The 144179-nt window shown below is 36.9% G+C and overlaps 8 protein-coding genes and 5 non-coding genes across 15 annotated transcripts in view; 5 read left to right on the top strand and 8 right to left on the bottom strand.

Moving 5' to 3' along the window:
* The window catches only part of LOC129737757 (monocarboxylate transporter 12), a 45227-nt gene extending 10155 nt beyond the window's left edge, over positions 1–35072 (bottom strand). The window contains exons 1-2 of one of the 2 annotated variants that reach the window (XM_055728923.1): positions 34802–35072; positions 1577–2084 (exon numbers count right to left, since the gene is read on the bottom strand). In XM_055728923.1, the coding sequence (XP_055584898.1) occupies positions 1577–1742 (166 nt within the window). In that variant the 5' untranslated portion in view covers positions 1743–2084; positions 34802–35072. Of the gene's footprint in view, positions 1–1576; positions 2085–22717; positions 24173–34801 lie in introns of those variants that run through there. The other variant, XM_055728920.1, reaches the window with a different exon arrangement.
* Positions 31441–33177, bottom strand: LOC129737799 (putative CENPB DNA-binding domain-containing protein 1). The gene is made up of 2 exons (XM_055728963.1): positions 32805–33177; positions 31441–32736 (listed from the first exon to the last, which is right to left on the bottom strand). The coding sequence occupies exon 2, from the start codon at positions 32729–32731 to the stop codon at positions 31682–31684; it is 1050 nt and encodes a 349-aa protein (XP_055584938.1). The 5' UTR covers positions 32732–32736; positions 32805–33177; the 3' UTR covers positions 31441–31681.
* Positions 35073–52715: 17643 nt separating the features above from the next.
* On the top strand, positions 52716–86194 carry LOC129737810 (heart- and neural crest derivatives-expressed protein 1). The gene is made up of 5 exons (XM_055728974.1): positions 52716–53156; positions 58732–58992; positions 70554–70861; positions 70934–71086; positions 85911–86194. Exons 1-5 carry the CDS (start codon positions 53018–53020, stop codon positions 85998–86000), a joined length of 951 nt encoding a protein of 316 aa, XP_055584949.1. The 5' UTR covers positions 52716–53017; the 3' UTR covers positions 86001–86194.
* On the bottom strand, positions 57103–57173 carry Trnag-gcc (transfer RNA glycine (anticodon GCC)). Its single transcript has one exon. It is a non-coding gene; the product is annotated as a tRNA-Gly (tRNA).
* Positions 72134–72206, top strand: Trnam-cau (transfer RNA methionine (anticodon CAU)). Its single transcript has one exon. It is a non-coding gene; the product is annotated as a tRNA-Met (tRNA).
* On the bottom strand, positions 72330–72401 carry Trnaw-cca (transfer RNA tryptophan (anticodon CCA)). The gene has a single exon. It is a non-coding gene; the product is annotated as a tRNA-Trp (tRNA).
* A 6568-nt stretch (positions 86195–92762) lies between the features above and the next one.
* On the bottom strand, positions 92763–92835 carry Trnam-cau (transfer RNA methionine (anticodon CAU)). The gene has a single exon. It is a non-coding gene; the product is annotated as a tRNA-Met (tRNA).
* Positions 92836–95016: 2181 nt separating this feature from the next.
* Positions 95017–95088, bottom strand: Trnaw-cca (transfer RNA tryptophan (anticodon CCA)). The gene has a single exon. It is a non-coding gene; the product is annotated as a tRNA-Trp (tRNA).
* Positions 95089–95581: 493 nt separating this feature from the next.
* LOC129737783 (hydroxysteroid dehydrogenase-like protein 2) lies at positions 95582–98468 on the top strand. 2 transcript variants are annotated; one of them, XM_055728948.1, is made up of 4 exons: positions 95582–95787; positions 96160–96323; positions 97250–97463; positions 97526–98468. In XM_055728948.1, exons 1-4 carry the CDS (start codon positions 95774–95776, stop codon positions 98379–98381), a joined length of 1248 nt encoding a protein of 415 aa, XP_055584923.1. In that variant the 5' UTR covers positions 95582–95773; the 3' UTR covers positions 98382–98468. The 2 variants fall into 2 exon arrangements, with proteins under 2 accessions (XP_055584923.1, XP_055584927.1); XM_055728952.1 differs by lacking the exon at positions 95582–95787 and adding an exon at positions 95911–96064.
* Positions 98469–98858: 390 nt separating this feature from the next.
* LOC129737780 (uncharacterized) lies at positions 98859–100698 on the top strand. Its single transcript, XM_055728944.1, has 3 exons — positions 98859–98959; positions 99025–100176; positions 100236–100698. The coding sequence occupies exons 1-3, from the start codon at positions 98939–98941 to the stop codon at positions 100638–100640; spliced, it is 1578 nt and encodes a 525-aa protein (XP_055584919.1). The 5' UTR covers positions 98859–98938; the 3' UTR covers positions 100641–100698.
* A 424-nt stretch (positions 100699–101122) lies between these two features.
* Positions 101123–103326, bottom strand: LOC129737776 (oocyte zinc finger protein XlCOF7.1-like). The gene is made up of 3 exons (XM_055728941.1): positions 103067–103326; positions 102160–102994; positions 101123–102095 (listed from the first exon to the last, which is right to left on the bottom strand). The coding sequence occupies exons 1-3, from the start codon at positions 103105–103107 to the stop codon at positions 101217–101219; spliced, it is 1755 nt and encodes a 584-aa protein (XP_055584916.1). The 5' UTR covers positions 103108–103326; the 3' UTR covers positions 101123–101216.
* A 6671-nt stretch (positions 103327–109997) lies between these two features.
* LOC129737727 (DNA-directed RNA polymerase II subunit RPB2) lies at positions 109998–114150 on the bottom strand. The gene is made up of 5 exons (XM_055728887.1): positions 113978–114150; positions 113679–113815; positions 113515–113601; positions 110259–113453; positions 109998–110190 (listed from the first exon to the last, which is right to left on the bottom strand). The coding sequence occupies exons 1-5, from the start codon at positions 113994–113996 to the stop codon at positions 110101–110103; spliced, it is 3528 nt and encodes a 1175-aa protein (XP_055584862.1). The 5' UTR covers positions 113997–114150; the 3' UTR covers positions 109998–110100.
* Positions 114151–114581: 431 nt separating this feature from the next.
* On the top strand, positions 114582–118232 carry LOC129739169 (bifunctional 3'-5' exonuclease/ATP-dependent helicase WRN-like). Its single transcript, XM_055730582.1, has 3 exons — positions 114582–115455; positions 115515–116446; positions 116607–118232. Exons 1-3 carry the CDS (start codon positions 114750–114752, stop codon positions 118170–118172), a joined length of 3204 nt encoding a protein of 1067 aa, XP_055586557.1. The 5' UTR covers positions 114582–114749; the 3' UTR covers positions 118173–118232.
* The last annotated feature ends 25947 nt before the right edge of the window (positions 118233–144179 follow it).

Below are 144179 nucleotides of genomic sequence, written 5' to 3'. Positions count from 1 at the left end.
TCCAAATCGCGATGATAAACAAAATAAGACGGCCAAAGCGCAATTCCGGAGGCTGTACACGACGATGCTGACGAAGTTTGACTGCGTGATAATGGACGATGAAACCTACGTCAAAGCCGACTACAAGCAGCTTCCGGGACAGGAATTTTATACGGCAAAAGGAAGGCGAAAGGTAGCAGATATTTTCAAGCACATGAAACTGTCAAAGTTCGCGAAGAAATATCTGGTTTGGCAAGCCATCTGTACCTGTGGCTTGAAAAGCAGCATTTTCATAGCTTCCGGGACTGTCAACCAAGAAATTTACGTGAAAGAGTGTTTGAATAAACGACTGCTGCCTTTCCTAAAGAAACACGGTTGTTTCGTACTGTTTTGGCCGGATTTGGCATCTTGTCATTACGGTAAAAAGGCCATGGAGTGGTACGCAGCCAACAATGTGCAGGTGGTTCCCAAGGACAAGAACCCTCCCAACACGCCAGAGCTCCGCCCAATTGAGAAATACTGGGCTATTGTCAAGCGGAACCTAAAGAAGACCAAAAAAACTCCTAAGGACGAGCAGCAGTCCAAGGCAAATTGGCTTTCTGCGGCGAAGAAGGTGGACAAGGTGGCTGTACCAAATCTGATGGCAGGGGTTAAGCGTAAGGCCCGGCAATTCGGATTTGGAAAAGCGGAAGCCTAACTGAATATTTTTCCTGAATTTTATACTAATTAAACTCGAAAAAGAAATTTAATTTGATTTTTGAAATAAACGATTGAAACGATTTACACGCGTTTTTCCCTTGACCAAATTTTGACCGTATCATCCTTTGTGTGTGCTACTGGATACCCTTAGGGCCCGAGGTAGATTACCTGGTGTTCCAATTCGAGACATTTTGGCAAACTTAGATTTTGGATATTTGTTCCCAATTTACAAATATCTCAAGCTGTCTGACTCGGTCGTTTAGTCCGCTTACCCACGTAAACTCTCCCCTTGTGTGTTCTCCATTTAATGTCTGTTTTGTTTATTTATTAGTACCACCTCTCATCCAACGGGTTCGACACATTCATGAAGAAGGCTGGCCAGAAGATCGGAAACCGATACCAAACCGTAGCTACCGAAACCACAGCTACAGGAGGCCACCACCGGACCCTAATGGAACACTGATATCGAAGAATAAACCCTACAAACCCCTTCCTTTTCCCTTATTAAAATTTTGTTTTTTTTTTTTTTTAACTGTTGAGTCGCCGCGACTATTACGGCCCCCCTCCCTACTAACCAGTGATACAAAGACCCTCGGCACATTTAAACTTTGTAAAAGTAAAAGGCCTTTAATAAACTAGTTGTAAATAAAAAAAAAAAAATCATCCTTTGTATAGAAAGGAGCATTTTATTGAATGTCACAAATACTTTTGTCCATCGAAAAATGGAGGATATTGGGTCTTCTTCTTTCCTTTTTGTTATGGGAGCAAATATGAATATTGGAAATTTGATGTGCTTGCATTTTACACTAAGTAAAAAGCGTTTAATACATAAAAAAATCCTTTAAATAGGATGTTACAATCGTGTTCCATGACGGAAAAAAGGATCAATATAACTCACCCATCTTCCGCTGGCTATCGTTCCTGATCAGCTGCTGATCGGCCGTCATCCCACTGCTGCTGCTCTCTTCCTGCAGCGTCGAGGTCGAGGTCTGTTTGACCGGGCTGTACTCGCCGTTTTTGGCAATCAGCTTGCCCTCGTTACACTCGATGCTTTCTTCGCCCATGGTAGATTCGGAAGGTCAAGCCACTCGGATCAGGCAGAGGAATTGCGCCGTTTCACCGCAGGAGCTAACAGCTGCACAGGTGCAGCTTCCGAGGATGTTCCGCGAGTGCCGGTCTTGAATGCCTCACTCGGCAGTTCATATGTGTTTCACCGACTTCTGGGAGCTATTTAGCTTTGTTGAGTGTGCAAATCAAAACATGGCGCCAGACAAGGTTTTTTTTCGACGGTGCTGCCACCTACGTGGACAGCTTGTGATTTCGAAACACTAGTCAGCCGGATGGCTGATTATCATGACAAATCGTACAGGGATCCAACGCTTTGGTGTGGATGCTTTGTTCGAGCTCTGGAAATAAACAAAAAAAAAACGGCAATTAGTCAAGTGATTAATGATGTAAGTAGCTTAATGTGACGAATGGATGCTCAGCGTATGGCAGGGGGTCTGAAACCATAGAAGATGTTTAACAAACACCTTCTGATGATACCATTCATTGTGTGCATTCCGAAGACAACATGTAGCAGCTGATAAAGGATTTTAATCAGCGCGTTCACTGTTAAGTATTTGCAATTAAACTGATAAGATAAGTTTTGTTCTGAGTCGATTATTGATCTTTTTCTTTTATTATTCATAGCATGCAGTTCGAACTGAATTCATGGTCAATAACATTAAACCATATGAGAGCTTAAAATAGCTCTTTGAATAAGAATTCTAGAGGAATAAATTCTAAACAAATTGCCTCAACATAGTCTGGGCCTTTAATTGAACGCAAACGATCATCTATTTTCAAAGTTCTTATCCCGTTTGAGCACTAAGTATCACTGCTCGTATAGGTTTCCCAATTATCTACGGGCACTTCAATGTGAATTTACAAATAGTTCCATAAATGCTTCTTTACACCGGTCTGAATAACTGTGCAAATGGTAACAACCGTGTGTATGTATATCACAGTAGGCTGTATAGCGGAAACGTATTAAATTCCTCCAGGAAATACCCCGACTGAACCAGCCATATTGCATTGAAGGCGGCCATGTGTTCTACCTCTCGATAATTGCTGGTCGCGTCAATCAGCAAAACTTGTTTCCAATAAGCGATTTCCTCAATTGTGTCAACCAGTAGGTACAGAAATCAATTGTTTTTGTTGTATCATAAATGTAGGAAAGTATAAACACATCTGCGATGACTGATGATTGGTGGTGACGGTTTCCTTTTTCCATTTAGTCCCATTTGCAAGAGAACTTTAATTGAGTGATTTGCACTTGGTGCAGCATGTTCATCGGAAGGGTCGAATAACTTGAGGTCACAGTTGTGAGACAAAAAGGAAGTAGTTTGAGAACGATGACGCACCAGTTCCAAAGAACGTTAGTATTATGTCCTATGCATTCAAGCGTCAGCCAGAAACGTGGTGTTTTTTAAGGTCCAGTGATTCACTGGCAGTGAAAAACAGCTTTTCATATTGCTGTGGTCGAACAAATAAACATAAAGCGATCCTCAGTTTTAACTTTAGTCATTTGGAACTTTCATTTGGAGATTGCTATATAAATTTCTCAACGGAGTTTGATTTGTGGATGTAGAACTAAAGCGCTCCTAGTGGTCGGGTCAGAAAAGTTTTAACAGCACTTTTTTTTACACTCAGAATCAAAACAACCCAAACCCGACTTTGCCAGTACAGCAAAATAAAGTTCAGCTTGCGTTCTTGGTTGTGGGGTGTTTGTCAATTGAAGCTTGAACTGACCACCCCTAACAAACTTCCCTGCGTTTTCAGAGAGGTTGTTTTCGTTACGTCAGTCGTATCGAAAAGAAACAAAAATTGGTACCCAAAAATCTGACTCTACTCCTATAATGAACTTCCTTGGAAGTAGAATAATCACTGCTCTGCGAAGTAGTTCTACCTCCCTGTGGTGCAGAGTGGAAACGTGTCTGCAAGTCCGGCGTATTGCAGATGTACGGCCAAGAGAACTACACCAAATCCACTAGAGGCTGTCGACGGGTCTGCCAAACCCGCGCGGAAGAAGTGGTGCACCCGGGTACTTAGGTACCAGTACTTGGGTGTGTGCGTGATGGTCCAACACGCTTTCGGGGGGTCATGGCCCTGATATGCGGACGTGACCGGAGGGAGAGCGATCGCCAACTCGTTTTGCGCTTCGGTGGGTATAGACCCGATTCACAAAATGAGTAGATGCGCAAAGTGGTGGTCAATGGTGGGCCGATCACTTAGGGACGTGTTTACACGTCAGTGTCGGAGAGGCACATTCTGCCGGAGGTGTCAGGGTTCGACGCGCGTTTCGGGAATTGATGCGCCCGAACCGCGAGTGTGACCTGATGAGGGCGTTCTATAGCCCGATCTGCGCTTCGGGTGGTCATGCGCCCGACTTGAAGATCGGGTAGTTGCGCTGAGTGGTGACTTAAGTCAACACTACTTGTGAGTTCGGAGGAGTCTGAGTCCTACACGTGGCCTAGGGGGCTTACCCCCCCTACCCGCGTGTTTGAACAGAGAAAGTGTCGTCGACAACTCGCTTTGTGTTTCTGGATCTTGGACTGGATTCACAAAGTTAGTAGTTGCGCTGCGTGGGGACCTCATTCACACGATGAGATGTCGGGTCCTTACTCGTCAGAGGAGGGGTCGCGCATCGAGTTGTGTTAGAATGAGGTTATGCTGACAGAGGATTCGGAAACGAATATTGCCTTGGAGCGCACTAGCGCGAAATGACCTCCCACTATTGAAGCAAAGTGTGTCAAACAGTTCGAGGTGGGAACAAAGGTCAGTGGCCCCAGGTGGACTTTATGGCGTAGGGGGTACAGTGTTCCTTAGCATTGTATCATGAGTCGTCCAATTGCACCCATGGACTCAGAGTAGCAAACTGGGGGGCGCGGTGGCTCGCCGTGCCTTAGAATGCAATCCGTAAAAAGGATTTACCACCTGGGTTAACAACTAATAAAAAAAAATACTGCTCCCGGCGAAGAAAAAAGAAAGGAGAAGCGGATGGCGATCTGGGGCAAAACCCGGATTTGCCTTTTACAACTCACAGAAGACGGAAACTCCGGTTAACACTACGCTTAAAGGTCCCAATTTCCGGAAGATTCCGATAACAGAATTTTCAAGACATGAATTCAGCTGTTCCCCAGATCAATCATATCCACGGATAGTTAGGTAATTCCAGAGACGAATGTAGCTCGCTTTTCCATCCTGGTGCAGTTGGTGCATCGTAAAGGTCAGATCGTACCAATTGATTTTAAAAAAGGATATGTGTTTTTCAATTATCTATATAACTGATAATTGAAAAACACATATCCTGTTCCGATGATAATAAATACACTATAAAACAACTGTCATTTCAAAAATCGTGTCGTGTTCAACCAAATTTTGGCTGCGTACTGCTGTTTAAATCTAAGCGAAGTGAGCGTTGTCTTCTTTTTTGTGTTTTTTGCGAAGAAATCTGAAAATGCGTGGCCTTACTCCCGAGCAAAGAAAACGGATTGTGTACAAATGGGGCACTGTGAGTGGTCTTTCAATCAGCAAACTAGCTAAGGAAGAAGATGTGAGTGTCGGAGCAGTTCAAACCGCTTTGAGAGAGTATGGAGAACAGTGTACTTTCGTAGATTCCCTGAGACGCGGTAGGAAACCGGGCTCTGCTGACCCTACAATGGACAAGAAAATCAAAGATTCGGGATGTGGCTAAGAAACTATATACCTCATCGACTAACATTACGCGTGCCGAAGAGAGATTAGAACTTCAGACTCATCAGAAGCAGAAGCAGCCAAAAAGGGGTACCAAATAGGCTGAATCCGAGAAATTCTACGTCAAACTTCTGACCAAGAAATCGGGTTGTGTTATCATGGATGATGAGACCTCAGTACACTCGACTATAAAACTCTGCCTGGACCACAATGTTATAACTCACCGAAGGGAAAGGATTTTCCTATATCAGTGAAACCCATTTACACTGACCAATTTTGGAAAGAAGGTTATGGTGTGGCAAGCCATATGTGAATGCGGTAAAATGTGTCGTCCATTTATAACCACAGATACAATGAATGGCGAAATTTACGTGCGAGAATGTTTACAAAAAAGGTTGCTTTCCTCAATCAAACACCATAACAATCCTACAATCGTTTGGCCTGATTTCGCTTGATGCCACTGCTCTAAGGATGCATTTATTTAAGTGGTATGAAGTTAACAAAGTCACATGTTTACCGAAGACATGAACCCACCATACTGTCCTGAGATTCGTCCAATCGGAACTTTTTGAGCTTTAACGAAGAAAAATCGGAAGAAATAAATGAAACCAGCGGACAGTGTTAAATAATTCAAGAAAAATTGGCCTAAAGTGGTAAAAATTATCGGAGAAAGCAATGTGCAGAAGTTGATGAGAAAGATTGCCGAGCAAAGGAAGAGAACTCGCCTACCTTAAAAAAAACTAATGCTAAATGAATTCTTAATTGAAAGGAAACACTATTTTGCAGTATGTTCGAGAATAATTCTTTTTTTTAAATAATTGTTACTTTTATTTAAGAAAGAAATTGTATTTATAATTTTCGGAACAGTCTATATTGTCTACGATGGTAATAGCTTTTTGTTATTTCTGAACGTTAATAATATGCTCCGAGAACGAAACAGAATCGGGTTTCTTTAAGTTATTATATGATTTTTTAAATGAAGAATTCACCGTAAATTTATTTCATCGACTATAACTTTTATATCCTTTGAGAAAGAAAAATTAAGAATTGAAAGAATATAGACGGATAGAAGAGAATAAGATATTATCTATTTCTTTGAAAATTGGATTTCGTGCAATGTTTTGCAGTCGCAGTCGCAAGGGCTGACTGAAAAGAGGTTAGCGTAAAGAACTCCGACAGATTTTACACTGATTTGACAGATCGCACGAATGTAAAAGTTCACAGAAATGTCGCAGTCATGAGTGCGCAGTCAAATTTCGTGCGCTGCGATTAATAAAAGATGTTTAAAATGAGTGGAAGGGTAATTTTAATTTGAAAAACTTTTCATCCCATTTCCTTTTTTTTGTTCCTCACGGGCTTTCTACCTTGCAGTGGTAGATACAGATAGAATTGTAGCTACCACCACACAATAGTAGGCCATGCGTGGTTCGCCCCACAAGCGGTTGTATTTTGATCTTTTCAGAGCGATCACATGTCATCTTTTTGTTCGTTTGCACTGCAAGTTTCCGCCAAAGAATTTCAAAATTTTATGATTTTTATATTATTTTTTGCTAAAGGGTGATACGGTCAAAATTTGGTCAATATCAACTTGACGTATTTCTTTTAGTTTTGCATTTAAAAACCTAAACTCCTCTCATTTTGAAGGTGTGTGTGTAGAATGTTGCTCCTATTTTGATTTTGGAATTCACTCTTCAGCTGTCAAAATGACGTCCAAGGAAGAAGAACAGCGTATCAAAATTTTGCTCGCGCATCGCAAAATCCAAGCTACTCTCACGCAAAGCTGGCAAAATCGCTAAAAGTTGCCAAATCAACCGTTACAAATGTAATTAAAGTGTTTGGGGAACGTTTGTCTACAGCCAGGAAGTCTGGTTCGGGGGGAAATCGAAAACCGGAAGCCGCTGCGACGACTAAGAGAGTTGCCGGTAGTTTCAAGCGAAACCCTAACCTCTCTTCCCGAGATGCCGCAAATAAGCTGGGTGTATCGTCTACAATCGTGCATCGAGCTATTAAACGAGCCGGACTATCGACTTACAAGAAGGTAGTGACTCCAAATCGCGATGATAAACAAAATACGACGGCCAAAGCGCGATCCCGGAGGCTGTACACGACGATGCTGACGAAGTTTGACTGCGTGGTAATGGACAACGAAACTTACGTCAAAGCCGACTACAAGCAGCTTCCGGGACAGGAGTTTTATATGGCAAAAGGAAGGGGAAAGGTAGCAGATATTTCAAGCACATGAAACTGTCAAAGTTCGCGAAGAAATATCTGGTTTGGCAAGCCATCTGTACCTGTGACTTGAAAAGCAGCATTTTCATAGCTTCCAGGACTGTCAACCAAGAAATTTACGTGAAAGAGTGTTTGAATAAACGTCTGCTGCCTTTCCTGAAGAAACAAGCGTTGTTCCGTACTGTTTTGGCCGGATTTGGCATCTTGCCATTACGGTAAATAGGCCATGGAGTGGTACGCCGCCAACAACGTGCAGGTGGTTCAAAAGGTCAAGAACCCTCCCAACACGCCAGAGCAACTAAATGCATGAAACGTCGAGATCTAGTGTTATTGTTATTAAAAATTTTGCCGACAATCTGGGAGTGAATTTTTATGAGCCATCTATGACTATGAGTCGTAATAATGGTCCTAACATTAATTTTCAAATTCGCATTGTGCCGGTTGCAGAAACGCGAATTGACGGCAAAACAAAGATGAAGAATAGACAAACCCGATATGTCTCTCATTACCCCCACCTCAGTCCTGCTAAAATCCCACAAATAAGTAATTTTTGAATAAAAGTTCAAGATTTGATCACAATCGAATAGGAAGTTTTTCTAAACGTTTTCTTTCAATGGAAATCCAGCCGAAGAGTCTTTATCCAGAACAAACATCTTTAACTTGAAACGTCAAGTGGCTCCTCAATCACTTGAAAAATCAAAATCTTTGGATCAATAGGAAAATGAGTCAGAGTTCCCTTTTGTCAGGTCAGGGCTAAGATACTCGATCGGAAAAGTTGCTACCGAGTGAGTGAGAGTGGCTCCAGAGAGGGCACATGTCTTCTTTGACGGTACGGATTGTTGGACCAGTCAACTCAACACGGATACGTTGAAGATTGAACTACGAAAGAGTACGGCGAACAAGTGGAAGATTTTCCAAACCGTCTAATGGTTCAATGAAAGCGAAAAATTTCTCAAGCGAAATGTTGATTGAGTTGAAATTTGTTGATTTGTCAACAACTTCAAGTACCTAAACTTGTTCACGCGAGCACTTCATCGAGGCTCAAAGTTCAACGGTTGTGTGGTAAGTTAAGGAATGACGTTGGCCTTTCGACAATTCCATTATCTCTTGGAAACTATCAAGACTGAGAAGATAAGCGGTTTTCGATAGCTTTATTACTCAGTAATAAACCACACAATTTTTAAAAGCTTTGAAACGCGGGAAGCTATAAGTCCAATCCCGTATATTATCATTTGAATCTTAACACTAGTTATTTAGCATGAAGATCACTCCGGATATCTCTCCGGAAACTCACTTGAAAAGGTCTGTCGCTTACAAAAGAGGACCATTGATGACCGACTTCTTGTTTACACATTTTAGCTTATTTTTTAGTCTCGCCAAGTACTTGTTCTTACTCTGGTTTCAAAATTTCAGATTCAATGAAAACCTTTATCTTTAGAAACTTTTGTAAACCCTTTCCAGAAGCGTTAGCGTTATGGAGTTTGGTTCAATTTGGGACAAAATTTGGACAAAAACTAGAGCTAGTGATATTTTTCACCACATAGCAACCATCATAACAACTGCCCATATTCATCGCCACCCACGCAATTGATAATGGTATGACGAGGGCACAACGGACGAAATATGTAATCACATTTAAGTTGAGTAATAAAGTTACAGCACCGGCAAGCAAGTGAGTAGCAGTTATACCGTCGTTCGTCAACAAAATTGCCATATCAACTGATTTCGTTCGTATGAACCATGTTGTGGATGGCGGTTCGGAGTGATTAATTTTGTTTTGCATAATACACAGATAATGATTGCTTCGGAGAATGCAGTAATATCTTGCGCTGTGAAGGCTCGTGCTACTCTAATGATTACGCTGGAATGCAATATGGCCCTAGACTATAGAGAGTGGAAGTCGGTCGAAAGAATGTGTAATTGGAAAGGCTGATATCGATCAACAGATGAAGCCCAACAATCTGATAGTCTATCGGAGTAACAATGTTGCATTTTGATTCAATGGTTAATCTTCTATTTTGTGTTGTGGGCCTACTTGGTTGAATAATTCTACTGAATCAAAGCGATCGAAAGATTGCCTTTAATTCAACCACGGTGTTCTTGTAATTCTTGTTTTCCTGAGATAAGAAACTACAAGTTTTTTTCTTAAATATTTTTACTAACCCAGTGACGATACGGTAACACCTCAGGTAGGAGGATTGTACTCTCCAATGTGTGTATTATTTTTATTTGTAAAAAAAAATATAACGAAAGATTCTTTATAGAGTGCATAGAGTGATAACTTTTATACTACCAGCAGCCGAATTCCGGTACTTGAAGAAAATCTCCGAAAATCTCTTCTAGAAAAGAAATTCTAAAATTGTCGTTCTCTTCAAAAAAATGTCTTTTCTTCTTGGCTGATTCCGAAAAAGTAAAGAGAAAGAAAAAAAAACCAAATGTAAGAGAAGAAAAAAGTATAGTTCACCTATTCACCGCTAGACGTCTTTGACGTTTGTTTTCGGTGAGACTTTTCAAAACGACTTTTTGTTGGCACCGTGTTTCTCCCATGTTTCCCGATATTTAGCATGGTAATTAGAATAAAATTATATTTGTAATACTGAAAACTATTTATAACAGCAATATTCAATATTGTTAGATAAAATACTTCAAATCTTGCTCATCGTGCATGCAATTAAATATGAAAAAAACATATCGTTGAGTGTTGAAGGCATAATTGGAAGTTTTGAAAAATGAATCTAGAAAGTTACTTGTTTGTAAACAATCGGATGTGTTGATATGATTAAATATGTTATAGTTGTACATTCGAAAGTGTCATCAAACATCGTTGGCAATATAGCAAACAAAGCTGTGCCATAATACCCCGCTGACTGAGGAAAACAGTCAGCAAAAGAAAGAAGAAGAAGAAAGTGTCATCCTTTAATGGGATAGCGTTCAATTGTTGATCCAGTAAGTTAATAAACTTCTTAGCCAAACATTTTGGCATTCGAAAGAGTTTTTCGAAATTTCCATCCGAAATATCAAATGGATTACTAATATCTCTCAAATAACGACGATGCCGAAGTAGTTCGATTTTTTCTAGGCGTTTATACCACTTTTTTTTACATAGTAATATGATCCAATCATTTGCTCCATTATTTTAAAGTTTTAATAGGTATTAACGTATAATTTAACAAAAACCTCACTGAAAAGAAATGTCTTTTGAAATTTCCGAAGCAAAAATGCCGAAGAAATTAAAAATCTCGTTTTCTATTTCAAACGTCAAAAATTGTCTTCTTTGAATTGACCGGAATGTCAATCTAAGAAAATTTCGCAACGAAAAAAATCCGAAGAGATTGAAAATTATGTTTTCTTTTTTAAACGTCAAAAAATGTCTTCTTTAAATTCACCGGAATTCCAAGACAAGAAAATTTTGAAAATGTCTTCAATAATTTCTTTTCTTTCACGACATTTTTTGCCCGGAATTCGGCTGCAGATTTACTAATCACGAAAATTCTCTAATAAGACGGTAGTGACTACAAATCGCAACGATAAGCAAAACCTTACGGCAAAAACACGATCTCAGATACAGTATAGAACATTGTTGACAAAATTTGATTGCGTTGTAATGGACGACGAAACCTACGCCAAGGCAGACTTCAGACAGCTTCCTAGACAAGTGTATTATACAGCACCCGGAAGGGGACAGATAGCAGAATTATCAAGCACATTAAACTATCTGTACCTGTGGCTTGGAAAGCAACATTTTCGTTGCAACCAGAAAATTTACGTGAAAGAGTGTCTTCAAAAGTGTTTGCTACCTCTCCTGGAGAAACATGACTTGTCTGTGCTGTTTTGGCCGGATTTAGCATCCTGCCATTATGGGAAAAAAGGCCATGGACTGCTAACAACATTCGGGTTGTGCCCAAGAATAAGAACCCTCCCAAAACATCAGAACTTCGCCCAATCGAAAAATATTGAGCAACAGATAAGCAGAACTTTAAAATTACCCAAAAAACTGGCAGCAGCGAGAAGCAGTTCAAAGCAAACTGGCGTTCTGCGACGAAGAAAGTGGATAAGGAGACTGTACAAAATCCGATCGCAGGCGTCAAACGAAAGGCTCTCAAATTTGGACAAGGTCAACAGGAATTTCAACTGAGTATTTTTTCCGTCTTATATACATATCGAACTTAAAAAAAGTACTTTGATTTGTTTTTACTAAACGAATAATCGATTTACACGCAATTTAGTTTGACCACTTTTTGATCCGAACACCTTTACTCCAAGATACTTAAAACATATATACCTACTACCTTTTAAAAAAAAGTCAAAACAGGAGGAATCACGCTGCAATTTAATTATCAATCGAATGCCAAAACGTGATCTAGCTCTCGCGGGGCACCGTCAGCAGTTTCGAACTTGAGCAGACTACGAGTATTTACCAACAGCCACCAGTAGCAGTTGTAGAATGAAACGTCCCGTGAAACTTATCAGTCTACAAACTGTCTGATGTTTATAATTGCGCTGCCAGTTTTTTTTTTACCTTCACAAACTGGTAACATTGTCGCCCATCTCGCACCCATTACTCATCGTAGTAAATGTTCGCTTCAGTCGCGTTAGTACGATTTATTCCGTTCCATTGTGAGAAAAGGGGTTTAATTTAAAGCTTTTGCCTACACTCTAATTCTCCCTGACTCAAATTTGAAGGAAAACAATTCAAAATTCGCCAAAACTGGGGAAACTCAAATTTTGATTAGAACGGCACAACTCAGATATGAATAATAGGGGTTTTCGCGAATTTTGAGTTGTTTTCAATCAGGCATTTTTAAGCAGCATCTGAACGGTCTGAGCCAAAACAACTCAAAATCTTCAAAAATTTGACACGGTTTCGAAAGGGATTATATATTTTTTAAAGCAATTAATTGGAATTTCGGACCAAATTTAATTAAATCAAATGTGTGAAATGAGTTTATTTCCCATCACTTTTTTGTCCAAAATGGTGAGTGGCAGCCATCACTTTCTGATGTTCGAAAGTGACCGTTTGTTTTTCTCCTGTCAACCGACGAATTTTCCGATTGTCTTCTCGATCCTGGAGGGCGTCCTGACGGTCTGCTGATCAGCCGGTTCCATCGATCCCATAAGCGAAAACCTTTGCCGCATCCGGTGGAATTTCACCTAACAAACTGGAAGACGATCGGAGGAGTTTGCTACTCAGCTGGGACTTCCACCGATCTCAGTGATGAAATACTGCACCGCATCCAGTACAAACCAACCTAAAGGTGAACAAAATTTGTAAATACATAAAAACAGAACAAATTTTACAATCTCATACTCGTTGACGTCCCCTTAGCATATAGGAACTGCCACACCCGGCGGGAATAGACCTGGAGAAGAGTAACAAAATTATGAATCGCTGAAAATAAACAAAACTATTTAATTTATCAATCTTACCTGTCGCACTTTTCGCCGTAGTTGATGATCAGCAACCAGCACTAGATGCTATTCTATGAGCAGCCGATATTATTTCCCTGCGGCCAACAGATAAATTTTCCGATGAAAACATCAGACCGAGAGCGTCCGAAGCGATCTGATGTTCAGACGGACCTTTTACCGATTCCAGTGGCGAAAAGTTGCGCCGCAGCTGGAGAAAACCAATCTAAAAAGGAACTATGTAATTAGATAAATACAGACATACAACAAATTTTAAAATTTTACCAGTCGCAGTTCATCTAACTTTTGTTTTCAAAACGATCACTAACTTTTGTTTTCGAGATGCTCTGAGTTGTTTCCATTCATACCCAGTGAAATAGTGTGCGTCTTCGCTAAGTCAACGAATTTCGCTACCGCTGAAGAAAAACAACTCAAAATTTTGATGGATTTCAACTCAGTTGTTTTCATCTTCATACATGGTGCGACTCCTGAACCAAAACAAATCAGTCTCTGAATAATTTAAAATTACCGTGTACCGCTGAAGAAAACAACTCAAAATTTTGATGGATTTCAACTCAGTTGTTTTCATCTTCATACATGGTGCGACTCCTGAACCAAAACAAATCAGTCTCTGAATAATTTAAAATTACCGTGTACCACGTTTTGTCCCGACTGACAGCCAGATCAAAACAATGCCAACGCGATAAGTTTCAGTTACATGTGTATGCAGAAGAGGCGCTTTTTTGCCAATTTTCTGAAAAAATCCAAATGTGAATAATTTTGTTTTTAAACAAATCTAGATCAAAACAACGGCAAAGATTTTTTAACAGCTTTGGTAAAGGTTATAACCAATGCTTATAAGAGTCTTTTTTGGGTAACTTGATGAAGACAATCCCCTTTCCCCCTTCATCTTACACTATCTATCCATGGGTGTGATGTTGGGAAGACGCGCCGTTGTTGCGTGATTCGTGAAAATTGTGTCCATGGAAATACCACACGCGTGCTTTAATTTTACGCATGCCTTGATTTTGACAGTTCAAAGCTATATATTTGAATGTTCAAGGTTCTTCTAATTCTGCGAAGTGGGGCACACACGAGGCATCAATTAAAGTACCTCGATGGTGCCTCGCACGGTAATTTCAACAAAACAACGATAAACGATTATATAAAATTTCTGTCAAAGCTTTAATTCCAAAAGTTCAAACGTTGAAACATTTGAAAAACTCAAAAATCACCAAAGGAGGGAAGTTTTTCAATACACGGAGAATAAAGCCAACTGTTGTTACAATTATTTCAGCTAGTTATACCAATCATCGAAGTGTAGTTGATTTTTTCATTTTCAGCTATAAATATAATAGATTCAACTACAAACTGATGATTGATCATAAGCAATCAACTATTAATATGATAAATTCAACTGTAGTGATATCATTGATTCAACTGTAAATATGATAGATCCAACTACAATGGTATGATTGATTTTAAGCATTCAACTATAAATATAATAGATTGAACTATACATTTCTGATTGACCTTTCCCATTGAACTATAAATATGAAAGATTCAACTATAAATTTTTGATTGTTGCAACTAAAAAAATGATTCATTCAACTACAACTTTATTGATTCTAGGCATTGAACTATAAATATAGTAAATTGAACTATATTGCCATGAGCAAAAAAATTCGCGGCAATTTTCTAAAAAAGCAACCGTGATCGTAAATCGTGATACCAGCATGCGGGAATAAGTTATCCGAAGCCGTTTCAACCTGTGTCCATACGCAAAACCGACCAGGACGTTATTCCGGTGTGTGTTCCACTCTCCGGCTGCCCGCAAAACCATTTCGATAGGCGAAATCGAGATTTCCAAGGTACCCTAAATCTAGATGAAACCACCCATCCATCATCGAGAATTTTTTCTGTTGCCCGGAGGAAACGAAATGCGGCTCGTCGATCATTGGAAAGTGTAGATTGACTACTGATCAACGAAGGCGACGGGTTATCTTTTAAAATTTACAATTTTTGTTTGTTTTCAACGAAATTCTAACCTAGTTTTCCCCCTCTAGGTCTAGGCCATGAGTGGCAGCTTTCTGACCCTGCCACTGAGATCGGTGGACTTTCCGGCTGGGCAGTGTTCAGCAGCAGCAGGATAAGTGGATCGAAGTGTAATTGTATTCCTGTTCGGAGGCTGAACGAGCCAGAAATAAAATTAGAATTTTGTTTATTTTGTGTTGTTAATTCAATAACAAATAAACACAAAAACGAAAAATAATTGGAATAAAAGCTAGAACCGGCTAGAAAGCAACAAGTAACATGATGATTTCCAAAATAAACATTGGTTGAATCTACAATATCCATAGTTGATCTCATAAAATCAATCATAGAAATATAATTGAATCTATTATATCTACAGTTAAGTCAACTATACCAGTATAGTTGAATTTTCTATATTTATTGTTGAATGCACAGCAACAATCATACAATTATAGTTGAATCATATATGTTCAGAGTTGAGTGCATAAAATCAACCATAGGACTAAACTTGAATCTATTATATTTATGGTTGAGTGTGAATATAAATCATACACATATATGTAGTTGAATCTGTTGAATGCACAATATCATAAAATTGAATGTTTAATATTTAAAGTTGGTTGAGAATTAATAAGAAATATGATTAAAAGTAAGTTGAAAATTGTTGACAATATCATACTTTTTTCTCCGTATAATTGTCCGTCTACTAGATGAAATCGTGACTAATGGAAATTTGAAAAATCGAATTTTTAGTGTTGATGCCAAATTACTTGAAAATGCGTAAAACTTCGAAATCTGGTTTTATCTCTAATTGATTGTTGCAAATTTTTACTTTATGAAACGAAGGATTAAATGCTACCAATTTAGTATATCAAGTTACTTTAAGAGTCGTATTAATTTTGAACAAGATTATCCAATGGTTCATTTGATAAATTTTGAGATTATTTTAAAATGTAACAACAGGCGGAAAAGATAAATTTCGCGTATTTGGTCCGCAATATGTCAACAAATCTACAGTTATGAATTGCGCAACCCCATTCAGTGCGCTGCGACACAAAAGATTTTTGAGTACCAAAATGAGATAATGTTAATGGGGCTCTTTTGATTGCTGTGCTTAAAACAGTCAGTTTAGTATAAATTTTCCATCGTGTGAGAAAAATTGCAATATGTACATGAGTTTTCTCTGCTAACAGTGTCAACTGTGTTTTAGGGTGTTTTAGTTGCATTTCTGCCATCATATCTAATGGTGGCGCTAAATTTTTTTGTCTCCCGGTTTCCTTTAGAGTCGAGAATCTTTATATTAATTATTTTTGCCACAAGCTCTGCAAATAACATTTCCGATTTGTAGCTTTGAATTTAAAGGCTAAATTCTGTCTTTGATTCGGAAATCTGATTAAAAATTCGGGCTTATTACAGAACCGGAATCGAGAATTTTCTTAAGTGACCTTGTTGCAAATCCCTTCAAAAAGTTTGTTAAGCAGCGATATAAAACAGACTCTTACAACAAGGAATGTGAATTATATGACATGCAAACAGATGCAAATATTTGCTAAATAAATACACGTTTTGTGTTGTGTGTTTACCTTCTTCAGTTTGTACAGCTAAATACATTACAATAATCTGTATAAAATGACTTAACTTTAACATCAAGCATCAAAAGTTAACTAAAGTTGCAGTGAAAATGTTCACTCTGGTGCTGTTCTTTGGAATTTTCCCTATATTAGTATCGGCTGTTAACCAAGGTGCAAAGTGTACGGTACCTCCAAACATCCTGACGAAGCTGAAGGAGTATTCTGAAGAGCCAACCGATGAAAAATACAAAGTGTTATGGGCAGAAGTTGATAAAATATCCAACCAGACACACAATATGCCGATGAGAAGTCTGACGATGAACGTGAAATATATTGCTTCTATCAATCCGATAATACAGAACAGTGGAAACGAGCTTGTTGGGGATTTGAAGAAATTATATAAACAAAAATTCGCAGAGATTGCCAAAATTTTCACGAATCAATCCTCAATAGATTGCGAAGAACTAAGAGCTCAACTGAAGCCGTTGTACGGAGAGTTTTCTGAAAAGATAAACGAAGGATTCAAACGAATTTTCGAAAAATTGAGAAATCAAATAAGCGAGAACAAAACCAATTCCGATACTCCGAGCTTGGTACAGCTGCTTGGAAAGGGCTATCAATTGACACAATATCTCACAACGGTGATGTATGATGCAAAAACTTTTTTTCACAGTCTTGAACTTTTTTCGGATTCGATTGATTTTCAAACGTTGGATTCATTTGCGATTGATAAAGTAAGTTTCGTCAGCAATGATAGCTATAGTTCAAAAGACCAGGGAAGACGTACTCTCATCGGATATCTTTGCTGGCGAAAGTCCCAAAATGTTGGTTCACCCAATAATCAATTGATCCATGATGCAGTTAGAAGAGTTTTTCAATCTACATCAAAGGAGAGTAAAATCTCTTTCTGTGTTACACAACAGATTTGTAATGATGACAACAATAAATGTACAGTAGAAGATTTACTATAAGATGAGTCACAATAAAAAACAATCATAAATAATGTTCGAGAAAATATATAGTTTTGTAAACTGGAAAATCATGTGTGGGTCTTTATATCATGATTCAAATGCACATTGAGAATTTCGATCACATTTGAGGCCCTCAGAGCCAAAGGGTTATGAGTGCAAAAAAGAAGATACAGCTATTTCAAGCTGTATTTAGTTTTTTTCTTTAGATTTTTAAAATTTGTGTTACTTATGCACTTTCACGTTCGAAGTAAAAAATACAAAGTTCCGCATAAAGTGAATATAGACCCTTTGACTCTAAGGGTTGTTTTGGGACTTCTGTTTCGGTCGATACAATTGATGAAAATGCATCCAAATCACTAGCAGTAAAATGTTAGAGAAATTCTTCTGATCTATATTTGGGTTTTTTTTTGTGCTGGGTGGATCGAGCTAACTGAAATCATCCATTTGTGATAGAAAAATGTGTTAGATAGGTCAAATTATAAGATTTTTTTTATTTATGCGTCCAAAACGAAATGTTTTGAGCAAGTTGTATGGAAGTAATCATGAAAGGTTTTTTGGATTTCTTAAATACGATTCAAAATCAGCTGATGGGTTTGGAAAACATTTTTTACAAGTTTTTTTTCTTGATTTTTCTTGAGAAATTCTTGCGTTTTGACCAAGTTTGCCTGGGCGCAGTTTTTGGACGAAAATTTTGAAATCGATTGCCCGGATTTTAAGATTAAATAGTTCGGATTTGTCCGACCCGGATGCGTGCTGAAAAATTCTGGCAACCTTACTATAGGCCCTTCGACTCCAAGGACCTTATTGAAATTGTGAATAGCTGACGATATATGTATGTATCATGATTTTTTTTTCTTCTTCGATCGAATTTTATCATCAGAAATTTGAAAAAGACTCAATTGCAATTATCTGGACTTGACTTTCTAAGCAAGTAGTGATGGTATGATCGAATCACCAACTGCATACCTGACTTATTGTCGTTTAGGAGTTGGAATAGGTTCCATGAATATTCTGACCTCATTTCGATTGCTGGCGTACCAGCAGTCTCAACGATGTGATATAGCTCAGTTGGCAAGTTAGTTATCTCCTGAGCCGATGTCCGTGAGTTCGAGCTCAGGAGTAAACATCGCTCATAGTTGTTGTACCGGATAAGTTTTTTTCAATGACTGTCCGCCAACTGCATTATTGATGAAAGTCGCGAGACGAACTTGTTTTTCTTTTTTTTTTAGTTAAAGTTGGCGCAGATTCTTCTCGGCCTACTTGATCTGTTATTATTTCAAGTATAAGTAGGTACATGATAGTTTTGCCAAATTTCAACCAACGATTATGACCGCGCCGGCTTCTGAATCAGCAAAACAATATTTCTTTGTCTTCTTCTGTCATTTCGCACCTGTCCCCCTTCGGTAGTCCACGGGTATTTTGCTGTGTTGCGTTGAGCACCGGTTTGTTTGTTTGTTTGTGCTCCGGTTCCGGTATAATCTGCCTGCATCGCGGTTCAATGCCGTCCCCGGAGTTCGTTCAACATCATCAGCCAAGCTAGCAGTTTGTTTACCCGCGTTCGGCTTCATGCGTATTGCGTATTTACCATCAACCAGCCACACAGGTAACGCCAGCTGATAGCGTGCTACCAACCGGTGTCATAACAAGTGACTCAGTTAAATTTTGAGAATTTTGTTGATTGGCGCAAGGAACTGAACTGTGCAAACATTCATCTCAATCGGACTTGATTTCGATCGAAATCGCTCAAAGTTTCGATTTTTCGACCCTCAAAAACCACCAAGGGGGGACCAAAGGATATCGGAAAAATCGAAATTTAACTTTGATGCAAAATCACCTAAAAATGCGGGAAACGTCGAAATCTGGTGTTAGCTCGAAAAAAAAATCACCAAATCAAAATTTTAATTTTAGGTTTTTTTTTTAATTTATCATATATTTTTCAAGCATCACATGGCCAATAATGCAGTTACATCACTAGAACCGGTATGAAATTTCCTATCTTGCGCATATAGTTTTATTGCCCAAACCTTACGTTAACATACCCTAAATCCAGTGCAAAGCTGAATTCAGGTGTATGATTTGTCTCAGAAAATGCAGATTGATAAAAATTTCGAAAAACAGCTATACTACCTTTTTACATTTTTCGTGACGATGATCTTAAAAAAATTCCATATGTGCAACATCATAAAGCTAATAACAGCTTACTTAAATGATAAATAAAGCTAATAATCAGCTTACTTAAATGATTATAGCTGAAAATTGTCTGATAATCATTTTGGGGCCACATTATAAGATTTCCTATAAATTTTGTTGAAATCAGTTGAGAAGCAAGAGAGTTTTAGCGAAAAAAGTGTGCCGTCATTTTTTTTTCTGGGATTTTCCTCCTGTCGGCTGATTCATCCCTTTATGCCGTCATTTGACCGCACGCGGTATAAATAGGTATATCACATTAGACTGAGTCGATTGAGGGTCATTTTTGAATTTCTCAAACCCTGGGATCTAAAATGATTCATTTTGGTTTTTGCAGAATTTTTAAGTAACTTTTACATGAGTATAATTAAAGTTTTAGGTTTATATAAGAAAATTAAATTTTCCGTACTTAAAAATCAACATCATTCTTGTTTCTTCTGTGGAACCGAGCCTGCTTATGGGTTTTGTGCCAATTTATAAATTCTCTAAAGGATTTTTTTTCGATGAACAACTTCGTCCAAGACCGTAACTTCGTATCTTATTGGACAAAAAAGTTATCTGTTTTACAGGGTTATGTCTTTTGGCATTGAAAAACAATAATTTCAATTGATATCACTGCTGGGTGCCTAGCGAGAAATTGAATGACTACTTTTCATGCAATATGCGGAGCACTAGCAGTGATGTCAATTGAATTTATTATTTTTCAATGCCAAAAGACATATCAATGTTAAACATCTTATAACTTTTTTGACTAATAAGTTACTGTAGTATCGTAACTTATTGAAAAGGTTTTCTTGATTTCTATTTTTGAATATCAAAGCAACACTCGATATCATGAAAGACATCAATGAACATTCTTCTTCGAACTATCAACGGGAGTTAAGGTGATAGTACTTTGGAAGTTAGTTGCTCCTTTCCAGAATATTACAAGTTTCTGGATTCTACAGATACGAAGTTAAGGTCTTCGACAAAGTCGTTCAGCTGAAAATTTCCTTTATTTTTAAATTGGTACAAAACTCATTAGCAGGCTGGATTCCACAAAAGAAACAAAAATGATGATAATATTTCAGTACAAAATATTCAATTTTCCCATACAAAACTAAAAGTTCAAATTTACTCATGTAAATGTTACTTAAAATGTTAAAGAAAATTATAATAATGAAAAATACTTGCATTTTAAAAATAAAAATAGTCCTGTAGCTAAATTTGCGGAAAAAAATCTTGGGCGTAATCATAATTCAAAGTTTAAAAACCGTCATTTGGCCAACTCCGGTAAGTTAAGTGTAAAAAGATTATAGTTTTAACATTCATGTGCCTCATAGGGGAAAGTCGGGTAAGACAGGCTCAGCGGGTAAAACGAACATTTTCAATATTTCGATAATTACAATGTTTGGTACATATCTTACGATGGGAATATGTTCGCCTAAGTGCATCAACACTTTCGAGATCCTTTGTTTATTTACATCGAGCATGGTCTCATAACAGTAAACAAAACAGACAAAACCTATGAGGATCCATTTTTTGATGTAATTTTATCTCCCCAGAAAATCTTTCATAGCTCGCAACATTTTCGAATAATTCAACCGTTTTCAAAGTGGAGACTTTATTAGGCTCCTCCTTAGCCATCTGGATGAAAATAACCGAATTTCATTCAAAGGGCTTGACTTGAGCAACAAACGTTTTGAACAAAAAATTACTGAAGCGGGTAAGACGGACACCTTAAGGTCGGGTAAAACGGACACATTAATTTCTCCAGGTATATCAAATCGGTTTGTTCCTCCATATGTCTTCATAAGACCTTGGCAAGAGCAATTGTCGGTCGAAAAGCTCTCAGCATCTCAAAAAGACCAGTTGGTTCCATTTTGATTTAAACAAGTTTTCAAATATTTAACCGCACAATATTATGCACTTTTATAGCAGTTTTTCCGGCAAAATGTACCTTTTCCTCGTGGTGTCCGTGTTCCCGACCATTAATGAAAAGTGAAGTTTGCCATAAAACAGTCTTGATGAAGGAAACTTACTTATTCCAATGGTTAATGCGATAGCAAACAACCAAAACTGCCCATCTCCACGAAAACTGCAATGAAAAAGCAATATCTGATTGTCTATTGCGATTCTATCTCAGGGTGTTCGTCTTATCCGACTTTCCTCTAATTTTGAATGACTTTTGTTTTCTGTTTCTTAACTAACTTTTATGAAATCAATTGAAATTTTTGAAATTTCGTTTTCTTCCATTTGTATTTTAATAAAGAATTTTATTGAGGTTTCGTGCATACATAAAATTATTTGAACATTACAATTATTCAAAAATAAATCATGTAGGACAATAAATACGCTTCGACAAAAAAGTAACGAGGACGCTCCACTTCCCATTCGAACATCGATCGATCCGCACTTGGACGGAAATGTGCGTAGCAAAACAAAGGAGGAATCAAGAATGGTTAACAAAACAAGCGCACAAGAAAACAAAACAAAGCTAGCGCGTCGACCGCAAAAAGCGTCGTCAACAAAACATGCTCGAGCCAAACAAATCGATCGTAGCCAGCGCTGTTATCTTTAACATGAAGTTAAACCGTTTTTAAAATGTGAACGATTTCTGGAGGTTGCCAAACGGCGTCAAGTTTTATAAATACAAAGATGGTTGAAAGTCGTTTCATTTTTTGTTGTTGTTTTTTTCTGTGTTGGGTGGCTTTGTTGTTTGGTAACAGACGTTCACGCGTGGACGCGCGGGGAAGAAAATCAGTTGCACAAACGCGAACGAAATGCGCATGGCCTGGGTTCAAAGAATGTGATTGCCGATGATAACAACCCCCTGTTGATTCTAAGGCAACTAGATATGTACAGTTGGTTATTTGCTAGATAAATTTCCTACGGGAGACGATAATGAGGAAAGTGTGTACTTACAGACAGGCAAACGAGCGTCGTTGTTGCGGATAAGATGGATGGAGGAAACTGTCCCTCTAGTACTAAAGCAGCAGCATAGAAGCACCCTCGGAGACTATCGATTGATGATCGGCACTGATTGGAATTGACCGCTTCTGTTCGACTGGTTCGCAGGTGTGTACACTGTTTATGTTCTTTCTCACTGATGTTTAACTTTAACAGCCTATAATTATAGCCTTTGCGTCGTAGTCTCGTTCAATTATTGTCGTGCATCGACAATTGCGGACTTGGGCGAGGTCAATACACCCTACCAGTTTGCTCCGCTCAGCTGTTTTACGTGTATATTGATATTTGCGCTCCCGATACAGCGCTCCTTTTCAGAGCTAGGTGTAGCGATATGTTAAAAACCATTCATCTGACGTGTGCCCGCCCGCTGTTTCTTTCTTTATATTGGCAAAATTTTCTCGACTCGATTCCGTGTAGGGTTTTCTATTTTCATCCACGACCGGTTCACGGAAAAACACTGGGAACGATGATGAAGGTGATTCACCACGAGCCAAGATTTAATGTTGTCCTTGTCCGTGAGTGACACACACAAACAAACACACGCGCTCTTCGTACACTGGATGATGACGGTCGGAAGGATTCTTCTTCCGTGTTCAACCTCCACGACCAATGTATAGGACAGTTGCTGTGATCGATCGGTGACCTGCTTCCGCTAATTGTGGTGTCCCATTTCTACCATCACTGCGATTGACCGCTGCTGGCGTATACACTGGGTACCACCTAGTAGTTTCTTCTTTATGTAACCACATGCAGTCCGGTAGGCGGCTTTTCTTTGGCGAAATTTTCCGTTCACTGCTCGATAGGTTGTTGGGCTAATGATGCTAACTTTGCTGCACATACGCTACCCAGAAGTGATTATCTAGTTGCGTAAAACTGGTTAAAGGGGATTCTTATTCTAGGAATCACATTCAATTACACTTGAAGTAGCACCATTTTCTTAAGTTCGACGCTTGAGCTAAAGTAGGAAAAGGTGAACGTCGTCCGAGAGACGTTCACTCGACTGTGACCGACTTTCAAAGCAGACAATACGACTGCCGTCCTGGTTCAATCTTCATCTGACGCCTTACCCTGAACTTGACAATACTTTGCCACTCGGAAAATCTTTGTTCTGTCTTACAACGTCGAAACCCAATCCGTCTACGATGAGGTACGTAGATTACTTACAGACACTGTTACTAAAAAGTTCACCGATGGTTCCACAAACCCAAATCAATCACTCAAAAGAAATCGAAAATAAACCTAAAAGGAAACAAAACCTTGCATACTACTAAAGTAACAACTTAAAATCTTTCCACCATAACACAAAAGGTTTCCTTATAATCCTTCCCCCTACACGGGAAATTAAACCTGGCGCTGATTCAAACGATGCGAATCGGACGAGCTCTCGAGACTTATTGAAAAGTCATCATCATCAACATTTGTTGCGAGCAAGTAGCCCCAACGATTCGAGCGAGCAGAGTAGGAAAACCGCCACAGACGACGCGGAGAGTGAATGGATGGTTTGGATATTCTCCCCTATCTTTAAGTTGTTTTGTTGTTGTCGACTAGCACTCATACTTGTAGCGGACCGCACCAACACCAGCACAGCACAAATCAGCCGGAAGATTCTCAGAAATGGAAAACACAACAACAATCGCCCGCTACCCAAACCAAACCCAACCAAAACCACCCATCCAACAGAGATGGTTCCATGGATACAAAGTGAGCGAATGTATCTTTTCCCTTCTTCGATTGGTGTCGTCGTAATTACTGTGTAACACCAACCATATACAAATACAACCCAATTTTTATACTATCAACAAAACAGAGCTGACGTCCGCGTCCCCTCATACGAGGGCATGCGTCCTCACAAAACCGGAATTGACAGTCTGGCAAACCTAACGATCTAACGTTGGAACAGCTGATGGAACGAAATAAAATTTAAACCTTTATATTTTCTCGGTTTGCTTGTCAATATTGCAGCAGACGCATGTAAGGACTGTATCGAAAACTCTTTAGCAACATCTTTCTGTGAATAGAAATGAAATAAGTTTATTATTCTGATTTTTCCTATTTGGTTTATGGAAGATTAGTACGATTAGAAACAACATCATGGTTAAAAAAAAGTAATAAAAAATGATCGCACTTTTGATGAAATGCCTTCCAACAGGTTCTGCACAGTAGCTTTTGTGCATTTCTTGGATGCTGCCTTCCAATTTTTCTCGAATTCTTCCATGCTTTGTTGAGAAACTGTCTCCTTCTTCCTAAAGATCCTTTTCACAATCGCCCAGTATCGTTCAATCGGTCGGAGATCTGGACAAATTGGTGAAGTGATGTTTTTCTCGACGAATTGAATGTTATTGTCTGAAAGGGGGATACTGATGCTTTTTATATACATAGGGGCAGCAATTTTTTTCAAGAATTCATCTTTGAGCGTTTATTGTACCTTTTTTGAAGAAATTGCTTGACCGCAGATCATCGGTTTTCATCGCAATGGTGGAGTCGGCATCATCCACCGTTCGTCTATTTCGTGTAGAGTTGTAGCCCGGAAGCGTTCCTGAGTCCTGTTTTGACGTAGTTGTTTCGTCGTCCATTAAGATGCATCTGTTGCTGTTGTCCAGAATCCGTTCGTAAAGTTTGCGTGGCCTTATTTTTGCTCGATATTGTTGCTCTACTGATTTCTTAGGTACCTTTAGCTTCTTTTACGTCTTCAAGGAGTTCCTGGCCTTGATTCTCTGAATCATCCCAATGCTGGTTTTGAACTTTTTAACCAGTACGTTTGATATGAGTGCCTACTTTAACATCCAACTGGGGCTGACTGGAATCAGGTTTTCTTCCGGATCTAGGCAGATCCTCCAAGGACGATCCGTTGCCATATTTGTTGGTGATATTTTTCACGCTTGTGTTGTGTACTTTAAACCGTTTTGCGATTTTGTTGTAGGTGACACCCTTTTCAGTGTACCAAGTGTGCAGAATTTTCTTTCTAGTTTCAAGATCAATACGAACCATAGCGAAGATGAAACTAATCAGAACAAATTGGTTACACAGGACTTTTTATTTTTAAGCATGTAAACAAACTTTTGCTTGCATGCACACAGAAAAAGTTCAATCATTTTTTGAGTAAACTAGTTCTAAAAGTTGCAAATGACTTTTCGATACAGTTCTCTTTTCTGTTGTACGTGCATTTTTCAAACAACAGTGCAAGACTATCATGCTATCATACAGTGAAACAATAAAAAAGAAGAAGAACATATGGTTGTTTTTTCACAAAAAGTATCCCTCTACTAGGTATCTTTTTTTGAAAATTATTTTTAATAAAACTAAACACACATTTTCCGCGAAAAGCAAACAGGCTATCACATGAAATTGAAATTTTGTCAGAAAAATTAGTGTTAATAGCGTAAATCGGTGAAAAAATCCGCGTCCATTGCGGTAAAATTCGGACTCCGTCATCAATTTTTGGCACATTTTTGGAACATGTTGGAGAAAACTACCCACGGAAGGCCCCACAAAAGTTTGGAGAAGCATGGAAAAATAACCGACAGCAAGCCAACAATCACCCCAATAACCAAAAACGCAGCACCCTTAACTAGGGTTGCCATCCATCCCGCAAAAGCGGGACATGTCCCGCTTTTTTAGTAAATGTACCGCCGTCCCGCCTTTTTCTCAAAATGTCCCGCTTTTTCCTGAGAGACTTTTGTGGTAGACTCAACCTTCTCCGATTCTACCACTTCAAAATAGTTGGTCCTTGCTTGATGAAAATATAAATAATAAATATGAAATCTCTCCTCTCAACTCTTGCCTATTTTCTAATCTCCTTTCATCCATTTATGATTTTAAAAACTAGAAATGTTGTTTCTTAAAGAACATGATACCGATAAAGCTTTAAAAATCAAATTGGTAACAGTTTTCATAATTTTCACTTACTTACACTAGAAAAACCTAAATTCAGCGTCAATGGTTCAGTCTAAAATAATCATTCTAATATAAAGTTTTTTTTTTGGTTTTTTTTCCTCAAAACTAGCAGTTTTTTTAAGTTTATTTAAGACAAGATTGCAAAACTCATTCATTTTTTAGCATTTAAGGTTGCATGTGGACCGGGTGAATCAAGGCAATTTTATCAAAAACTTGGCATAATCCAAGCATCTTATTTCTAAACTTCCAACCCAAAATCCGAGTAATATCCGAGCGAATTCGGTCTAAACCACGTGATAATTGAATTTCAATAAACATAAAAAAGAATACACTTGAGAATATATTTTTAAACAAAACACATAAGAAGATTTTTAATCGTATTTTGAACTTCTGATAAACTGTTCATGATTATTTAGATTAAACTGGTTCAAAAAAAAATCTTTTTTGGAAGAAAAAATGAAAAATTAAGTTTTAATTTAAGTTTATTTGTTCAATTTTGGAAATCAATAAATCTGTGCAAACCCCAGGCTTATTTCTACGAAATCCGGGCAACCGGAGCCTATCCGAACTTTTCCAAAATGTTGTGTCAAATATTCGGGCAAGTCCGGATATAGCTGGGCAATTTGGCAAGCTTATCTTAACATCATCAAAACAATTTGGTTCAGTTAAGCGTTCTTTGAGTAAGTTTCAGCAATGTTAATATTTTTCGATTGAAGAAAATATTCTATAAGTTGCTTCCAAATGAAGCTGACTCAAGATTTATCTCCGGAATCCTAGCAGAACCTCTTGAATGTAAAGCTTAAGGAAAAAGTCAAATTTCGAATAAAATAGAATAAGACAACCGACCGAATGAAAAATCTCATCAAAATCAAATTTCAGATTTTTAATTACTCTGAGCTACAAAATGTTCACCTTAAGTGTTAGCAATTTTCTTGAGAATTCAATTTTTCAAACAAATTTCATTTATCCATGTTTCATTTCTTTCTATTTCACTATTTCAGCTGAAGGATCATATACATATGTATAGAAATGGTAAAAAAATTAGGATTTTCAGAGTTTCCAAAATGTCCTGTTTTTTTCTGCGATGTCCCGCTTTTTTCGTGAAATGTCCCGCTTTATTTCGTGAAAAGTCCCGCTTTCTTCTAAAAGTATCTGGTAAGCCTAGACCATAGCCCATAGACTACGATAAAGAGCTCTTAAAGCACGTGGGTGGTGGGGATTTTTTGGAAGATGAAGGGTTCATGGTTTATAGTTCTTTACCCAAGTGGGGTCATTTTGTTTTAACCCTCGTCCGTCCTTGAAATTTTTAACCCGTTACAGTCCCTGAAGTGTTAATTTGACATTCCTGACAAAAACTGCTATATCTCTCTTGTTTCTCAATCGATTTTTTCAAAATTTATAGTTTTGGAAACCTCAAATATGTTTCTCAGACATTATTCACATACAATATTCAGTTTTCCATTATTCAAAGTCTAAGAAAAAAAACGAAAAACATGCTTCGGTAAATAGATTGTAGATCAGCTATGGAATGCTCAAAAAAATATTTCACTTAGTATCCAAGAAAGCTGAAGTTAGAAGTTATACGTGGCACGTGGCTTTGGAAATTTGTCAAAAATCCTGTTTATCGTATTTTGACAATCTAAAATGCAAACATGTGCCAAATTACGTCAACTTTCCAATCCTCTTTCCAAAATTTATCTGGTATAACTAAAACAATTTTCTTTCCTTTGTTTATTTATTTCGTCAAACTTCGTAGACTACAATACTTAAAACTAGTTAAAACTAATGTTATCTATTATTTTGTAGCTGTATGTATTTGTTTTTAAATGCAATTTTTAATTGTGTTTTATTCATTGTTACGTCTATAATTTCACTTTCTGCATTGTATTGGTACATCATTTGATTAATGGGTTGATATTTTGCATAGTCCTTGTCATACAATTTAATGTAAAATAATTTTTTGTTTCTTAATGGACGGGAGGATGCATAAAAATGGAGTTTTGAGAGTAATTCAGGACTGTTTATTCTTTGTGTAACAATATCATTTAAAAACGAAATTTGAGAAAATTCTCTACGTTTACTGAGAGGTTCTATGTCAATTAGCTTACAACGTGATTCGTATGATGGAAGAGGAAATGTGATCCAGTTTATTTTACGGAGTGCATACAGTAAAAATTGTTTTTGAACAGATTCAAGACGTTGCTCGTGATTTTTTGAATGAGGATTCCATATGACACTACCATACTCTAACATCGATCGTACATAAGATATATGAAGTGACTTTATGGTGTATGGAACTTGAAAGTGGTTGCCGAAACGCTTAACAAATCCTAACATGCAATTAGCTTTATTAATAATAGTGTTCTGATGTTCTAAAAACGTAAGTTTCGAATCCAAGATGACACCAAGATCTCTTACAATTTGGCATTTTTGTACCGGTTCACTGCCTAATTTAGTTTCAATGAGTGGGTAAATTTGTTTTCTACTAAACGATATGGAGTTGCATTTTTTAACGTTCAATTGAAGTAGACTTTTGTTGCACCATTCATAGAACACATTGAGTTCGTTTTGAAACGCTTCAACATCCTCGGTTGTTTTGATTTTTAGAAAAAGTTTCATATCGTCAGCATATATAAGGAATTCAATCCGTTTTAGAATGAAGGAAATGTCATTTACGAATAGTATGAAAAGAAGAGGTCCTAGATGAGACCCCTGAGGCACACCGGAGGTTACAGTTACGGGTTTGGATAATTCGTTTTTGAAGCAAACAATTTGTGTTCGATCGGTTAAGTATGATTGAAGGCAAGAAAGAAGATTTGGATGAAAGCCAATTTTTTAAATTTTAGAATCAAAAGGGGTATATCGATGTAGTCAAAAGCTTTGCTGCAATCAGTTTAAAGAGCCTCAACGTGAAAGCCTTGGCACATGGAATTGATCACGTATGTAACGAATTCGAAAAGATTTGATGCATTAGAGCGCTCTTTGAAGAATCCATGTTGTCATTTATGATTGATTCGAAGAGTTTAGGAATGCAAGATAGAATGGCTATTCCTCGGTAATTTCGAACATCTGATTTTTTTCCGGACTTGAAAATTGGGATCAAAAATGATTTTTTCCAAAATTTGGGCACTTTTTTATTACTTAACGACATGTTAAAAAGAAGTAGAAGAGGGTCGGTTAACTCAACGGCTATGTTTTTAAGGAAACATGGGGGGAGTCCATCCGGCCCGGCTCCTTTAGAAGCATCAAGTTTTTTAAGTCCTTCGTAAACATTATTGTAATCAATTCCATTGACTTGAATGTCACACGCTAACTCTGGAATGTATGAAAAGTATTCTCTATCACGGTTATTCTCAGAGAAGGATGTGTAAACTTCTTGAAAAAAGGATGCAAATAAGTTACAAATTTCCAACGGAATTTTGACGGTTTATTGATTGAAAAGTACGGTTTTTTAACTACTTTTTTACTTTTTTTGTGGTCATGATCTTAAAAAATTTCGAAATTTTTTATTCTTATGTCCAACGTATAACTTCCAACTTCAGCTTTCATGGACACTAAGAGAATTTTTTTTTGAGCATTCCGTAGCTGATCTACAGTCTGTTAACCGAATCTTATTTTTTGTTTTTTTTTGTTCTAAGATTTTGAATAACGGAAAACTGAAGTGTGGAAACAAGAGAGATAAAGCGGTTTTAGTCAGGAGCGTCAAATTTATACTCCATCCAGGGACTGTAATGGGTAAAAATTTCAGGGACGGATGAGGGTAATGTGACTTTCTGCTGGTGCTCCGTGCTCTGAAATCTGGTGACCATGTAGGTTTTCAAATTAATTGTCATGAGAATACATGATTTATTAAAATCTAAAATTATGGTTTCAATACCTTATTTAGGTATTGATTTGGCATTATATTTCAGCTTATCGATGATTCAATGCAACCTAATTTTGCCATCAGGAAAATGCGATACCGTCATCATGCCAAACTTCTCAACTTCAAAGGCTTTTAAAAACTTGACATTAAGTTTCGGCATATCGATGCTTCAATGAAACCTAATTTTGCTATCAGGAAAATGCGATACACTCAACTGGGGCATCATGCAAAACTTCTCAACTTTACAGGCTTTTAAAAACTTAATGTCCACAGCTAATCATACCGCTTGTACATCGAAAGTTTTAAGGTTAATGGGACATCAAATTGACGTAGTAAGAAAAGTGATTGGTTTCACCAGTTATATGTATTTAAATTAACAAAAACCTGCGATTTTCACCCTACTCAGAAAAAGTGGTAAGTTGCAACAAACTTTGTTTGTAAATGAAAAATCAAATTAAAACGTTTGAATATTTTTATTTTTTGAAATATTTGTGATGTCATAACGCATAAAGCACCAATTGCAGTAATTTATGGTTTTGTTCGAATTAAATTTTACATTTTTCTAACTGAAATCATGAAAAATAATGTTTGGATGGATGAAATTTTGAAATTTATAAACGCGTGATGCAAAACAAACAAATCTCAGATTTTTTCTTTCTTTACGAGCAAAGATTTTCGAAAAAAATATGAGACACTGTAAAACTTAAACCACATTGACACGAATGCGAAAACGTTGGTAAAGTGTTACAAATAAGTAAATAGAAAAAAAGATCAATTCTCCTAAAACATAGTTTAAGTGAAAAAAGGATTCATGTACAATTCTCTTGCACAGTAATCTTTTTCTTTTCTTTTCAATAATAAAACGAGATTTCATAAATAACATTATTGTAATTTTATTGAAACATATTTTTTACACTGTTTCATGTTTATGGCTAAGAGCACCCCAAATGAGGGCTAAGGTAATCCTAGCTTTCAACTTTTTTGAAAGTTGAGATCCTGTCCTCATCTCGCGCAATCAATGGAAAAGGTATCTACAACAATGAGACCCAATTAAGCCTGACTTCAGTTAGTCAACTCGTTGACTTTGAAACTTAACTTTTCCACTGACTTGAAAATTAGTTGTCAACTCCTAACACGTGATTTTCTTACATAGATTCCTCTTAGGAGAAACGGTGATTCTGTTTTTTTGTCGACATGGATGGGACTGGTTTGAAAAAGCTGCTGAACCTAGTTTGAGTTGACTGTGTCCGAACTTTTTTGTTGTTCTTCAGTGATTTATAACACTTGATGGCTGAGTTAATGCTTAGAGCTACTTTGGCGCTACGTTCGTAGTCAGGATCGTTTTCGAGAAAGATGCGTATTCCTTGTTCGAAGCAGGAAAAAGCTTTTGAGATTTTTTCCGATGTTAGCTGTTTGGATACAACATGCTCTGTCTCTTCATCGGAGACTGGTTCCGATTTCACCTCAACGATGAGATCCTCATATGAAAGGGGGTCAGACTCACGGGTGTAAGCAGCTTTCTCAATAATTCGCTCTGAAATTCTGAGATTTTCCGTTGCTAGCTGCTCGGAAACATCATTTTCTATCTCTTCATCAGGGGTTTGTTCTAATTTTACCTGGATCAATTCCTCACACGAAAAGAGTTCTAAATCAGGTTCAGGTGTACAAGCACCCTGAGAAGTTGTGGTATTTTCCTCAGACGCGCCCTCAAAAGTTTTTGCTCCTTCACCACTTATTTTTAAATTATCTAACTTAAATCTTCTTTTAAAGCTGTCAAACCATCCTCGGCTAGCTTTGAACGAAATATGTTCAAAAGATTCGGTCCCGGTATCTCCATTCTTTAAACTATCGCAAATACTCAAAGCTTTTTCCATGATCATCTTCTGACCCATTGGTATATTTCGTTTGTTATTGCTCTCAATCCACGAAATCAATAGTGCTTCCATTGTTTCAACAATCCAATTTCTTTGGCGTGTGAATCTCGAGATATTTAAAGGTGCAGCAGATTCCAAATATGACTCAATGTGTTTCTTTTTCGCACGAATAGTTTGAATGGTAGATTTTGCCAGTCCCATAGCATCACGAATCTCAACAATTTTCTGTCCAGCTTCTAAACGACGTAAGACTTCTAGTTTAGTTCCCAACGTGATTGATTTACGGCATCTCTTTTTATCAGCCTTCGAAGTAGTTGGTAGTTGTTTTGGTGGCATTTTATCTAAAAAAAAGCAAATTGGTAGAAACAAATATTTCTATTTTCTTTAACATACAAAGAAATGTACTTACGAGCAAAAAATGTTCCTTATTATTTCCAATGTTTCCAGCAAATATTTAATATCAGTTATTTCTATAAAACACTCAGGGACAAACCAAAACCAGCAGCTTTTATGAGAAAACACTGAACTGTCGAGTATAACAACATCGAAAAAAAGGTTTTTTTTACCGATACAGCAGCGATACATTTTAAGCCGTAAATCGAGAGAAGAGGGCCGTTGAAGCAAAATGCCGTAAAATGAGCGGTGAACGTATCGCGTGATATGTATTGGTGTCAGAAAGTTGAACGTTAGACTACTCGGTCGAACGTAACGGAGAAATGCCTCAGAAAACAAACCCGAGACGAGACACAACAGGCAGTAATGGTTTTCTGCGGCAGAGCGACGCTGCTGCCATCTAGTCAGTGTTGTTTCTGTCGAAACGTAAACAAAGGTTCATGTTGTTTTCAGTTTTTAGTTACCTACTTGGTTAGTAAGGTAATTTTGTCTGACTAGAAACAATTTGAAAGAAACATGTGTCGTAATCGACGGTCTTATCCTTCCAAGACTGCATATTCGTTGCGACACTAACTCTTGCTACTTTTTTTTAATGCACGTACAAAGTTTGTAAAACTTCCGTTTTTCAGTACAGCTTTCATCAAACTCAATCAAAAAATTGCCATTCCAAAATTGATAAGGATAAGAAATGATCCAAAACATTTTACCGCTTTTGCCTCCCGAGAAAAAAAAATTAACTGGTATAACCTTCCAACACATGAAACAATTATGATAATGAAATCGTCCAAATATTTATTTTAAATAAGCAAAATTGAAAAAGGGTGAGATTTCTGGGAGCTGTAGTTTTTTTTAATATTTTTGAGTAAAGAAGCATAAATTGCATTCAAGACATATGAAAGTATCAGAATAACAACATACAAAAAGTAACAATGTAAAAAAAAAATCTTCACAAAAAAAAACGAAATTCCCAAGCCACAAGATCACAACAAGAAGGGATTAAAAAAAACTTTCTATAAAAAGACACGTTGCTGCGAATGATGATTCAACACATCATGCACATCAGACAAATTTTCTTTAGGGTTGTATGCCTTCACCATGTGTCGATGCTCTCATCCTTCCAAGACTCCATCTTTGTAGCGACACTAACTCTTGCTACTTTTTTTTAATGCACGTACAAAGTTAGTAAAACATCAGTTTTTCAGTAAAGCTTTCAAAAAACTCGATGTAGATTTTTTTTGCTCTTTCTTGTTACTCTTTTTTTTTTGGCTTTTTTTACACTGATAGAAATCATTGCATTTTTTTCAATTCATATCACATTTTGATTTCTACATTGTATATTATCTGTACTCACTACAACATGTTCAAAAGTTATTTAAAAAAAAATATTTTCAAACTGTGAATCTGGAAGTGATTCTACTGATGTTGTTGATGCATTTTTGCTTACATTGACCATCAGCAGCACGATAGTTCCCGAGTTTTTTCACTTTTGAGGTACAATTTCATATGTATTATTTATTATCAGTTTTCTTTAGATACTCTGTAGAAATTGTCTCAAATAAGGGCCCAACCAGACAATGAATAAACTTGAGTTTGAAGGCCGAAGCAACGTTAAAAATCAACATCAAACTGATTCAGCAAACCGCATTCAAAATGACGCTAATGTGCTCAGGTCCAATCAGTGGTTTTGAATTCAGTAGAAATCATAAACATTCAAGATCGTAAGGTAAAAAACAACAGTGGCTGTGAAAATTGAAACTACCAACGCCAATAGGGGTTTTCTCGCATGCTTTTCGTATTTAGTGTTGGTAAGTTTTTGTGCCATCATGTTAGGTAGGTACGATAGGGACCTACCTAACATACTTGCGCACTCGATGGGAGAACCAAACAAAATAATTCTCTCTTCCAACCCATTTCGATTTGGATGAGTTTGCTTGGTTTGGTTGATTGCTGATGACGATGAAAATCCTAAAACCATATGACTCTTGGTAACCGACTCCCATAGCAGGTACATACCTTTTTGTTTTGATTAATCCTTTCACCGTGATAGCGCAAGACAGCTGGACAACAATCAACTAGGCATTTAAAAAAATGGTCAGTATTTAGACTTTGATATCCGCTTCTCCGTTTCGGCAACAACCGGATTTTACGCCATTCGAAAGCGGTTGTTGTTTGTTCCTTCCCGGAATCGAGATTACACCGAAGAAATACTACACGGCTGAATACTGACTACGCACTTGTTTTGTTTTGCTCACGATTATTCACAATCTGATGACGAGAGTGGCGTTTTCGAAGGTTGTTTTTGTTTTGGGTTTCAATATGTTTTGGTCGCATTGTCCTGTCATGCGTATTTCACACCCTGATTGATAATGGATTTGTGTTTGTAGGAACATGTTTTTTTTTTAAATCCACAACGAACGTAACGCATCCAGTTTGAAAAAAAATAATCGAAAGAAAAAAAAAATGAATGCATCAGAATAAGATAAAACAAGGTTCCATTTCTTCGTTTAAATAATGATTCAAAACAAATGTATTCATAAACAAAATAAACTTTTCGTTGATTCAAACATATTTATTTTACTTTGATTCCCAAATCAAGTACATTTGGCTTCTTTTTCTCCCGATTTGAATCGCGTTTTTTGTCGATTGCCTCTGAATAAGAAACCGTTACATTTGAACCAAAGATGTGATAGGGGAAAGTCGGGTAAGACGAACACAGTTGGTTAAACACTATCACTTTTTTTTTAAACACTATCACTTTCACACATTCAATATTTCGATAATTATAATGTTTTGCACTAAGCTTTTGATAAGAATATGAATACAAGAGTGTATCAAAACTTTCGAAGCCCTTTGTTGATTTACATCAAGCTAGATATCTTAATAGCAAACAGAAAAAAACATTTGACTTTTTGTACTCTGAGAATATACCATTTTTTTCGGAACTGAATCCAAGCTATCCAAAGATGTCCTTTAATTCAACCACGATATATAAAAAGTTCAGATACCGGTATTTAGACTCTATACAATTAAAGTAATGATCAAAAATATTTTTAAATTTTTTATGCATATTTAATGGTATTAAACCAGATAATTATTTCAAGTGCTAAAAAATTAGTTTTACGACGAGTTGCATACAAAACTGCAAATAGCGTTGCAAAGTTAGATTATTCATCAGTCTGGAGTTCAATCGATGAACAGTAAAACAAACATCAAACACAAAAACGAACTATGAATTATGTAATTACAATATGACCCGTAAAAAAGGAAAAAATTCAAGTCTGTTTTGGGTTGTTTTTGACGATTGAGGGTATTTTTGTGGGAATTATATTTCTATTCTTTATCTGCCGATTGACATAAAGAATGCAGTAGTATAGTATACGCTATAACGGCAAGATGTACACGAAGACGATAGTGTCCAATTTGCTTCTCTGCCGTCTAGCGACTTTTTACCGCGTGAAACAGTCTCTCCTTGATAGACCATGTCCAAGGAAGCTGGGAAGTGGAATGCCGCGTAGGTACTGGACGTACTGTAAAAGTGATAATAAAGTCTGCTTCATTTAATATTGGAACAAATTCTTTTGCTCATTGTGGCGCTCCTAGTGGACGGATTTGGAAACTTTTTTTCACCCACGTGTCGGGAAATTCATTACCTTTCACCATGTATTTATGTCATAACACCAAACGATAGCATTTTGTAAACAACCGCCATGGAAGCCGAACGGAGAGATCAAATTGTGCACAGTTTTCTTACGAGTACGAGTACGAGAATTTCTTCGAAACAGCAATGAATAATTTTTTTAATTTTTTTTTATGAAAGAGTAAAGAAAATGCTACAGTGTGAAAAACAAATTATGAATTCGTTAATAAATGACTGAACTACACGCAATTGTTTATGTTCCAATATTAAATGAAGCAGACTTTACATCCGTCGAACTTGGTCAGCACTTGGTCGTACAGCTTTCGAGCACGGATTCTGGCCACATTGTTCTGCTTCAGCGTCCGATTTGGCTGTTTGCTGGCTCGGAATGACCTTATTCCTTCCCGGAGACGAATTCGTCGCACCGTACTGTGAGCGGCATGGAACTTATTGGCCAAATCGCGGTCTGAAAGATTGGGATTCCTCTTGACGGCCTTGATGACTTTCCCACGCAGTTTCCGGTCGACAGTTCCACTCCGACGCTTCGAATGCGGCTTCCGAGCCGTCGTCAATGTTTCCTTGTACTGCTTGATAACACACCATACGGTATTTCTGGGCATTTTAAGCTGTTTAGCTAGCTTCGATGCCGACAACAATGGATTTTCAAGAAAACTGTGCACAATTTGATCTCTCCGTTCGGCTTCCATGGCGGTTGTTTACAAAATGCTATCGTTTGGTGTTATGACATAAATACATGGTGAAAGGTAATGAATTTCCCGACACGTGGGCTAAAAAAGTTTCCAAATCCGTCCACTAGGAGCGCCACAATGAGCAAAAGAATTTGTTCCAATATTAAATGAAGCAGACTTTATTGGTCAAGACGAAAGTGAAGCGGAATTCGTAAGATCAATCCAGAAACTGGCTAAGGAAGCTAATATCTCGGATTCTTCCATGCAGGTATCAGGTATCAGAATAGGGGTAGGCTTAATAGCGGCACGTTATCCAAACATACGGGAAAATTGTGCCTAGCCTTTTTTTATCCAAGATTTCATCATTTACCTGAGAAACCTGAAAAACCTATAAAAGGAAGAAATAAATTCAATCTATTTAAGATGGCATAAAGCCTTTCCACTAGGGATTATTAGCATTAAAGCTCTTTTCTACATTCGGTAAGGAATGATAGAATGTTTTTTAAGTTTAATTTCTTAAACTCAGATTCGCTTAAAGCGTAAGATCCCAGAGTACGAAAACGTAGTCTGGCAAATGAGGGACAGTTACATATAAGATGGAAGGGATCTTCCACATCTGATTCACAACTACCACATACTGGAGATTCAGCACGCTGAATGTTGTGCATGTGATAGTTGAGTTTACAATGACCGGAGAGTGCTCTGATCAAGATGCTGCAATGAAATTTATTTAAAGTTAATAAGTAACTCGATATGATTGGAGATGGTTTTTCTAAAAATAATTTAGTTTGACGACAAGTGTCCAACTCTTCCCAGTATCGTTCATGCTGGTTAGAGGACCAAGTTTGAATTTGGTTTCTGAACCAACATGGTGATATTGGGACAGCCGGCTCTGGTCCGTAAAATTCCTTTTCCGACCCAGCTCTAGCGAGTTCGTCGGCGCATTCGTTTCCAAAAATTCCCTTATGTCCGGGTACCCATAGAAGGTTTAATCCATTGCCTTCAGCAAGTTCTTCGATTGCTTTCCGGCATGCGATTACCAGTTTTGATCTAGAACTGGAAGCACTGAGTGATTTGATAGCTGCTTGGCTATCTGAACAGAAATAAATTGTTCTGAACATAATCTTCTTTTGAAGTGCAATTTGCACTCCATACATAATAGCATATAGCTCAGCCTGAAAGACTGTACAATATTTTCCTAGAGGTTGAGCATATTCTATGTTCAACTCGTGACAGTAAATTCCTGCACCTGCACGGCCGTTTGATAATGAACCGTCAGTATAGAATACAATATGAGAGGACATTTGGTCCTCTACGAAACCTGATAACCATTCTTGAGGAGAAGGAAATTTGACTTTAAACCCCATGTAGGGAAAACTACTCGAGAGTGTTAAATCGTTTGGCGCTAGATTAAACTTGTTTAATCTAACTAATTCAGGCCACACATTTGTATGACTCGATGATCTTTCGATATTTCCTGACAGCCAGAGACCAACTGCCTGTAGACGAAAAGCACATGAGAAGGCTTCCTGTTTTAGGAACAAGTGTAGAGGTTTGATAGAAAACAGAGCCTCTAGTGCTGCAGTAGGAGTTGTAGTGAACGATCCGGACATCCCCAAAAGACACATTCTTTGAAGGTGATTTAGTTTAGTCCGAACTGTTGCAACTTCTCCTTTCTGCCACCACACTAGACACCCATAGGCCAGAATTGGTCTTACTATTGTGGAATAAATCCAGTGAATATGTTTAGGTTTGAGTCCCCAGTTTTTTCCGATTGCACGTCGGCATTGTCCGAAGGCCATGCATGCTTTTTTGATTCTGAATTCGATGTGATCAGACCAGTTTAATTTGGAGTCAAGAATGACACCCAAATATTTAACTTGATTAGACACGGTGATTTCGGAACCATAAAACAGCAGAGGGCGCACCCCGCGGGTGATACGTTTTTTAGTAAATAAAACAATGTTAGTTTTTAGAGGATTAACTGAATGTTCTACATGAGAACACCATCGTTCAACAGAGCGCAGAGCTTGTTGCATTATATCAAATAATGTGCTTATGCACAAACCTCTTACCAGCAGAAGATAATCATCTGCGAATCCATAGGTTGGTATTCCACGGTCATTGAGTTTTCTCAACAAACCGTCTGCAACTAGGTTCCACAAAAGAGGTGATAGTACACCTCCCTGTGGGCAACCACGTGTGCTAACTTTTGTTATTGAAGCCTGTCTTAAAGACGAATGAAGATTCCTGTTACTTAGCATTGCGCTAATCCAGTTAGTTATAACACTAGGCACTCCATGAAGTAGTGCCGCATCCATTATTGATGTAAACGAGACATTATCAAATGCTCCTTCTATGTCTAGAAATGCTCCTAGACATGATTCTTTCTGTGAAAAACTATTTTCAATATTATGTACTACGTTGTGCAGAAGAGTTAATGTTGATTTTCCTGTTTGGTATGCATGTTGTGTCGCATTAAGCGGATGTTGGACAAGGCATTCTTGCCTGATATGATGATCAATTAAACGTTCAAGTGCTTTTAATAGAAATGAACTTAGACTAATAGGACGAAAGCTTTTGGCTTCGTCGTATGATGATCGTCCCCCTTTAGGGATGAATTTCACGGCTATCTGCCGCCAAAGTTTAGGAATATATCCATGAGCAAAACTGCTTATCATTATTTTTCTTAATATGTGTTTGAAATGATCGAAACCTTTTTGAAGCAAAACTGGAAATAAACCGTCACTTCCAGGAGATTTGTATTGAGCAAAACCATCGATTGCCCATTTGATCGATTCTGTAGTAACTATTTTCCGAGCAAAATGCAAGGAATCTAGACTGCCAGAAAAGAACTCAGGCTCTATCGATGAATCTTGATCAACACATCCTGGAAAGTGAGTATTGAATAGACAACTTAATGTATCTTCGTCGTTTGATGTATAATCACCACTAGGGGTTTTAAGGTATGAAACCTGATAATCTTTTGATTTGGCTAAGACTTTATTTAACCTACTTGCTTCGTGCAAGCTTGAAATGTTTGTGCAGTAGCTCTGCCAACTTGAGCGTTCGGCAGCTCTTGTTGCTTTCCGGTAAGCTCTGCGAGCCAACTTGAAGGCATCAAAACCTTCCGTGCGCCTTCGGTTCCAAGAGCGTCTGCAGTTTTTTTCGTAATTTACTGAGATTTGAGTTCCACCATGGTGTACTGTTTTTGTTGAATTTCAACGTTCGTACGGGACACGCTTCTTCATAAGAATTTAAAATAATTTCGGTGGTTTTTGCAACCACTTCATCCAACTCAGAAGGAGTAGTAATTTCAGGTGTATATCCATGAAATTTAATAGCAATATGCTCCAAATAAAGGTCCCAATTAGTTGTTCTTGGATTTCTGAATGTAATTGTTTCTAAAAACTCACCTGAGTGTTCAAAATAGATAAACCTGTGGTCAGAAATCGATTCTTCGTTAGGCACATGCCAATTTGAAATTCCCTGAGAAATTGTTCTAGAACAAAGTGTGATGTCAATCACCTCTTCTCTGTCACACCTAACAAAAGTTGGTTTATTTCCTACATTTAGAATTTCTAAATCAGTGCTGCTTAAATATTCCATTAAATTTGAGCCTCTCAGATTGATATCTGAGCTACCCCATACAAAATGATGAGCATTGGCATCACAGCCTATTACAAGAGGTGTATTTTGTGATTCACAGAATGAAATGACATTTTTTAAATCATCCGTAGGGGATGATTGTTCATATGGTAAGTATGCTGAACAGTAGACGTATTTTCTATCAGGCAGCGAAACCTGAACGACGCAAATATCTCTTGTTGTTAGATTGGGTATAAGTGTTGCATTTAAAGAATTGTTTATCAATATACATGCACGAGGCATTATTCGGGCATTAGTCATTCCAATTACACTGAACACAGTAAAGTTTGGTTTGAGCAAATTCCCTAAGTAAAAACTTCCATTTCGGAAATAGGGTTCTTGGACCAAGGCGATTGATGCAGTTCCATTAAGGATTAAACGACATAAGTTAAGTGTAGCGGTTCTTTTGTGCTGCAGATTTATCTGTGCAACCTTAATAGAAAGCATTTCTATCAAAGAATTCCACACATATTTCCATCACACACAAGAACCACTGCACCTTCATATCAACGCATGAAGCGGGGTATCCCATACAGGATGAAAATTTAAAAATCGTGTGTATAATCTGAATCCCACGAGTTGCCAGGAAAAATACAGCCCTTTGCACCAGTGCCTGGCTATAGTGCAGACCTTAACAACGTTCTGCTTAAGGTAGGATTATTATACACCCTCCTACCCCCACTTTGGGGCCCACAGGCACAGAACCACCCTGAAGCGGGTGTTTACAAAATTTAGGAGAATTCAACTCGTGCATGCGCATTAATAGCAATAAGCACAATTGGTGAATCCTCCCTGAAGAAAACTTGGCTTAGAACTTCAAAATCCCAAGCCAAGTTTTCCCCCCTCCCAATGTGATAGTCGCATTTGAGAATGACTAACGCATATGGGAAGTACTGGATAAGTCGCCTTTTACGACGTGGACCAGTATCCCAGTGGTAGTATTCTATAAGCCGCCACCACACAGCAATGAATAATTTTTTTAATTTTTTTTTATGAAAGAGTAAAGAAAATGCTACATTTGTGTGAAAAACAAATTATGAATTCGTTAATAAATGACTGAACTACACGCAATTGTTTATGTTCCAATATTAAATGAAGCAGACTTTACATCCGTCGAACTTGGTCAGCACTTGGTCGTACAGCTTTCGAGCACGGATTCTGGCCACATTGTTCTGCTTCAGCGTCCGATTTGGCTGTTTGCTGGCTCGGAATGACCTTATTCCTTCCCGGAGACGAATTCGTCGCACCGTACTGTGAGCGGCATGGAACTTATTGGCCAAATCGCGGTCTGAAAGATTGGAATTCCTCTTGACGGCCTTGATGACTTTCCCACGCAGTTTCCGGTCGACAGTTCCACTCCGACGCTTCGAATGCGGCTTCCGAGCCGTCGTCAATGTTTCCTTGTACTGCTTGATAACACACCATACGGTATTTCTGGGCATTTTAAGCTGTTTAGCTAGCTTCGATGCCGACAACAATGGATTTTCAAGAAAACTGTGCACAATTTGATCTCTCCGTTCGGCTTCCATGGCGGTTGTTTACAAAATGCTATCGTTTGGTGTTATGACATAAATACATGGTGAAAAGTAATGAATTTCCCGACACGTGGGCTAAAAAAGTTTCCAAATCCGTCCACTAGGAGCGCCACAATGAGCAAAAGAATTTGTTCCAATATTAAATGAAGCAGACTTTATTGGTCAAGACGAAAGTGAAGCGGAATTCGTAAGATCAATCCAGAAACTGGCTAAGGAAGCTAATATCTCGGATTCTTCCATGCAACGAATGATCAAAAATGACTCATCAAATCAAAAGCAAAGAGCCATTTGATAACAGAAATAAATAAAGCACTGCGACTTGAGCGGTCGATGCAATTTCTGTAAAAGTTGAAGAAGAAGCAGCTAACCGTCGTGTTCTTAATGAGTTAAATTTTTATTAAAAAAAAACAAAAAAAAGTTGTGTTCTCAGACGAAAAACTTTTTTCCATTGATCTGGCGTCCAATTCACGTACGGATCGCTATATTTCACCCCTTTAGGCTAAAGATGTTCCAGAGAATGTGAAATTCAAGTTTATTAACCAGTATCCCACCGGAGTCATGGTATTTGAAGCGGTTGCTTCGCAAGGATTAAAGAAACCTCCTGTTTTCATGAAAGCTGGAGTAAAAGATAGTACTGAAGTCTACATGGACATCTTGAAGAATCCGGTGCTCCCGTGGATTTGGGCTAACTTCGGGGAAGCCGAGAATATTGTTTTCCAACCAGATGGAGCCCGTGCCATAAAGTCTGTTTCACATAGAATCTGATTGGATAGAATAGATCAGTGGTTTTCAAACTTTTTTCACTCACCGCCCCCTTTTGCAAAATTTTTGAACTCAACGCCCCCCTGAGCTAATTTTCAGAAAATTTATTGAAAAAATGAAAATTTAGATAGTTAAAAAGCCATTAGCTTTTGACTTAATGTTGTTGTAAGTCTTAACTCAAAATTCATTTAAATTTATATGAGGCCCTCAGAGCTAAAAGGGTATTATAAGTGTGAAAATGATCGATTTTGATTTAATAATGTTAATCGATTCTTATATTTCGAACTATATTTCTTGATTTTTCAGATTTTCAGAATATTATTTGAATTCTGCATTGAAAACAGCATTTTTTTTAATGTATGGAAAATTACCAAACATAACAAATTAAAAGCGTGTTTTCTAAAAATTTGCTTTTATTCGCTTTTAGCACGTACCCGAGCCAGATAAATCCGAGATATTTTATCTAAGAACCTGGCAAAATCCGGGCATTTGATTCCAAAATTGTAGACCAAAAATATCCAGGCAAATTTTCTCAAAACTTAGGAATTTCTTAACAAAAAATCAAGCAAAAAAAACTTGAAAAAAAAAATTTTCGTCATAATTAATCAGCAGTTTTTATTCAGGTATTCAAAAAACTTTTCATGATTATTTCCTTAAAATTTGCTCAAAAAAAATTCTTTTTGGAAGTAACAATAAAAATTTAAAAAACACAATTTGATTTTATTTAGTTTGTTTTGGCAAATCTGGCTACCTTAAAGTACATCCATTTGGTTCCAAGGGCCTTATATTGCTCCAAACCTCCAGTAAACACTTAATTCTATTTAAAGTTTCCTGAACACTTACTTTAACTGATTAATAAGTTTTATATAAAATCATATATCTTAAATTTTGGTAAACAAATTTTTTTATTTACCATTAATTCGCATAAGTGTTGAAAACTAAATTTTATTGTTGAATACAAATACTGTAAAGCCGGTAAAATAACGTGAGAATAGTATTACTTCTCGATATTTGAATTTGAGTTCTGTTCAATGTTATGCAGCATTCACGGGTCTTAAAGTTTAAATAAGATTTTAATAACTAAATCCAGGCAATGTTCGTGATAACCAAAAAGATTAAAAGTTTATCCATGCCAAATGGCATAATTGGTATTGTGCATCGATTGAAATCGAGATGAACGAAAAAGAACTTAAAATAAAAATTCTCTAACCTAAAATAGTTCTTACACAATTTTTTTAAAGAAAATCCATCACTAAATCACAGATAACGCCTCTGAATACAGATTTATTCAAAGGTATTTTCTGTTTATCAGATTTTTGAAGACAATACATTTCAATATCATGCATTGCCATCAAAAATTGTTCTTGTTTGAGTATAACCCAAAATATTCTTCCCAAACAAGAGCAACATTTAGAGCGTATACAAAATCAGGGACAATTAAAAAAAATCTTTTAGTTACATTAATAAATAATTATTGAGATACTAGAACAAAAAATTTGATTGCAGCTCTATGAAATCATAAATATTTTAGTCTTCAACCTGGTGTCTAGTTTTGTAACGTAATTTCATTTTTTGCATCGCACTTACTCGTTGTTATTCGAAATTTATGATGTTTCGTGATTTGTGTAAATGTGGATTACGACCTCACCGCCCCCTGAGCTTTTCCAACGCCCCCCAAATTTCAACATTGAGCTCACCGCCCCCCTGGAAGTTCTCATCGCCCCCAAGGGGGCGGTAGGGACCACTTTGAAAACCACTGGAATAGATCATTTCTCCGCAAAGAAATAACGTACAAAAAAAGTAAAAATGTCATTTTGTAGGGTTTTTTTGCACTTTAAGGAAAAAAAAATACATAAAAATTGTAACCAGCCTTCTGCTGTTTACAATTAAAACTCTGCTGCTTGGGTCAACTGGATTGATGTCAAAAAAAACTATTGTTAATTTTTTTTTTGTAAAATTGTCCTTAAATTCCTAAACCCAGATTACAACATTAAACTTCACTGTAAAGTGTTTGAGTTATGTCGTATTCTGCGTTTAGTAGCCTCGGGTTGGTGTCACCATTAGTTAGTTTGTTTTCCGTTATTTATTTATTTGTATATTTGTTAGTTTTGTTCATATTTAGATGTTTATTTATTTATAAAAATTAATTACTTAGGCTAAAAAAACAATTATTCAATTATTTGTCAAATAAAAATTAAAAAAAATATATATAATTACTATTGCAAGAAGGGAACATCGCCATTCAAAATTTCAAATTTGAATGTGCTATAAAAATTGAAAAATAAAAACATAGAATTGAAAATCATATTGACACCAACCATAAAACAAAAATTGTACTGCTCCTGTCACCGGGAAGGCGTGTCAACGATGGGGACAAGATTTGGGGCGGAAATGAAGGAGATGGAAGATGGGTCGAAGGATATATATAGGACCCCTGACGGTACATGAGGTCTCTTCTTGGAAAACGATCGTTCAGTTCGGGTGCGCGATTTAAGCGACGTCGAAAATTCCTATTTAGTCCGTAACACCAATTCAGTGACTAAAGAAACCGCCAAAAGTTTACCCAAGTTTGCCCGCGAGTGTGTGAATAGGTCGAGATATCCCCTATGCAATATATATCGGGAATATTGTGAAGGAAGGCCTTTACGAAGCGTCGGGTGCAAAGACCCGCAATTCCGACCGAAGAAGCTACCATCCATAAATCGGTTACAACACACGTGTGGTGAAAGTGCTCTGGGATATCGCTCCCGAACATTTCCGAGGATCATGGCCGTAGGAACGGGGGGGGTTTTGGGGGTTAAACCCCCCCCATGAGGGTCCAAAAAAGCAAGTGAGGTATTATACTCTACACTCAAAATTTTGAAATCATAATCAAATTATAATAATAGCGAGAAGTTTTTCAAGAGTAACAATCTAGACTAAAACCTAAAGCCAAAACCTCAAAAACCCATCCCAAGTTCAAAATTCAGCTACAGTTACTCAAAACTTTCTCACTTGTTCAAAGGTTGCCAGAATTTTTTCATCACGTATTAGGGCCAGATAAATCCGGGCTAATTTATATAAAAACCTTGCTAAATCCGGGTAATTGATTGAAAAAATTGTCGACCAAAATCCGAGCAATATCCGGGTAATTTTGGACAAAACCCAGGAATTACTTATCAAAAATCAAGAAAAAAAAAAGATGAAGAAACCAAAAATTTGGACGCATAAATGGAAAAAATTCAAACACAATTTGTTTTTTTTTTATTTGATTTGAGAATGAGATTTAAGCCGGGCAAAATCCGGACTTTTCTAATGAAATCCGGGCAACCGGGTCGAACCGGACTTTTCCCTAATTTTATATTAATCATCCAGGCCAACCCGATTAAAATCGGCCAATCTGGAAACCTTATCTTGGAATTCAGGTCTGAATACTAAATTCAAAATTAAACCCATTTCCATTTTTGAGGTTCTGGTTTCATATCCCCACAGCCAAAATTGTATTTCTACATATTTTCGTTTTTTGGATTCTGTATCAATTTTAGGATTCTTGATTTTCAGTTCGAATAATCACAAGAAATTGGGAATGAAAAGCTGTTTTTAAATCCTGGTCAAATTTGGTTTTGCATTTCATATCAAATTTGAATCATGTTTTCGAAAATCTTATGCATTTTCTATGTTTAGATAAAAGATTTCCGAATATGAAAAAAAATTGTTTTACATTCAAATTTGAAGTTTTTAAAGCTCTTAAGTGGAGATCCGAAATTGAAAACTTAGATTTAGATTCATCATTTGAAATTCACCTTCTAATTCAAATTCACAAAACAGATTAAAAACAAATAATTGAAATAATGAATGAAGATTAAATCAACTCAACAGAATTTAAATAAAAGATTCACGAATGAGTGCTCTTAAAACGGCTTACAAAATTCTGATCTGTAATTAAGATTCGTAAAACGTATGTTTTGTACATTTCAGAAATCGTATAGAAATTCGGAAAGAGATTCAAAGTTCAATTTTTGAAATCAGGTTCAGAATTCAGGTTCAAAATTTAGAAAAAGATTTAGCTTGTGAATGAGTTTTTCAATCATCTAAAAATCACAATTATAATGTTTATTTTTTTGTTTTGATCACCGCACTTCCTAATGATCCTTTTGCTTCCTTTTCTTTTTTTAGTAATGATCACCGAGAAACATCAATAAAAAAAATCGTAAATTTAAGGTAGAAATTGAGTTAATTTTCTAAGTTTTGTTTTATGCAATATATCCCAAATAATATTTAAAAAAACCATCCACACGATTTTCATAATGGAATTGATTCTTTATGAAAAATATTTGCTGTTAAAGAAATGTGTACCTGATCTTCACGTAAAATATTTGCACAAAATTTTATATTTTCCCGGTGTATTTTAATATTTTCACGGTGTATTTTTTAACATTATCAATATTGTAGTTTTTAAAAGCCAAGTTTCAAAATTAAAACATAATTTAAGTTAAAGTTTACACCAAGCAAATTTGATCCGATTTTTTTTATCTCTTACTGTCTGTTGGGAAAATTTGATTTATTTCATCAAAAGTTAGAAACTTGGAACTTGCAAAAGAGTTTGGAAGATTGGGCTTGTTTGAGTTGATCATAATTTTTTTTTTTTAATGGCAAGCTTCTTAAAAAAGAGCTTATTTTATGCTTAAATCAAATAACTTTGATCTACCAGACCCTTGAACAAATTCAAACATTTTACCCATCGTTGAAAGCAATTCCATATTTTGTTTCTAAGAGTCTTATTATAAAAATTTAGCTCACCTTTTAGGCTAAGGACCACTTTTTTAAATTTGATACGAAAACTATTAACGAGTACTTAAAAATAAATAATCATATAGATACAAACATAATTTCTTTGAATTTTTGTTTGTATTCGTTTATTGTGGGAAAAAAATTATAGGTAAAAGTCAGTCACTAAAACCCCCCCCATGAGTCGGTTCTTCCTACGGCCCTGCCGAGGATCATTGGTCTTCGCCAACACAGGCCTGATTCTTGGCACCAGAAAGAACGATCACAGGTCTCCGTCAACAAAGACCTCGTGCCTAGCATCCAAGAAAACCTCACGGATCTCCGTCAACATAGATCCGTTTAGCGAACAACAGAGGTCTCCGTAAACATAGACCTCGTGCTGTTCAGCCTACAAAAAGCATCCCAGGTCTCCGTCAACAAAGACCTGTCCTGTTCCCGAAGAATTGTTACGAGACACCTACCTACCGAAGAAACACCATCCTGGTCAACAACCGTCGTCGTAGCCTTACCTGACATCATCCGCCTACTGCTAGTCCCCCAACGAGTCGACCACCGAGCATCACGGCCGCATCGAGTGTACCACCAACCTGCAAATAAAATCAACAAAATGCGCAAGTACTTACCTTTTTTATAACAATTCGTTCTCCAATTCGAAACCTAAAAACAAAAACCGAAAGTGATGGGATAATTGCTTCCCGTGAAAAGCAAAATGAAAACGATTCAATAACACTTTTAAAAATGTATGGTCCATCATCAAAATCCAGTTGTTGTGTTCTATTTTCTAAATTGATGTTCCCCTAAAGTAAATTTCAGTTTTCAACTCAAGAATTAAATTTAAATCACACAGATCATAATTTTCTATCCACACATTTACTAGTCGCAATAGTTCCACTCGTGCAGCAGAGTTTGGGAAGAAAGTCCCGCCAGAATCGATAACTCCTGGAGACCATTAGTGAACACCCAGCCGGGCAATAAAAAACGTTATTAAAGTAGCTTTTCTAGCCCTAACTAATTGATACGTTTCAAAATGAATCGTCAGCTTTTCAGATGAGTTTTCAAATTTTTTTGTGTACCACCCATCATTTTCTGCACAGTACTGCTGGTATCCTCATTCGCCATCTTGTTCCACCACTTTTCCATTTGAGCGGGTTTTTTCATGGTTCTGCCACATTTCTTCAGTTTGCCTCTAACTATTGCCCAATATTTCTCGATGGGACGAAAATCCGGACAGTTTGGTGGATTGATACTTTTTTTCTACAAAATCGATCTTGTTCTCCTTATACAACATAACGACATCCCGGCTGTAGTGGCAGCTTGCCAGGTCCGGCCAGAACTTCACCGAACCTTTGTGGGACCGAATGAATGGCAAAACCCTCTTCTGGAGACATTCTTCTTTGTAAACAGTTCCATTCATTGTGTTCCAGTGATGAAAATCTTAGTCTTCTTCCCACAACTACAGATGCCTTGCCAAATCATCAACTTACGAGCAAATTTATCTGCGAAAACAAACTTGAATCTACCCGCAACATTCCCTCTACGCTTCGCAAGGTAAAATTTGTTACCGGGTATTTGTCCAAAATCCATTTTGACGTAAGTTTCGTCGTCCATCAAAATGCATCCGTTGTACTCGGTCAACACTTTCTCGTACAACTTCCTTGCCCTGGTTTTGGCAACCAGGTTTTGTTTCAGCGTCCTGTTGGGGTGTTTGCTTGCATTACTACCGCAAGCCATCTCGCAAACAAATTCGTCGAGCTGTACTGTGGTTTGTCTTGAACTTTTTCGCCAAATCACGCAAGGAGACTTCAGGATTATTGTGAACTGATCGAATTACCTTTGCTCGCAGCTTCCGGTCATATGTTTCACTTTTACGCCTGGTTTGTTTTGCTCGATCCACCGTAAGGATCTCCCGGTAACGTTGCAGCACCGAATTTACAGTCGATTTAGGATATTTCAAGAATTTCGCGATTTTTACCCCTGACCACGTCGGTTTCTCTACGTGAGTGTGCAGAATTTTCTCTCGCCTTTCGCGTTCCATCGTCGATAACTTTTGACTGAATGCTTCAATCTTAATGAAATTTTCACCACTAAGTAAACAAACCATCCGGATCAAAGAACTGTCAATAGATTCGCGATATGACAACTAAGGGCGCTGCAGTAAACGAAAAGATGCGACCAGATTCTATGAGAAACAAACTTTACCTCAAAATGGACCTAAACCTGGCTGGAGGAGAATATGAAGTTTTAATCGAAGGATCTTTGGCCTCTAAGTAATCTGGATTTGAACCTCCTCGACTAGTTGATATGGGCCTATGTTCAAGCGAAGGCCTGTGGATCCTCTCACTCAAGTCTCGATTATCTGAAGGTTTTCATCTCTGAGGCGTGGGCTTCAATGTCAGAAGAATTGAAGCAGAAGAAATACTTCTATTTCTACTGCTATTTCTACTGCTATTTCTAATAGAAATCTTCTATTTCTGCCATCTCAATGTCCCTCATGTTTTTAAGTCGATTATATCCAACCAGGTGTATCAGATCTTTTTTAAGTAGAGGTCATTTTCAAAATGTAACCATTAGCTGGAAAGACATCAGATGACTTGTAGGTTCTAGGACTTTAATCACTAAGAGATTGGATTCTAGTAAAATCTGGGACAAAACATGTCAAAACAGGTGCTAAGCTATTTAAAATAGCTTTTTTTATATTGAAATAGATGAATGTCTAATTTTTGCAAGACGTCATCAAAATAGTTGACAAAAAGAACGATGATCTCTGACCTCAAGCATACAATACTTTCTACGACACTTATCTACACTTCCGGGTCTGAACGATTTTATGAAAAACTTATTAAAAAATAGGGAAAATCTGAACAGAAACTAGGCATTATTTTCAAACATACAAGAGGAAAAAGAAATAAAATTACTTCAAATTAAAAGTTTTCATCGAATTACAACAGCAGTTTTACAATCGAATCTAACGAATAAATTTACTCTAAAAAATTGTTTTATAACAAAAAATTTAAAATTTTTCGAAGAGACATTTGATTTTTTTTTATTTGATTTAGCTAAAAAATCTTAATAAATTCCGAGTAAAATGCAGAAAGTTTAAAAAAATATGTGGCCATCCCGGTCAGATTTAACTTTTCTCGAATTCTTAATTTGGTTTATGAGCAAACCTGGATATATCAAGTAAATTTGGAATAAACGTTAATCAAAGTAAAAAGCTACCTACAGTGGAAAATAGACGGATACATCTAAAATGTTTTACTGAAACCATAAGTTTTTGATGATTTTGAAGGTTTTTCAACATAACTTTTGGATATTTTATAAATTATATGTTATCCAACATCCAATCAACATCCAATAAACATCCAATCATCTCAAAAATTTGAGAAGTCTGTTTTGTATAAATTTAAAAAAATAAATATTCGGCCTATTTGGCCGAATACCTAGCTCAACTATTCGATGAGCCGAATATTCGGCTTAACGGTTTTTTGGCGATATTCGGCGCCGAACATTCGGCCGACCGAGTATTCCGTACATCTCTAATGTAAATATAAAAAAAGTGTTTTTGAACGTTGGTGACTGATTTTCGCATTTTTTTTCTGGGTCATACTGTTTCTGATTATCCTTGATTATTGGTACATATTATTAATTCAAATTGGGATTCCGTTTTTATTTATAAGTAGATGTCGTATCAGAGATAGAAAATTTCAAAGAAATTCATTTCCACAGTTTAAGAAAAATTAACCGATGAATACGACATTATTTCTTGAAACACTGGGCGAATTGGGTAAGTTTTTGATATCGTTGATATTGATTTATTTAGAAACTTTGTTTAAAACCGCAATAAATTTAGCATAATGTTTTGAAAAATAATAGAGTTTCAGACTATAGTCTGTGCTTATAGCGTTTCTTAGACCACCAACGTAAACACTTTTTGAACCACACCACAAGTGGGTCGTAAATCTTACCAGTTTATGTAAGCCTTGCAGGATAAAACAAAGGGTAAACGAAAAATGGTCAAACCTCGCCACCAGTGAACTTGTAACGTGATAACTTCAACAAATGTAAACCACTTGAGAAAGTCATGTTTGCAAACGGTGGAGAATCCTTCAGGAAACATGGAACAAGGACATATGTACTGTATGTACCTACAACAAAGACCACAAATTTATGACAAATTCATTGTCGGCTTCTGAAAAGCGTCGTTGAAGGATCGGCGCTGACTGAGTCTGAAGGAAGATTTGAAAATATAGATTTTTAATTTTGATTTTGATTTCTAGCTGTGAATTCTGAATAAGGAATGGATTCCAAAAATATTTTCTCTATTTTCCAGTTGGAAAAGCGATCAAAAATAGAAATGAGCGGACGCAGCCAGTCGTCCTAAAAATAGATTTCTCTCGTTATCGACGGGAGAGCACGGGAGAAAGGGGCGTGGCTAATGCACTTTAACAGCGCATGCGCTCCGAGAGCACTTTTTCGAAGTTGCACATTGGTTGAGCTCTGACTCTTTATGTTTTTTCTAATCTCATGAAATTGCAGTGCAATTGCAATTTGCCAACCGTAAAATGGAAATTAACCTAAACACCCTTTCAACAATAATGGTCGTCGACCATCATTCTTACCGAAACCCCGGAATGTCATCCATAAGCTTAATGTTTTAATTGGTGGTAGCTAAGCCAGGAAGACGTTGGTGATCCGCAAAGTAAATAAACTGAGCATCGGAAAATTCCTGGGCAAGTGAGGCAGGGGAAACGAAACGACGGACGTCTAAGGGAAATTCCTGATCTTTTTGTAATCCGTTTCAATTCCTTCCTTCACAATTTCGAGTCGAGGAGTCAAGTGGAAATGAGGGAAAATCAGTTCGCTTTTGGCGATCGCGCGGTAGAGTCGTGTTCACTGTTCTAGGATAACGGTACGCGTAACCGTTTTTTCATTTCGGGTTTCCATTTCAAACCTCAAGTGGTTCAAGTGGGTGGATTTGCCTCCTAAAAATAGTGCAATTTTGTTAGTTTTTGACGTTTCACCGTACTTGAAAGCGTGTGATTAATCGACCTGTGTCAAAAAATGCATTCGTCGTTTCAAGTGATGATGGATCACCGTTATTGAGAGAGTTGGTTTACAATTTTGAGGTTAGCAAATTGGGAGGATTAAACTAAAACATAAACAAACAAATAAGAGTACAAGTTACACAAAAATGTACAATAAAATGGCCAACTTTGATGCCCCGACGGAGGGAGATTTGTGTCAGACAGTTTGTGAGTCGGATCCCTATTACGATTCACCGGGCCATCATTACTACACCCAGCTCTATCCGGCGGATTCACAAAATTCAGGTAAGAAATTCAACACAGTACCCGGGGAACTACGGGGTCGATAATTCACTTTGAACTACCGGTTGTCTGGTAAACATAACCGAACATTCGGAAAAAATAGCAAACAGTCAATAATGATATTACCAAATCTGATGTTTCTTGAATTTTTGAAATTACTATACAGCTCTTTTACGAAAATTTGATTTTTTGGACTTCTTGCATTTCAACTGTAATATCTCACATGTATGGCTAAATCTGCCTTAAGCTGAGATTTCATTGAGAAATTTTTGAAATGACGTATGTCAAGTTTAAAAAAAATCGGAGGTCATGATCGAGACTTCTGCAAAGTAAAATGGACTTATGTTTGAATACGAAATCAAACGAAAAATCAAACAATTGAGTACATAATGTATATCTACAGCGGTGTTCGAATAAATAGCAGAGCCACCAAAAGCCCGATGTAAAGTGCTATTAGGTTATGTGAATTTATTCCGTTTAAACAAAAAAAAAAAAATATCGGCGTATGGATTGAATTAAGCATTAACAAATTTGGAAATTAAAAAAGTACACAACGTATTTGAAAAAATGAACATCTCCCACTTTTATGACGAACTTTGTGCTGTGCAACTTCTGTTTTTCTATTTAAAGTTTCATTTCATTGCAAAAGAACTGAACTTCAAGTCAATGTTTATTTGAGATATCCTAAGCAAACCGAAACCAATTTTATGTTCTCAATCAATCAATACTTGATAATAGACATCTTTAAACTGGAATTAAAAAACGAGCACAATTCCATATTATTGATCTTTTTTGAATAGAAGCACCGATATTTTTTTGGGAATGCATAAAATTTACATAAATTAATGGCATTTTACGAAGATCTTGGCGCTGCTATTCATTCGAACGTGACTGTATTTCTTTTACAGCAATGTCAACAACACATTTATTCTGACATTATAACACCAATAAACCAAAAGGCTTGATTTTTTTTCGTTTTCCTTTTTACCAGAAATTTCAGACCAGATTTTTGGTTTACAAAACGCAAGTTTACCAGGTATCGTTCAAAAGTTTTAAGGAAATCCAAATTTTTCATTATTTTTTAAAATCTACACACTTGTTTTCATCATATAACTTAAACTTTTCAACTTTCCTTTCTGTTTAACAATTTGTCTTAGAATTTCATAATTCGCCGAAATGCCAAAAATTTAATAAGTAAACAAGAGAAACTTCACAGCAAAATTTCAGAAAAAAGCGTTGAGTCCTAGGGGAGATAAAAAACTATAAATGAAAAAAATTCAAAAAGTTATAAAATTTTCAGTGAAGCTACCTAGTAATGCAAACAAAATTTGGTGACAATCTTTCCAAGTGGTTTTTAAGATAGCGTCTTATACAGAAGCTCATTGTTACAATTTTTGAGCGGGTCGAGATAAATCCAGGAATGTTCCACTGGGAGACCCAAAAACTGCTGGAAATCAACTATGCGACCAAAGTTCATATGGTAAATTATTTAAGGAGTCTTAGAGGATCTAACAGTGAGCTAAAATTTAAATAAAAATGAAGATGATTAAATCCATGAAGTTAAGAATGTGAGAGATTTTATCAAACACAATTCAAAAATTTCAATAGGGGAAGTAATAAAAAAAGATCTTATTTTCTGACTGGTTCGTCTAGCTGACTAATAAACAGGCCTGACTCAACTTCTACACGGTAAAAAAGCTGCTTGCCGTTTAAAAAAAACAAAAAAATGGTGGTCGAATCGTGCGCCAAATATTTGTACCGGGGAGCGGAGAGAAATTTTGAAAAATTTCGTAATGGACAGCAAAACAAAACATCAGGCAGGTTTCCAGCCAAAAACATTTCGTCAGCAAGTCTCTCCTGGATGTTCTAGAGATAAACAATGAGAAAAAATTGGAAAATTTTATTTCTAGTACTTGAGGAAGCTGATGATCTGTTGAAGCTGCAATTCAGACGGTGTTTCATAAAGATTGACACGATTAATAGCTAAATATTCAAAGAAGTCTGCCTCCAAATGCGACCGTTTTCCCTGCATAGCACTTTAAATGGTCCCAAAAAGTTTATACTCTGTTTCGGCTGGATCTGGAATGGTTCCATTGCGCAAAAACTGTAGTGGAGTGATAAAAAGTAAAAAATGTTGTTTTTGTACCGAAGGAGGAAAAACGGCTAAATTTGTCTTAACTTCTACCAAATTCAAAATTTTGACTTATTTAGAAGGTCAAGCTTCAGGAAACAGAAAAAAACGTTATCAAAAATAGCCTTGTTTAAAAAAAAATGTGGTTCATAGTATACATTCAAGGTCACACGTAGTTCCCAAATTTTAGACTTTAATTTTCTAAATTTTCATCATTCGACGCCATTTCGAAAACCATTTGGCAGAATGTCACAAAAATTTGCAAAAGTAAACATAACATTACTAAGCAGCTTCGCTAAAAATTTTATCAATTTTCAGCCATACACACAAAAGTTGTTCATGAAAAAATATGTTGCATTTTTTTTTCGAATACACTCCTTAAGAGTGCTGCATCTCAAGTCCTTGAAATTAAAGGTACGTCAAATCTTCACAGATATTAGTGAAAGAATAGCACTAACTTGAATAAAATTGAATTGAATTGAATTGAATTGTAGAAAAAAATATCAATCCTGTAACAATTTATGGAAGTTCAAAGTTGAAGATTCTGTGTGCGTGCATATGGGTGTACGGTCAACTGAGACTAATACTAACGGGTTAAAATGGATAGTTTTATGAAAAAAAAAAATGAGAAAAGATTATTTTATTATTATAACATTGAAAAAGTTTGACAAAAAAAAAATCGCATATTTAAAATTATTTTTGAGACAATTTTGAAATTTGACAGAAAATTTACGAAACATGACAATTATTCCGATATTTATCTGAAATTCCAAAGGTTTTTCCTGTTTTGATAATCAACCTGTACATCTTTTGGGGCCGTTTAATACCACGTGGACAACTTGAGGGAGGGAGGGGGGTATGGAAATGTCCACGCTTGTCCACGCTTGGAGAGGGGGTAGGGGTTTGGGTCATGTCCACGTAAACATACTTACTTTAAAAATATTTTCTAAAGGTGAATAAATATTAAGAGGTTTAAATCAAAATCTTGAAATAGCAAAGCTTTCCAGTTTAAGTTTGAACAATTAGTAGCTACTTAAAAGCAAGTGATAAGTATAATAATTTACAAATTGAATATTTTTTAAAAATTCGTGATACCAGGAAATTTTAACTCGGTTTTTTTTTCAAAATCAGCCAATTCTATGAAAAAAAGGCAAAAAGTGGTGTTTTCTAACTGTTAAGTTATACACAGCAAAAATTATTTACTTTTGATGCGAATAGATCCTTGGTCAAGATTATTCTAAATTGTTAACATGGACCCTTGTGTGCTGAAATGTATTTTTCACATGTTCTTTGGGATTTAGGGCTTGTTATAAGTTCATGGGGAGACCTATGATTAAAATTGAGTTTCTCAACTCAATGATTTTCTCCCGTCTCATATCCAATCATTATTCTTTGAATGCGGTACTCTATCGTATAAATATTGCTGCCAGTATGCGGTTGCTACTTAGACATCAAGCACATTGTTTGGTCGTGTGAGGACCATCTTGTCGCCAGAGCGAACTTAATAGATTCCCTTCAGGCCCGAGGGAAACCACCCAACGTTCCAGTGAGGAATGTGTTAGCTGTGTTGGACTTGGACTACATGTTCGAAATCTACCTTTTCCTAAAAACTATCGATCTACAATAGTTTACACGTCATCTCATCGCTACACCTTGTCTATAATTCTTTTTATTTTTCATATTGCCCCAGAACTACATACAAGGACACAATTGTAATCAAACAAAATGAGTTGGGCTCCTTAAGCCTAAAGGTATGAAACGTCTCAAAAAAAATTTACAAAAAAAAGTACAAACTATAAGCATAGTAAAAAAATTCGATGCATCGGCCGGGAATCGAACCCGGGCCGCCCGCGTGGCAGGCGAGCATTCTACCACTGAACCACCGATGCTTTGATAAATAACCCAAACAATTGTTTCGACGAAAATCTTAAACATGAACATATGTACAGATTTCGGTATTTGTGATATTTTTATCATTCTTTGATTGTCGAATTTTATCACTATAAATTTCTCTATTTTGTACAACTTTTTCTATTTTGCATTTTTAGAGACTCCTCACCATTCCACTAAAATTCCTGCGTGATTAAAATATTTCCCTCATGATAAATGTTACAAATTTTGTACTCGTTTAGGTTTGCGTTTTAATGTTTTATTTTCTTTCAACTGTTACAAGTGTTAAAGAGCGAAAGCTTAGAGTTTAAATCAAACATGCTCGGAATGAATATGTTTTAAAATCAATGGTTTCCTTACCCAAACAATTGCATTCTAATCTTTCAACATGTTGTATTTCGCTGGCCTTTATTGACCAAATCGAGGTCGTTCTGTAAGGTGTTGTATACGTTTACCTACATCTTTTTCCCTGATACTTAAAACATTCTGATTCGTTGTGTTACCTATGGCTGTACGCGGGTATATCGAACGATTCAAGTCAGAGGTAGGTACAGAGTGCACCAACGATGTCAGTAACAATTATGTTTTCCCGAATTATTTTGTTGTTTTTTTTTCGTTCCAAACCAAACTCTAAAGGTGTGAACAGCGATAGCATTTCGGCATCTCTCTTGCTGCCTAAGTTTACATTATAATATCGTGTATACAAGACATTACGACGGCATGTTGGTCGACAGTTTAGATCTAATTTTGATATGATCTAGTAAAGTAATCAGGGAAGTTGAAACTAGATGAAGTTTACAAATTATGTTTTCAAGGGCTCACTTTGAAAAGAAACTTGAAAATTGCTCAAGAAGCATGCTTTTTACCACATAGAATTTTAAAAGTTTTATACCTAACATGTTGAAATTTTAATCTACAACGATGTATTCCATTAAGGAAGTAACCCATCATCACTTCGATCCACATTAAAAGTAAACAAACCTTTAAGGATATGTCAATTCCCTCGAGTGTCATCAAGAGAACTCGCTATTCGCTCCTAGGAACGTGTCTAGAAGTCTTGTACACTTGAGGCCATTTCTCGCTTCTTTTCCTATACCAATCCTAGATCTACCGATTCATCCGTGCGTAAAAGACTCTTTTTCCGTAACTCCGTAAAGTAAACTATATCGCGTTTCCCCCGGACCTGAACGGGGGTGCTATAGTCCGTAGTCAGTACATGATGTAAACAGACAAAAATTTATGTTCTTTTCTCCATCCGGCTGGCTACCGAATGGGCGGGAGAAGTTTCAGAAGGAAAAATCCGATTGAGTGTAGCGAACCAGTTCATAAACAAATCATTATGATACGATACATGGGCAGCACGCTTTTGTGGCAGAAAAAACACACGCGGAACGAGATTTTTTTCTCTACTCATACTGTACTCGATCGTTTATTTACCTTAGCACAGTATTCGTTCGTATTTCCGAAAAAAAGAAAACTAATCGCCCTAACTTTTTTTCCTATCTCTTTTACTTTTCCCTTCATCGATCTGTCACCAAAAACCGACAAAAAAAACAGGCTCACACGTGCTAGCCCTTCCGGAGGAGGAAGGATACTGGGGATCGCCGTGCAGTTCCAGCGGGGAGTCGCCGGAAAACCGAGGTGGTGAATATTCGCCGGTGCTGTCCTCGCACTCGGGTCAGGAGGAAGGATCACCATATGGACAGTACCATCATCATCCCCAACACCATCACCAGAACGGGAGCAATCATCTGCACAACAATGGCGATCATGGTCAACATCAGCAGGTGTACTGCCCGGTTGGATACGACAAAGCAAGTAAGTCCGGATTTTAATCGAACGGCAGTTAAGCCCGGAAACAGATACATACAGCGAGAGTTTTTCAGTTCTTTACCTAACGATCACGGCGGAACACGTCTTGAAATTCCTCAAAACACTACTGAGATCATTCCTCAAAACACTACTGAGATCATTGTATAAATAAAAATGCCCTACTCAACGAGGTGTACAATAGACTGAGTCGATTTAAGGTCATTTTTAAATTGCTCAAGCACTGTGGTCTAAAAAGCTTAGTTTTGGTTCAAAACTCATTTATGATTTTTTGCAGAATTTTTAAGTAACGTTTACATGAGTAAATTTGAACTTTTAGGTTGTATGGGAAAATTGAATATTTTGTATTGAATAATCAACATCCTTTTTGTTTCTTATGTGGAACCGAGCCTGCCAATGGTTTTTGTGCCAATTTATAAATTCGTTAAAAGAAATTTTCCGCTGAACAACTTTGTCGAAGACCGTAACTTCGTTTCTTATTAGACAACAAAGTTATTGGGTATTGAATAGGGACATGTCTTTTGGCATTGGAAAACAATAAATTCAATTGACATCACTGCTGGGTGCCTACACGGAAAAAAATTGCATGGCTACTTCAAAAACGTTGTCTTGATAATTTTAGCATTTCTGAGAGTTAGTATTTTCAACCACGGCATAGTATTACATAAATTTAGTAAAACTGAGTACGAAACATTATTGCAACTTCTATGAACTTGGTAGTTTTTGACAACTCGCAATTTTTGCTATCGGAGATACTATGGTCAAGATAATTTCATCATAATTTCTACTACAACTAGCGTCCGCATAGTTATTTGGACATTGTGGCACAAATTCATGTAAACAAAATATTACGTGCATTGTACTTTTGAGAACAAAACATATTTGACTCAAAATCATCAGTGCGTGTTCAAAATTTTACCGTCGGGTATGATAATCTCACTATGGTTTCGGAGAAGCTGATCGTGACTGAACTTGGTAAATATTGTTGTTGTTTATTCTTAATGATCATTAATTATCAAAATCATAAAAAAAAAAACAAACAAAATTTGGACTTATTTCGAATTTTGTAACATTGCAAAATTTTTCAGAGCGTCAACAGAACACAGCCAAATTGACCGGCGTGGTTCGGAAGTCTGAATTTTAATATATTACATAATGTCAAAATGCATAGTAATTTTACTATTTAAATCAAGCTCCCCATGCAGAATAATCTCTAACATAACACATAGTAGTTTTATCATGAAACATATTAATACTACTACGCCCGAAGCAAAAAACAACGCAAAAAAAAAACAAAAAACACTAGAAGTCAAATGGCGTGTCACATAATTGGTTTGTGGTTTGTTGACCAAATTTTTACTAGCATTTTTGCTTTAAAAATGCATACATAACAAATAGTAAAAAAAATTAAAGGCTCTAAACAATTATTCAGGTTTGAGTTATTTAACATTAATAGTAAGATATTTATTTTAATTTCTAACTTTCGAAAATAGTTATAGCAGTTGCCAATTTTTTTTTCAAGAATATTTGAAGGGATTTGGGAATTTGAAGATTTCATTTTAAGATTTTTTTTTATTTCCTTAGATTAGAAAGTTGTAAGCTCATTCTTTTTAACCACAAGCATGACCATTTGAAGCATTGGTAAGTTATCGGTAAATTATTATCAAATATTGAGAAAAGAAAGTAAAAGATTAAGTTAGCGGGTCAAATCAGTTTTTTTTTCGACGCGTGTTAAATCGAATAAAATTAAAGATTTTAGTTTGAAGCCTTTTGTTAAGAAGAATTTGAAATATAAATAATGTCTAACAAAAAACCAGTAAAAAATGTTCTCAGTTAACTTTTATCTTGAAAATAAAGTACAAGTTCTTTGGCCACAAAAAATAATTATTAATTACTAGCTGACCCAGTAAACCTCGTTTTACCTTCTAAAGTATAAATCATAATAAATGTTTAATTTTATCTACACGTCCTTAACTGCATCGTGCTCGCGAATAGATTTTTATGAAAATCGTAAAAAATAAAGTTGAATTTGTATGGGGACCACCTTCCATAAAAAGTGAGATCCTTGAAACTATAATAAAAACCATCTCTGATCCAAAAAACCCTCGGATATAAAATTTCACTTCATTCCGACCGACCATTCATACGTGATGTTGTTACAAAGAAAACGCCTCCATTTTTATATATAAGATGTGAAGAAGAGATAACTTTGTATGGGGACCCCCCTTTCATAAAAAGTGAGCTTCTTGAAACTATTATACAAACCATCTCTGACCCAAAAAACCCTCGGATACCAAATTTCACTTCATTCCGAATGACCATTCATACGTGATGTTGTTACAAAGAAAATGCCTCCATTTTTATATATAAGATTTATTTCATGATTTATTTTATACTAGCTGACCCGGTGTGCTTTGCTACACCCCCAAAAATTATTGAAATTTGTGTTAACTTGTTATTTAATTTTCTTTTATTTGCAAAAAAATTTTAATTCAATTTTAGAATCGTTCAAATGTTTTTCCAAAATAAAATTGCAACCTTTTTTTATTTTTAAATCTTAATTATTTTTTTTTTAATCCGTGTTCGAATCTTTTTTATGACTCTGGGTTTCTTTGCTTCAAAAGTTTATAACTTATGCCAACATATTTTTCATATATGGAATCTTCATTGTCCCGTCACGGGACACCTTTTTGATCTATTCGTTCTCGAATCAATATACAAATTGTGAGAGTGACCCCCTCCCCCATTCCTTTATCTTTAATGGGAGGAAAGGGGGGTCTTGTAACATCAGAACGTACTCTCTCATGACACTACCTTCATGAGTTGTTCATTTGCTTCATTAGTTGTCGAGTTATGCTATAAAATTTGTATCGGAGTTTCACTTCCTATCTATCTTTTACCTGGAAGGAGGGGATCAAGGTCAAACATTTCGTGTATATAAATACACTCCCATGCTTAATTCTGTTCCATTTGATCGATTGCATGATTGTTTCCATGTCATATTTGGTTTTATTTGTAAGATAAGTTCTTGGTTTGTGAAAAACAATCGAATGTGAGCTCCCGTCTTCCCTAACTGTATCTCCAATTGAAGGAAAAAGAAGTCTCAAATAAGCAAATAACCATTTTACGTATCCAAATGCTTTCCCATTCCAAAATTGTTTCCATTAGCTCTATTAGTTCTCGTATTAGGCTCCATCTCCTTCCTACCATCCCAATGGAAGAAGGCAGTAGTACCAAATATTCACAGAAATATACCTTGAGCCTAAATACTCTCCCAAGCCAAATTGCGTTCCATCTGCTGGGTAAGTTCCCAAGAAGAAAGAAGAAGAAATTGTATGGGAGCACTCTCCTCCCTTAAGATTTTCTGCTTAAAGAACGGAGGGTTCTCAAAATATCATAGAAACATTTTTCGTTATCAAATATTTGCCCACGCCAAATATGATTCCATTCGCTTGATTATTCGCCCAGTAATGCTGAAAATAGGAAAGAACCCTCCTCCCCACTTTTTATCTTCTCACTGGAAGGCGGGAGGGGTACCAAATATTCATAGAACTATTAATCGTACCCAAATACCCCATTTGCTCGAAAAGTTTTTAAGTTATGCAGTGACAAAGAGGTTAAACCCCCCCCCCCCTTTTCCTGTATCTCCACTGGATGGAAGAAGGGGTCTGAAACAATCGTAGAACCATTTCTTGTATTCCACTAACCTCCCATGCCAAATTTGGTTCCATTAGCTTGATTAGTTTTCCAGTTATGTTAAAACTTATAAGGTTGGGCCCCTTCCTCCTTTGTATCTTACCAGTGGAAAGAGGGAGGGTTACCAAACTATCATAGAAACATTCCTCGTACCAAAATACACTCCCATGCCAAATTTGGTTCCATTTGCATGATCAGTTCTCTGTTATAGGAACCTTCTCCGGCCTCTAATACACCCGTCTGCCAAGTTTCACGCAAATCGGTTCAGTAGTTTCCGAGTCTATAGGGAACAGACAGACAGACAGACAGACAGACAGATAGAAATTAATTTTTATATATATAGACTAGCAGACCCGGTAAACTTCGTCTTACCATGTTCAATTGACCGTCCATTTTCTATTTTTCCTAGTTTTCTTTACATTTCCCTTCTTTCCCTTTACTCGAGTCGTCCCGCTCAATTCTATCAAAATTGAACCGAAGAATTTAAACTCAACGGGTCTTTTCAATTTTTATAACTTGTTCAATGAATAACTGTATGTTGATAATATGTATGTTTCATTTGCTGTATTCCATTCAGTAGATTTTTTTCCGTTTTGTTATTTTGTTTTTAATATCGGGAAAATTTTTGAAGTATTTGCCGAATATTTTGCCTAACGCAGCGCTTTCAGCTCCCAAATAGCTTTGTATGGTGTATTTTTTAGAGCTGAAGAAATGAAAAAAAACATAAGAAAAGATTTTTAACTAACCATTTTCAAACAGCTTTTTATTCACCATCCCCATCCTTCGAAGCAGTTTGAATTAAAATTCATATTTTCACCAAAATCATTTCCAAAAAGATTCGCCTGATAATTGAGTTATAGACTTTACACATTTCAACTTAAATTGTTCCCAAACAGCACTTGTCATGGCATTAAATCTGGCGATATTGTGTATTGCAAATTCCTTTTTTTTTATTCAAGCAAGAAATGCAAATTATGGTTTTGAAAAGAGGAAAACATATGTTTAGATATTTTCACCCATTATTTTAAAGATTTTAATTGAAGCAGTTCTTATTTCAAAATTTCCTGAACATTGTTGGTGGTAATCTGCGATTTCATTTTGGATTACGTTATATTTTTAAGATTTAATAACATTTAATTGAAAAGCAGATTTTTTTTAAATTTAATAGATCGAAAAGAAATAATCTGTTCAGGCTTCGATGGTTTCATGAGTTCATTTTGTTACCTGAAAATTATCATATAAACAAAACCTTAATAAAAATTATGTGTCATTTTTACTGTTAATCTTAATTTTCAAAAATGAAACACCGGTCAAATCCTAACGAATATCACCACAGTTTAACTTTCATATTCTTAGCTAAGCTTAGCTTAGCTTGGTTGACTACTCACATCCACCTTTAACCATTTAATTCGAAATGATAAATCAACATTTTTCTTTTGTATGAGTTTACCAATGCAAGTTTAAGTTATGTATTTATAAAATGTTTTCGTTAGTTGGAAAATATCGTTATGGAAATAAATGCATTTCGAACTTCATGATCGCAGGCGTGGCTAAGTAGAATGAATTCCACATCGCCAATGGTTGCTACTCCGTGATTGACCGAGGCCATCAGTTTTGTTCAGAGGTCAAATGAACGGAGGCTGGGATTGGCCGCACATTCACAATGCTCAAACCTGATGCTCTCTCTTTAAATATCAATAACGGCGCCGGCCACGTCCTAGTAGTCAATGGATAGATTGGAAAAGGTAGAAAGGGATGAAAGTTCAATCTTGTGCTTTAGGACCGAGGTCACCTCTGCATCCTAGCAAAACAATTTTAGTTTGCAGGTGTGTGTTAAAGGATATGATCGGGAGACACTTTTGACTAGTGTGATCAAAATTATCAAGCCTTTTCTTCTACTCTCCTTCTATTGCCTAGTTAAACTAGTTGATATTTTTTTCCTGGAAATTATTCCCTATCTTAATCTTACAATAAGTCTCACTACTGAGACACGAATAAAAAAAAATTACCTTAGTTTGGTTCTATTTTAAAAAGATTTTTTCAGAACAAAGTTTCAGTTTGTTCGGATAACGTGTCGCTACTAAGCCTATCTTTTTATGACCAATCACCAATGTTACTATACTTAAAACTGCTTTGATTAAAAAATCAAAAACATTTGAACAAATGTGCTTAATTGATTGATTTCGTTACTTCTGAATACTTTTTCTTTGGTCGACTTTAAATACAAAAAAAAGATCAGTTAATTTCAAAAATTTCATAAAAATAAAAAATAAATAGTTAGAATATTTTATTGCATTTGCATTTATCTTACGCTATCACATCAAAAGTTATTGATGTTATTGAAATTCTAACATGTTGTTTGGAAATTTTATGGAACCCATAATGTAAGAAACGTAAAGCACGCAACATTTTCTGTACTCGTTTTCTTGTTGGAAAGGCTATTCTCCTTGCTTTCTATTTTAGGTTATTTTGTTTTCAATCGTAAATCTACGGCACTTGACATTCTTAAATCTTTGATTCAAATAAATTTAATTTTATTAAAATTGAAAAAAAATGTATTGAAAATTATTTTAAAAATAAGTTTTAAACTTATTACATAATTAATATGTTATCAAGTTATTATTTCATATTTACTAAAGCAAAATAATGCAAAACATGAAAATAAATAATTAAATAATCTCAAATATTGTTTAATTTTTCTTCAGACTTTTTCTCGATGTATTTTGCAGCGCTTTTAAAATTCGTTCAGTCTCATATAAAATCAATGAATGGAAAATAAAATCATTAATATACCTTTTCGAATTGAAATTTTTTCTAAACGTGAATCTTATAGGGTTTATAAAACTTACTTCAGAAATTGTATGTAAATTCCAATGGAAATTTCATCGAACTCGACTATCATACGAGTTTCTTGAAATCTGAACTTTTCAAAGGGTTTTTATCGAACTTCCAAACGCAATGTTTCCAGTCATCAAGTATCTACGCTGTCAAAACTTTGTAAATTCACTTTTTTTTAAATAATTATAGAACAATTATATAATTATGAATGCCAACAAATAATGCACAATTTACACAATGTACTTATCTTTTAACCGTCCTATAATTATTGGATAAGCTGGTCTCCGGTCTTGTTGGTCCGGGAGGCGTAGCACCAGACTTTTTTACCCCAGCTTCTCAAAACACCGATCCAAACGCGAAAATTCACTTTTTTCACTGCCAAATATTGCACAACAATGAAACTTGATTAACTTTTAATCCGGATTTCGCCTAAAATTTAAAATTTTTCAAAATTTACTGGACCAAAGAACCGAAAAAATTGCGACGGCTCCCAAGCACCGCTAATTTTTGAATACGGACATAATTTATGAAAAAGTAAGAAAAAAGTAATTAAGAATGAAACAAAATACTTAGCTCAACATGTAGTCGTGGCTTCCGTCTCAAATTTTACACTTATTTTGAATACCCTTTGTCGGTCCGGAGGGCGCAGTGCAAGCCCCTCTTCTTCTTTCACACAGAATAATGCAATTTTTTAAACTTTCTTAACTCCGAACTTGTGTCTTCTGGTTCATAATTACATTATACCACTCAATGAATAAACCGATCACCTTATGGGAATGTTCTTTTTCGGATTTCATCGAAAATTTCCTTCTTAAAGAAAATTTTCACGGACGGAGCGAAAAAAAAAACGCGTGCCGCTCACCACCACAGTTCAACTTTCATATTCTCTGAATAAAGTAATATTTTCAAAAAAAAAAAAAAAAAATAGTAGTTATGTTGACAAAAGGAAATGTCGAAGTATACATTTGTCCCATTTATTGGGGCAAGTGAAAACACATAGATCTTTTTCAGATGCGTCAGTGAAAAGACTTTAAAATGAATTTAATACTTGTTCTTGTTTGTCTGTTTTATCAACTTTTCTAAGTTTTTCTCCGGAATAAATTAATGCTTGGTACTTCAATTACACTGAATGCTGTTCAACCAAAAGATCTTGATTTACAAAGACCTTAATAATAATTTTGAATATCCGCTTCAGATTCAACACTCGGGATATCCTTTCTGGCCATTCTGGAGATAAAATTCTCAAATTGTAGATGTTTCATAGCTAAATGGCGCGTTTTCACTAATTCCACCTAAGAAATTACAGGAATTAATATTATTTTTAACACTTTTAGATCATATTAAAAGTTCATCATAAAAATCTGCTGCCCCTGGAATATCAATCACAAAAAAACTTTTCAACAAAAAAGTGAATTAAAAGTCTTTTCTATATAGCCAAAATATGTAAAACAAAAACACACTTTTCATGTTAAGTTTGCACTTGAATTGTGTGTAAACAAACAGTTAACGTGTAAACAGTTTTTTGGTGAATGATTTAAAAAAAAGAGTTGAGTCTATTTAATCAATTTTTTTTGGGCCCAACAATGATTTAGATGAAGAAATAATGTATACATTTTTTGTTAAAGTTGATAGTTTGCACTTGCTGTAGTCTACTTTCTTAATTAAAAATTCTTCCAAAAAAAGCATATCCTCACTTTTTGTTATTAAAAAGCAGATTATTTTATTGATAACTTCAATTTACGTTTGCAAAAATTCAAATAGTTCATTCGGCCTTTTAAAACTTCAATCTTATCAAATCTATTTCAAAGATAACTCTTGTTGAGAGGACGAATGACCAAGTTGGTTAAAATCCTCTATAAATAAACACAATAGAATAGATTAGACGCTTGTTCAGTTAATGTTTCTAGCGTTCTAGTTAGGCTTATTAGATTATAATAAATTGAATGTGAAGCTTCCCAATCTCTTATTTTCAAACGTCCGCAAAGTGTCATAACATAATTTCATATTTATCTTTACCAAATTCATATTTTTTTAACAACAATTTACTTCTTAAATTAACACGAATTAAAAATGGTTTTAATATTTGAAATCATTTATATGGTTTGAATTCGATCGATAAAATATCAATCCGTGTCACATCTTGGCGTCATTTATTACCATGTGCTGTGTACAAATAAAATAAGCAAGAAAAAATAACACATCTAGGTTGCATATCGCCCCCACGTGCGTAAGAAGTATAGGTACTTGGTTGAGAAATAGGCGCCTAATTTTTAAATTTTTCCAGCGATCAATGAACAGTATGCTTTGGTTACTATTATCTTGCAACGACGTTTGTTAGCGACGCCTCGCCCATGGAGACGAAAAACAAACCCCTCGAAGAAAAGAAAATCTATAAAAATGGATGCCTGACTTTCCAATTTCAGATTTTGGCAAAACAAATATTATTTGGTTTATTCGATCAGCAAAATGTCAACCTGAGTCACATCTAGGCGTCATTCATAACCATGGGCTGTAGAAATGAGCTAGGAATCAAGAACAGAAAAAAAATCACATCAAGGCTTCGTATCGCCACCACTTGCATTGAAAATATGCTTGGTTGAGAAATACGCGCCAAAATATTCTCACTGATCAGTATGCTATGCCATGGTTACTATCTTCTAACGACGTCAGGTCGCGACGCCTCGACCTTAGAGACGAAAAACAAACCGCCCATAGGAAAAAAAATCTCGAAAAAATGGAAGCCATGACTTTCATTTCATTCAAAAAACTACAAATTTCATAATTACGGACAATTGATGCGACTTTGTGTTGTTTTTATTCGATATAAACCGATTCGCATGGCTACAGAATATTTTAAAAATAATTTCATTCGATCCTTTTGGGAAATTTCGGAGGAGTAGTACTACAAACACCGTTACAAGAGAATTTTATATAATAGATAGATATGTGATTTCTTTTGATTTGTGTTCCAAACTGACTCTGATTGAATATAAAATATTAATTTTGAATCCAGAATCAAAACTATGAAACTGCGATCGCTTGTAATTTGAAACCTTGACTAAATTCTCACATAGATGTTTTAATCTTGATTATTAAACTTAACTTCGAGCTGGATTTGAATTTTTAATTTTGATACCGAATCTGAGCACTGCCTTTTTGAACCTGAGTTCGAAATATGAATTCCGAATTTGAAACGATTTTTGAATCTAAGTTCCAGATGAAGCGAAAAAGTGAAATTTGGTTCAGAATTTTAACTAGAAATATCTTAGGTATTTGAGTATTGAATTTTTGGCTTTCAATGTGAACTTGTGAATCTGAATGAAAATTGCGAATGATGAAACTGTTTCAGATTTTACAATTCTGGATCACCATTATGAAACGTTCTTTAGTTCCAATTCTGCATTAGAATTAAAAGTACAAATTTCAAATCTTCAAAATGGTTTGTTATTTTGAATTTTTTCTTATCCCATTCCGAAATGATGAGTTTCTAATATAGAAGTTTGAAATGCAAAACCGAGATTCGAATAAGTTCCCAATTTGGATCATCCAAACTAAAGTTCAGTAAAAATAAACTGGGTACAGAATCCGAATTTTTATAACAGACATCCAATTTTTATGTTAATAAGCAAATTTGGAACCCCTAAACTGAATTATTCTAACCTAACTGAGGTTACCAAAGCTTTCCAAATATTTATCCGCAAGTACCCGGGCCGTGCAAATCCGGGGCCAATATCAAAATTATGAGATTAAAGTCAAAAAGAAAAATAATTTACTTTTGTTCATCCAAAACACTTTAATCGATTTTAAATCACATTTCCAAAAATAATTCATATTATTTTATTTGGTTCAATGTTACGAGCGGATTTTATTGTTATTTTGATGAAACTAATTTAAAAAAAAATAAGACTCAAATTTGAAAAACTCGACTTAAATTTTTGTTTGATTCAGCAAATAAAGTGCAAAAACTCGGGAAGAATCTGGGCGATTTGACAAGCTTATTGAAATTCTATATTCGGGACTGAATTTCTAGCTAGAAATTTTTCGAAAAACTGTAGTTGAATTATTGACCTTGGAAAAGATTTCGGCATTTCTGGATCCTCATGGGGGGCCTCCCTTCCTACGGCCATGTTCAGTTTATTAGTAAACATCTGATAATGATAATAAAAAAAAGCAATTGCGCAAAGTTTTCTAATTGAATTAATTATTCTACGAGTCCTTTTTTTAAATGCTATTGAATGTACATTTTTTTTCTATACTAAGGTCATATTTCGCTTCTAAACTTACTCATAATAAAAAAAAACTAAAAAATGGTTTATCGAAATCCTGGATATTCTCATACTTCATATGAAAATGTAATTCTGTCTAATAACGTCAAAGGCTGCAATAAACTTGCTATTTCCTTGACAAAAATGAAATGAAACATTTAAAGGTCTAGTTCAACTCTATCCAATTAAAACTTCACAGAAAGCAAAAACTGTACAATGACTGAATAAAAGATATCTACAGCTATTCCCGAAAAACAGGAAATTTGAGATGGCTTCGCAAAATTCGCTGTATCTTTTCCAATTTCCACAACAAAAAACTTGAAATTTGTTGTAAAATGTTTGATCTAGTACCTGACCAAGTTTCTTAAAAATCGATTCACGCAATCAAAAATGGTGCCGGTTTAAAAATGGGGCTCATTGTCGCTTAACAGACAATTTCATTCTTTTTCGACGAAAAGGAATGAAAAATATCATAATGAGCAATTTGGATTTTTCTGTCACAATATCTTAATTTAAAACTAACAACGTTGTAAATTGATAAAAACTTTTTTCGTGCCTTTTGTAAAGCAAAACTTATTCGAGACTTTCGAAATCTACTCTTACATATATTAAAAATTTATTTGGAAATGTTTTCTAAATTCCGTGTAAATTCTCCAGACATGACAATTTTCCCCGTGATTTGCGGGAAATTCCTAGATTTTTTTTCAGGTTTCCTAATAAGGCAATAAAAAAAAATCTATTGTCCCACAGGTTACATCTGCGACGAGGGCTACTACGGCATCCCGACGGGCACCTCAATCTCATCCACCAGCAACGGTTCCGGCGTTGGTCTCAGTACAGCAGATTCGCTTCTGTCCATCAACAGTGGCAGCGGAAGCATCATTACCGGCTCTTCGCTGGTCAGTTCCGGCGGCGGTGGCGTCCCGGTGGTGCGCGTTGTCAAACGACGAAATACTGCCAACAAGAAGGAGCGCCGCCGAACGCAAAGCATCAATTCGGCGTACACCTCCCTGCGGGATCGGATCCCTAATGTTCCGAACGATACTAAGCTGTCTAAGGTAGTTTTTTTTCTCGATTTTTAAGGTAAAATATAATATTGACAATTACAAAATTGTACCGCTTTCAAACAGATCAAAACTCTGCGGCTAGCGATTTCCTATATCGCCCATCTGCTGGCGGTCGTGAACGGAAATCAAGATCCATCCTGCGACTTCCGGGCAGAGCTGGTTCCGTCCTCGAGGAAAATCAACGCAGAACGAAGGGCCCAGAAGAGTATGATGCAAGTAAGTGTATGCCCCATATTATAGAACGTTTTTTTATTAATTAGATAAGAGACCACTTTCGGGTTAAGCGCTACAGGTTCCTAAAGCCATAAGGAGGAAAACAAAAACGCCCTTTCATTTTTGGTCTATCGGAAATTCATATTTATCTAGGCGCGTGAAGAGGAAAAGCCGTCAGTGGCGGTATTTTCTTTTAAGTTTTTTTTTCTAATGTCTGGAACGAACATCGCGCCGTTTTTGTTTTGTTTTTGACTACCCTCCCATTTCGGGAAACCGATTCAATATTCATAATTGAATCATTATCTTTATTATGGTTGAGTGTGTCTGTATTTCGTGAATGGATTTTGACTGCGGGGATCTGTTTTCGTACCAACCACAAATAAAATGGAGCAGATGGAATTCACAAACTGTCAAGAAACAATTTTACCAAAGTATTTAAATATTATTTTGGACAAAATATTGTACTGTGATCGCCAGATTTATTTACAATTTGCGATGATGCCTTTGAAGATACCTCTGGTCCATCAAACACATCCTGAGAAATTGAAATGATTGCCATTATATATACCTAATGCAATTATCAATGAAACGAGCCCAAATGATTACCCTTAATGGTACCACAATTGAATTATGACTCTCAACACTTGCCACATAATTGCGTTTGTTTGCAAACACCACGATGACGCTCTCGGATGCTGATAAGTCAATTAAACTAAATGTCAAACCGCAGCACACACACCCGGTCTGAGCAAGTGCGGAAAAACTGTGTGGTGGGAAAATTGTGCAATTGTACCGATTCCCAGCACCAGCACTACAAAACAGAACCAATAATCTAAAAGCCTTTCCCAATTGCATCGTTAAAGTGAGTTCTCTGAGAAACATCAAACGTCAATTATCTCCCACAAGGAAGGGAAAGCGATGTGCAAGAAAACCCCTATTAAAGAGATGCTGAATTTTCCACCCTCTAAGGACAGATTTTCCCACATAAATGTTCATTCCATGTGCGGGTGCAGAGCATTTGTACGGGAAATTTTCCTCCCCTCCCAATCAGCCTCGATAGCGCAGTCGGTAGCGCGTAAGTCTCATAATCTTAAGGTCGTGAGTTCGATCCTCACTCGGGGCAGTAAACTTTTTGCTTTTGTGGCCAGCATTGAAACGCAGCCAGATAGAGACAAAGACTGCGTCCTACGAGACAAAAAAAGTCATGATTCACCAACCAACAAAAAAAAAAAAAGCTACTCGCAGATGACCCCGACGTGATTTGAACACGCAACCTTCTGATCTGGAGTCAGACGCGCTACCGTTGCGCCACGGAGTCTTATAAGAAGTGCCGCGTTGGAAGGCTCACTTAAAACTTGGTTCAATTGAAACACAGCTGAATGTTAGACGAATTCCATTAACATGAAGGAATTTTTTTTGAGGGGAAGTATTGCATTCATAACCACGCCCTTTTTTGTTCAATTTCCAAAGCGCATGTCAAACTTGGATGAAAAAAAACGCCTAGAGTAAATAAGGGCTTTATTAATTTCACCGAGCGCAATTTGTCACATTCATTCAAAAATGTTACTTTTTTTTAATGTCGCGTGGAAGATGCTAATTGCACGAAATATTACTGAAATTGTGTGATGTTGAAAATGACGGGACATCAATTAGTATCACGTGAGGACATGTTATGTTGTCAAATTCCTGCAACTGTATATTACTATGTCTATGCAATTACTAATGAATTCTTCTGTGTTATGAAGTGACTTCTATGTTTTATGAGAAAATAAAATTTATAAAAAGACAGTATCTCTGTGACTCACTGACAGTAATTTTACATAATAATAAATAAACTAAATTAATTTTTATCCCTCGAGTTGTTATTCTTGTTTGAATCTATTTCTGAATCCAAGATACGATTTTTTATTTCAAATTCCCTGAATTCAGACTCTAATGCTGAACGTTGAATTTACAATCAACAAACAAAGATTTGAACGGAACGCCCCTTAAAAGCTTTTAAGGAACAACATTAACAGTAGAACATTACACACCAAGAAAATATTTTAAAAAATAATCGAAAAACGCTTTTGGAATAATGTTTAATGAAACATTCTGATTCAACAACGAATGATGTACCTAATATATTCCTATCCAGTTCATTAAATAATTATTTCATAAGAACAATTGCGTGTGATTTCGGTGATTTATTTTACCAACTAATAAAGTTACCAAACTTTCACAGTTTGGTCGGTTAAAATTACCGGATGTACGGAAACGTCTTCAATTTGTTCGACTAAAACGGCTTTCGGCAAAAATTCAATCGCTCGATTTTGTGATCCTGAGGAAAGTCGGGTGAGACGGACAATTTCGATATTTCGAAAACTACAATGTTTGGCACAAATCTAATGAGGCAAATATGTTTGCCCAAGTGTATCAACACTTCCGAGACCCTTTGTTGATTTACAACAAGCAAAATTTCGTAATGGTAAACAAAACAAACAAAAACTTTGAGGATGCACCATTTGATGAACTTTTCTCTACTTAGAAAATAGTCCATAACTCGCAACATTTTCGAAAGTTTTTACCGTTTTCAACAGTGGAATGTTCATTAGGCTTCTATTCGACCATCCGGAGGTAACCCAGCGAATTTTGATCGACGTAAGCAACAAACGTTTTGACGAAAAAGTTCCTAGGTCGGGTAAGACGGACACCTCAAGGTCGGGTTAAACGGACACATACATTTCTCCAGGTATTTCAAAATTTTCATCGGCTTGATCCTCCATATGCCTACGAAAGACGTTGGCAAGGGCAATTGTCGGTCGAAAAGTACTCAGCATTTCAAACAGGCCATAAGATCTGTTGAAAGTGGACCCCCGGTGAAGACAGCTTAGTCCTGTATTTTACAGGATTCCGAAAATCTCACCGTTACGCAATTGGACTCGGACTGGACCCTTTTTATTTTAAAAACATTCTCAAGTACTTTTTTTTTCTTTATTTTAAGAGACTTTCAGCCTTTGGCTGGTTCGTCTCTCACTTCTCAAGTAATTAATTTACAAAAAAAATTGTACATGTACAGCATTTTTTCCGACAATATCTACCTTTTCTACGCAGTGTCCGTTTTACCTTACCATTTTGAAAAAGTGTTATTTCCGAGCATGTTTTAGATTGCTTTAAAAAAGTCTTGTCGAAGGAAATTTTTTTAATAATTCCAATAGTTAATGCGCCAATATGAGATTTTCTAATGTGATTCTACCTTAGGGTGTCCGTCCTACCTGACTTTCCTTACAAAGCAAAAAAATATATATAGACCTCTCGACGAATTATTCATGATTTACTATGTAATTTTGGGATTTGAGAAATATATCATATTTTGTATGCTACATCTTATTGATGAACTCAATGTGAGTCTGTCTGTTAGTGTAATGTCATATTCTGCTATGTTTTATTACGTCACGGTTGTTTCAATTTTATGTAATTCTTTTACATCGTTTCCACGGGTTTACATCGAAAAGATGAAATCAGCAGCAACATGTGAAAAGGGTATAAAAGACAAAGTAAACAAAACCGGTTTTCAGTGGATTCAAATAGCCCAATATAAGCTCTACTTAACACAAAAACCGTTTTTAGATTTTCAGTTTTCGTAAGATTTATAATGCAGTTTGAGTAAAGGATCTAAAAAATTTAGAGCCATAAAATGACATTATTCTCACATAGATTGTTTTATACACCCTTTACTCCACAACAAAGCAAACGGTCTAGATGCAAAAAATTAAAAGGGGAAGAATCCGAAAAGCTATTCACTCACTCCTATAGCGAGAACCATAAGCCTTTGTCAAAAAATAGGGGGAAATTTTATCTCCATCTCACTCACACATATGAGACAGTACAAAGCGAAGGGTCTATAAAACATTTAGATGAATTTCATACTCCAGCTAGGGTCTATAAACAATTGCGAGCTATTTTTACATGATAAAACCGTCGTATCGATAAAAACATATTTAGAATGATCCTACGCACCGTTTTGACCATAAAGACTTGGGAGATTCCTCGTGAATTTTAATTAGCGATTTAAAAAAGATTGCAAAATTTTCAAACGCGTTTTTCGCGAAACGTCATAAATGAACATAGACCCTTTTCAAGTGTTGGTGCTGAAATATTGGAGATGATTTTAAACTCAAGTTATTTGCATGTTTCAGAAGTAATAAATATCGCAACACTTTTTGTTGTTGTTTATGCATCTTTTACCAAAGTACTAAAATTGCGTTAATTTTATACACGATTTACTTATAAAATGCTTTGAAAATTTCGTCATGGTCACTTGGATAGGTCAAACGCTTTTGTTATCGAAAACCACAAGAAGTCAAATGTAGCTTTACAGAATCTGAAAACTTAGTCTGACATACAGTACTCGCTCGCCAATCCTGCTGGGACCAAGGGGAGCGTCCGATAATCGAAAGCGTCCGATTACCAAAGTTGGCCTTAAATGTAAACATTTCCGAATTGGAGACGCATTACAGGCGCAACACTTTCTATTCGGTAGTCGCATCATAGGCGCAGTTGTCCGATTACAGATCTGAGCCACGAATAAAAAGCAGATTTCCGGAGAAAACGTCCGATTATAGAGCATCTGGTATCAACACTTAAAATCGTCCGATTACCGAACTTGTCTGATTGAAAAGCGTCCGATAAACAAACCAGTACTGTATTTCTCAAAAATCTACATTAGGGTGGCAATTTATGCGTGGGAAAAATTTCATAATTGAATTTTGAAAACCTACCATATACATTTTGTTGATTGACCCAGAAAGCTGACCTGTGCAAAATTTCAGCTTAATTGGACTTGATTTAGGGGTGCCTCAAAGTGCTCAAAGTTTCGGTTTTCTTGACCTTAAATCACCAAAGGGGGGACCAAAGAAAATCGGAAAAATTTAAGTTTTAATTTTAATGTTAAATGACTTAAAATTGCTCTCTTAAAACGTAATCTGGTGTTATCTCGAAAAAAAAATTGACTTTAAAATTTAAAATATTCCCAAAAGGGGGATAGGAAATCCGAAAAATCGGAAATTTAATTTTGATGCCAAATGACTTAAAGTGCATAAAACGTCGAAATCTGATGTTATCGCGATAAAAAAAAATCGAAATTTGACTTTCTTGGACTCAGTTGGTTTTCCGAAAAAACGGCCGGGTTTCCCCGAAAGTCGATTTTTGACCAAATTTTTTTTTTTAGATAACACCAGAACTCGACGTTTCATGCATTCTTAAGTCATTTGGTATCAAATTTAAAATTTTGATTTTCCAAATTTCCTTTGATTCCCCCTTTTGATGATTTTTAAAGTATTTATGTAGATTTTTGACAATTTTTTTTTGGAATAACACCAGATTTCAACGTTTTATGCACGAGGAAGAATGACCTTAACGGGTTAAACTCCTATCAAAAAAGAAGAAGACGTTTTATGCAATTTTAAGTCATTTGGCATACCAAATTCAAATTTCGATTTTCCGATTGCCTTTGGTTCCCCCTTTGGTAATTTTTGAGGGTAAAAAAAAGGGTGAGGCACCTCCCCTATATCAAGTTCGATTGAGCTGAAATTTTGGATCAAATTTATTGGACCAATCTACAAAATGTATACGGTCGGTTATCGAAATTCGACATGATCCATTTGGCTGCCACTTTAACCTGCATATGTATGAAAAATTTAGATTCCTAAACACAGGGTTGCTAGCGATTTTTCGTTTTGAAATTCCAAAGTTTTTCCCGGTTTTTTCAAGGTTTTTTCACGGTTATAAATGATGATTTTTTTTTCGAAATCTACCTTTTTCTAAAAACTATCGATCTTCGTCTATAATTTCTTTTTTATTTTCATATTTCCCTTTCTATCTTCCTTTCTCCTCTCACAAAGTGTTAAGTTAAGAAAACAATTGTAAACAACAAAATCGATTTTGGCTCCTTAAAGCCTAAAGGTATGAGCCGTTTCAAATAAAGAATTGTTAAAAAAAAAAAAAATGATGATGATTTTTCCGATATTTTTTATACTCGTTTTTGATTTAAAATCATGGCGATTAAAAAAATCAATATAAAAGGCTTCAAATTTCTAATAATTGTATCCCAAAACTTGTTAACCGATAAGAAATCATGGTAAACACTTCGGCGTCTTGTAACATGTAGTCTTTTCGTTTCAAATTTACAGGTTTTCATGATTTTTTAAAACAAATCTAACGAACTGGGCATCTATTCGTCGTTTTGCTCAACAATTTCGACAATTTTGCAAAACAAAGTCCAGTTATATTGATCTTGAAACCATAATGTTGTACTTTTCAGCCAATATAAATTTTCTAGAATTTCTATAGAGTTCTAGAAAAAAAGTATAATTTATATGGAAATATGTTAACAATACATCGAAACATACTATAAAATCAACTTGAATGGGGGTTTGTCTTACAAAACTTAAAATCATCCGATTGCAGGAAAATATTTAGTTATTTTCTAAATCCAGTTATATTCTTTTGTACATATCCAAAGACATGTTTTTGAAAAAAAAAATGTTTTTTTAAAACAAAATAATGAATAACTATAGTAATAGTCATTTGAACTGAAAATTCGTGAAAATATAGAAACCGTGTATAAAACAGGGCTGAGTTTTAATTGTTTGAGTGTAAGATATTATTTTTTATCAGGGTTAAGACCTTAGATTTCGGAAACTTTAAGCAACAGCTCAACGTGGAATGAAATTAAAACTTAACACTTGCGATGTAACGCTTCCTTCCTCAGGTCAATTCAAACGGAAAACACAACAACAACAACATTGAAAAACCAATTTTTTTTTTCTGATGAAAAAGAGGTGTAACTCTGCTTAAAAACGTCTCACGCTGCCAATTTATTTCATTTATGCATGAAATAATTTTATGAAATATGTATATCGAACACTGAACAATTTTACGTCGAAACTGAAACTGGTACAGCCAAACCTGGATGTGCGAGAAACCTTTATAGTGAGAGAAAACAACAAGTCTCAAGGTTTGCAGAACACAAAACCTCTTCAAGTTAGAGTGTAACCTCCATAAGCTAGACTCATTTTCCTGACTAGACCAAGGATATTAGAGAAAATAACAATTTTGTACCATATTGAAACTTACTCAGAAAACTTCGAACTGATGCATCAACTGGTGTCAGGTAGATTTTTATCAAATACATATTGAATAGTTGAATTTCTAGATCACTTTAATTCATTTGTATATGTTGCTGACGCTCTATAAAAGAAACTGGTTAAGTTAGAAACCACTTTAAAAGAGAAAAAAAGTTAAGTTTTGTGTTTAGTTTTGTCGATAAAAGTTTCATTATTAAATTAATATCATTTGACTGTAGCACACTTGCGGAGAGCGAAAAAATTAGATAACTCATATTTCTTCGCAATTAGTTCCGGTTTCCCGGTGACGTGATGAAATTCCAAAGTTTTTCCCGGTTTTCCCGGTTTTCCCGGTTCGCTAGCAACCCTGTAAACAATTTGATTCTGAGTCCTTAGTTCAAATGCTAATTCCTAATATTTATTCTTTTTAAATTTTGTTTTTAAATTTTTGTTCTGTATCTTGCTACAGAATTCCAAACGAAATTCTGCTTCTGTGTTTTTTTTATTATTTTAAAGTTTAAATCATGATCATATCTCGGAATTTCAAAGCATTTGAACCACTCATTCAACAATCAATCCTCTTTCAATTCCTAGCTGGTTATGGGTTCAGTCGAATCTTCTTCTGTGGCGCCCATCGAATGATTACCATCCTGTACTTCCTTCCGGGACGCTTAAAGATTAAAGGCCTATTAAAATACCGATTCCGACAAACGTTGGGCCCATTTTTTCCCATAACAGTAACGAGACATCGCTCTCGGAACGAACGGGCAACGACGAATAAGCGACGGCCACTTGAAGAGTTGAAATGAAATAATTTACGGTTGAGAATCTAGCATTGCACTTAGAGCTGTATGTAAGCAGCCAAGATCCCACACAACATAACGCTTCAAAGCTATGTATTCCCAAGATCGCCCAAAGTGAAACAAATTACTCTTCAGTCACTTTATCTTGCTTTGACATATTTCTAATTGAGCGCGGCAACGATCAAAAGTTGGCTCAACTGACGGATAAGCATTTTTCCTTCAGGATTTGGAATGCATTTTTGAAAAGCAAAAAAAAAGTTCTGGTGGCTACTATCACCATATTCGTAAGTGGTTCAGTAACGGAGACAGCACCAGTTGAGTTTTTTCTAATGTGTACCCTTTATCGCTTCAATGGAAAGTAAGGGGTAATAAGTTTCCAACCATCTCGAGGGAACGAACTGCACCCTAAGTTTAACATTACTGAGTTACTATGAACTCATTTTCAAAATCGAGGTTAATGGTATTGTTAATTTTAAATAAAAAAATAAACTTTTAAGACCACATGTATTATGAAATTCAAACAGGGTAATAGTTGAATAAACAACTCAATGCTATCAAAATGTTTAGCCGGACAGCCTAAGAAGCTGAATGAAAATATCCTCCGATTATAAATTGAGAGTCCATTGAGATAATTAATACAATAATTAGGTATGGGAGAGTGGGCCATTTTTTTTCTATGCTCCATAACTTCTTGATTATAAAAGATAAAATGAAAAAATGGTATGGTTTTCTACATTTCTAACGTATCAATAAGCTTTTTTTTAAATTTTTAATAAGTTATTTTCCCTAAGTTCTGACTGTTAAAAAAATGCAATATTTTTTTGGATTTTGAAAAATGGTGGGGAATTGTGGGCAACCAAATCCAAATTGACTAAATAACATGTAAAGTTTATGAGTTGAACCAAAACTGTAATTTCATCATTCATTTCGTTATTTTAAAGCAATTTCAGATGATGAAATCAAAAAAGAGTTGTGCATGACCGAATAATTCCTAAAACCTGGCTCGCGATCGTTTTGGCAAAATTCTTTACATAGGATGGACAAAATATTTTTCATAATTCTTCATTTGGCATAAACAACTTTACAGATAGAAAAAAACGTATTTTAAGTTCTGAATGTATATAAAAACATAAAAATATAGGTGGCCCAAGATACCCCACAAAATGTGACCCACGGTTCCCCACAAGCTATGATTTGCAAATTGGTTGCGTTTGTGTGTCTTAGGCCCACGTTACCACCCTCTCCCCTACTACATACATTATAGGGTGGCAATGGATGTATGGAAAAAAATAATGATCGAATTTTGAAAACCGACCATATACATCATTTCGTAGAGTGGCCTAAAAAAACTGATCTGGGCAAAATATCAGCTCAATCGAACATGATTTAGAGGTGTCTCGAAGCGCTCAAAGTATCGGTTTTTACCCTAAAAAATGATCAAACAGATGAAGAAAGGAAAACGGAAAAATCGGAATTTTAATTTTAGTGCAAAAAATTCCTCAAAATGCATAAAGCTTCGAAATTTGGTGTTATCTCGAAAAAATTTTTTCGTTCAAAACCGACTTCAAAATTTCAAAACTCATCTAAAAGGGGATCAAAGGAAATCGAAATTTAAATGTTGATGCCAAATGACTAAGAAATGCATGAAACGTCGAGATCTGATATTATCTCGAAAAAAAAATTTGGCCAAAACTCGACTTTATGGGGCTTAGCCGTTTTTCGAAAACCGGTCGTTTTTCGTGATTTTTGAAAATTCAAAGTCGATTTTTGACAAAAAAAATGAGATAACACCACATTTTGAAGTTTTATGCATTTTAAGTCATTTTCCAGCAAAATTGAAATTTCGATTTTTCCGATTTCCTTTGTTGGTCCTTTTTGGTTGGTGGTTTTTGAGGGAAACTTTAAGCGCTTTGAGGCGTCTGATTGAGCTGAAATTGCACAGGCCAATCTGCAAAATGTAAATGATCGGTTTTAGAAATTCGACATAACATTTGACTGCCACCCTTATATACAAAGATGAGGTTGAGCATCAATTACAGGAATAAGGTGACAGAACACGAATTAAAATTCTACTTACCATATACAGCTCTTAGACCCTTCCTTTTGCGATCTAGCTAGGGCATCATCACACTGTTTCACACTTTAAAACTTACACATTTAGATCTGCGGGAAAATAGAAAACAAAAGACTTTTTTAAAAAAGAGGTTGTTAACAATTTTCGAACAGTTTAAAGATGTCAATCTGAAATATCTTTTGAATCACATTCTTCTAAATTTGAGCCAAATCCAGCCCATACCAGAAGGAAGTTCCACAATTAGAGCAATCTTTTGAAAGGTTTTCTGCCTAGATGGGATTAATTTTTAAAACTACAAATATGTTCACAGCGAAGCGTGAAAATAAAATGCCTAGAATCTATCATACAAGTGTAGTTGAATGAATTACATTTTTAGATGAAACAACCAGAAATTTATAGTTGAATCTATCATATTTATAGTTCATTGAGAGAATCAGAAATGTATAGTTGAATCTAATATATTTTTAGTTGAATGTCTAATATCAATCATACAATTGTAGTTGAACCTATCATATTTACAGTTGAATCAATAATACCATTACAGTTGAATTATGGTGGCCACTCAAATTCAAATTTTGATTTCCCGCATTTTTTACGACTTTTTCCCGCAGAATCTTACAAACATGGTTCTCAAAAAAAATCATTCGGAAAAGCTCAATTTAACGATTTTCTAGTGAAGTTATTAAAATTTTAAAATTTATTAAAATAGATAAGTAAATTCAATTCACAAAGCAATTATATTTTGAATCTTATGTTCAATTATGAGTTTTTTTTTTCTAAATGTGTATTCCATAAACTTTGAAAAACCGCAAGCAATAAAATAGATTGATTTTCGAGACGTAAATTCAAAATGTATTAATGTTACCGTGTGAGTTTAGATCGGAAATCAAGTGATTTTACATTTTATCTATGCAACCGCAATATTCATTTCCTTCTCCCTAATATTTCACCTGATAATATTTCCCAAGTTTTTATATTTACCGGAGGAAAAATTGTCGGAAGTCGACCAGACCGCACTAAACACCATCAGCATTTTCTTGAGAAACTTCTCTTAACAAATGATTAAAATCCCTTAAAAAAGCAATTTCAGTTGAAAGTAAAATAATTCTTACGAGAGACAAAATTTATTAATTGTGAGGAAAAGAATCAGTAGATTTTAACCCAAGGAACTAATTTCTGTTTATCATATTTGCTTTTTGAGTATTGTAGGGAAGATTCGAATTATGTTGGTTCAAAATTTTCTCATGGCGGTGACACTCAGTTTGGACTGGTCAAACCCAAACAAATATTCGTTGATAAGTTCACTAAAGGTTCAAAATGTTTAATTTTAACATTAATTAGAAAATAAGCCGCAGAACTCCATACTATGCTATGCGTTTATTGAAGTTTATTCATTTAAAGAATATTCTCTGACTTCACTTTATATGACACATGATTCATTCCAGCGTGACGTGACGACTTTTTGAAAGATTTTTGGCATAAATTGCTAATTTTCCAGCCAAAGAACTTCAACTATTTTTGAAGATTTTTGAATTCCCTATCCAACAAGCTTATTTTTCTCTTTTTTCAACTTGCGGTTCCAAATTTATTCAAGACGTGACAACACAGGCGAGAAAACAACTTTTCCAAAATAAAATCATAGAAGCCAAATTTCTCGTCTCCCTCACATTTTAACAAAAAAAAACTTTTTGATAAAAACTACTAGAAAGTGATAGCTTTTATGCCACAAGGATGGTAAAGTGTCGTAAACAAAAAAATAGCTTTTAAACCAGATTACAGATAAACAAAACGTTGTATCAATGTAACAAACAATAATTGTTTGATATAAGAGAGATATGCTCGAAAAAAAACTGTATGTTTAGAAGACTGACCCCAAATTTTTGGCTGATATACTGTGAGGTGATCCAAAACTTTGTGTCGATGACTTAAGTAGCTATTTTATTCATTTCAAGTATGTTGCAATTTTTGTGTTTGATGTGTTTAAGAATTCGAATTGCAACTTGAATTTTGAAATTTGGTCCACCTTACCTTGAGATGTCCGGGTTAATGTAACTAAACATATACCTATAATGTGGTAATGTGACTAAACATATACTTATATTTTGATATATTCACCCAAGGGAGGTTTAGCAGCACACAATATTTCGAATGAAATTAAAACAAATGTATTATGTCGTAAGTTGCTGAGATCTAGTCGAAAAAAATTTTCATGTTTTTGAACGGGTTGTCCTAAACATATAGCGGGCAGTGTATGAACTGAGCAAAAATTCACGATTTCTTTGAGGAGTTCCCGACTTTTTCCCGTTGGATTTAAAATCCCGACTTTTTCCCGCATTTCCTGACTTTCTCGAATGAATTGCCACCCTACTGAATCTATTGTATTCATAGTTGATTGCGTGAGATCAATCAGCAGTTTGTAGTTGAATCTATTATATTTATAGTTGAATGTGAAAAAATCAACTGTACGATACGGGATACGGTCAAAATTTGGTCAAGAGAAAACGCGTGTAAATCGGTGAAATCGTTTATTTAAAAAATCAAATTAAATTTCTTTTTCAAGTTTAATTAGTATAAAATTCAAGAAAAATATTCAGTTAGGCTTCCGCTTTTCCAAATCCGAATTGCCGGGCCTTATGCTCAACCTCTGCCATCAGATTTTGTACAGCCACCTTGTCCACCTTCTTCGCCGCAGAAAGCCAGTTTGCCTTGAACTGCTGCTCGTCCTTAGCAGTTTTTTTGGTCTTCTTTAGGTTCCGCTTGACAATAGCCCAGTAATTCTCAATTGGGCGGAGCTCTGGCGTGTTGGGAGGGTTCTTGTCCTTGGGAACCACCTGCACGTTGTTGGCGGCGTACCACTCCATGGCCTTTTTACCGTCACGTCAAGTTGATATTGACCAAATTTGGACCGTATCACCCTTTACACTTTGATGATTGGTATAACTAGCTGGAATATTTGGAACAACAGTTGTCTTTTTTCTCCGTGAAGAAAAAGGGGTCTAGAACTCCGTTCTCCGTCTTACATGGTGGAGAATGGCATCTCTGCTCACAGCTTTGATAAAACACTTTAAGCTCGAAATCATGTTTTAATAGTAATTTATTTAATGTTTAAGAGGACGGTAGCCCGATTTACCCATAATGTTCATAACTATCCCTTAGATACCGGCGTAATAATGAATTTACGGAGTAATTGTTAACACTTAACAGGCATTTAACAACTGAAACATAAAAATAAGAAACGTATTTTTAAATGAAGACGGGACCATTCATCCATTTTGTTACTTTCCAGAAATTGTACATTGCAGAAAGACTTGTTTAGCTGTTAGTATTGAAAACTTAGTAATTTTGTTCATAATTACCTCACTTGACCTGGTGTGCGATCGCATATTTTTCCGTGGTCGCGTTTTGCTTCGTGATTCCTTGAAAATTATTGTTCGTTACTTCCATCGAGTTATTCAATGTTATTTAGTCCGACATTTTTTTATGGTTCGTCAAAACTGGATTCTAACTTGCATTTTTGTAGATCTGAGAAGACAGGGAAGTGCTGCAAGTGTGAAAAATAAAGGAATCTTAGTCGATTTGAATTGTAGATTCAGATTGTAGATTTACCAATGTTTCAAAAGTTCCCTGATTGTGCGCTTTGTGACAGGAAGTATCGTGTTTAGGTAAAGAAAAAAAATGCAAGTTCCAGCGCCGGAGTCGTTTTTTAGGTGGCGTTAAGGAGTTAAGAAATCACGGGGGAATATTTATGAGTAGGGTTTTGGAGAACGTGTTTTCTGTTCATATGGTAGTTAAATAATATAATAACCACAACGTTATGTGTTTTTTCTAATGTTTTAATGTTTGATCAACGGATAACATAAAATAATTCGAGAAATTGTGGCTTTTGGAAGAAGTTTATATGAATGGACTCGTGAATTGTTAGCTAAGTGTTCTTAGTAAAATTCTGATTAAGACCTACAGGATTGTTGGATTTTTGTCCAAGTGATTTATATAGTTGGGGCTGCAAATTGATAACCAAGTTGTCGACTAGACGACACCATTTGAAAAATTGGCTATGTATACTGTATTTGTATCGCTCTCGTTGGGCGGTAGTCAACATTTGATGGATTATGATGGTTACTGTGATTGGAAAAAATATGAAGAATTCGGCGTAAATCAAGATCCAGAAAATTCATCTAAGTACCTTTTTCATGTTTTATTTCTTCAAAATTTTTTATTGAGTTGGAATTGTTACAAGGTAAGATTTGAATCACGAGTATAAATTATTTATTGATCAAATATTTAAAATAGCTTAACTCTATTATGGGGTTTAGTGGGGGGATTGGACAGGACATCAAACGATCGGAAGACTGATATACAATGGATTGTGGGTTCAAGCCAGCCGGAGTATCTCGGCAAATTTGGAATCATGAGTAGGTTATTTAGGTACCTTCTCAGGAATCTTTATTTGTTTCGAACAGTTGGAAGGGAGTGAGATGAGTCAAACCTGTCCCAAACCAGTGGTAACGGACCCCTTGGTTGTGCTGCACTAATTGTTGATGAGTTAAGTATTAACAATATTTGAATGTGCGATCAAGACTTCCCGTACCGCCTCGGGTCGAAAGACCTATCAGCCACTGGTGGGTTCTCATACATACATACATACATACAATTACCTCACTTGACCTTACTGGAACAAGAATAAAAGCACTATTTTTCGAAAATTCACTCGTTGAATCGTTTTTTTGTTAGTCTAAGATAAATAATTCCTTAAGGTATACTAACAATGACCGTCGATGGTTTAACCTTCTAGAAATTTTAGAAACATTTATATGAATGCATGTTTTCCTTTTGTTTCGTTCCAGAACCTGGCTAACGAGGGCAAAAAAATCAAGGGACGCACGGGATGGCCCCAGCACGTTTGGGCCTTAGAAACTAAAACCACCATCAAATAAGTCAACCGAAGACTGGGTCAACCAAAACTATGGACCAGATCATCAGCAACAACAAACCTAACGTGATATTCGAAGCCAAAGAATCGTAACTTTCTAGATTGTAAATAATTTGATCCCGAAAAAAACCTAAACATCCACAACCGGATTGTTTGCTATTATTAATTCGAAGAATTTCTCCACTTCTCTAAATAAACTCGTACTGAATGCTCTAGTGAAAATAAAGTGTTCGAATCTATACAACTCTTTATATTGCTTGGGGGATAAGATCTTTTTATTCATTTCTATTCCGATTCCGAATATCCATGTGCTCCAAATATTATTTCAATGACCATTCCTCTCAATGTTCCCATTTCTAATACACTTCTTCCTTCGTTCAACTGCTGCTGAGGCCATTGGGGCGGCACATTATTGACTATTTTTACGTGTTGATGATTCTCGCGTCTGAGGGATGAGGCTAAAAACCAGATGGCCCTCCCTTCGTTCGTTTCGTGTTGGGTCGATCGATATTTTACGCCCTGTTGATCGGCAACATCGGCAGCAAAAATGGGTGCCAGTTGCTAGCTTTGCGAGAAGAACGATATCTTAAATATTTCACAAGAACCGATTTTCAGAATGTGGAACTATAAAATAATTGTTTTTTTTTTTTAGTTTTGGGCAAGCGTTTCAATTTAAAATGAAAGTTTCATTTATACGTTAAACCCAATGCACAGTGGTCCAGATCAAACATTTAGCGCGAGACAAAATTAATAACACAAAATCCTTGCGTTTTAGACAAATCATTTGTTCTACAAAGTTACATTATATAATAAGCGCTTTCTTTTTTAAAGGTGAGTTATTAGGACGTGTCAATATCGTGGAAATTCGTGATACTAATTTCTTTCGGTGAATAGATAGAGTATTGAAATGTTCTAGAAAGTTGTAGTTTGTATCATTTGAAAAAACTTTGCTGAACATACCAAAATCGTACAATGAAACGGTATCGCTCTATGATTTTTTCAAGATCAAAAGAGTAGGGCGTGTCTAAAAAAACGGTTTTTTGCTTATAACTTTTTTAATAGATAATCTACAAGTTTGATGTGTTCTAAACACTTTCTCAACACAACAAAACGCATCTTGTTCTCGAAGACTGTGCATGGCTATCTTATTGTCTTTTGAAGCTAGGAGCATTATCTTGTAAAAAATTATCAATTTTTGAGCTGCTATATCTCGAATTGGGGCGAACGAAAAAATCTGCTTTTTGCTGCATAAACTAGGTTATAATACGAGTATTAGATACAGAAAAAACTGGAGATGCGTTTTTTGTTTAACTCAAGATTTTCAATTTTGAACATCTTATATTTTTAAGTTTTTTCAAACAAAAAAGCACGTAAAAAAATTTCGTGCTTTAATGTTCATTGAATTTACATTCCGTTGATCGAATGAGATTTTTTATGCTTTATTTGTTAGCATTCTCAAATATTCCCTTTTATAAATATTGTAGCTAAAAATTATTTTTTATAAATTTTTTTATATAAAAATGCATATTCATTTAATAATAATGTAAAAGATGTTAAATTCAAATATTTTTTAAAATAATGTGCGCAGCTTCAGGTAGTTGAATTTCTTTGACAATGAATTTGAGCTCCTCTCTGCACTACAACTGGGTTTCTTCTAACTAAAAAAAAGATCATAACAAGAACTGTTTCATTTCGTAAGTCGGATTTCAAGTTACGAACACGTCAAGAAGAATAATTAATTCCTAATATGTAGAAAGCTTTTAAAAACACCTCAATGGATCGTATGTACGCATGTAACGGGGAAAAGCCATAACAATATTTATTAGGATTTTCCTCGTCGATTGGTTGTGGTACGTTCAGCCTTTTCCCAGATGGTTTACTAATGTAACATTTTTGAGAACACGAGTCGGCCAAATCGTTAATTTCTTTTGAATCAGGCATGGTAAAGACAAGTTCGCTTTTGGTATTGACAAAGAAATTCTTGAACAAACAACATGTTGGACGTAATATTTACTTATATCTCATCTTCCATTTTCAAACTTCTCTCTGCGTTAACACAAAGGTTTAATTTTTAAAAAGAAGTTTGATTGGTCTTCATAATGTAGTTGAAGAGGGATAGTCATTGTTCCCTTCTAAAAATTTCATTTGGCGGTTTTCAATGTGCTGAGCTTTGGTTAAGTCACTCCGACAAAGAAACGCCAAACCTTCCTCTGGCGCATACGGATCTACCGTGGGTTGTACAGACGGTTGCGATGATGCATCTGGTGATTTTTTTCAGTGAGTTGACATTTCGCCTTACATTTGAGGTAATTTTCTTCTTGCAATTAACAGTTTAAAAACACTGTATGGAATTCCATTTCGCCTAATCGAATATATCTCTAATATCAAACTCGCCAAACATGACATACTGGATAGCACGCCTGCGCTTTCTAAGGCCATTATCTGCATAAAAGCAAAAAAATTTCAATAACTTTTAAAGCCGGTAAAATAAAGCATGTTAGAGGAGGATTTGATATTTTTGTTTGAAAATACTTAAAAATATAAGATGTTCAAAATTAAAAATCTCGAGTTAAACAAAATACGCATCTCCAGTTTTTTCTGTATCTAATACTCGTATTATAACCTAGTTTATGCAGCAAAAAGCAGATTTTTTCGTTTGCCCCAATTTGAGATACAGCAGCTCAAAAATTGATAATTTTTACAAGATAATGCTCCTAGCTTCAAAAGACAATAAGATAGCCATGCACAGTCTTCGAGAAAAAGATGCGTTTTGTTGTGTTGAGAAAGTGTTTAGAACACATTAAACTTGTAGAGCATCTATTAAAAAAGTTATAAGCAAAAAACCGTTTTTTAAGACACGCCCTACTCTTTTAATCTTGAAAAAATCATAGAGCGATACCGTTTCATTGTACGATTTTGGTATGTTCAGCAAAGTTTCTTCAAATGATACAAACTACAGCTTTCTATAACATTTCAATACTCTATCTATTCACCGAAAGAAATTAGTATCACGAATTTCCACGGTATTGACACGTCCTAATAACTCACCTTTAAAAAAGAAAGCGCTTATTATATAATGTAACTTTGTAGAACAAATGATTTGTCTAAAACGCAAGGATTTTGTGTTATTAATTTTGTCTCGCTAAATGTTTGATCTGGACCACTGTGCAATGAATTTAGAATGCAGCCTCCAGAGGAACAGGCTTTGAGTTACAAAATTTAGAATTCTTTATGCAATATTCGCTCATCAGAATCAAAATATTGGATAACAGTTTATCATGATCTGGAATTCTATTTTCTAAAAAAAAACACATATATATTTTAAAGACCTGAGACCAATAAGGTCTTTGATTCAGGTAAACCTTTTTTTTTTTCATTCAGAAAAATAATTTTAATTTTTTAATGAATTTTAAATGAATCTTCTGAGCCATTTCCCTGATGATCCTCAACTGTAGTTTCTTATCATGTGCTCACTCCACTTGATTTGAACCGAGTTGATCACCCCCCCCCCCCCCCTCCCCCCTTAAGGGAGAAAACTCGTTAAAAAATATAAGAAAACGCTCAAACTTCTTAAAAAATTTAAAACTTTCCTAGTGGGTATGCCTTTAAATTTTCAAAATTTTCCACTCCGTTTGAATTGTGTTCTCAAACAAACTGCAGTCAAATTTTCCAATAGGCGCATCAAGAGAGTAGAACTTTTACTGGCAGAATTGAAAAATTACGGACAAAAACTCCAAAAAGCCAATCAAATTTTAAGTATCGAAATCGATTAAATACCCAACAAATGGCACTTTTTGACATTGAATCGGTATTAAAGTTTAGATCTAAATTAGTCGACTCAGCAAAGAATCCAACAGATCGAAAGATCGAATTGAGAATAATATGAACCTATCTAATCGATATTTTCATGCCAAAGAATCTATCCAAAAAATAAAAAAAAAATGAATTAAAAGATCGACTGATCCTAGTCCTAACATTTCTTCTTTAAATTTCATAATTCGCTCAACTGCAAAAAATAAAATATAAAAAAATAAATTATCATTCTGGGCTCATTCAGGCTGAGTCGCAGTCGACACCAATCATATCGTAAATATTGTTCCCAGATCATTCACACAATGATAATTTGAATTAAAAGTTATAATCCAGCTTCTGATTTGACAAAAACAGTTGATCTACACAAAAGAACAGCTATTTTGGTGCAAATGCGCTAATAACTGTTTCGAAAGATTTTGGAGTCATGAATTCGAATATTTCATCAATTTTTTTCTATCACCTCTAGTTTAGGTGCTATGGCTCGTCTGACTTGAAAGTTTAGAAATTTTTACTGAATTGCAGCTTAATAAAACAATAAACCGACATAAAACATAAAATCTGATTTTAAATCTAATTACTATACTTTATTTCATGAAGATCAAGATTTTGTCTAGATTTTTTAATTTCAGAGATATTATGCTTTAGTCAAAAAAAAATTATTTGACAATTTTTAGAAAATTCAATTGAATGTGATACAACGATTTTATTTTTGTCATCACAAAAGGAAGTTTAAATTTTTTTTTATGTTAAAAATTTCAATTTATACGACGTCTATGTAGAAGAGATCTGAGATTCATTTTGGTTTAAAATTTCTTTGAAATTTGATCAAATTCCTGTATTTTTGTAGAACTGTAAAAAGTAAAGAGAAAAGTTATGTAACTTTTCTCAGAAGTCGAAATTCACTCTCAGTCATCGAGAAAGTTTATTATTTAATCAAAACCTTTATTTTTAATGTCTTTTTTACATTTTACATTAAAAAAATGCACAAATTGTTCAACGCCTTTCAAATCTAAATCAGCATTTAAATTTTTTTTCCACCAATGTGACTATCAGAAATTGATCCTTTCTTTCATGTTTTTTTTTAAAATTATTTCTAGAACATCGTTTTCAAACATTGTAAATATTGTGCCCTTCAAGGAGTAGAAAATAATTTTTTTATGTTATTCATACCCTCTTGGCGGCAAATTTGTTACTATTCTAATTAAATGGATTTCATTCGATTCAGATTAAATAAAGTTCTTAAATAAATATATTTCATTATTTCATTCCAGAGTTAAATTTAGATTTAGAATTAGCATTCTTGACCACAATTTACGATTATAAATTTATTTCAGAATTGATAAAACCAACACGATATTTTCGAATCACTATTCTGAAAAAAATTAACAGAACAATAAAAAAAATATCAGTATCTAAAAATTAGTTTTTGGTTCATAGCAATTATAATCAAAAACTTATCTCAAATATTTATTTTTCGAATGTATATTTGCAAAATGAGAGAGAATCATTAAAATTTCGTGGTGATCACCTTGCACTGATATGGAAGAGTTCAGGAAAAAGAGATAATTGAAAAGTTTCTAAAAGTTTTCTTCAATTCAACAACAAGTGTATTAAATGTCACTTATAATAAGAGATTCCTAGGATTAATTTTAGCCTGCAGCGCATAACTTTTCCAAAAGTCGGGTCATTTGAGGCACTCTACTGTACATGTTAGGAAACATATAAGAAATATAAAATAGTGTAAAAGAAATTCACTACACCCCCCGTATTCGCATATGAGTCCCATTTGTAAAAACTGCAAACCGTGAAAAAGCTTGTAAAGTTTGAAAATTTGTTTTCATGAAAACAATGGCATGCATCATTTGTTGGTAAAACCTTTCAATAGTTCAGATAGAAAACACCTTAAAGAATATTTTTGTTTACTTTTGCGCTTATACTAACTATAGTTTTTACAGAGAAATTACAATAAATTACTACAATGTGACTTATATGCGAATATTCTTCACTCTCAAGCAGAGATTATTCGCAAAAGAGTCCCTTGTGCTAAAGTTATCAGCGATGGTGGTAAGTGCCAAATTATTTTTTAACAAATTTTATCATTTGTTTATCATTCTATTTGATGACAGGAGTAAGTTTTCAAAAAATCCTGATTCGAAACTGATTTCTAGTCGATGATATTTTTTAAGCGAGTGGGATGTATTTTCCGATGCTTTTTAAAAACGTTTTTTCTGTCTATCCGTGTGAAATTGCTGCCAATTTATCACAGTTCAATTCGTTTAGTTAAATGTTCCGACAAAGAGTTCGCTGGATTCCAAGAAAAGGTAGTAGACGTTTTCCGGGAACATCTTGCTTAGTGATTTAAACGAAAACAGTGGTATTGATATTGTTGTTGATATAGAAAAAATATTTTACCACGCTTCCATGCAAATTTCAACACGAAAGAAACATTAGATCGTATAAATTACACACGGAGGATCCATTCTGATCGAAAATCTATTGATCGTTGTGGAAAAAACCATTCTGGAAAAGTTTAATTATTAATGTTTTTTATGATCAAGAAACAGATATCTTCTCCATAATTTAACCTTATACGATCAATGTTTATGTAAATTTATGTGTTGAACATTAAATTATTAATTTATAAATCCTCTATACAGTTTCCTTCGATTGTATCCTCTAAATCCGAATTTTGGCCATAAGACTTATATGCGAATATTTTTTACACGAGACACACCAGGGGGTTTTGGGGACAAACTTCGAACAAAAACTTGTTTTATACATAAATTAAACCACAAGTTTTCCATTATTAACTCAAAAAAGAAGAAAATGCACATGGGACTCATTTGCGAATAGGAGCAGTAACTATTATTATTATTAACTTTGTAATACAGAAACTGTTTACCAATTGAAATTAAACGCGTGCAACTCAAAAGTAAATATTAAAAAAGTTAACTGCCCCGAGTGAGGATCGAACTCACGACCTTAAGATTATGAGACTTACGCGCTACCGACTGCGCTATCGAGGCTGTTGGTGAAGACCGACTTCTGGATACTCGGGGGTGGAAAATGATTTTCCACACCCCATGTTTTCAAAAGGTCGAAAGTGTTGAAGGCATTTGATGGACAAACTTTTAATAACTACGCATGTAGAAACTTTTATTTCCTTTACACACTTATTATCTTATACTTTTTGAATTATGCTTGAATTTAGAGTCCTTGTTCAATTCATATCGGAAAACTTAATAAAATCAAGTTTACGAATCTAAATTTATTAATCCAAAATATCTGGAACATCCAAAAAAGATTTTTACCAAGTTAAGGTAACGGTACAACTCAGGTAAAAATTAAAATGCATAAAAGACACGTGTGACACGCTGGAATCGATGAGGGATATGATTTAAAGCTGAATGTTGAACCGTTTAAAACTTTTTAAGGGGGGGGTAGGGTCTAACGGGTATAAAAAAGCACCATTTTCACAATTTTGTCTAGAGCTATCGTTCAAACAAATGTATTCAAATTTTTTGCATTATACAAAGCATTGTTAAAAGAACACTTAGTAATTTTTTCGTAGAAAAATATTGAAAAATGAGCCGGTGACGGAGCATTTTCGAGGATGCCTTTTAGAAAACAGGATTTGCGGTGGACACTGTATCTCGGCACAGAATCATCTGAAGTCAAAAAATCAGAGCAAAATATTTTTAATAGATGTTTTTCTGGACCCCAACGTTTTTATTTAACTTAAAAAAAAAATTTATGAAATTTTTGTGGCTGTTTGAAGTAAAAACTACGATTTTTCACGAAAAAATCCGCTATTTTTCATCTGTAAAATCTCCCAAAGTAAAAAAAAACAAAAAAGAAAAACGTTGGGGTCTGGTATTTTATACGTAGAAAATATGTTCCAAATTTGAAAAGAATCGGATAAGTAGTTTTCAAATGACGATGTCCACGGACTTTAAAAATGTGCTTTCGAGAAAGCGCGTTTGAAGTTTCTGCTCTTGCTTTCTTGCAGTATTAGATAGGAGGAGATAAAGGCCTATAATTTCTACAGTTTTGCTTCAATTGACTTGAAAATTTGACATAACATCCTTGAAATGTTTTACAATAAGAAAATAAAAAAATAAAAAAAATCGATTTTTTGAAAGTGTTAGACCCTACCCCCCCCCCCCCCCCCCCCCTTAAATATGTTTTTTAATTCGATTCCCTCAATATGAGAAAATTTCCGTTGTGAAATTCGGGGGAAATCGAAATTAAAACATTTTTAAGGGGTTTTCAACATGGAAACCAGTTCAAAATTCATCTTTTAACAACTCCCCATCGATTCCACCCATGTTACAAAACCAACTTATGTCGCTTTTTTAATTTATTGGCGAAATAAGATTTTTAATTTTCCTTTTTATCCTGAGATGTACCTGAAAACTTTGGTTTTATTTGCAAAGGAATAATATTTTTAGGCTCCTAGGAGAGATTAATTTTTTTCCTGCAGAAGAGCTTAGGTTGTATTGAGAAGATTTCTTTGCACGTAGAATAAAAATTGATTTATGGCTTTAGTTTTCTGAATTGCAAATACAATTGCTTAAATATTTTGTTTTACTGCTTTGTTCAAAAAACAAAATAAGAAATAGGACGGTGAGCGTTATTAACATGAGATTTAAGTGCTGGATAAAGGTTAAAGGCAGTTTTTTTTTTGAGAGATTGAACGGTTTGTTTTGCCGAAAAAGATTATCTGGAGATATGAAAAACTAAAGTCTGAAATAGTATTTATTACAGTAAACTCCAAGCCAATCATTGAATATTTATTAATTACATATAAAACTTGTGATAACAGCATATTAAACAGTTTTTACGTTCTAAAATGGTGTTAAAATACAACAACAAAAATTTAAAAAAAATTCAATATATGCGCATACAAATAAAAAACAAAAAAAAAATAACTAAAAAATGATGGATAATGACAAAAATAGTAAATAAGACAACAAAAAACATTACAAACAAAACAACAAATGTGCTTAATGCATCCGAAACAGAATAAGAAAAATTTAAAAAAAAACTTAAAATATAAAAAAAATGACTGAAAATTATGTTAATGATAATAATAATATTATTTTTTTGGTAATAAAAAGTATAAAAAATTGAGAAAAAACCGTTCGATTTTGGCAACATTTGGAAAAAAATCTCGAAATATTCTTTTGTCAAAAAAGACAACTGAATGACCCCGACGTGATTTGAACACGCAACCTTCTGATCTGGAGTCAGACGCGCTACCGTTGCGCCACGGAGTCCTGTAAACATGCCGTGCCAAATGCGTATGTTGAACTCGAGGACGGCAACACAACCTTAGAACTCCAAAATGAATATCACAGATCACACACGGATCAAGGGCGATTAAATGTTAAGGTAGGTACTTCTAACTAAGCTCTTTTGTATTAGTATGTTCATTTCAAGTTGAATCTGGAAAGATTTTAAACTGTTATGTCTTATGGCGTTAATCAGGCCAAAAAAAAATCAATTTATATAAAAACGAATAAATGAATTACACCCACAAATTTAGTTGAAATCATTTAAAACTCACAATCTGCTATGAATCTATAACTGTATTGTATAGGTGCAAAAAAAGTAAAATAAAGATGATAACATTGATGAATCTTTGCGGAATGCTGATGCTTCTCGCTTAGGTAAACAACGTAAGAAAGAGCGAGCGAGAGGACACTCCACACAATTGGACTTTGTACTGCATTATACAGCTTTCCCGTTTACGGTGGATTGGGGATGGTGATTTTTATGTTTTGATCGAGTAGGTACTACTGAAAAGAACGGCAGCCGTGATAGAGTTAAGTCGCTAAAGTTGAGCAAGGTTCATTGCACTGCCTCCGGTTCGTTCTACTCATAGCGTATCGAGACATTTTGTTAATGTTATTCTGAGTTTAACCAAATTATATTAATTTGTTAGTTAAACCTGCATTAAAGATGATTAATACTGGGTGAGTATCTGTCCTTCGGCTAAGTATTAAGCAAGTGCAAAATTGGTGGGCTGAATGTATCTGTACAATACAGCCACACAGTGATTGTGCAGCTTTCTGTAATCAGCTTCCAGAATGGCCATTTATCAGTCAGGTTAAACCTTTGATAAGGCCATACATTTTTCATGCTGTAACCATCAGTCCAACAAATTGAGCACTTTGAGAAAGTTCCCTAAATTTCTTGGCTGACACGTCATTGTGGTTTAAACCAAAGGAGAGTAAACATGAAAAACACTGGGTGTGTTGTTTGATGCGGTCGAAAAACCGGTTCCGATTTACGCTTCTATGAATAGCGTTTACAATATTGGTCGTCTTCTTTATTTTAACTTTCAGTAAATTAGCCGGTCGGACTATCTTCATCACCGGTGCCTCCAGAGGAATCGGTAAAGCTATCGCCCTCAAGGCGGCCCAGGATGGTGCCAACATAGTGGTGGCGGCCAAGACGGCCGAGCCTCATCCGAAGCTGCCGGGAACCATCTACACGGCAGCAGCCGAGAGTAAGTTGTTTTTTTTTTTCAATTAATACCTAATACCTTGTCTATTTTTCGAAATCTAGCTCAATTTTTAAGTTTTCCATAAACGAAACAAGTTGAAGTCAGTGGAGGAAAGAACCGATTGTTCAAAACTAAATTCAATCGATGTTTTTCTAAGAGAAAGAGAAAAATCAAAGAAGTTTCCTATCTGGTTTCGAAAAACCATGGGTTCACGTTTTATCGCTTAACTTTTTTGCAAGTAATAGCGCCAGTAAGCAAAGGTCTTACATAGATAAGAGTACGCTGACTATGTACCTACATGGTGAACCATTTTTGGAGTCGATATGTAAACGGTTGAAACAGGGAATAAATCAATCATTAGCATTTGTTATTTGTTATTTATTTCTTATCAACGGATCACATGTATAGCATAAATAAAGGCATTACTTAAATTTTTACCGAATTATTCAACAACCCATTGGAATCAAGATTTTTGTATGTGAAGTAGTCAAAGTTTGATGTAGATACATATATTGAAACAACTAGCAGTTTTTTTGTAAGTTGTGGTGGATAACCCGTTAACATAGCACATCAGGCTTGTCACATTCGATCTTCTCTTTACAAAACCGTGCTGGAGTTTCGGTGTTGTTGCAGAATAAATTCTTTTGTACATCAGAACTTCAAGCACTTCGGTAGTTCTCTACGCGATGAACGTTTCCCGACTTATGAACTGGATGTATTGAAGCTATTCTCCAACGCCTTGGAAAATCACATTCAAGAAATCGACAATGACAATGAAATTCCACTCGGATTGGGACATTTTTGACTGATCCAGGTTACTCAAAACTTCAAAAAAGTTCACCATTTCGAATGAGTTATAAGAAAGATATTCTTGTGATAACTGAAATGAATGAAATTGACACTTCACGGCGTTTATGTTTCCCTTACAGTCGAAGCGGCCGGCGGAAAGGCCCTCCCGTGCGTGGTAGATGTCCGGGACGAGGGAGCTGTTCGGGCGGCCATCAAGAGTGCGGTCGACAAGTTCGGCGGAATCGACATCCTGGTCAATAACGCTAGCGCCATTTCGCTCACGCCTACGGAGCAAACGGACATGAAGCGCTACGATCTGATGCATCACATCAACACCCGCGGGACGTTTTTGGTGTAAGGCAATCTGTTGCGAATGATTATTCCTAACATTTAACCGATTTGTTTTTAAATTTTAGTTCCAAGGAGTGCATTCAGTACCTGAAGAAGAGCAACCATGCACATATCCTCAACATTTCACCTCCGCTGAACTTGAATCCTATTTGGTTTGGTAACCACGTGGCTTATACCATGGCCAAGTACGGAATGTCAATGTGTGTCTTGGGAATGTCAAAGGAGTTCAAAGGGGACAACATCGCGGTCAATGCACTGTGGCCTCGCACTGCCATCTACACTGCGGCCATGGAGATGTTGACTGGAAAAGAAAGTGACCAGTTTTCTCGGAAACCGGAAATTATGAGCGATGCAGCTTATGCGATTCTGAGCAAAGAACCAAAAAATTGCACTGGAAACTTTTACATCGACGATGAAGTTCTGAAGGCGGAGGGAGTTGTTGATCTGAAGCAATACGCCTGCGTCCCGGAGAACGCCGACAAGCTTATGCCGGACTTCTTCCTGGATGTTCCACCAGAGAAGTTGGTGGAATTCGCGTCGGAAGGAAGCCACGCAGCCTCACTGAAGAAGCCAGCTGCTGCCGCTGGTAAAATCGAAGGTCTATTTCAGAAGATCGAATCGCTTCTAAGCGAAGAGATCGTGAAAAAGACCGGCGCAGTTTACGAGTTCAACGTCAAGGGTGAGGAAGCTGGCGTGTGGTTTGCGGATTTGAAGTCCGGCATCGGCAAGGTGGGCAAGGGAAAGCCACCGACCAGTGCCGACGCAACGCTCACTATGGACTCCAAACACTTCTTCGATATGTTTAGCGGCAAGTTGAAGCCAGCCAGTGCATTCATGACCGGGAAGCTGAAGATCTCGGGGGATCTCCAGAAAGCAATGAAGCTCGAAAAACTCATGGGTGGACTGAAGTCCAAGCTGTAAACGGTTGTGGTATTGTTTTTATTTTATTTCTGTTGAAGGTTAACAGTGTGCATGAAATTGATCAATAAATAATATGTATAATGTAAATCGGGTTCTGCGTTTCAATAGTGAGGATATAGCCAATTGAATTTTCAAACTTCGAAACACATTTTTTGTGTTAAACAAGCGGTATCTTTGATAAAAAAAAAAACATTGATTCATCTATGGGCAATTTTAACGCACCGAGATATTTATGAAAAGATTCAAGGAAAAGTCTTTAGTCAAAAAATGCCGTTCTCTAAGCACCGTGACACATTTACTGAGTTTGAGCTTTAGCTTGCTATCAACTACGGTCTACCTTGTTTCCCCTCCTGGCCAATGGCATAATGGTTGTACTCCGTGATTGGCTCGAGATGATCAATATAGCTCAATGAACAAATTTAAAGATTGCTGGGAACAAGCAATACAATCACCGTGACACATTTGCTGAGCGTTTGGTAAGTAACGCATGCGCTTGCCGAACAATACTGTTCAATGTAGAAGATTTTGTTTGTTTTGATCGCTTTATCCGCACAGTTATGGATCAGCTACCAAATGAGGTATTATTATTTTGGCAAAATAAGAAAATCTACCAACTACCTACTCGTATTTTTATCAATCACAGATATTGGAAACCATTTTCTACAACCTGTCGCTGGAAGATCGCAAACGAGCTTCCGAGGTTTGCCGTCGCTGGTCCAGTGTAGTGCTAAGTCGAAACCGTCTGAACGATGTGCTGCTTAAGGTATTCTACCAAGATCGCTCGAAAGATGATTACGCTCAAGTGTTAAGCCTTAGCGAGCGAGCCTACAAACGGGTAGCGATCAAACTCAGCGATGCCACCAAGGATGTGGTCCTCGAAGTCCTACACAAATGCGGTAACTCACTTGAATGGCTTCTGGTGGAAGGAATCGATGACGATAGCGCAAAACAAATCTCCAGCGACGAATTTGTGACAACATTCTGTAGATGTGTTCTTTCGATGAGTTCGCTGAAAGAGCTCCGATTGGTAGGCCTCAACATCAAATTCAGGAGATTCGAAGACATAATTTTACCAGAAATGTCACATTTGAGCCAACTGGAGACGCTTTACTTGGACGACGGTTCGATGGAATTCGGTTGTTTCGATTGGAATCAAATAGCTCCAAACGTGAAGTGTTTATATTTCCCGCACAATGAAAATGCGATCAAGTTTTACGAGATGTTGAGCTTTTATAGCAATCGCTTAGAAAAAATAGGACTCACGACGGATCACCCGGATAAGTATTTCAACGAACTAGCTGAGGAAGTAACGTTTCCCAAAGTTCACTCGTTGAGCTTACTTTGCTATAGATTACCTCGCTTTGGGCATGCAACCCAATTTTTCCAGCGATTCAACAATCTAACCAGCCTAACCGTTGGTTTTGCTATATCATCGGAAACCTTAAACCTTATCGTTAGTAAATTTCCTTCATTGGAACATGTTCAGCTTTACGAAACTCTACCGGAAGACGTCTTCATATCGCTGAGTCGTCTTCCAAAGCTAAGACATCTAACGCTGAAAGCTATCGGTTACGATTACTGGCAAATGTCGCCGAATCATGTCCTACCAAGCTTGCAACAACTTACAATACACCTCATGGAATGGGAAAATGTAGGCAACTTCTATCGGGTCCTTTCACAAATAGCACCAAAACTAGAATGCTACGAATTCATTGCTGGCGATGGAGAAGCCCATATGCCCCACATCTGCCAACATCTGGTCAATATCAAACGGTTAGCTTTCGACGGCTGGGATGTAAGATCTTAAATTTTCATCAACAAGTTATCCAATAACTTTAACTTTTCTTCCATTAGGGTGACTTGGAGCACAGCAACTTCATCAAGCTATACCGTCTGTCGAAATTAACCGACCTTCGCCTGAACAGTTACTGGGACACGTTCTACTGGAGCAAAATACCACGCACTACAAGCGTCCGACGTCTCTTCATCTCCTGGGACCAACGGGTCCACATTCCCGATCCGGCCCGGGAGGAACGAGAGTGGCGCCAGATGATAAAATGTTTGCCCTCGCTCGAACTGCTACAGATTGCCACCGGACTGACCGAAACGGCCGAGCAACAGCGTAAGCTGGAGGAACTGCTGGCACCATCAGGATGTCGGGTCGAGTTCAACGGCGTTAACATCCGCCGCGGTCAGATTTTTCAACCGGGAGTGACCGATTGCAATCGGCAAGCCGAAACGTGGCTGATGAGGCCATGATAATATATTTTAACAATAAGAATGGCGATATTCTATTGAGCTTGATTTAAAAATGAGATGTGTGACTCTGAACGGGGCATAGATTTCATTCATTCGAAATTTCCACTCACGATAGTTTTGGTACTAGCTATAACTTTTTTTGTAGTGTTTAAATAGCTATGGGAAGCTGATGCTTAAAAGGACATGTAGGTGTTTACAGTTTAGAGTAGGCAACTTAGAGTAGTGAGCGATCTTGAGACGTTAGTTCGACCATCCTACAGTGTAGTTTTAGTGCCAGCTTATAACATCATATTTAAAATAAGTTACCTCTTTCCCATTTTCCGTTGTTGTTTATGCTGATCGAAAAAGTCGCCTTTGCCTTGACGATAGCATGCTTTAGCGCAGTTGATTCCATCATTTGCAAATACAAAATCCTATTTTCCGGAAACTTATTATTCTAATGATTTCTCTATAATTCTAAGTCAGTTAAAACTCTTCTAGAGTTTGAATACAAATCTGTCGCTTTTTATTTTCATAACCATACGGGAAAAATCTTAGTGATAATTATAGGCGGAGCACAGGTAGGTACTTACCGATTCATTCGTCACCCTCTTTGTTGTGTACTCGGTGGAAGTGCACCCGCAAGTGAGGCACTTCCGCGAATCTCGCTTCACACTCGCAACACGCTAGATCCAACGGCTGATCAAGCTTTTCCTCATGCTCCGACAGCAGATGCTCGGCCATCTGGACCATATCGGGAAAGCCATCATTTGCTATCGTCGGCTGACACCGGTTGCATCGGTATATTTCGGTGAACCATTTGTCCTGATGCATGGTGCGAGCACGAGCTGGGTGACTGTTGGAGTGTGGTCGCCGATAAACGACTTCCATTTGACATTCGGTACAACGATATAGCATGCGATAAGCTGGACCTGCATAATTATGGGCTTCTTTCATGTGTTCCGTGCGTTGCTCAGATGTGCTCAACCTAATGTCACAAAACTGACAAAAGTAAACGGATACAAAATGTTCACCGGTGTGAAATTTAAGGACGTGGGTCTGCAACCCCAGAGCAGTGTGATAACTGTTACCACAATCATCGCACAGGAACGGATAATAGTTGAAATGATAGGACAACAAATGCGATCGCAGGCTATCGCTGTTGGGGAAGCGTTTTTTGCAAGGTGCACATTTGAGAGAGACTTCTGCGTCCGGGTGTTGCTGCTGCTGATGTTCCGTTAGCTGTGCGTTACTGCAGAAGCACTCGTAGCAAATTTCGCAAAGAGTGAATTTGTCCCCGGCTATGTTGGGAATCGAGACCCGGCGCCGTCTACCGCCGATACGTATTTTGATACATGTGTGGTTCGCCAGCTGTTCTTTGCTTTTGACATAAGTGTTACAAGCATCGCACCGAAGAAATTTTGTTTTTATTTCCCCGGTACTGGCCGGGGAGTGCGTTTCCGATAGTTCATAATCCTGCAAAGTAAAAAAAAAAGAAGGTTAACGAGAAGTTAGTTGAAACCTTCCCCAAAAGACTTACCATAGGTTTTTCTTCCGAATCTTTCAAAGGTTCAGGCGGTGGAAGAGCCGGTGTGGTGGAGATTCGGTGATACAACATATTGTGTCGTATTAGGCGATTGGCCGTTTTAAAGGTTTTATCACACGATTCGCACCTGGGCGCTGCGTCAACTGCCATTGTTTCGAACATAGATTCAGGGTCATTGTAAACACTCGGTGAACGGCTGGACTCGCTTCTAGAATACTGGAGACTGTATTCGGAACTATTGCATGTCGTTACGGCATCTTGGCTCACAAGTTTGGGATACACTAAAATTGGCGTGGTAATCTCATTGCTTACGGGATCTTCTCCTTTGTTCAGTAATTTCAAACAATATTTTCGAAAAGTGGCCGCTTCGCCTATTTTCTTTACACAAAAGTTACAAACATGAACCTCATCTTTTGGGTCTAGCTCAATGCTAATTAAATCGGAAACCATTTTGTCCATCGTTAATTCGGCTTCCATAATGCTGGACCGTTCGGAAAACAAGGGTTCCAGATTGGAAACCGAAAAGCACAACCTACAGCAGGGATCGTTACCATTCAGGGATACACCTTGCTGGACTATGGTTGCATTTGCTGCCCGGCACATGTTACGGAATTTCCAGAAATCTTGCAGCTCGCATCGACACTGGTTACAGACCTGGGACTGGTCGTCATTAGTGTCCTCATTCGGGATTGGTACCTGAACACCGGTTAGCAACTTGATTACCTCGGAAATTTGAACCTGTTGATTGGCTTCGGAAAAATCACTCAAAAGCGGAACTAGGTTATAGTCAGACAGACACAGCAAACATTCACCGGTTTGAATTGGACAACTGCATAACGAAAGTTATAATGAAGTAAATGGTAAGACCATCAACATTTTAAAACTTATTATAGGTACTTACAGATAAATTTCTTTCTGCTGAGTCGACGGCACGGAAGCCATTTCCTGTTTAATTCGGCGTACTCGGTTTGTTTGTTTAACTCGGCAATATACACAATTTACAACGTAAAATCTTTTCCGGTCTAGCTTTAGTTATGTCTATATATTAAAAATGAATGGGAAACGGGTTAAAACTCTATAAAACAATATTTTACACAGGAAAGCAGTTTTTGATTCGCGCACGAACAGCGTTACCGGCACAGAAAAATTTTCACGCGTGAAGCGTTTTCTACACTGTAATTGTATACTACCCTAATTTGGGAAGTGCAAACTCTCAAACATAACTTCACGCTCAAGGAAAAATAAGTTCAGGCAAAATTGTCTATATTATAATAAATTTAGAGTCGGAAACTCAATTCTGCGTAATTATTTTTTCAAGCATCAGCTATCTTTAATTTTTTGCAGAACATTAAAAGGAAAATTGTTGGGATTTTTTTGTTGGAACAAAATCTGAACTGACAAATTAAACTGTACGAGATGTTTGAAATGGTAAATAATTATTATCAAATTGTTTTATTTTTCGCTGTATCAATTCAAAAATTCATAAATATCATTAGTAAATTATATTTGGAATTGTTTTAATCTCTTCTTTCTTTTTATTTTAGTTCATCTTTGAATTTAGATTCATCATAAGAGTGATTTTCATTCTGAGAAATATTTGTACATTTGCATGCATTTCTATTTTTTTAAAATCTAGTTTCGAATTTATTTATTTATTCAATTTAAATTTAAATCGTTTAAACCGACCGGAAAGTTGGTTTGCTCATCGCTCTACATATAATGTCAGTTATATCTACACGCAGCGAATAAGTTTTTTAGGACAAAGGAATTTTCCTTATATTTTTTTGAATTCTAATCATTTTTTTTGGTTCAAGCACCAAGATTTTTCTGAATGTATACTTGCAGGAAAAACGTGCCAAAAAAAGTTTACAAAAAATCACACCAATACACACAAATACACAGACATCGTCATCGTTCTGAAAGAAAGGCAAAAACATCAGTTGCTAATTGTTGCACTTTTCCAACTGAAAATCTTTTCGGAATTGGTTTTTCTATTCGGTCAGGAATAAATAATTTAGCTTGAGGAGTTGTCAGACTTTTAACGCGTTTTGGCGCTTTCACCATTATAAAAATTCGATTGCGAATTCCTTTTTACAATTTAAAGCCGAAAAATGCCTTACCTGATCCACTGAAACTTTCAACCTGAAAGTGAAAAAAAAAACGTGTTAGCACCAGCTATTTGAAGAACGCTAAAATCAACTTTGAATACTAGATGGCGGCACTATACAATTTTGAAATCTTAACGTATTACTGAATACCAGGTGGCAGCACTGTATATTCGAAATTTTCGAACAGTTAGCAGAAGCAACATCAAAATTAAATGCAGCTCCAAATCCTAGGTGGCAGTACTATGAATTTTAGTAAGCAAATGCATCCATCTTTTTATTGATCCATTTCAAATGAATAAAACCGTCCCCGTCGCCAATGTTTACATTGATAGCGTGTGGATGTTCTATTTTTTAACGTGGTTTATTTTTTAATAAAAACTTTTAAAGTGTCTGTCGTGTGATTAATTTTAAGAAGATCTGTGATATTACTCTGTGATCTAGTGATAAAATTACATAAGAATCCATCTGTGATAATCTAACGACCGTACTAAGATGAGTGGCAAGGATGCTGCTCCAGATGGAGCAGCATCAACACACCACCTTATACCACCGGATCCCGGACGAATGGAAAGGATGCAGGACGAGATCATGGAAACTCTTCAACCGACCATGGAAGGAAACAAAAATACGGTTCCTAAACCTGTAAAAATCTACAGAAATTACAATTATCAGAGTGGTGATTGTCGTCCGTATCGGGTGATAGTGGAAAATACGGAAGTGGAAAAGCGAAGGGTAATTAACAGGTTACAAGTCGGAATTTTGCTACACCAAAATGGTTTCGACAAATCTATTGACGACATAAGAAAGACAGCAAGAAACAAGGTAACAGTATATGTTGGAAATATAAAAGACGCTAATAGACTCGCAAATTGTCAAAACCTCAACCTACAAGGATATAAATCATTCATCCCTAAACAATATGTTACGGTAACAGGAGTAATCTCTGGAATTCCACTAGAATTAAAAGATGAGGAAATAAAAAATATCATAAAGGCAAAGGTAGAAATAGACTCCGTTTTCAGAATGCATCGATACAAAGACAAGAAAAAAGAAGCTACATATAAAATGGGTATAGTTTTTAGAAGCAACACTTTACCTAGCGATATAAGTATTTATTCTGTGATACATAGGGTGCAGCCGTACATAAGAAAACCGATAATTTGTTTTAAATGTCTACGTTATAATCATTTGTCCAAAAACTGTAAAGAGTTATCTAATAAATGTATGAAGTGTGCAGCAGAACATTCTGCAGACAATTCCTGTGATATTTTAAAATGTTTGTATTGTCCTAATGGTAATCACAAGACGACGGATAAAGAGTGTCCACGATGGAAAAAAGAAAATGACATACAGGCGATTATGGCAAGGAAAAGTATGACCTATCAGGAAGCGAAACAATTTTTTGAAATTCCAACAGATAATTTATTCGATGTTTTGAGAACAACAGATGAATATCCAACACCAGCTGAAGCATACTCTAAAGTAGCAGCAAATGGCCAAAGTTTTCCACAACATCTACAACAAAAACGCAAAGAATGGAGTTTAGATTATAATAAAAATAGATCTAGAAAAGAAAATAAAACCCAAAACAAATTAAATGTAGTCACAGATACTGTACCTGGGGTGGCAAGTATTTTAGGATTAAATCAGAACGAATTCGCGAAGAAAAGAAAAATGGAAGAGGAAAAGGAAGAACACAGAGGTGTGGGACTATTTAATAAATATAAAACAGGCGAATTTGAGAGGCTAAAAAAAGATATCGAAGAATCTGTTAAAAAACAATCACATGAAGAATGGAAACAAATAATAACAAATATTAATTTGAAATTAGAGGACATTACTAAAACACATGGAAAAACAGGAGGAGAGATATCAGCTTGTATTATGGGTGAGTTGAACAGAATGTTGGGATCCCCGGGAGTTAAATAGTTCACACCGGCGATTTCAAAGTACTACAATCAAATATTCAGAGTTTATACAGAAATAAAAATGAATTAATTCATGAGATGTACACCCAAAACTACGACGCAGCTTTACTTTCCGAGATCTGGATTAAACCGGATCAAATACCTACAGGAAGATGGAATATTCAGGGATACCATCGACTTCTAGCTCCCCGTGCGGACGGATTTGGAGGCGTAGGAATTTTTCTTAAGGAAGAATTTAAGTTTGACACCATTCAACTTTCAACTTCAGGCGACTTTGAAACACTTGGGCTTTTCATATCTAAAATAGAGCTTGCTCTAGTAATTGTTTATATAAATCCCAGAATTTCAATTGGCAATTTAGAAACAGCAATAACAACTCTTTTCAGTGAAGTAACTAACTATGGAAAAGTTCTAATTGGAGGTGATTTTAACAGTCATAACGTGATATGGGGATGTCACGAGACAAACAACAAAGGAAAAATTGTTCATGATGCCATAATTGGCTCTAACTTACTATTACTGAATACTGGAACAGTTACCTTTCTTCCTACAATCACTAATCAGCGACCCAGCGCTATTGATTTAACATTATGCACTCCAAATCTTTTTAATATGGTTGATTGGAAGGTAGTAAACAAAACTTTTGGTGGAAGTGGACATCTTATCATAGAAACTTGTCTTGATTTAAGAGTTAAACGTAAACAAAAGTTTTACTACGACAAACAAAAAATCGCTGAAGAAATGGCTCAAGTAAAACACTGGGAATTCAGCGACTTAATGGATCTTTCTAATCTCTCACAGAATATAACAAAGAAACATAAAAAAACCAGCACTTATTCACCAAAATATTACTGGAGTTCGGAGCTCTCTGAACTATATAATCAAAAACAAGACGCTCTACGTGAGTATAATAGATGCAGCAGCAGTGTAAACTTAGTTAAATGGAAAAAATCCTCTGCTATGTTTCTCAAATCCAAACACAAACACATCAAAGACAAAATGATTGAACTTTCAGGATCCATAGACCCAAGAAACACACATGAAAATTGGAAACTTGTCAGAAGGTTGAAACTCCTCCCAGTCATCAACCCTAAAAACAACCCCATAATCAACAGCAAAAACATGGCAACTCAGTTTTTAACCACAAACTTTGGTCCATCAAATTTTAAAGAACCTCTCCCACCCGAGGAAAATAACACAAGAACTTCCATTTTAAATTATCAACTCTGGAAAAGATTTTTAAGAAACAAATCCTCAAAATCATCACCAGGTACAGACTGCATTAATTACGGGACACTTAAAGATTTGGACCTGCAATCCGCAATGAAAATCATAGATTTACTTAACGAAATGTGGCGTAAAGGAGTACTAGACGATCATCTTAAAGAAATAAAGATTATCCCAATTTTAAAAGCTAACAAACCACCAAATGAAATAAGCTCTAGCAGACCCATAGCACTCCTACCAAGTGTAGTGAAAATTTTGAATGCGGCCGTTCTTGAAGACATACAAAAGACATGTGAAAATAACAATATCATTCCAAACCTTTCGTTCGGATTTCGTAAAGGAATGTCGACAGAACATTGTGTTACCTTTGCAACTAATCTTATTAAAGCAGCACGAAGAGACAACTACACAACAATTGGTGTTTTCTTCGATTTTTCAAATGCGTTCAACACCGTAAATATTGAAAAACTATACAACATAATGTTGAGAAATAGTTTTAAAAAAGACACATGCACATGGATACACAATTTCCTGAATAACCGGAAAACTTTGGTTTTCACACAAGAAGGACCTGTGAGCCAATCAATTTGCACCGGAGTACCACAGGGAGACGTAATGTCACCTGTTCTTTTTAACATCTACACTGCCTCTTTACACAATACAAACTTAGACCCAGATATTACAACTCTACAGTTTGCTGATGATTTTTTCAAAATCGTTAAAGCAAAATCTCTGGAAACAGCTTTGAGAAAGATGCAAAATGAAATAAATCATTTTACGGCAATAGCCTCTGAGTTGGGATTACGTTTGAATAGTTCAAAAACTAAAGCAATGCTATTCAAAGACTGTGATAAACAACTCTGCCTGACAATGGAAGGGGAGACCCTGGAAACAGTAAAGAGCTATAAATACTTAGGAATCACACTCGATCAGACACTTAAATACGGAATACACATTAAAACTCTTAAACAAAACGTATTGACCAAACAAAACATGTTAAAAATTATAAGCGGAATCAAATTCGGTGGCACACCTAAAGTAATGATGTTATATCATAAAGCCTTATATGGTAACTATTTAAACTACGGAGCTATTATATATGGCGGAACACCCAAGAAATACTGTGACATGCTTGAAATAACAAACAGACAATGTTTACGTATCGCTACAGGATGTACAAAAACTACACCAATAAACACCTTAGCAGCAATAGCTGGAGAAGAACCACTCAATATCAAACGGAATTATTTAGCTAAAAAACGTATTGCACTACACATCCAAAGAAACGATTTGATAGCCCAACAATTACATTCTTTAGACTTGTCAAATATTCAAAACGATGCAAAATACACCTTTATAGAAAGAACATATATAAAAAATGTACAAGAATTTCAAACAATATACACAGAAACAAAACCTCAAATTGCTTTAAAAGTGGAAATAGAAGATCAAATGATAGGATCAATGATGAGAAAGAAAGAAACATCTCCGACCGTACTAAAAACACTTGCCATAGAGATGATTAATAACCATTATGGTCACCGTGATCATTGGTACACTGATGCCTCCAAAAGTATGGACAAATGTGGCATTGGAATTTACGACGCTTCTTCAGATACGAAGATAAGCATTTCTTTAGTTAACTGTGTTAACATTGCAACAGCCGAGCTATTAGCTATAAGAGTAGCACTAGAAAATATAGACACAACCAGGGGGGTTGCCGTAATTTTTACCGACTCCCAATCTGCCTGTAAAATTATTAAAAAAGACATAAAGAACAGGAAATTCGACCAAATTACCCATGATATATGTACGCTAGCTACAACTAAAAATGTGAAAATCCAATGGATTCCCTCACACGTAGGAATTGAAGGAAACGAAAATGCGGATATATTAGCAAAACAAGGACTAGATGGACCAATATTACTACAAAACAAATTACGACTAGAAGACGCATACAAAAGATTCAAACTAGAGTCCCTGGAATCCACAAATCTGTGGTACAAAAACATGGTACAACACGACAGAAAAGGAATCAAATTTTACGAATTCCAATCGAACTTCTCCACGAAACCCTGGTACTGGAATACCGATTTCACCAATACTCAAACTAGAACTTTGAATCGATTACTCAGCGGACACGATTATTCACCATACTACTTGGGAATCATGAGAATTCGAGACACAAAATTGTGCGAATTATGTGACGAAAATTTTACCACAGAACATGCATTACTAAAATGCATTCAATTCAATCATATACGAAACCACTATGATTGGAATCGATACTCCAATCTGTTCGAAATGATCCAAAATTTTGATAAAGAAAAGTTGAGAGAAATTCTCAATTTTCTCGAAAAAGCACGAATGAAAGTATAAGCAGTACAGAAAGAAAGTGGAAAAAAGGAACATCCCTATTTCAATAACATGCAACACGACTGACAAAATTTTCGTATAGTGGTGATATAGAGTACCAAACTCTCGGCCATCATCTCAAATATATACATACATACAAAACCGTCCCGCCCACCCTTTTTTTCATTCCAAAGCATAACAATTTTTTGAGTAATTTATCTCTTAAATTGTCGATTTTATTCTGAAAATCCTACCATACATAAAGTCATTCGAATCGGGAACGTTTAAACGCGCACATTTAATCATATTGTGGCCTTTTATAGTACCATCAAGCGTGGCGCAATGTTCATGGACATCAATTCCTGGAACAGCAACTTTGCAGCGTACGGAAGCTTGACTTGCGATATCTGTGGAAGAGAAGAAAAACAACCGGTTCAAAATCTAAGAATCCAACTACAAAGAAAAAGAATCTGACCTGTGTTTTATTTTTACAACCCTTACACTCGAAGGTATTGTTTCGCATGTTGGCTATGGCAATCAAGCCGCAGAAGTTGCACACATGTATCCGGTACGGGTCCGATACCTCGAACAGACGCTCCCGCAAAAATTGTGCTGCACCGTGGGAAATCTGGCAATCCCGTTCCATCTCCCCGAAACGTAGCCCACCATCACGGGCACGACCCTCCATGGGTTGACGTACCAAAATCTGTACCGGACCACGGGCTCGCGAATGGATTTTGTCGTCCACCATGTGCTTCAAACGTTGGTAGTAGGTTGGCCCAAGGAACACCTGAGCATTGATTTTGCGTCCAGTGTGGCCGTTGTACATGACTTCGTTGCCTCGCAGCTGATAGCCGTACTCCTGCAGGAAGGTGGAGATTTTCTGCACGTTGACGGCGTCGTTGAATGGGGTAGCGTCACCGATTTCTCCCTTGTTGGATCCCAGCTTGCCCTGAATACACTCGATTAAATGGCCAATTGTCATACGGGATGGAATGGCGTGCGGGTTGATTATAATGTCCGGGGTAAGTCCTTCGCAGGTAAACGGCATATCCTCCTGCCGATACTGGATTCCGCAGGTACCTTTTTGACCGTGACGAGAGGCGAACTTGTCACCGATCTGAGGAATACGAACTGATCGTACACGAATTTTGCAGAATTTGTAACCCTCGCTGTTGAGCGTTAACATGACCTGGTCGACGATTCCGGTTTCCGAATTACGCAGGAACGTTGAACCGTCTCGTTTGCTGTAACGTTTAGTCGTTCCGTCAAGCTCGTCGTCTGTTTCTGGGAGAGTGATGGTTTTACCGATGACCACATCATCACCAGAAACACGAAGACCAGGTGCAATTATTCCATCCTCATCCAGTTTGTCGTACAACGCGTTACGCATGCCTTGACAAGTTTGACGATTGGGCTTTTCGAACTGTTCCTCTTGATCTCCGATTTTCTTGCTTTCGGAATCTTTGTAGGAACGGTAGAACACCGACCGGAAGAAGCCACGTTCTACGGCGGAAGCGTTCAGGATAACAGAATCTTCCTGGTTGTATCCGGTGTAGCAAAGAATGGCTACGACTGAGTTGATACCGGCCGGTAGCTCTCGGAAACGCAGATATTCCATGGACCGGGTGGTAACCAGCGGTTTCATCGGATAGTATAATACGTGAGCCAGCGTGTCCATCCGTACGTGGAAGTTTGTAATGTAGACGCCCATAGCTTGTTTACCCATAGCGCTTTGATAGGTATTACGGGGACTCTGATTGTGATCTGGGAATGGAATAATAGAAGCGCAAACTCCCAATATCATAGCGGGATGAATTTCGCAATGGGTGTAAGTGGTACAGTAGGCATACTCTTTGTCCTGCTTCAGATCGTACGGTGTCATGGCTATCATAACGGTTTCTTCTTCGAGCGTGTCGATGTATTCCACGACACCCGATGCAACCAAAACTTGCCATCCGTAGTTGTTATAATCACGTTCCTTTAACATGTCAACGTGGTTCTTGCGCAATAGCAAACTTCCATTTTCAACAATCAGCAACGGTCTGCAAATACGTCCAGCATCCGTGTAGATTCGAATTTCACGATCACGAATATCTCGAATCATAGACACTTCAGAAACGATGATGTCCATCTGACGACGCAGCTTACGCAAAGTTGCCATCAACTGTTCCGGGTCACGATGGATTCCTACCCAGCATCCGTTGACAAAGATCTTTGTGGCATCGACAATAGCCGAGGGTGCAATTTCTTCCAAATTTTCCATAGACCACTCCTCCAAGAACTCCAAGATTGGTGACGGTTGAGATCCGACAGAAATATAAGCCATCAACGCCAGATTCTTTACCAAACCGACAGCACCTCCCTCGGGTGTTTCGGCTGGACAGATCATGCCCCACAGAGTGTTGTGCAGCTGTCGAGGTTTAGCTAGTTTGCCGTCACGGCCGACCGGCGAGTTGACACGACGCAAATGAGACAAAGTTGAAGCAAAGGTCAATCGATTCAACACCTGAGACACACCGGCACGAGCCTGATGAGCTTTCTTTTGATCTCCCCAGTTTCCTGTGGCCAACGAGTATCTCAATCCATCGGTAATGATCTTTGTTTTAATAGCAAGCTCCAAGTTGAAATCTTTTCCACGATCTATGAATTTTTGTGCATACATGCGAACTTCTTTCATCAAGTTCTTAAATAATCCACGGAACAGGAAAGCTAATAGGGGACCAGCCAAATCTAAACGCTTGTTACCGTAGTGATCTCGATCGTCTAATTCACGACGACCCAAAGCAGCCAGCAGTAACCGGTGAACCATGTAGCCGAGGAAATAAGCCTTTTTCGTTTCGCAGAAATCTGAAACACCCACATGCGGCAACATTTCCTTCTGCAAAATTTCCTTAGCGTACTTGATACGTTTGTCTTTGGTGACACCAGGTCTTGCACCACGTGCACCGATAAAGTTCAACGCCACATTCTGCTCCTGCACCACGAAAGCTTCATCCAACGATGGCTTAACCATTTCCATCATTTCCGGATCGTCAAAGTCGTAAATAATGTGCTCCAAAATATCACGATCAGCCACGAATCCCAATGCCCGAAAGACGATCATGATTGGAATTTCCTGCTTCACGTAGGGCAGAATGGCGATCACACGCTGGCCAATAGCTGACTTCTTGATGCTTTGACCACCCCTGGCCATCATGTTACACCAAAGTGTGGACGTTGGTCGAGAGCTGTGCTCCAAACAGGAACGAATTTCCGACTTGTAGGCATACTTCCCTTCCTTCATTCCAAACACGTACACCGTATTTGTGGCCATCTTCTCCTGGGCAATCAGCACCTTCTCGGAACCGTTGATGATGAAATAACCGCCCGGATCCAGGGGGCACTCATTTAATTCCGTTAAATCACGATCGGTTAACTGGGACAGCAAACAGTAGGTGGATCTCAACATAATCGGAATTTTACCGATGAACGTTTTCTGATGCTGAGTTTCAACCGGATCGTGACCTTCGGCGATCTTTGTTTTGGTGATGTCCACGTACAGCGGAGCCGAGTATGTCAGATTCCGAAGACGGGCCTCATTCGGCATCATAGGCGATGGGGAACCATCCTTTTCCCAGTGAGTCGGTTTTGATAGATAGATCTGATCGAACTTCAACAGGTAGCGAGTCTGAAAGACAAAAAGATGTTCTGAAATGTTCGTGACTTGTATGATTGACTTCTCATCTTACCGGCGTCTCTATATCGCCACTGGTGTGTTGAGCTTCAGCAGTCAGTTCGATAGCCGGAGAATCTTCCACAATCCGCTGTACGGACATCTACGAAAACAAATTTATACAATTAACCCAACATATTCCTCCGACGGATTAATCAAAAAATAAAACTAAAATGTTACCTGAATGAATTCATCGAAACTGTCGAGCTGCTGCCGGACCAAACCTTTTTCGTCGAAATATGCGTTGATCACAATCCAGCAGGCTTCCTGCCACAGCTCGTGGGAGATCTCCTCTGGATCCTCTTCCTCGAAGTGTTCTAGTGAAAATAATTTGAAATAAAACACAATTTAATCTGTTGAAGAATGTTCAATAAAAAATCGACCATTCGGAAGTTCTTCTTCTTCTTCTTGTGCAACAATTGACACCAAAAGAAAATCGAATATCCGGAAAATCAGTCGAAATTCCCGATCGTACTTACCATCATCGTTTTCGTACATGATGACCGATCCGTTTGGGAGGTTAAACGCCGGGAATCGCAGCAGCCAGCCCGGGTAAAAGTAAAGATTTCAACAAAAATTATACGTGACGAAGTGAATCTACGATGCGTTTCCCGCAAGCGGCAGCTTTCACGAACGACGAATGATGGCGGCCTTTGACGGCTCGTCGCGATTGCACTCGCGTTCACACAAAATTCAAATTCGAATAAAATCTGCTTTGAATCTCAAAATTGGGTGCGCCAAAAATGTGACTACAATGGTTTGCGGATAATGAGTAAATTTTGTTTGATAATTTACCTGAACAACTGCTTGTAAGATTTATGTCTTGGAATGATTTCGATTAGAATATGAAATTAAAATTTAGTAATGAAAGCTGCCCAGAAGCATTGAATCGCACAGATTCGTTTTGCAAAATCAAGACGCTCCGCCATGCACTTGAGTATACTCACTCACAAGCTAAAAATGTTCCGTCGAGCAAAATTTGAATTTATTAGAACGATCGTGTCACGGCAGAAAAGCACGCAGCCAATTTCTGGCTGCGTTTTTTTATTGATGGCACCACTGTTGTTTTGTTTTGAAATTTTACCGGATGGTGTTGAGCGATGCCTCGCAATTTTTATTACGCGCGTCTTCATTAATAATTAAAATCGTTTGTATATTTATCAGTGCCAATGTTATGCGGTCTCATTTGTTCGTGTCGTTAGTTATCAATCTGTAAGAATCTTGTGAATGTTGAAACTCTAGTTGTCTGAGATGATGGAGGTTCACCAACCAAAACCGGAGCATCTAGCAGTGCTGGAGTCCAATTTCGGTCATACTGGGTTCCGACCGATGCAATGGACCATAATTCGTTCTATCGTCGAAGACCGGCGGGATAATTGTGTCATCATGGCCACCGGTTACGGGAAGTCGCTGACTTATCAATATCCTTCGGTTTACCTTAACAAGCTAACGATGGTGATTTCACCCCTTATAAGTCTGATGGAGGACCAAGTCCTTTCTCTCAACCTCAGTAATATTCCAGCCTGTCTGCTTGGATCGGCACAGCGAGCAAATCCCCTGCCGGACATATTGGCCGGCAAGTTCCGGGTCGTTTATCTTACTCCGGAATATGTCACAGGGGATTCCGGTCGAAATTTGCTTCAAAACGTTGTTAACCAGCTGGCCTTGATTGCCATCGACGAGGCGCATTGCCTCAGCAAGTGGGGCCACGATTTTCGCCCTGCCTACCGTGGCCTAGGAATTGTGCGGAAGGTGTGTCCTCAGGTCCCCATTTTGGCGGTTACAGCTACGGCTACGCCGCATGTTCGCGAAGATATCGTGTCCAGCTTGGGGCTGAGAAACCCTCAGGTCCTGTGTACGGGATTCGATCGGGCCAACTTGACATTTCAGGTTCGCATGAAAGGCTCGCTCGGGGTATGGGAAGACGTCAAGGGATTGTTGAGCCGAAATACGGAAGGTAATTTTTTTATCACATCAAAGCTTAAAAAATCCTTAATTTTTTTTTAAATATTTCAGGTAGCATCATTATCTACTGTCTGACCAGGAAGCAGACGGAAGAAATAGTGGAACTGCTGCAAAGCCGTAAAATCGATTGCGAACCATACCATGCCGGTTTGTCGCTGAATCAACGGCGAGAGGTTCACGAACGATTTGTCCGTGACAAAATTCAAATTATCGTGGCTACTATCGCGTTCGGTATGGGCATTGATAAGCCGGACGTGCGGCTGGTCATCCACTATGGTTGCTCCAAAGATCTAGAAAGCTACTATCAAGAGGCGGGTCGAGCCGGTCGGGATGGTCAACCGTCTCGTTGTATTATGTTCTGGAGCAGAGCCGATTTCAAGACTCACGAATTCATTCGGGAACACAGCTCTGGTGGGGTGCAGAAAAATTTGGAGAGTTTGTCAAAAAAGATGCACGAATATTTGGACACGCGAGACTGTCGACGTTTGTTCATACTCAAGTACTTCGACGGAGACAATGTTAAAATTAAACCGCGCAAGAATTGCTGTGATAACTGTGACCGGCTCGAGTCCGGGGTCAAGGACAGCGAACGCTATGAAGGAATCGATGATGAGGGGCGTTATGATTTCACGAAAGATACCGAACATTTGCTGAAAGCAATCGAAGCCTTCGGAGGTGGAACGGGCTTGGCACTACCAATTGCATTGTTACGCGGTTCCAAAGCAAAAAAACTTCATGAATCCTATCTGAAAAACCCGCTTCATGGAGTGGGTAAATCGCGGGACGAAGAATGGTGGAAGGCGCTGGCAGGGCTGCTCGAAAGAGAACAGTTTCTGCTCAAGGCAAAGATTCCAAATAACTTCAACAAGTTTGCCATTATTTATAAAATTCAACTCACCCCGTTAGCCAAACAGTGGCTCCAAAAAACTGATCGTAAACTATTGATGAAACCGACCAATGAAATGTTCAAATCAATCCGGCTGGTAAGTTGAACTATGTTCTAATTTTAATTCCTTGTTTTCAAAATCCAAATCAGGCTTTCTTAGACCCATTTATCTGTTTATTCAAATGCTGTGTTTAATTGTTGAATTTAAATTCGATATTGCAAATATAAAAAAAAACAATCATTCTTGCTGCTTACAGATCCGGGTCCAGCCACTCTACGATACATCATCGTCGGACTTCCAAAGCCAACCACCAACGAGGACTGGTAGTGGTTTCGACCTATTGCCCGTTCCATCAGTCAGCGGTAGCACAAGTAATGGAACGTCCAGTTCGAAGCTTTTGGATCCGATTGTCACTTCAAAGCCCGATTTGGTTCAGGATCTAGTGAAAACTTTGCTCAAAAAACGTTCCGAGCTGGCTACCGCCTACGAGTGTATGCCGTACATGATCGCCTCCAACCAGGCTCTGCATCAGATGGCCACCATTCGACCCCTCAATCTGGATGAAATGAAAAAAGCGAAACTGGATGGATTTTCCGACATCAAGATTCAAAAGTTTGGCAAAGAATTCTTAATGTGTATCCAGCAGAAGTTGAACTTTCTACCGAACGCTGCTATCGGAAACGGTATCAATAACAATAACAATGAGGCTGGTGGAAAATTACCATTACAGGCCGCTTTACTCCGGCATCCTTTGGCCAAGACAAAATTTTCACCCACGCAGCACACCAGTTGGAATCTTTGGAATGAAGAGCGTTCGATAGCCGACATTGCCAAATTCCGGAGCTTGTCAGAATCAAGTGTGATCACGCATTTGACAGAGGCCATCAAGCATGGATTTCCTTTTGGTTGGTCAGATTTTGCCCGACTGAACATCGATCAAAAGCTGTTTCAACATATCAAAGCTAATCTTCCGGAAAACGCCAGCTTACTGGAGGGAGGATTCAAACTAACCGATATAAAAAACCGTTGTCTACCCCACATTACCTTCGATCAAATCAAAGTTGTGCTGACCCACGTTCAGGTACGGATTCATCTGAATAATCTTAATGTTAGCTTTGTCGATCATTTTCAAGAGTTTGGAGGAAAAGCAGATTCCCAACCGGAAAAAACTCCGCCGAAGGAGAATGAAGATCTTTGGGGAGAGGACGACGAGGATGATGTTGCAGTTATGGAGAGCAGCTTTGCCGAAATGGATCGCATGTGTGAAAAAGCAAACGCCGGAGGCAGCGGAGAGCCAAAGATATCCTCGTCACAGAACGACTCCAGTATTTGCATTATCGACGATGATGATGAAGAATTTGATCTTGACGAAATAGCTGCTCTAGAAAAGGCTGTTATAAACGATAGCACAAATGTCGTTCACAGAAAGGACCTCTCACCAAACCATCGACTACATAACTCATCTGAATCACTAACCGCTGTAGTCGAAGGCGACCAAAAACAAAGGATGAATAGTAGCCCAGTAACGCAATCAACTACACAACCGCGAACAAAAACAACGTTTAAATCGCGTGCTATTCTCTACGAAGACGAAGATGAAGAGCAAAAACAGATTGCACCATGCAGTCCGGCTAAGCAACCTAAGCTGGAAGAACCGGAAGCGGTACCGAAGAACATCTTTCGTTTTAAAACGGCTAGCAGCAGCAGCAGTAACATCAGTAGTAGCTCCTCGACGATGGTGGTCAACAAACGGATCGTGTATGAAGATAGCGACGACGACGCCGAAGAGAGTGGTCCTGTATTGCCCCGAAGGAAGTTCTGAAGTTGAATATCTGTACTAGTACTTGTTTGTTATTCATTTCCTATAAATGTTTTACTTTGAGTTGCCGATTATTTTGATGCTTCGTGAGAAATACCTGCTTAAATCAAGTCAATAAGCATTTGATAGTGTTTAAAAGTTAGAATTTATTTGAAAATGATTTTATGAAGTTTGTTTTACATCTACGATACGTTTTGATGAAAGAAGGTTTTAAATCTTCCTTATTTTTAATACGAGTCTTGTTTCTTTCATAATCAATGCAAGTAAGATTAAAATTAATGTATTCAACGTTTGTAGTTTCAATGCATTGATTACAATCTGCTGAGCAAAATACATTTTTCTAAGATATAAAAAAATGTTTCAGTCTAAGAAGACAAGTCAGTTTGAGTAAAGCATCAACGGTCAATATCTTCAACTATGGTACCTGACTGACCATGTATGGAAAAGAGAAACACCGAAATTCCAGGCAAATTAATTTTTGGCTTATTCGGTTAAAAATGGACAAAAGATTGTGGCAAAAAGAACGAATTAACCTGATTTGACAGTTCATAATTCGTAGTAATGAAGTGCATAGTCCAATTTAGTGCGCTGAGCAGCGACCGAAACCTTGTCCAAAGTTACGAAAAGTTACCGAACTCTTACCCAATAATGGTGGTAAAAGATTTTTTTTTCGGCAAAAGCTTTGAGTGTTTGGTATAGTTTTTATTTAACCAAAATGTAAAACATAAAACAATTTAATATTATTGTAATAAATTACAAATACTAAACCAATCAATCATTCGTTCTGCGTCGTTTGTAGAAGACAGTCGAGTTTGCGTTCAAGTGCTGTCGTATGCGAGATATATATTCAAGGGATTGCAGTGGAGAGAGAATTCTTTGCATTTGGAATGGTAATGATCAAAATTCCACAAAGCTTCACAAATTGCAACAATTTGCCACAATTAGCACATTTTCACTCTCTCTGAGCTCCGTTTCCTCTCATTTTAACTTAAACCTTCTAATTCTCTCTCACAAATTGCCACAAATTACCACAAATTCAATCATTGGCTTCACAATTTGTGTGATCATTGACGATGATTCTCCGTTTATCTCAGTCCCCTGTATATATTGCTTTTTCAAATCCGGGTTTAGTTACCGTAAGAGCAGTTTTGCAGTTACGAGCAAGTGCGATAAGTTATTAAAGTTATCCGCGTGTGTTGTGACCAAGGTTAAAAGGATTCTTCATCCATCGCATCACCCTCGAAGCTGGCCGCCATTATCATCACCATCATCGTCTTGTAGACAATAGACATTGGTACCGTGCATAATCGTCAGCCATTCAACACAATAGGCCTCGCTGTTGGTTCGAATACAGATCGGTACAGTGTGTACCAAATAAGTATAACTTTTCACTTTCTTCCTAATATTTTTTTTTTTTTCTATATAAGTTTTTTTCCTTGTGTTTTTTGTCACAATTTTTTTTTCTCTGTTTGTTATCGAGTTAATAAGGTTTTGTTCTCCACGTTAGCCCGGTATGTCGGAAAGCAACCGACTATCGGATGACGACGGCGAGGATGATGAGCACCCTCCATATCGGGAAGAAATCCCTCCCGTGGAATCTAAAGAAACACCCATCCAACCTATGTACCTATCGGACACCGAAGATTCCCCTTCCCCCGCTCTCAATCCAGCTCAACAGCCCTTTAGATTCGGCAATTCCCTTTCAATTAATGAAACTCTTCCCCGAACATCAAACCTAGCCAAACCATTTATGTTCGGTACTCCCTCAACAGACCAATCTGATTCCCCCTCCGATAATGTTGCAACATTGCCGAAATCTCCCCCTCGCCGTCGGGTTTATCAAAATGAATCGACGGGACCATGGGTAGTATACTTCCGGTCCAAATCGAAACCTCTAAACACAATTTCAATTTCCCGAGACCTCGACCGATCGTACTCTTCCGTAGTCAGCTACCAGCCGATGAGTCGGAACAAAATGCGCGTTGTTGTTGGTAGCTTGAAGGAAGCAAACGCCATTGCTTGTGACGAGAGGTTTACGATCGAGTACCGCGTTTACGTTCCCGCTCGTGACGTGGAAATCGACGGAGTGGTAACCGAAGAGGGTTTGACCGTCGATGACCTAATGGAATCAGGTGTTGGCCGATTCAAGGATCCTGCTCTTCCAACGGTCAAGGTGTTGGACGCGCGTCAACTAAAATCAGCATCAGGCGAGGGGGAAAAACGAAAGTTTTCCCTGTCGAACTCTTTTCGGGTTACCTTTTCCGGCACTGCACTTCCTGATTACGTTGCGATCGGGAAGGTTCGTCTACCTGTGAGACTTTATGTGCCTTCGGTCATGTTCTGCCAGAAGTGCAAGCAGTTGGATCATACGGCCGCCTACTGCTGCAATCAGGCACGCTGCTCTAAGTGCGGGGAGAAGCATGAGGAAGCTTCGTGTACAACACCAGCAGCAAACAGGTGTTTATATTGCACTGGGGAAGCATCTCATGCTCTCTCGGCGTGTCCGAAGTACATATCGCGCCGGGAAAAAATCAAGACTTCTTTGAAAAATCGTGCAAAAATGTCCTATAGAGACATGGTTCTGAAGTCTTTGCCAATCGTCTCAGAGAACCAGTTTGACCTTCTAAGTGACTATGAATCCGAAGGGGAGGATCCATGTGAAGGAACATCAACTGGGCCATTTTCAAAAAATAATGTTTCACAGGCTCCAAAAAGGAAACGCATCACTAAAACACAAACCAGAGTAGCTGCCAGCAAACTTAATACTAAACGATATCCTCAGAGTGGAAATAGTAATTCTAACCCTCCTATTCAAAGTCCTCCGGGTTTGAATCCGTCCCCGAAGGACTTCCCTCCACTTTCTGGGAAGTCAAAACCCCAGGCTTTCCTTCAGAATTCAGGCCCATCAGTAGCTAACAGGAATGCAACAATTCCCAGAGAAACTGCATCTGATCCATCATCAAATGGTTTTCCCAGCTTTTCGGCTGATGGTAAGATGAAATTCTCGGAAATTGTTGCGTTCATCCTGGACTTTTTCAGTGTACCAGCAGGATGGAGGACTATGGTTAATATGTTTGTACCCCTTTTGAGAGAATTCTTGAAAAAGAAAGCACTCACTATGACCCTCATCGCAGAAGCAATTTCTTTCGATGGATAATTCATCCAATGAGGGGAGAGAAATTGTTTCTGTATTGCAATGGAACTGCAGAAGTATTTTACCAAAATTAGACCCATTTAAAATATTGGTACACAATTTGAATTGTGATGTGTTCGCCTTATGCGAAACTTGGCTCTCTCCAAACATAGATTTCACCTTCCACAGCCACAACATAATTCGCCTGGATCGTGATGGTCAAAGAGGGGGTGGCGTTCTTTTGGGGATCAAGAAATGCCACTCGTTCTATCGTATTCCACTACAACCATCTCCGGGTATTGAAGTCGTTAGTTGCCAAGCTAGAATAAAAGGTCAAGACCTTTGTCTAGCCTCGGTTTATATTCCGCCATCTTCAAGCGTTAGCCGGAACCAATTGGCGAATATTATTTCACTTCTCCCAGAACCCCGGCTAGTTCTAGGAGATTTTAACTCCCATGGCGTGGGCTGGGGTAGCTCACGTGATGATGAACGTGCTAACATTATTTATGAGCTGTGCGACGACTTCAACATGACTGTCTTAAACAATGGGGAAGTGACTCGAATTAATGGATCCCAATCACAGCATAGTATTTTAGACCTTTCTCTAGCTTCTTCCTCTCTGAGCTTGGATTGTATGTGGAAGGTAATCCAAGACCCTCAGGGAAGCGATCATTTGCCTATCCATATTTCTATCGCCAGTGGTCGTAGTCCACCCGAAGAAATCAATATTCCTTATGACCTCACAAGGAATATAGATTGGAAAAAGTATGCATCGGATGTCATTGAAGCCATCGACTCAACAGATGAACTGTCTCCGGAGGCAGAGTACAGTTTTATTTCTGGAACAATTGTCGACTGTGCAATCGGAGCACAGGTCAGACGGAATGAAAGCTCGACAATACAGAAACGGCCTCCCACTCCGTGGTGGGATGGAGATTGCTCACGCGCGCGAGGTGAAAAGTGCAAGGCGTTTGTTGAGTTTCGCAGAACCGGATTGCCAGAGAAGTTCCAACGTTACTTGGCCTTGGAACGCAAGTTCAAGAACTTGATCAGAGGCAAGAAACGGGGGTACTGGCGGCGATTCGTGGATGGGTTATCTCGAGAAACGTCTTTGCACACGCTTTGGAGAACGGCACGAAACATGCGAAATCACACTCCTTCGAACGAAACTGAAGAAAGTTCAAGTCGATGGCTGATACAGTTCGCGAAAAAGGTCTGCCCGGACGCAGCACCAGCTCAGAAACACTATCGAGATACAGAGAATAGTTCCGAAACGGAGGATCAATTCTCGATGGTCGAACTTTCACTTGCGCTCTGGTCTTGCAACAATTCAGCTCCCGGACTGGACAGAATCAAATTCAACTTGTTGAAGAATCTGCCAGATACCGCTAAGAAACGCTTGTTGAATTTATTCAATAAGTGTTTGGAGCTGAACATTGTTCCGCATGACTGGAGACAAGTGAAAGTCATCGCCATCCAAAAACCGGGAAAACCAGTTTCTGATTACAACTCGTATAGGCCGATTGCAATGCTCTCGTGTCTCCGGAAATTGCTCGAAAAAATGATTCTCTTTCGGCTGGATAAATGGGTTGAATCAAACAATCTGTTGTCAAGTACACAATTTGGATTCCGTAGAGGCAAGGGTACGAACGACTGTCTAGCATTACTTTCATCAGACATTCAATTGGCGTTTGCCCAAAAAGAGCAGATGGGGGCAGTATTTCTGGACATCAAAGGGGCATTCGATTCGGTGTCCATAGAAGTGCTATCTAGTAATCTTAACTCTTGCGGACTTTCACCAATTTTGAACAATTTTCTATATAACCTGTTGTCTGAAAAAATCATGCATTTTAGCCATGGAGAAACCAAAGTTGAACGAATTAGTTACATGGGTCTACCCCAAGGCTCATGTTTAAGCCCCCTGCTATACAACTTTTATGTCCGAGAAATCGATGCTTGTATGGCACAAAATTGCACGCTAAGACAGCTTGCGGATGACTGTGTTGTTCATATCACAGGTAAAACAGACACTCAAATAAAACCTCCTTTGCAAGAAACTCTAAATAACTTATCACATTGGGCCAGGAATCTAGGTATCGAGTTTTCGCCTAGTAAAACCGAGTTAGTAGTTTTTTCAAGGAAGCATTCCCCTCCTCAAATAGAGCTCCTTATGATGGGTAGAACTCTAACTCAATCTCTTAGTTTTAAATATTTGGGTGTCTGGTTCGACTCTAAATGCCTCTGGGGAAAACATATTAGGTACTTGACACAAAAATGCCAAAAGAGAATCAATTTTCTTCGAACGATTACTGGAACCTGGTGGGGTGCTCATCCACAGGACCTCATCAGGTTATACCAAACAACGATACTGTCGGTCATAGAATACGGAAGCTTTTGCTTTGGGTCAGCCGCGGATACCCACTTGATTAAACTAGAACGAATACAGTATCGTTGTTTGCGTATTGCCATGGGTAGTATGCAGTCGACACATACGATGTGTCTCGAAGTACTGGCGGGAATAATGCCGTTGAAAAATCGGTTCTTCGATTTATCGCTACGTTTCCTAATTCGAAGTGAAACTATTAGAGAATTCGTTTTCGTGTGGTGGTGCACCGGGGCACTACCGGTAGTGCACTTTTTGCTGTTTTCATGCTCGTTTTCAGGATGGGTAGTCCACTGGTAGTGCACCATAAAGTGGACGGTGGAACACTCTGAAAATATTCGGTGTTACTTGCGCTCTCACCAATACTATCATGAATTTTGACAGCACATGCTTCCCGATGTAAACAAATATCAGCTGGTTGGTTTATTTCTATACCGTATAAATTGCGTTCGAGCTGTTTTTTTTCTCTTTATTATCCCGAAGAACGGAAACTTGTTCCGGATTCAATACCAGTGCCGTTTCCAACAGAGGCGGAGAATTTCACCTGGATGGCACGTTCCAAAGCAAACAACGCTTCCAAGAAGAAATGTGCCCAGAAGGCTTGCTGCAATCAGTTCCAGGCGATGCAGAAAAAGAGCAGCAAATCCGAGTGCAAAAAGGTCAACCCAAAGATCTGGTGGAATCGCCCAAATCGAAAAGTTTTCTTGTTCGGAAGGGTCCTATAAGTTGGTCTCCACAGCAAGAAGCGTTCAGCTGCATCGAAGCTACTCTGCTTCGAGCTGTGGGGTGACGATGCTCGGTTGCGCCAAGTCCCGGATTCCCACCCGTTGCCCTTCAAAAACGGTAGTTCGAGACTACACCCGCATTGGGAGCTTGAATTTCGTTTCGGTCTGTTAGCTAAATTTTCTCCCCCGATTTCCGCGATCTGAGTTCGCCAATTTGACTTCCAAGAATTTTTCTTTTGTCATCTGAAAACGGAAATAGGTACTCGAGGTATTTGCGAGGAATAAACGTTCAAAATACCGGAACCTTCAAGCTGGGATAACTGCAGTCTAGCAGCAGCAAACATAGACCACCCAGAATCAGCTGGTATTGCAGTTATCATCAGAGCCAGAGGCGAATCTACCAAGCAAAATAAATCTGAAATCTTCACAATTCAACACAGTATATAAATTCATGCTAAAATTTTCATATTATTTAAAAGATAATGATCAACTAAAGTAAATTTCATTTCAATTTTCGAAGTCAAACGAAAACAAATACCAGCTGTAATGGATTTTTGACAGCTTGATGTTTTCTGTTGACACTCCCGATTTCACGTACACCAACAAAGGTGGGTGCGAAACTCGATTCACACGCTCTTCTTTTTAAACTCAAAATTAAGTTGTTTTGGTTCAAAACAGCACTTCGGTGGCTTCCCTCAACTTTGAGTTTGACTGGGCAACAGCAAAACTAAGTTCTGATAGGCATACTCAATACTAAGTTCGGCAGCCGAACTCGAATTTATGCTTTTTTTTCGAGGGTAGCTGATTTTCAGGGAATTAAAGGATGATTAAAATTGGTTGTACCCGGATGTTGCTGTTCCGGTACATTGCATTGCAATTACAGAGCGGTGGACAGTTTTGACATTCCCGGTCAAAGAAAACTTCCGGATGTTACTTCCCACGGGAAGTAAACAACATCCGTAAGTTTCCGGACATTCCAAGCCGCTCACCATATGATGACAATGACGGATTGAATTTTACGCTGACACGGTGAACATGCATTCCATTATGAAGTTCCTTCATATCTTCCGGTAATTGTTCCGGAACGACAAAATTTTGCGACGTGTTCGTTGGTTGCTGCTCCGGTTCGGACTGAACTCGTTAAGTGTTTTCAGTCCAACAGAGAGAGTTCAATTTTTAGTTCATAAGGTCGAACTCAGCTTTGATCCCTCGCCGAAGGAAAAAAAAGGGTTCAATTTTGAGTTTGCAGTTCGAACTCCGTTTTGATCCATCGCAAGGAGGAAAAAGGGTACTTAACTTTAAGTTCATAGAATCGAACTATGTTTTGAACCTCGGTCATACTTAATTTTGAGTTAAAAAAAAAGAGCGTGCATGCTCGTTTTCATCGTGGAAGGTGCAACACTTTCGGGTGGTGAAAACGAATACGGTATATGAATCCTTTGGTGATAGAAAATTTGGAAAGGCTTATGAATACCCGCATACTAAAAAACTGTATCTAAAACAGTCTATACGATACATCTACTGCACCAGAAAAGGTGATGGTTTCTCTTAGCGTAGCAAATATATTCAACTTTACTTCGACAACGATAAGAACGTATCATGAACGTTCATGAGGAAAAGTGATGGTTTCTGAAAAGGTGAAAGAACGATATGGACGATATCTTCAATTTTTCTTTAATCGTAAAAATGATCTCAAACCGTTACCTATAGAGTTCATGTCTTACTCAAGTAAAAAATTATCGAAACGTGGATCAGAGATGCCAGACGGTTTTGAAAAGAAAATTTTACGTATTCATGCAAATATCATTTATATTCCCAAAATCAACATATTTTTTAAAGTTTATAACGTATAGAAGTGAATAATAATACTTTAACAAATCATAGGAATCAGCATTTCTAAATGAGTTGCAAGATTACATCAAAATTAAAAGAGCGTATTAACATGCGGAAAACTCAAGCATTTGTAAACATGAAGTTTCGTTTAGTTTGATAGAAATATTTATTGTGTTAAAGATGTTTTTATTCTTTAAAAGTCAACAGGCTTCAAACGGAAAGGCAATTAAAAATTTGACATTCGAAATGTAGAATTTTATCAAACAGCTTACTTTTTATCTGGAACAGAAATTCTTAATTCGATTTAGATCCGATAGAATTCGAATTATTAATGGTGTTTCTTGCTGTTTTCGTCAGTATCGTTTTTCAAAGAGATGTTGTGCAAGAGAAGATACAAAGTGTGGATCAGCAAAGGAGCAAACAGGTGGGCACAACAACATATCGATTTTTGTTAGCGTTAACATGGAGTATGGAAAGCTTCAGATTTTCACGATAGTATAGCTGCTATAACTTTGATTTGAATTGAACGAAATTCCCAGATTAAATTAATGGCAAATGAAAATTTAATAATATTTTCAAATTACAATCACTTAAAATATTGACAAACAACTTTCGTATTTCAATATCTTCACGAATATTGATAAAACATTGAACCTGGCACCACTGACACTAAAGGTCTTCATTTGTTTTGGTGCGCCGAGCGGATTGTGTTTTTGCAGTTGAAAATTCTTCCTGTTTCCTATAAACCGGCTGGATCAGCTGCAATCGGTAACACCAAGGCATTCCAAGTTTAAGGAATGCAAAACCCCGATAGTAACAGGTATGTAGAATTGAAAATCTTTGAAAAAAACCAAACCTAAAGACCCCGTTTCTGAAATTTTAGATTGTGTACCCGGAACCTCCACATTTTTGTTCATACTGTGGAGTCATCTCAGCTACTTTTCGGTTACTTCGTGTTTGGTGGAATGAGTTGGCCCATCGATGTAGACGAAAATCCTCATGGACCACACAGGGACATGCATGGTGCGTGCCATCCGGAACCATCTACAGGGCGTGCTGCTCAAAATATTCGGCAAGAAAAAGCAGAATAAAAACGACCCGCTGGGATAAGATGTAGGGTAATATTCGTAATATAATTAAGTAATTAAATAAAATTTGTGAATTTAAAAAAAAATTCTTATTCATTTCCGAAATATTTCTAATAAATTTGGCGAAAAATTTGCATTTGTGTGCGTGATCTTTTCACGAATGGTTTCTCAAACGGTCTGCATAAAGTTGGAATAATGTAAAGTCAAATCGTTACTGAACGTATCCACGTAAAGGTTGAGATATAGGAGCTTTTCAAAATAACTATTAAGACTACAGTCCGATGATCTAAATATGTTTTCCAGAATTGGTTTTTCAACCTTAACCGAACTGCTTGTTGAACAGTTCTCCCATACAAAAGTTTTAACGGTTTTTAACAATTACATAACCTAACGACATATTAAAAATACTGTGAATTTGAGATTCACGTTTCAGCCAATGTATTTCATGGTTTGAATAATCGTTTGTTAAACGTTTTTATACCCTTTATCAAATCGTCGTTTGACTATTTAAGAAATTGTTCGGTTACAATCCTCATTTATGCGGGTATTAATCCGCAAGTAAAATATGTAAATAATTATAAAACTTTAAGTCAATTAGAAATAAATCCTTCTTTATTAAATTCGGACACGAGTCACTTTTACCCAATTAGCAGTTCCTTGATAAAATTCGATCTGTCCATGACCGCTGACATCCGTGGAATACCAGATCATGTCCGACCCAACATCATTCCTTCAATCTTTGCTTCAAAAGTACGTGAAATTGATCCTATGAAAATGTTCTTTACTGATGGTTCTAGAATCGACAACGCGACTGGCTTCGCAGTGTACAATGAGGGCTTTGAAGCTTCGTTCAAGCTTCGAGAGCCATGCTCCATTTACACTGCTGAGCTAGCCGCTATTTACTGCACCTTGGAACACATTCGCACACTGCCCGTAGACCACTATTTCATCTATTCGGATAGTCTCAGCTCCGTTGAGGCGATTCGATCGATGAAACTGATTTAGCGCTCTTCCCATTTTTTGCTGGAAATTTCAGGGATATTGGGCGCTTTGATCGAAAATTCGTATAGGATTACCTTAGCTTGGATCCCGTCTCATTGTCTTATACAAGGCAATGAGAAGGCGGACTCATTGGCTAAGGTGGGCGCGTTACGAGGTGAAATCTTTGAGAGGATAATAACTTACAATGAATATTTTTCAATACCTCGCACTTTAGCGATTAACGCTTGGCAGTCTAGCTGGGATAATGGCACAAAGGGACGTTGGCTCCATACGATTATCCCTAAGGTTCCGACGAAGGCATGGTTCAAGCATTTTAACTTGAGTCGCGACTTCATTCGCGTGATTTCTCGGCTCATGTCAAGTCACTGCCGGCTTGACGCGCACTTGTTTCGTATTAATCTCGCTGCAACCAATGTTTGCGTTTGTGGGGATGGCTACCACGACATCGATCATGTTGTATGGACGTGTGAAAGGTATGATCAAACGAGGGCTTGGCTACTGGATACCCTTAGGGCCCGAGGTAGATTACCTGGTGTTCCAATTCGAGACATTTTGGCAAACTTAGATTTTGGATATTTGTTCCCAATTTACAAATATCTCAAGCTGTCTGACTCGGTCGTTTAGTCCGCTTACCCACGTAAACTCTCCCCTTGTGTGTTCTCCATTTAATGTCTGTTTTGTTTATTTATTAGTACCACCTCTCATCCAACGGGTTCGACACATTCATGAAGAAGGCTGGCCAGAAGATCGGAAACCGATACCAAACCGTAGCTACCGAAACCACAGCTACAGGAGGCCACCACCGGACCCTAATGGAACACTGATATCGAAGAATAAACCCTACAAACCCCTTCCTTTTCCCTTATTAAAATTTTGTTTTTTTTTTTTTTTTAACTGTTGAGTCGCCGCGACTATTACGGCCCCCCTCCCTACTAACCAGTGATACAAAGACCCTCGGCACATTTAAACTTTGTAAAAGTAAAAGGCCTTTAATAAACTAGTTGTAAATAAAAAAAAAAAAAAAAAATAAACCAATCAATGTTTTACCGTTTTCTTTTTTCGGTGTGGTGATACGAGACTGCAAGATACAGAGAAACCATAAATATGTCTGTTCAATGAAGTCTAGTCGAAACGGGTCGAAACAAGTAGAAATGGATTGACAGTTGATCATCTGTCTCTTTCCAATTGACTTCGACCGATTTCTACCAAGTCGAAACTAATCCTGCTGCCGAGCTGGATTGGTTTCGACTAGTTTCGACTTGCTCCATTGAACAACGACCTGACTAGTTTCGACCAAAACATTGGCTCGTTGAACATCTATCAGTTGACAGAAACCAGTTGAAACCGATATTTACTAACGATTGAACGAAGCTAATATATAGCTGTGAGAACAACCTGAACATGACGACCTCCCAGGTAGAGAGAGTTATGGTTTAGATATTTCGATTTCAGTGATTTATGTTTATTTGCAAAGCAAATTATAAAGAACGGGCTTTCAATCCTTTTTCTAAAAAAGATTAAATCGAATACACAGGCATATTCTTTATCTATTTTACGATTCGAAACCAAGTTTTCTGACAATACTGCACAATAGTTTGAATACCCTAATTAAAAAGGTGTTTTGAAACATCCACAGCGATTTCCTCAAAACTCGTTAAGTGGCTCTTAAGACTTAATGAAAACAAAAAAAGTTCAACCGAAAACTTAATTTTAAACCATTTTTTTAAACTCTAACGGCGTGTTCGTAAATTGATTTTTTCTATCGAAGTGATTTTTTTTATCGATGCTGGCGTTCGTAAATTACAAACAAACGTATGCAAAAGCATTGGGAAGTGATTTGACATCTACCAAACGAATCAATCGACTGATGCATCACCCAAAAAAATCAATTTACGAACGCACCGTAATTCGTGCCAGCAGCCCACCGCGCATCGAAAAAGCGTGAAGTGAGCCCCTTGATCGAATTTCCCTTTTTTGACAGCATGATGTTTACGTCAAGTTCTCTTTTGCGCGCACACTTTCCCGTTATTCGCATGTGTGCGGGTGGTGATCTGCGTGTTTGATAGGTTTGATGATGGGGCTTCTGCTTGCTGTTGGCGGGTTCCAAAAGAGAAAACTGCGCGACGACGGACGAGCCACCACGAATACACGATTCCACATTCCACACTAGCAGCAGCACAGTGAATGAAAGAAATCCAGCGGAGCCAGTCATCAGCGAAAAATCGGACCGTTCGGAATACGTTTTATCAATCGGGAAGCAAATTTTCAATTTCCCCTTGTGGTGCCGTGTTTCGGGGAAAAGTTTACCGTGGTGCATTTTTGTGCAAGTGTACGGGTTTCTAGCTGATTTGGATTCGCAAATTTGTGGTCTAGATCTTCGTTCGGAGGAATAATACCGTCGCCCCCACTAGATAGTGAATTGAGAATAATAATTATTGTGGAAATATACAATCAAAGAGCGGGTGGATTGCGTCGTGTCTGGAGAAGGGTGAAGAAAAAGTTTTACCTTGTAGGCCGTGTAGGAAATCAAAGTGTGATTTTTTGTTCAGTAAAAGGCTGTAAGTGAATATGATTTTTTGTTGCTGGGAAAAGTTAGTTCACAATTTTTCCGAAGGCGTGACAGGTTGCTAAGTTTAATGGAGCCCGTGCACATTCCCCATAAATAATTGCTCAAGTCAAAAGATATCAAAAGTGGGTGGGAGAAGTGAGGGTGGAAGTTTCTCTTCTGCACGGCTGCTGTGTGTATCTGGTCTGTGTATATGTGTGCCTGGAAAAAAATGGCTCTATGATTTCATCCCCGTATAATAAAACGTGTACCGTCGATGTCCACACGTACCTACTTAAATTTAATATGAAGCAAAGCTACCAGGAGTTGCCACGAATTATATGTATTATACAATAGTAATTTTTGATCGGTTCAATCGCCCCCAAAAACTGCCTTGCATTTTTTTTCTATCTGGTACACGCTTTATTGACCATCTTCGACGAGCCCCAACGAACGGCAAAAAGAGGAAAAGGCGAGACGATTGCATCGATTTTTGCCACCATCATCATCATCTCAGTGAAAATGAAGCTTCATCCGTGGGTTCGGTTGGTTAGCTGGCTGATTCGTCGAGAGCTCTTGCAGCAGAGGAGGGGCGCAGCAAACGATCCACATCAGCTGGAAAATAATAATTAGTACAAGAGGCGTTTTCCGAGCAACGACGTTGTTGTTGTTGTTCCACATGCCACACAGAAAATGGCGGAAAAGGAAAACGAAGAAAAACAATGAGGCAATAGCAGAGCCCCTTGGGGGCTGTAGAAGGCTTAGTAGCCCATCATAAACTATCACAGCACAGCTCGAGCAGAGGAGCGAGAGATCGACAAGCGAGTGAGTGACGCTAGCTAGTACCCAGTTAAGCCTCCTGTCTGCCTGATGCGACCACGAACGATAGTATACAACGAAAAAGTTGCTAATCACTGGGGAAGATCACTCGATCGTTAGCGATCGCATACTCTCACTATTAGTGGGCATACTAGCTAGTTGATTACCCATCTGCTCTCACTGCGATGATGGAATCAACTGTTTGTTAGTAGAAACCTATGGCTGAAGAATCGGTTTGTTTGAAAAAAATATTAAAATTTTGATTTTCCTACAAATTCTTATTCTATTCTAAATTCGAATTATGAATTCTGAATTATACTGGGCACTTAAATTTTTTTAGCAAAAACTTTAAAAATATATTTTTATAAATATTGATTCCTCTACTGATTTGAAGAATATCAATAGTATGATCACAAAACTATATTACAACAAATTTAATTTACGAAATGTTCATGTAGTAATGGAAGTCATTTCATGTTAGTTTTCATTCAATCTCAAAAGTGTATGTTGTCTATGGCCGGACGCTTAACCAAACACGTTGGAAGAAGACTCGAATCACTTGCAGAGGTCTTGTAAGTACCTACAGGTTTTTTAATACTGACCATCTTATGAAGTCTTTCATATCAGTTTTTAGACAATCCAAAATGAAACATTTGTATCAGAGAAACTAGGAAAATTATGTTAAAAACTAAATTTCCATACTTTATTCGTCATCTTCTGCTGACTATTTAAGGGTGCTACATTGTCATTTCAAGCAGGATTGCCCCATTATAAAAAACGTGCAGTTGAAAAGAACGCGTTTTAAATTTAAACAATTATTTCAGCACTTTGCTTAAATTCAAGATAGGTTGACAGTTTAATCGCAGTTAACAGTTCGAGTTGATAAATTTACAATGTACATAGGTAATCTGCCAAAAAGTTACATTTTCTACAACAACCTGGAAGTTTCAGCCAAAATGTTTCGTGTGACATTTTTTAATAGAATCTGAACGCATACGGATACGAGTTTTTACACAAAACTGTCACAAGGCTATGCTTATTCTTCCTTTAAAAGCTCGTATTGTGTCTGTTTAATAATGTAAGTGAAGTTCCCTAATTACCTCTTGAGTTATCTAACCAAATCAGAGCTTCATCATTTTTTTTTTTTTTGAAATATTATTGTTTATTGAAGGATTCTCGCGCCATCAACATTGGATAACATTACATTTACCATATTTTATCAAAATCATTTTATATTTACATAGCTCAAAATTCTGAAGTACTGCAAAAAAAAATTATGACAACCAAAGTTTTAATACTTGTGTTAGTGAAGTTTGAAAAAAAAGTTCAGTTGTTAATGAGATACACAGTTCGACATCTGACGTTCCTACTGTTTTTCTGAGCTCAGGCCTAAGTGTTATTGAAACAAGTGTCAGGTCTTTGAATGTAAATTAGTATATATTAGCCAATAACAAGTATCTACAGTGTGCAGGCAGGGGGTTCCTAAATTCAAAACTTATATTCTGTATTTTTTATTCAAAGTTGGAACCTTTATAAGAACACTTATGGCTTCTATAAAACCAAATGTTTCTTTTTTCTTGGTAATACCGGCGAAACATTTTTGGTTAAATCAACCATCGATATAGCTGAAAAAATTTGTTTGATTAAAAAAAAATCATTTTTATTTCTCGATGATTACACTATTCATTGTTCATATAAACAGTTTATCAACAAACCCCATTTTCATGATAGCAAATTAGCAATTTGATTCAAGCTATCCAAGCCACCGTTTTCCTATAGGTTTCTACTCAAAACAAAATTTATTGTCTACCGCATGGATAGACAGTCGAGCGGGAGGGGGCTTGCTGGCTGTAGTTTCTCTTCGTTGCGTTAACGTCAACTGAATCCATTCACTTTGGCTGGCAATTGGTAACACTCGAATGGAAGAGCGCGGTGTAAAATACCTGCACATTGGCAAAACGACCAACCTCGAACAGAGCTGGCAGAGGAGCTATTATGGATGTTATTCGGCTTCGGCTCTCCACCACACATGACTTGCACCGGGCAAATCGAAATAATGCAAAGGATGGTGGATGGGTGACATGCCATGCAGCTCGTTTGGACAGGTGAGTGTGATTTTTTATATACTTATAATAATCAAGACAGAAGTGAACAAAGAAGCTATCAAATTCGTAATAAATTCCTGAATAACCTTACCAGGTTCCGAAGATTAATAATTTTTTGAACAAACTAGGTTTGATTGCTTTTTTCAGGAAAAGTGTGCATTTTGTCACTGACAAATTTGTGTCAAAATGTGAATATGTGAATTTCTTATTTTTATTCTGAATACTGAGTTGAGATTGAGTATGATAAAGTTAGATTTGATTTTTCTTTTAAATATATTCCTAAAGTCAACATCTTGAGCATGACTTCATTCAGTAGCTTTTACCCGCGACCGCAGAATTTTCGGCAGGTAAACTTGCGCAAATAACCTTGCTCAAAAATTCACTCTTCAAGCCTACACGGCCGAGCAGTTTGCTACCATATAACGAACTAACAACAACAACTCGAAACTAAAACTGCCAACAAAGCTGCACATTGAAGCAGAAGTAGTGAACCGAAACCGAGCCTGTTTCTCTAATTTTTTGCGCGCCCTCTATCTCGATTGCTCTAACTTCAATCATCAAACACGGTACCGAAGAAAAGCTGCAATCATTGTGTACAAGAGACGGTTGCCCTATCGTGACACTCTGTGGCAGGGTTGGATCGAACAAAATACGTCCACTTATCTGTGAACTAGGTATGTTGTGAGCTCTCTCGCGCAGATGTTTGTGCCGAACAAATTAATCAAATTTCCGGCTAGAGGTAGGGGTCGGCAACCAGCTGCATACAGAAATATTTAACGAAAAAAAATCGTACAGAACAGAAAGGAAGGAAAATATCTTAACAAAAAATAACAACATTTTTTAATGCACCCATTTTTTTTTAACTGTGGTAAAAAATACAAGTCAGTTTTTGGCTATCGGTAATGTATCGATTTCTGAAATTCGCATAAACGAATTGAACTTTCTATTTTACATTTGAAAATATGATCCCCTTTTAGTCCGTGGGCGTGATTGAGTGCTCATTTATATCACTTTGATATAAATGGGTATACCTTGACGTCCCGGTAAATTTGAATCGGCAGAGAGGTAACTCAAATCGCCAGAGGGATCGTAACGATCTCTCTGGCGATGTTGCATCATCACATCGTTAGAGAGGAACACACCAGGGTGAGCCTTGGGTGAGTGACACGAAATAATCTAAGACACGCCCTCCAGAGAAACACACGAAAACAACCCGAATCGTGTTTGTGTGTTTCTCTTCGAGACGCGTGTCTGCCTGCCTGCAAGCGAAGTCGACTGCTACAAATAAAAGCATATAAAGCATATAAAAAACACGGAGATAATTGCGACCACACCGTACGAGAGTACGATTCAAACTGATTTCGCATGTACGAATTCGTATTCGTTGCCACTAGGTATCTCGGCTGGACAAACCGAATGATAATTCTTGCGTTCTTGGGAGTGTCGCCGAAACTAACCGTTTTATTCTAAGTTCGGTGACTCAACTCTCAATTTTTTGCATGCTCTGTCGATTTTTGAGAGGACGCGCTTACTGGGGTATAGCAACATTAAATATAGAATAGTGAGAGTATCACAGTTCAGTGTTGCTATAGGCATCAACGGATCACTTCCGACCATAAGTGAAACGGAACCCCTAGATGTCGGTCCCACGGCTTTTAACTAAAGCTCAATCACATGGTCAATCTGGTCCGATCAGCAATGATTGTTTGACCTTTTATTGTCATTTTAATGTTCTTTTCTATTTTTCTTAATGTTCTTTTCTATTTTTCAGATCATTCGGAGGTGGAGTTTTTTTTTTCTCTTCAGATATATTCAAATAGTTGGAAAGTTAGAAAGGAGTAGGTTAACATATTCAAATACCATATTCCTCCCCAATGCTCCAGTGGATGTGTATTTGCGGTTTATGAATTACGATGGCTTATTCTTAAATCTAGCTTTTTTCAATCGCTGGGGGCTAATTGGATGGAAATGATATTTTGTGGTTTAAGGTTTGTGAAACGGATCTGTCACCTGAGTTGTTTTGATAGTATTATAGTTTAAAGCAAACAGTCTTGGCAATTTTTAAATCTCATTCAACTATGTGAGGCAGGTAGTGTAGGGCAATGCTCAAACGGTAAGATAGGCTCTTATATCCATATTTTGGTGAATTCGCATGATTGTGATGATGTTGTGATAGGAATAAGGTAGCTTACTTCTACTATTAATTTGAGCTAGAATTTTTATTAGTTTGAAATAGGCTTGCTCCAAAAAGCAAACAGGCTCTCACATCCATATTTTGGTAAAATAGTATGGTTCTATGATATGACAGGAACAATGTAGCTTACTTCTACTATTAATTTGATCTCGGTTTATTATGAGTTTAAGCTAGGCTTCTTCTTAGATATTGATAGATGATATGAACTAAAACTCTCTTTTTTTCTCTTTTTTTTTCTCTTTTCTTTTTTTTCTGTTTTCTTTTCATGTATCGTGGCATGTACTACCGAGAAATCATTTGGTCCAATGATGACGTTGAGCGAACCTTCAAGCCATCCCCTAACATCATGGGACCCAGACGTTGGCTTTCGCATGACATGGTTGCCAGCCCAAGGATCTAACCATAAATCAACTGCTGAAGATGGTGTCCTGTAACTTGGTGAGATCCTTCCTTTTTATTTTTAATATTTTCAATGCGCTTATAAACCGTAGTATGTAGATGCTTGGGGAGTATGTAGAGGCCAGTCTCGAACCCACCCTTGTCCTTCCTCCAACTGGTATCGGGAGGGGTTGGTTTATTATCTTGAACTGCATTTTATCCATATTCCATGGATATAATGAAGTGCTTGATGGTTTAACCAACGTCTCAAGATCGCTTACTATTCTACGCTGCCTTCTCTAAACTTTAAATTTTCTTCTCCAAACTATTCTAATTTTCATTTCCAGCGTCAGCTCCCCGAGCTATTTAAACGCCATAAAAAAAAAAAAATATGATCCCCTTTTAGTTTTTTTTTTAAATTTTAACAACGTTAATTAAGATTTTCTTTTGCTCTTCCATCCGAGGGATGAAAAGTAATTTTCGTAGGTTCACGAAAAAAAAAGTATAGTTTCATCAGTGATACGCCGCCTATATTCAATCATATTGATGATTGATTCTCGACCAATTAAATTTATTAAATATTTAACTATTTTTGTATGTTTGATTTCATGAATTCAACTTTAAATTTGATAGGTTCTACTACAATTGTATGATTGATTCAACCATATATGTAAATTCAACTAAAATATATTGATTGATGTTGGGCATCCAACTATACCTATATTGCAGATTCAATGCACTACAGTTGATTTAACTATAAACATAATTGAATCAATCATACTTTTGTGATTGATTGTATGCGTTCAACTATATATGTACAGTTATTTTTTTCGTAGTTTTCCTGCATTAATTTTTATTACTATTTTGGTTTCAAACATATTTTGTTTATTTTTTTCTTAATTGAAAGTACAGAAAAGCTTATGGTAACAAAGAATGAAATGATAATGCTTTGTTAGTCGTCAGCACATCAATGGTTTTGGCATAGTTCAGCCATATCCACTTTCCGGATGAAACGCTAATCCGTGCCACCCAACCGGGATGTCAAACGATTCCTCCAGCGGTATCGATACCTTTGCTTGCAATTGAGATGCTGCCGCATCTGGCTAGAATAGAATAGCAGCTGGCAGAATGCGAACAAATGTTTAAGATTTTTTTTAATTTGTTTCGCCTTAGGTTATTTGATTACTAGGAAACATGTGTTGCCGACACCTGGACTAGATCACTACACCCTAGTTAGTAGAAGCTACCTACATATCTACATGTAGGAGGTTTGGCTTTTTTTTGCCATTTCAGCCCCCGGAAAATGGCGACAAGGACATTCCACCGGGTCCATTCTGTCTCTGTATGGCGTATGTAAGGTATCAATGGCGTGTGGCCACCAAACCAGCAAATGTTGCAAACAACGAGGCACACAACACCGTTTTCCTGTGGCTGGCAGCCACTCATCAATCGCGTGATGTAATGTGGTTCGCATTTTCCATGTTGTTGTTATTTTTGTTTGTATTTCATTTTGTGCACCCTTTTTACTTACCCCAAAGGTGCCACCCATCGTGTCAAATTAGCGAAATTGTAAGGTGTGAAGCTGTTTATTCTTTTCATTATTTTGGTGTTTACTCATATAACAGTTATACAGTGTATTTACTGAAGAATCAGAATGAACGGGGGCTCACGAGCTTTATCAGGATTCGAATAAATCGTCAATGGATGAACAGTTTTAAAGGGGAAGACTTTCATCGAAGATTCTAGAGAAAGGTTTAGTAAATTGTCAAAACTACTTATCTGTGTTGATTTTTTTTTTCCTTTTCATCAAAAATCGAAACCATGGCAAACATGAAAAAAATTATAAAAATGATAAAAACTGACAAACAAAAATACATGAATGAGCTCAATGACAAAATCCCAAAAATGGAAAAATTCACAAAAAATGCCAAACATGACAAAAATAACAAAAGTTATAATAAATGACTAAAGTGACAAAAACTAACATAAATGAAACAACAAAAATAACGAAAATGAGACATGGAAAAAATGATAAAAATGACAGAAAAGACAAACATGACAAAAATGAAAAAAATTACCGACATGATTAAATAGACAAAAACGAAAAAACTAACGAAAATGACAATAATTACAAAAATGACATAAAAAGGAATGAAAAAAAGAATGAAAAAACTATCAAAAATGACAAAATAAACAAAAATTACAAAAATGACAAATAATACAAAAATGAAAAAAATGACAGATAGACAAAAATGACAAATAATAAAAAATTGACAAATAATACAAAAATGACAAAAAAGGACAAAAATGACAAATAATGGGAATGAAAATAATGACAAAATTAACTAAGAAGACAAAATAAACAAAAATTACAAAAAAATTACAAATGTGATGAAAATTGAAAAAAAGGACAGAAATAAGAAATATCTAAAATTTGATAAAAATGGCAAAATTGACAGAAACGTCAAAAATGACAAAAATAGCAAAAAATGATAAATGTGACAAAAGTGCCAAATATGACAATAATGAAAAAGCGACCTAACAGAGGCTGACAGTCATGTGCTTATCCTTAAATAACTTATCTTCTGTCCTGATCTTCCTTTTTCTATCTTCAAATTTCTTCCAAAATTCACTGCCAAGGAAACAAACTGGCAAATCGGTACCTACTACTTTGTAGGAATCGATTATGCAAATTTACGGCTGCTGCGGGTGGGAGGAACGGACGTGTCTTCTGGCATTTTTCGTGTGTTTCTGGTTCTGTCTCCTTCATGTCCGGACTTGTTAGTTACGCACAAATGACCACACAAAGGCTAGAACATGGAACGACTGAACCCCAAGAACCGAGGAACAAACAACAAAACAAAAACAAATGTTGATCTAGGCCCAAATTACCACCGTCCGTTTTACGGGTCACGTCTTCAGGTTGATTCCAGATATTTAACCTTACCGGAAAACCGGACAGAAGAAAAACTATCATCCTGTGAAGAAACTAAACTGTACGTGTGGTCGTCATCAAATTGTGAAATATGAGAAGGTCGCATTTTTTCTGGGTTCTTGGGCTTCATTTGATTCAACAGAAAGGATAACATTAGGATTGGGTTGGTCAATTGTTGATGTAAAGGTCGTTTTGCTAGTTTGTGTTATTAGCTTAGATCAGCCTGTAGCTCGGCGTCTGTGTATTTATTTTTCAGAAGAAAAATGAGAAAGTGACGTCGGTCTGCTAGTGAGTATCCCTTCGTTGTTCAGGGTGGCCACCCATTCAGGAAAAGCGGGAAAAAGCCGGGATTTGAAATCCAACGGGGAAAAAGCCGGGAATTCTTTCGAAAAGTCGGGAATTTTTGGCTTAGTGAAAGTCTATTCAATGAAGTTTGGTCGAAATAGCACGGAATAGTTCGAAACAAGTAGGAATAGATTGACAGATGATCACCAGTCTCTTTCCAATTGACTTCGATGAATTCTATTAGGTTGAAACGGATCTTCCTGCCGAGTTGGATCGGTTTCAACTTGCTTCATTGAACAACGGGAATAACCGTAACGAAATCGTCAATGCAGTATGCTCGCAATTCTCACTCGAGGTATGTATGTCGAGTCCTTAAAAGCATTGAGAACAATCTGAAAGAAAATATTGCAAAACGGAAGTGAGAGGCAGAAAATAAGGCAAAGGAACTGGAGGCGAAACATTGAAGGTGTTATCTGACGCTCAGAAAGAGGCAAGCTTGATGGACGAAAAAATTGAAATACTTAAAAAATATCTGAGAAACAAATACATCGAAAAAACGATTATCACACAAATTTTAATTAATATAAGATCCACTGGGGTAAGTGTGGATGGTTTTTCGTATAGTTAAACTTGAAAAAACCATTAAAAATTAGCAGTGGTTCAATTTTGATAAAATTACGTTCAATTTGATGCAGAACATGTTGTTTACAAACGCTGAAAACATGAGCTTGATAGACGCAAAGCAAGAAAAGTTATCTCGTAAATTCTTGCTGGTGACTTCACTTACCCCGCTTTATGGGGTAAGTGGGGACGGTAGATTTTCCCTTTGATTTCTCAGGAAATTTTCAACAAATTTTTGTTTTCTTGGTTTAATTCGTAACTTTATTGCTCGAATTGTCAAAAATTTAAAAAAAAAAGTTCATGGTACTATTAGTAAGGTATCTTTCAACGATTCTTATGAGTAATTTATGTTGCAACACACGATTTTATGGAAAATATATACTTATTCCAGAACAAACAAGTACTTTACAGAACTTTTCATGATCCGAATGCTAAATATAGCTAAATTGTATTGAATGAAGGAGAGAAAATAGAAAAAAAAAGTGGTATTATCAAGTCTGTATAAAGCCCTCCCCACTTACCCCAGAAAGGGTTTGGATACAAAATTTTAGTTTTTTGTAAAAAAAACTCATTTTTCTTTATTTTAAACCGCTGTTTCTTTTCCTAACTGGTTGTTTCAAATGTAAGGATTGTTACAATTTAGAGTTTTTCGTCAAGAGCCAGCTAGTTTGCGAGAAATTTGCCATTGAAAAAGATGCATCAACTCGACATCGTAGTTAAAAATAGAAAATTAACCAAAAGTCGCTGTAAACACCCGCTATTTTCAGAATCGTATTTCTTTTACAGTTTTTGGATAGATTACAAGTAAATTTAACACTCTGCATTCAAAGTTTGAAAAAATAGTGCAAAGTATTTTTTTAACATCCATCATCCCCACTTACCCCGGTGTACCGTACCCTTTTTCTTTTATGTTATTTGTTCAACATTTTCGACTCGTGTGACGTAGTTTTAAAAATTAAAAAAAAAACTGCGTATCAATCTAATGATTTGTAGTTTAATTGGTAAAAATAACCGAAGAAAATTCATTGAAAGATCATTTACCACTGAAAGAAATAAATATTCAAAAAAATATTCGGAATTTTGTTAGGTTTTCGGTTTTACAAAATCGGGAATTTCGTGAGACCACGCAGAAAAAAGACGGGAAAAATGCGGGAAATCAAAAATCGATTTTGAGTGGCCACTCTGGTTGTTGCACCATGTATTCGAGGTGTCAAAACATGTTTTTTTTTAAATTTTGATTAAAATCGCTTGAAAATTGTCCTAGTTGTGTTGTATTTCTGAATAATTCTGCGTATAGGAACTCCAGTTTGTCGAGTATTTCGCATTGATTTTGTAAGGGCCGAGCTGATAACTTTTTTACAGTTTGCTTGTTAAATATTGCGATATTTCGGTAAAAGTTACCGAGAACAAAATATTTTTATAAGTTGTAAAGTTAAAACCTTTTTGTCTCTTATACATTTGCCACTTCGCATAATTACAGCTAAGCGGTCAGAAAAAAAGTTATCGAACTGATTAACGTACTCCGCACCGTACGTACTCCGTACACCGAAAACTGTACATCAGTTCGTTAAATAATAATTTTTGAAAACTGACTGCTGTCAACATTACAGCACTCCGGGTCAAATATTACCGAATTGTACACGAAAAAAAGTATAGTGTTTTCTTAATTAAGATTAATCACCGTGATTTATGTTTTGAAATTAATTTTTACGGCCTTATCGGTGAATGTTATGTTCTCATAGTAAGAACATTTCAAGAATTGAAAATTATAGATGGATAGAAGAAGATTAGAAGAAAATTATAAGTGTTGAAAATGAGCGGGTAGAAATTTTTAAGAAGCATTTTCACCACATACTTAACTTTTGTTCAATCACGGATCAACTATTTTGAAATGTATAGTGTTTTCAACATTAATTCACTTGTTTTCAATCATATTTCTGATTTATTCTCGACCAACTATAAATATTAAACCTTCAACTATATACATAATAGATTATCTGATGTACATGATGCGTTCAGCTTCACATATAATAAACTGAACTATAATTGTATGATTGATTTAGCGCATTCAACTATTAATATAACAGATTCAAGTATATTTTATGATTAATTGTGTACATTCAACAATAAATATAGTAAATTCAATTATATTTTTCTGACTGATTCAAACATAAGCATATTAGATTCAACTATATTCGTATGATTGATTTTGCAGTACACAACAATATTTATAGTTGAAACAAAGTTTTTTGAAGTGTGATTTATTTTTATTTTTCTGATTTCATGTGTATAAATATTATTTATTCCAGACGCTAATATGTAACAGAATACAATTAAAAGTGTAAACATCCCACGCGACTCTTTCCTCCACGTCTATCGTGAATTTGCCGTCATCTCTGTAGGCTGATCCAGTCTAGATAAAATGACCATATAGCCTGCTGGCTCGACTCTAAAGGCGTTGCGGATCGCTTTGATATAATAAGATGATAAACCTGTGGTAAATAAAAGTTTAGTCGTATTAAAATTGTTATTAAAGTTTTAAATTAAACCAACCTTTCCAAGAACGATCCAAACATTCAAATTCATCGGATTAGCTAACATCTCAGCAGCCGTTGTCCACTCCTTTCCCATAGAACCAACAAAGAGAACCTTATCTTCGATGGAAGCTTATTTAAATTTGTATCCTTCGCCGACTTTTCCGTCGCAATTCATCAGGAGCAGAGGCTTGCCGTTGAATCGACAAAATGTATGTACATCAGTTATTGTTTCAGCAGGAAGCTGCTGTGATCCCCATACGAAACAAAAACAATCCCATCTCTGACGATGATTGGGTTAGTGAATATGAGTGATTGTAAATAATCCCTGAATTTTCCTCCAGGCTGAAAATTCAGGGACTACTCGTTACTAGCAGCGAATTGATTCTTTTTAGCTTGGATCAGCACTGGTGTCGACATTCAAATACCTTAAAATTCAGATCATTTAATCACACTAACCTGTCCAAAGCTCTTTTGATTTCCTACTGCTTGACGAGCAGCCTTTCGTTCTCCGGCCCGCTGACCTTTCTATCCGGATGGCTAAATGCCTACTGGTATCATCCATAGGGATAAAATTAATTCCTAATGTGGCGGCAGTGGTAGTTATATTCTTTTTCCTAACAATCATTGAACACCACTCTCTTCCTGACAAAATTATCGGGCTATATAGTAGAATGTATTATATTTATAAAGTTGAATCCACTATCTTCATAGTTGATTACGTGAGCTCAATAACAAATTGTAGTTCAATCTGTTATATTTATAGTTGAACGCCTAAACTCAATCATACAATTATTGTTGAACCTATCATATTTATAGTGGAGCCAATTATACCATTACAGTTGAATCTATGATATTCAAAGTTGATTTTGTAAGGTCTATGAGCAGTTTGTAGTTGAATCTATTATATGTATAGGTGAATGCGAAAAAATAAAATACACTTTGATAATTGGTATAAATAGCTGAAATCATTGAAACAACAGTTGTCTTTTTTCTTCGTGTAGTTTTAAATGATCTGTCAGTGTTTGCAGTTGTCAATGTGACGGATAATAATTACTGAATGGATGAGGATGAATGAGGATGAGGTATGAGGAAGCAGTTCCATATCAATTTAGTTGTAAAGTTTTAGAACCTATTAACAAAAGTTAAAGCAATGATACGATGATCAAAGACACCTCTCACTTTCCAGCAGATGGGGATGGGAAGAAAAAAGGGGCCAATACAAGCTTTTGTTGCCATAAATTTAGAACTTATTCAACAAAAGGGATTATTAGAGAGGTTTACAAATAATTTGAGACCCTCTCTTTTTCAGGTCGCATTGGGGATGCAGGAGGACGGTTTTTATGCATTTTTATTTGGCAAAACTTATCGAACAAATGGAACCAAATGTTCCACGTGACGTTATTTAAATACTTAAAAATAATTCTATG

The sequence above is a fragment of the Uranotaenia lowii genome, chromosome 1, assembly GCF_029784155.1.
Source record: "Uranotaenia lowii strain MFRU-FL chromosome 1, ASM2978415v1, whole genome shotgun sequence".
NCBI lineage: Eukaryota > Metazoa > Arthropoda > Insecta > Diptera > Culicidae > Uranotaenia > Uranotaenia lowii.
This window is presented reverse-complemented; position numbering and strand designations above follow the sequence as displayed.

Excerpts from the sequence above, each read along its gene's own strand:
- LOC129737810 (XM_055728974.1), top strand. The coding sequence starts at position 53,018 with ATGTACAATAAAATGGCCAACTTTGATGCCCCGACGGAGGGAGATTTG. Across the intron at positions 70,862-70,933 it reads ACGATACTAAGCTGTCTAAG|ATCAAAACTCTGCGGCTAGC; the intron begins GTAGTTTTTTTT and ends GCTTTCAAACAG. Across the intron at positions 71,087-85,910 it reads CCCAGAAGAGTATGATGCAA|AACCTGGCTAACGAGGGCAA; the intron begins GTAAGTGTATGC and ends GTTTCGTTCCAG.
- LOC129737780 (XM_055728944.1), top strand. The coding sequence starts at position 98,939 with ATGGATCAGCTACCAAATGAG. Across the intron at positions 98,960-99,024 it reads TGGATCAGCTACCAAATGAG|ATATTGGAAACCATTTTCTA; the intron begins GTATTATTATTT and ends TATCAATCACAG. Across the intron at positions 100,177-100,235 it reads TAGCTTTCGACGGCTGGGAT|GGTGACTTGGAGCACAGCAA; the intron begins GTAAGATCTTAA and ends TTCTTCCATTAG.
- LOC129739169 (XM_055730582.1), top strand. The coding sequence starts at position 114,750 with ATGATGGAGGTTCACCAACCAAAACCGGAGCATCTAGCAGTGCTGGAG. Across the intron at positions 115,456-115,514 it reads GTTGAGCCGAAATACGGAAG|GTAGCATCATTATCTACTGT; the intron begins GTAATTTTTTTA and ends TAAATATTTCAG. Across the intron at positions 116,447-116,606 it reads TGTTCAAATCAATCCGGCTG|ATCCGGGTCCAGCCACTCTA; the intron begins GTAAGTTGAACT and ends TGCTGCTTACAG.
- LOC129737776 (XM_055728941.1), bottom strand. The coding sequence starts at position 103,107 with ATGGCTTCCGTGCCGTCGACTCAGCAGAAAGAAATTTATCT. Across the intron at positions 102,995-103,066 it reads CAGCAGAAAGAAATTTATCT|TTGTCCAATTCAAACCGGTG; the intron begins GTAAGTACCTAT and ends TTCGTTATGCAG. Across the intron at positions 102,096-102,159 it reads ATTCGGAAGAAAAACCTATG|GATTATGAACTATCGGAAAC; the intron begins GTAAGTCTTTTG and ends TTTACTTTGCAG.
- LOC129737727 (XM_055728887.1), bottom strand. Across the intron at positions 113,602-113,678 it reads GTTTCGATGAATTCATTCAG|ATGTCCGTACAGCGGATTGT; the intron begins GTAACATTTTAG and ends TTGTTTTCGTAG. Across the intron at positions 110,191-110,258 it reads GTTGTAAAAATAAAACACAG|ATATCGCAAGTCAAGCTTCC; the intron begins GTCAGATTCTTT and ends TCTCTTCCACAG.
- LOC129737799 (XM_055728963.1), bottom strand. The coding sequence starts at position 32,731 with ATGCCACCAAAACAACTACCAACTACTTCGAAGGCTGATAAAAAGAGA.
- LOC129737783 (XM_055728948.1), top strand. Across the intron at positions 96,324-97,249 it reads CTACACGGCAGCAGCCGAGA|TCGAAGCGGCCGGCGGAAAG; the intron begins GTAAGTTGTTTT and ends TTTCCCTTACAG. Across the intron at positions 97,464-97,525 it reads ACCCGCGGGACGTTTTTGGT|TTCCAAGGAGTGCATTCAGT; the intron begins GTAAGGCAATCT and ends TTTAAATTTTAG.